At 41.6% G+C, this 136,388-nt stretch overlaps 4 protein-coding genes across 7 annotated transcripts in view; 3 read left to right on the forward strand and 1 right to left on the reverse strand.

Moving 5' to 3' along the window:
• Window positions 1-6,296, forward strand: part of CPA4 (carboxypeptidase A4) — a gene marked incomplete at both ends in the record, with an annotated part of 20,435 nt that extends 14,139 nt beyond the window's left edge. For both annotated transcript variants that reach the window (XM_081285120.1, XM_081285121.1), the window contains 3 exons: window positions 695-894; window positions 1,907-1,991; window positions 6,109-6,296. In XM_081285120.1, the coding sequence (XP_081141246.1) occupies window positions 695-894; window positions 1,907-1,991; window positions 6,109-6,296 (473 nt within the window). The remainder of the gene's footprint in view (window positions 1-694; window positions 895-1,906; window positions 1,992-6,108) is intronic.
• A 28,596-nt stretch (window positions 6,297-34,892) lies between these two features.
• On the forward strand, window positions 34,893-52,579 carry CPA5 (carboxypeptidase A5; the record flags this gene model as incomplete). The annotated part of the gene is made up of 11 exons (XM_081283313.1): window positions 34,893-34,987; window positions 35,241-35,322; window positions 36,343-36,477; window positions 44,029-44,127; window positions 45,303-45,404; window positions 47,099-47,200; window positions 47,568-47,678; window positions 48,041-48,131; window positions 51,335-51,534; window positions 51,842-51,926; window positions 52,392-52,579. 11 exons carry the CDS (start codon window positions 34,893-34,895, stop codon window positions 52,577-52,579), a joined length of 1,290 nt encoding a protein of 429 aa, XP_081139439.1.
• Window positions 52,580-61,323: 8,744 nt separating this feature from the next.
• On the forward strand, window positions 61,324-67,370 carry CPA1 (carboxypeptidase A1; the record flags this gene model as incomplete). Its single annotated transcript, XM_081287765.1, has 10 exons — window positions 61,324-61,388; window positions 61,847-61,928; window positions 62,281-62,514; window positions 62,741-62,842; window positions 63,352-63,453; window positions 63,633-63,743; window positions 64,130-64,220; window positions 64,669-64,868; window positions 65,313-65,397; window positions 67,183-67,370. The coding sequence occupies 10 exons, from the start codon at window positions 61,324-61,326 to the stop codon at window positions 67,368-67,370; spliced, it is 1,260 nt and encodes a 419-aa protein (XP_081143891.1).
• An 8,720-nt stretch (window positions 67,371-76,090) lies between these two features.
• CEP41 (centrosomal protein 41) lies at window positions 76,091-117,604 on the reverse strand. 3 transcript variants are annotated; one of them, XM_081286498.1, is made up of 12 exons: window positions 117,478-117,588; window positions 104,050-104,166; window positions 103,083-103,146; window positions 93,129-93,176; window positions 88,995-89,056; window positions 87,912-87,981; window positions 82,149-82,293; window positions 80,007-80,158; window positions 79,546-79,613; window positions 78,381-78,495; window positions 77,707-77,922; window positions 76,091-77,055 (listed from the first exon to the last, which is right to left on the reverse strand). In XM_081286498.1, exons 4-12 carry the CDS (start codon window positions 93,166-93,168, stop codon window positions 76,907-76,909), a joined length of 1,017 nt encoding a protein of 338 aa, XP_081142624.1. In that variant the 5' UTR covers window positions 93,169-93,176; window positions 103,083-103,146; window positions 104,050-104,166; window positions 117,478-117,588; the 3' UTR covers window positions 76,091-76,906. The 3 variants fall into 3 exon arrangements, with proteins under 3 accessions (XP_081142624.1, XP_081142623.1, XP_081142625.1); XM_081286497.1 differs by lacking the exon at window positions 104,050-104,166 and having other exon boundaries at window positions 117,478-117,604; XM_081286499.1 differs by lacking the exons at window positions 103,083-103,146; window positions 104,050-104,166 and having other exon boundaries at window positions 117,478-117,597.
• Between the last annotated feature and the right edge of the window lie 18,784 nt (window positions 117,605-136,388).

Consider the following 136,388-nt stretch of genomic DNA (forward strand, 5'->3'; position numbering starts at 1 on the left):
TTTTGTTTTTAATGGACTTCATTTACTTGCACAGAAATAACCACAAAAATCACTAGGGAAAAGTGAAAGGAGCTGATACCAATGCGGGAACTGAAGGCATCAAAGTTAAGCCAGATATTCCCATAATTGGGGTGGTTACACACACACACGCTCATACACGCACGCACAATCACCAGATACCTCAGGGAGCTGTGTTGGGAAGCAATACAGAAGGCAATATTTCTAAGTACCTGTCAAATAACCAAGAGATTTTAGCCACAACAATAGATTATTTTTGGCAGCAGTTGGCTATTAAGATCTGAAGCAAGAGAATAAGTTGACACTAGAATAAATGGAGTCATTTTCATTATTTATTGGTATTCATATTAATTATCTAGAATACTTATTAATTACAACTCATTCTCAAGCATGATATTAATTATTTATGACAACTGCTATTGGCGCAATATAAGGTCAACTGTATCCATTTAAAGAAGTCCCAACAATTTTCCTCAGCCGTGGGAGATCTAATACCCACCACTACCCTCCCTGGCCTCCTCCTTGCAGGCTGCACATACTATGGACTGGTTCTTTAGGGCATCTGGCAATGGCCTGCCCATTGCCAATACCTCCCACCCCTCCTTGGGGTTTAGTGCCCTCATTTCTATTTTTGTGGCCTATGGATTACTATTTCTGGTTGGCTGTCCCCCAACAGGAGAGGGATCCAGTGATAACCCTTGCTCTGAAGTGTACCATGGCCCCCATGCCAATTCTGAAGTGGAGGTGAAATCGGTGGTAGATTTCATTCAAAAGCATGGAAATTTCAAATGCTTCATCGACCTGCACAGCTACTCACAGCTGCTGATGTATCCCTATGGATACACTGTCAAGAAGGCCCCAGATGCTGAGGAGCTGGTGAGTGACAGCGGCTTTCCACCCAGCCCTGGGCCTGTTTGACCCTTTGGATGCTGCCAAGGTGACTGATCTACAGCTTCAGAGGAAAGTCCAGGAGCCTGGGTGGTTTCATTAAGAGCTTAGACTTCTCTCCTGCCCTGTGGGGTGTACCATCAGACCTACTGGGGACAGGAGAACGTGCCTCTTACTTCTAGGCCTGCTGTGAGCTCCAAGAACTGCGCCGGAGTCTGCCTTACTTCTCACTTGTTTTTCTGACTGGAGGGTGTCATACCCAGTGCCTGCTATGCACTGTGGTTGCCATTATGGTGTGCAAGGGGGAGAGGCCCCTCACTGTAGTTAATGAAGAAGTGAAGGAGGGTATAGATCACAGCTAGTGGTGCTCTGTGCCCCCCAGTGATTCACCCTAGAATGGGGGAGGACATTTTGGGATGGAGTGGAGGAGCAGGGCCACACAGCCTTTGGGCTGGTCTGATTGAGCACACCCCTCTGCCCAGGTCACTAGCCTCCAGGCTGAGGACCCAGGCTCATGGTCAGGCATGAATTATCCCAGGTCCTCTTTATATATGGCAGCCCTGTCTCCACTTCCACTCTAGAGCATCCAGTTCTTCAGGGATTTTCTCTTGAAACGCGCTTGGCATTCTTGTTCCTCAGTACCTTTACTGGGTTCTAACCAGGGGCTGAGCAGCTTGCCAGGCCTCTGGAGAGCCTGAATGCAGCTTTCCAGTTTTCCACGCTTTTAGAGTTATTATTGATCTTCTTCCACCTCCATCTTTCTTTACCTCCTTTCCCAGACTGGATGGAAGAACTGGGGATGTGGTGGAGAAGGATTGGGGGAATCCAGTCTCTTCCCTCAGTTGATAGTCCAGTCTTGGGTCTAGTTAAGTAACAAAGAAGAGACCAGAAGGGGAGATTGGGGGAGGGCCGAGACTCTTCCAGACCATCCAGTGCAGGACAGCTGGGCAATCGTGGGCCTCAGGATTCACTCTTCTTCACTTTGCTATTCCTTTCCCAGGACGATGTGGCGAGGCATGCCGCTGCAGCTCTGGCTTCCCTTTGGGGCACTAAGTACCAAGTGGGCCCAACCTGCACCACCGTGTGTGAGTACTGGCTGTGTGGATGCATTGTTCCGAAAGTGCTCTGAGAGGAACTGGGAATGGAGTGGCGGGAGCTGCCAGTGGGCCTGCCTGTGTGGCCGACTGTTTTTGTGGTTAGAGATAGGATGGCTTTCTGTCAAGCCAGTGTGATGGTGGTTGTGGGCAGCTACCTTCAACATGCTCAGCTATTTATCATGTGCCCTTGTTGAGTTAGGTCCTGTTGGCTGATAGAATCTGCGTTCCTCATCTTCACACCGTTGGCCAAAAATTCTTCAAGTCCATCCGTCCATTTTCAAATGAAACCCACCTTTACGTGGGCAGACTGATGGTGGTCCTGATAGTGGTGTGGGGGAGACCCCCTCACCTTATTAGAAATGATCTATAGGTGGTCCTCCCAACAATGCTTATCATCTAGCCAAAACAAACAAATAAACAACAACAACAACAACAGAAAAACCTATTGAGGCCCCAAACCTGGTGTTGAGGTTCATTATCTACAGCCTCATTTTGAAGAAATACCCTTGTCTGGTTTCTGTCAAAATGTTTCCTGTGGGCAATACATTCAACTCCTGTTGAGAATCTACCTGTTCCCTTTTTCTGTGAGTCTGTTTTCAAATGTTCCTGTTGAAAAAAAAATCATAGTCCAAGATCCCAGCTGCAAATGGAAAACATAAATGTGAACATAAATAGGGGAAGCACAACTCTAATCCCTTTGAAGGTAGTGTCCCTTTTGTCCCCTCTAGTGCCTTCTCTGTATATAGTGTTCTAACCGTTGGTGCCCTTCAGAGCGCCCAAACCCTTGCTGGTATATTTGTTTTCCTCTTTGAGTGTGGAACTCACTGTCCCACCTTACCCAATCCACTCTCCTGGCTTCCCTTCGGAACTCCTTTTTCTGCGAAGTGCTCCATCCTTCCCCCAGACCCTCCTCTGGACTGCCATCTAAGCACCCTAGTCTCTATTTCATATGCCACAAGCAGCATGAAGCAGTTAGCAGGAGGCTGGTATTTATGTTGCTAATTGCAGCAACAATCCATTAATTATTCATGGTTTATTGTTATTAGTGTTGTTAAATGGGAACTCTTCAGAGTACACATCTGGGAGACTTTCTTCACCCTCTGCTTGATTAGTCAGAACTGAGCCAGGGACTAAAGAGACTTATAGGAGATTTGCTAGCAGCCTGATGAAGAGGTCTTCTCAAAAGAGCTTCGTAGGTCAACAGGGTTCTGGTTTTTGAGTCAGACACCATTTTAAATTATGGCCTTGTCCTCCCACATCAAACACATACTTTTCCCCAGCTTGAGCAGTGCCCAGGCCTAGGGAGATTTACCAGATGCCTCCAACAGAAGAGGAGGAAGGTTCTCCTGAGCATCTCCAGGGGCCGTAACATTTCCTACCTCTTTCAAGAGCCCATCTTCTGTGTTCTTCGTGGGCTTTCTCTGCTCTCCTTGCTTTCCAAAAAGCAATCGATTTTTGTCTAATAACACTCTAACCCCAAGGGTTCTAGCATGTACTACATAAACAGTTGGTATTAATTTCTTCAAGTGCCAGACCTTTTCTTAGATCAACCATTTTAAATAAAAATAATTCTAAAATCGACTTCATACTTTCCTGCCTACTTAAACTAAGCATGTGGAAGAGACCTAAGCCCCTTTCTTCATGATTGAATGGTTTCCTGAACATTAGTTCTTACGATCTGTAGATCTACTGTGCCATATTGGGATGTAGAATCCCTCGATAGTTTGCCCCTGCCTGTTTGGCTTGCCTAATTCTTTCTTTCTTTTTTTCATAGTTGTAGATGGACAGCATGCCTTTATTTGTTTAGTTTTTCATGTGGTGCTAAGGATAGAACCTAGTGCCTCACACATGCTAGGAAAGCGCTCTGCCTCTGAGCTACAGTCCCAGCCTGGCTTGTCTAATTCTTGCGTGTGCTTTTTAGAGTTTTTAGTCTCCTTCCTCCTCTCTGGCTTGCACTGCTTTCTGGCCAACTGCCTCCAACAGTCCTTTTCTTCACTTCTTCTGATCTACTAAGGGCTTAAAAACAAGTTCTTTGGGCTCATCTGATTCATGGGAAATTCATAGATATTAAGGATGTTTATGACAGCATTACCATCACAAATTGCTAGTAAACATCTCAAATGTCCATCAGGAGCATGCTGGATTAAAAACACATTTGGTATATCCATATGATGAAATACTATGCTGCCTTAAATGAAAGATGTGGCTCTATGTGTGTTATTAGGAAACAATCTTTAATTATTAATTGAAAACTGCAGTTTTAGTAGTAGGTTACCGTGTGTGTCAGGAGAAAATGAGAGAGTAGCTGAATGTTGAGCAGGGAATAAAGTGAAGCTCGTGAATTTGATCACTTTGACCTCTGAGCAGATGCTTTTCTGCCTCCTTCCAAAGTCTTAAATGTGCTATGAAATACTTGAGCTTTCCATATAAAGAACCCTTAGAAGCTTCTGGTACCATCATCTATTTTTGCTGAAGCATTTTCTCAGGGTAGAAAATCCATGGGAAACACGGAAGGATTTCTGAGAGCAGAGCGGAGCCTGTTCATACCCTTAGGGAACGTGTTTTGTCAGTGCGGGCAGTGTCTCTAGAAACATTGCACATACCATACCACCATGAGAAACAACTCACAGAAATAACAGGAAGGTAAAAGAACCACATTTTCTGTTTCTTTCTTTTTTTTTTTTCTGGTATTAGGGATTGAACTCAGGGGCACTTGACCCCTGAGCCACATCCCCACCCCTTTTTTGTATTTTATTTAGATACAGGGTATCACTAAGTTGTTTAGTACCTTGCTTTTGCTGAGGCTGTCTCTAAAGTTGTGATTCTCCTGCCTCAGCCTCCAAAGCTGCTAGGATTACAGGTGTGTGCCACCAAGCCCAGCCCATATTTTCATTTATCAGACGTGTTAATAAAGCAGATGAACCTCAAGTAGGTTGAAGAAAGCATGGGCTTTATCATCAGATGGACCTGGGCTTAAATTCCAGAGCTGCCATTTTGCATCTGTACTTTCTTAGATGAATTACCCTGTCTGAGCCTGGATTCCCTCATCTGTAAAACAAGGACAGTAATACCTACCTCACTGGTTTTGGAAGATTGCAAGATCATAACTGTCAAGTTTCCAACATAATGACTGGCTCATGCTGAATAGATAATAGCTGCTATTGACATCATTTTATTATTCAAGATAATTTCTCTTTTGGACTTTTAGCTGATTTCTGCTCTGGTACGGTCTGGGAAGAAGCAGAAAAACAGGCCTCCTGTATCTATCAAGCTTTTTGGCAAAGGGAAACCCTAAGGAATGTGCTTCCTCTTTGCATATCAGTTATCTCTCGCTGTATTAAAAGAACCATAAAACTTAGCAGCTTAACACAATAAACATTTATTTTCTTACACTGTTTCTATGGGTCAGGAATTCAAGAATAGCTTAGCTGGGTGGTTCTGGCTCAGGGTCTTAGATGGGTCAAGATATCTTCCAGGGCAGCAGTTAACTAGTCTTGATAAGGCTGGAGGATCTGCTTATAGGGTGACTCACTTGGGTGCCTGGTGAGTTAGTGCTGAGTATTGCTAGGAGTTTGCAGTTCTTTACCACATTAAGCTCTTGATCAGGCTTGTTACATTATAGCTCTGGCTTCCCCCAGAGAAAGGGACCCAAGAGAGGACAAGGACAAGCTGCAGTATCTTTCATGGCAGCTTTGTTTTTGCAATATCCTGTTAGTGACACAAGTGAAGCCAGCCCTATTCTGTGTAGGAGAGAGGACACAATTCCAGGAGACCAGGGTTGTTAGGGCTCCCTTGGATGCTGCTGACTCCACCCATCTCTGTAAAGACTGGTTTTGAGTGACCTGCAGTGCTGGACACAGTGAGTTAGTGACAGGGTGGGTGTAAGGATTTCCTATCTCTTGATTTGAGATTATTGTAGAACCTCATGATACAGGACATCCTAAGATCTATGGATGGAGTCAGAGTTTATGTGTCAGAGGCCTGATGACTTGCAGAAAGAACTCTGGGTCCCTAAAGAACTCTAGGCAGGCAGAACTTCTGGCCCTCTCCTCTGGAATCCTGAAGGAAACTGGGTTTCACTAGTGTTTGTTCTTTGGACTTACAGATCCAGCTAGTGGGAGCAGCATCGACTGGGCATATGACAATGGCATCAAGTATGCATTCACATTTGAGTTGAGAGATACAGGACATTATGGCTTCCTTCTTCCAGCCAACCAGATCATCCCCACCGCAGAGGAGACCTGGCTGGGGCTGAAGACCATCATGGAGCACGTGCGGGACAACCTCTACTAGACAAGGAGCCCCCTCTGTCTACATTTATTTGTCCCCATAAGCACACCAACTGAGGCCACTCTTAAAGAGCTCATTCCTTCATGTGTGAGTCAGAGCGCTTTGGCTTGGTAGAGAACATAGGCCAGCCCTCTGCAGCCCCGCTCCCTGGAATTCACGCATCCTGGTGGTGCACTTGTGAGAAGCACTTCCACGAACCTGCTGTGCATGGGCCTGCTGTTTGGTTGAGCCTTTGGTGTACCTTCCTTCCACACTGCAGATTGATCAGGCCACACACAGGGTAGCATATCTCTACCTCATTTTTAGAGCCAAAGAACATCCCTAAACCAGGGGACCTGACTCTGGTGGGTGTCCCACGGGAGTGCTGCAGGAAATAATGCTTGTTTACATAGAGCTTCCTTGAATTTCTCTCACTCCTTCTAGAACATTCTTTTCTTCTTCTTCTTCTTCTTTATTTTTGAGATAAAGTTTTGCTATGTTGCCTAGGCTGGCCTTAAGCTTCTAGGCACAAATGATTGTCCTGCCTTAGCCTCATGAGTAACTGGGACTCACCACCAAGCCCAGTTTAGGAACATGTCTTTCTTTGAGCAACAAATCCTGTGGGTTTGACCCCTCCCCCTTATTTGGCCAGAATACAAAGCAGAGACTCTCTTCCCGTCACTAGGCTAAGAATTTCCAGATACTGCAGTTCTTATCACTTTCTTCCCTTTATTACTCAGTGTAACTGGGATCCCAGAAGGGGATCAGTGTCACTGTAGGTGCCACTCACCCAGGATCATGGATGAAGTGGCAGACTAAATTGCAGGATTGCTCAATTATCCCCATCTGTCCTAACGGACTCATCTCCACTTTACCTTTTGAACTTACTTCAAAGATCTTGCCCTCAGCCCTCACGTCCTAAATCATTTCTCTGGCCTGGATCATCTCACGGCCTCAGTGAATTCCTGTTTGTGCTCTGGTGTACCCTGTGTTTCTTTCTCCTGTTTTCTTTTACTTTGGGGCTTTAAAGTTGCCTTCTTCTGTTGTGGATGCTAGACCACAAGTACCTACGTGGAACAAGAATTTATCAGTCAGATGCCTCTTGTTCCATCTCCTCAGCACGTACCATCTGTCCTTTTTTTTGTTTTGTTTTGTTTATGTTTTTGCTATTTTCAAACATGTCTGTAAATCTCAACCTTCTGCCTAGGATTTGTGCAGCATCTGGTGTGTGCTCATAAGCCAATAAATATTCAATATGAGTCTCATGATCATCCCCTATTCTTTGCCTTCACCTGAATGGAACCGAGCCACAGTTTTGAATATGCAGCCCTTTATAATGTCAAACGTCAATTTTAATCCCTGTCCGTATCGCATGACATGTAGGAAAGCCTCCTTCATCAGGCCGAGGGGCCTCCAGGGCAATGTTACCTTGGTGATTTCACTCAGGTCTGGGGCTAGTTCTTAGTTTTTCAGCCCAGAAGCTTGATATTCTCAGTGTCTGTGTTGATTAGACCCGGGGATGCTGACTCACGCCTTCGGAGCCCAGATGAGGCAGATGATAAAATCAGAATACGAATTTATTAATTTACATCATGGCATGTAACTGTTTAATGGATTGGATCCTCACGTCGGCCTGAACAGTACATTCTCAGTACATTCTCTCCCTGTAGGCAAGATACATGGGAAGCCAAATGATAATCAGAAGGTTGCTTAGTGAGCGGGCGTCAGAGCAAGGAAAGTTAATTACAGTCTATGATTAGAATTTTTAATGGCATCCAGCTCTAATAGCATGATATATCTAATTCTATAACCAGAACACACCTGCCAGCCAGCCAGCTGGTCACTTGTGCTTGCTAGTCAGGGCTCTTTCAAATGGGACAGTGTCTTGGGAGGCACGACACTGCTTGCTTCTGTAATCTGCCTGTAACCCGGTTCCATTTGTGACCCTCCGCCCTCAGATTGAGATTGTCCTTCAGAATATTTAAAGGAAATATTTCTTAAATAAGACATAAAAAGTCATAAAAAGAAAAGGAATAATATGTTTGACTATAATGTAATCAAGATGAGTAAAAGACACGGAACCCAAGGTGAAAATACAAGTTAAAATGTGCGAGAAGATATCCACAATTTTCATAATACACACAGCAAAGAGTGAATGACAAACTAAAAAAATCAATAAGGAAAGCACAAATAACCCAATAGAAAAGGAGGGTAAAATAGGGCTGGGGTTGTGGCTCAAGCGGTAGCGCGCTCGCCTGGCATGCGTGCGGCCCGGGTTCGATCCTCAGCACCACATACCAACAAAGATGTTGTGCCCGCCGAAAACTAAAATAAGTAAGTAAATATTTTAAAAAATTATCTCGCAGATGCATGTGATGAACATAGGAATGTATGATTAGCGGTTGAAGACATGAAGAATTTAAGACTACAGTGAGATGCCATTTTATACTCATTTAATTTATAAGAATTAAAAAGTTGGAAAGGACATAGATGGCAGAGTCTCATGTATTATCAGTGGGCATGTGAATTAGTATAACACCATCTTCTAAAGTTTATACCTTATGATCTGGCTATTTCCACCACAGAAATAAACCCAAGAAATTTTTGCACTTACCCAACAGGAAACATATATAAGAATAGTCACAGCAACACATAGTGAAGACCTAGAAATAATTCAGAAGACCATCCATGGGAGAATGGGTGAATAAAGTGTGATATATTCATCTATTAAATATTATATGTCAGTCAAAACAAAATGTAATGGATTTCCTTTCTAGAAAGTTCCAAACAATTGAACACACACATAAACACACACACATACACACACACAGAGTTTTAAAACTAAATACATATTTTGGTTAAACTATATAAAAGGGTGGGCAAGACAACATGGACATGCCCAGACTGCCTCTTACTGGTCCAGTGCACTGATTCCCAGGTACTGTGAGTTGGCTGCCAACCGACCAAGACTGCATCCCTTTCTACAGAACTGCTCTTGGCCAAATGGGGGCTGCCCCACTCAGAAGGCTATGTACCTGTTTTCCCATATCCTACCTCCCCAATGTCAGCCTTTGACTAGCTGACTCAAGGGTTCAGATGGCTAGTTTTTTGCCCTGAGATGGGGTCAGCACAGTGGCTTCAGAGCTCCTGAGGGTCACACTGAGACCTGTCTCCAGCTGATCCAGGCAAATTGTCTGTGCTTTACATTTTCTTCCTGTCTCACCCTGTTTCTCTGGCTCCCCTCTCCTGAGACCACCCTCTCAGCATATCACTTGCACAAGTGTCTCACTTGAGGCTCTACTTCTGGGGAGAAGACTAAAGACAACAGGGAACAAAGCACCTGGAATTCCCAAGATACAGGGCCCTGTGGTCCAATGAAGGACCCTAGATTTTGTTTTAGGTTCTATTTTTTCATATGTTTATTATATAATTTTTGAAAAAAACTAAGTAGTAGGTAAATAATTATAAGAGGGCCATATATGAATCAAAGATGAGTGTGCCACAAAACAAAGGTTATGATTAATCAATTTTTTTTGAACTTGAATCCAATTTTCAAAATTTAGATAAAGATATATAATGTAACACAAAAGTTTTACTATTTAACATGAATTTATTGAGTACCCACTATGCGCTGGGGACAGTTTGAGATGTTGGCATTGCAATGGCAAAAGGACAAAAATTGCTGGGTGTGGTGGCACATCCCTGTGATCTTTGTGAGTCAGGTAGACCGAGGCAGGAGGATTGCAAGTTCAAAGCCAGCCTCAGCAATTTGGCAAAGCACTTAGCAACTCAGCAAGTTTTTATTTAAATAAAATATTTAAAAGGGCTGAGGATGTGTCTCAGTGGTTAAGCATCCCTAAGTTCAATCCCCAGTACCCCTCCCCACAAAAAAAGACAAAAATCCCTTCTTGTACGGAATCTCATTGTAGTTGGAGAGACAGGAAACCCTCAAATAAACAACCAAGTGAAAAAGTCAATTTGGGTAAATGAGAGCTGCTATAAAAATAAGACAAGATAGGCTACTGTAAGGAGATCGAGGTGGGTGCTGGGTCTTTTTAGACTGAAAAAACTAGAGGAGATGGCATTTGCCAATGTATTATAAATTATTCTCAACTTTATTCTTTGTATTCTTTGTATAATTCCCCAAACCATATGAAAAAGGTGGGATAGCTTTTATTATCCACATTTTATGGATGGAAAAATCTCTAGAGCAACATGATTTTTTCCCCTCAAATGAATAATTAATATGCTCTATTCTGTACACGAAGACCCCACTGACAAAGAGAAAATCTGAGCTATAAACCTTCACAGACACAACTTCAACTTCTGAAACATATTTAAGTCTGAAATGCTTCTCCGTATCTGAACAAATCAATCTCCATGGGATTTTCCACCAATGAGAATGGAAAAGGGATAATTCATCAATAATAGGATTTTTTTTTTTTTTGTAGCACTAGGGAAGAGGTTCTCTAAGCCAATTCTTATTCCTGGTCTTGTTGGAGACCAAAAGAAGTCCTTTGGGAAGACTTTGACAGGGAGAGGAAACAGACTGTGGTGTGGATGGGATTAGCTGCCATTCATGCAATGCCTACTTGAAATCAGAGGCATTTACTGAACTGCAGCCACCAAGGCACTAACAAGCAGACCCACTCAATTTCCTTGGGTACACCCACTTCTGTCCTCAGGGTTACAGATGGTGGGGCGTAGCAAAATGACTCGATCCTTTCATTTATCTTGTGCCATGATGTTATCTTCGGGAGCCTCAGTTTCCCCTCTGTGTGTGTTTGTGTGTGTGGTTCTAGGAATGGAATTCAAGGCCAAGCGCTCTACCCCTGAGTTATAACCCCAGCCTTTCCTATGTTTGTAATGAGAATAATACTGTCATGGTTTATCAAGAGAATTAAGTGAGCTACTATATAAAAGTACTCAGTACCACTTCTGGCAATAGAAGTGCTGAGGGGGTTGTGGTTATGGTTTAGTGATAGAGCACTGGTCTAGCACATGTGAGGCACTGGGTTTGATCCTCAGCACCACATATAAATGAATGAATAAAATAAATACATTGTGTCCATCTACAACTAAAAAAAATATTTTTTTAAAAGAAAGTGCTGAGGATGTTAGACTTTTTCTTCCCTCTGAGTGGTGGGTATTCATTTATGAATCAGATCACTGTAATTTTTCTAAGTGGGAGACTTATAACAAAGATCTCAATAGTTTATCCAAAAACTCAGATTGGAAGTTAAGTCCTTTTTACTGTGATTTGCATTTTGAAACATTAGGTTCTTTGGAGGCTTTCCTATGTTACATGCCCATATTAGAGTAAAACAAAGGACACTGCCTGAAACCTTCATAGGTCCTTCCAAGCAGAGCCTGTCAAGCATATGGGGTCATCTCTGAATTTCACAGGTCCTGGGAAGGCCTTGCTATAAATCTATTTTGGATGAAGTTGGGGGTATATTCCAACTCTGGAATGTCATATGTAGATTGCACTTCTTTTATGTTCTATATAACGGCCAACTATGCAGAATCACTTTTATCATTATCATCATCATCCTTATCTTTCTGTTTGATGAATTCTGGAATTTTGCCAAACCAGGCAGCTTGTAAAATAAATTCTTTCTGCTATTTGTATTGAGCCTTAAATCATGAACACCAGCTGTTTCTTGTATTTGAAGTAAAGCTCCAGGTGTATTGGGGGCATCTAGGGAGCACAGGCTGTTTTTCCCTCCTTTAGAATATATAGGCAGTGTGGTGCAGCTGGGCAATTTGCTCTTTTAATGCAGAAAGTGAATCTTATGCTTTTTTTTTTTTTTATCTCCTACAAGGCCAAGCTCAACAGCTAGTAAATATTTGTAGATTTGATTTGCCTTAGGCAGCCAGTTAACAATCACGTAAGCCATACTTTCAACAAGTTAGGGCAACAGGAAAAGAGTACTTTTTCAAGCAAATATGATAAGTGGAAGTCTGGAAAATGGATTGGAATGCATGTCCCTGAGTTCTAAGAGAGCAGAGAATAAATTAAACATTCAGAGATAAGGAAGGCTTGATATTGGTTAAGTGGCTTTCAATTTTGTCATGATTTATAGTTTTAAAATGCTTTATAGATATTGGATAATTAAATTATCACAACCACCTGGTGCTCTATGCAAGCTGGGCATTATTATGCCTATTTTAACTGTTGAGGCGATGAAGTCTTAAAGAGGCATCGTGATGTGCCCTACTGACATGGATGAGAAGAATGAAACCCTGTCTTTAGACCAATTCCATATTATTGCTGACAAAGCAAAGAGGAAGGCAGTATGTCCTTGGCTTTGTTTTTGAATTTGAATACCTTTAAAATGAACATTGTTCCTGCAGTCTCTCTGATCTCACAGCCCTATATCATCAGCTTGGCTCTTGAAACCTTTGGATTTTCAGTTTTTTAAAAAATTTATTTTTCATTATTTTTAGTTGTAGATGAACACAACAACACCTTTATTTTATTTATCTATTTTTATGTGGTGCTGAGGATGGAACCCAGTGCCTCCCATGTCCCAGGTAAGCATTCTACACTGAGCTACAACCCCAGCCCTCAGTGCTGCAATCTGGAGAAGGAATTTTGGGGGGAAACAGGAGTCAGGCCTCCCTTGCTGGCTTCCATGGCTGCAGAAATACCACTGATCAATGGGTATCATCTTGTTCCTTTAGGTCCTTCACCTACCTTGGGCCATGGTTCAGGATTGCCATTCAGGGAGAATTATGGGTAACATTTTAATATGAAACATCTGTGATAGGCTCATGACTCTTCCCATGCTTTATGGGTATTACGTCTTTCCATAGAGATTGGACAGCCTATAGAACCACTTACCCCCCATCTTTAACTATTAGCCTCTCCCAACCTTGGACAACAAAATGGCCACTTCTCTCAAAAGCAAATACATGTATTCTGTTTAAATATTTAAACAATTTGGCGTAGACTTAGAAAACCATTAACCCAGGTTTGGGGCTTATAAGCCCTCCATGACAGAGCCAAGGCTTTATTTGATTTGGATTTCCAGCACCTAAGCACATAATGGCACATCACAAAGATGGATTGAAGGAACACCTGCAGCAGGGTCCGTTCCGCATGGGATGCAAAAGAGGCCCAGGATCTTCTCTACCTAGCTAACTGGCTGTGGCAACCTTCCTTCCTCAGCTCTGAGGACCTCACCATGGCATTGATCTTTTCTGATGGATGTGAGAAAAACAGAGGTCAGGGAAAGCCAAGACCTTATGTCTCAATTTCAGCTTACCTTTATTAGAAAACTCAGAGAAACCAGGCTTGTTGGGGAATGATGACCTATCTCACCATTGTGAAGTGTTATTTCTAAAATGCTCCCAGAGGCAACTGATGGGTGGACAGGTATTAACTTGGTTAAGGAAGCTTGTCAGACAAGAAGGCACCACATCTTCTTCCCTCCCTCCCGCCCCAGGGACATTGACAGGATCAATATTTAACAGGCGTGTCTCTGTATGTCCTTGGGGCTCCCTGGCACCTGGCTCCTGTCTAGGAGTCTTTGGTTTACTCCAGAAAACAAATGAAGGACTTGTGTAGCCAGAAAGATGTTTGTTCAAACTGGAATGGGGACAGATTGTTAGGGAGAGGCCTGGTAATGAGCCGCACGGGTCCTGGAAATGGGTGTTTCTGCTCGACTCACAGCTTCAGTCGAAGGGTCCAGGTGCCCACTCTGCTCTCATGGAGACCAGTGGTATCATGACCTTTGGAAATTAAACCTGGAGATTGGGTGAAGGAGTTTCAGAGATGATTTCCCCTAGTCCCAATAGGAGAAATAAAAACAAGTTGATCAATATTCTTTTGAGGGGCTGTTCGTGCCTCATGGAGCTTTGACTTCAGCAATACCAAGATTTTCCTTTTTATTTCTTTGACACTGGATCCAAATTTGTAGATCCTTCTCCAGGTGCTACCATCAATATTGAAACAATGTAAGGTTCAGAAAAGTGGTTGCTTGGGACTTAATGGCCCTGTGTTCCAAATCTTCGTTTTCCAACATTCTGAAGTATATTTCAAATTTCTCATATTTCAACATGCAGAGTATTTCTGTGGTCCTGGCAAAGGATAAGCCTCACTTTTATTGCAAGAACCATCTTCTAATCAGATTACCTTCTCCTCTCATACCCAATAAATTCGTAAGCATGTATATAAAGTAAAAAACAAGGAAGTCTAGAAGTAGACACACAGATTATAACGAGAAGCATTCCCAGTGAGCCCAAACCTGTGCTCAGAGTGGACTTACAACATCAAGCAACACCAGGAAGCTTGTCAGAAACAGAAACTCTGGCTCTATTTCAGACCCATGGAATCAAAATCTGTCCTTCATAATTCCCAGGTAATTTAAATGCAATGATAAAGCAGGGCACAGTGGCATATGTCTGTATTCCCAGAGCCTCAGGAGGCTGAGGCAGGAGGATCCGGAGTTCAAAGCCAGCCCTGAGCAACTTAGAGAGACCTATCTCAGAATACAATATTAAAAGGGCTAGGAATGTTGCTCGGTGGTTAAGTGCCCTGGGGTTCAGTCCCTGGTACAAAAAAAAAAAAAAAAAAAAAAAAAAAGCATAGTTAAGTTTGGGAAGCACTGAGCTAAAAAAATAATTATTGCTAATTTTATTTCATCTCCTTATATTTTAGACAGGTGGTCTCCATTTAGGCTTTACATTAGAGTCACCTGGGTGTTTTTCAAACTACTGATGCTTCGGGCTTTATCTACCCCATGCAAACAGAACTTCTGGACATTAGTTATGTAAATATCTGTCCAGGTGATGCTGCTGGACAGCCAAGGTAGAGCACTCCTGCTTTAAGTCCAATTTCCAGTGCAGTTTCCCCAACATCTTATACATCAGTTGAGAGACAGTTCTCCATGGGTTTTTTACATTTCTGCACATCAGATTGTCTTTTCAAGGATGTTACAACAATAAACAGCCTTGGAAGATGTAGATAATGTTTCCCTCTGGAGTGAAAGGCAGATTTATTTACTGTCCAGTATAATAAAAATAATGTCTCCTCGGGAGCAGAGGGCGGTTAGGTTCACTGCCTATTATAAAAGTTCAGGGACTTCTGGTTTCAGCTCTGACATGTAAAGGGCTTAGAAACTCTTGGAAACTTGTCACTCCTGCTTTTTCAACAAGCAAAAAGCTGAACCAACTGAAAATCAATGACTTTCCTTGGACCTACCAGAAAATTGAGGTCACAGGGCAAACTGGTGCCCTGAAATCGAGAGAGACAGCAAATACAGAGCGTCACAGCAGTGATCTATTTACCTGGGGCAGAAGCTGCTGGAGCCATAGCAGATAGGAAGACTCACATAGGGATTTTGATGAAATTGGAGACTGAGTATGGACTTGTATGAGGTGAGAGATTCCAGGGGGCCTACAGTCTTAGTCCTCTCCCTCCTACTTTTGTGAGTCCTTACTTCTAGGAATCTCACCTGATTTTTCTGGTGAAGAACTAAGAAAATTCTCCAGTGTCTCTGCTAGAGAGAGGAGGAAAGTAACCATTTTGAAATATGCCCAGTGTTCTCCACAACAAAGGCCTACTCTGTAGAAGAGGATTTTGAATGCCTCCAACACAAAGAAATGATAAATGTTTGAGGTGATGGATATGCTAATTCCAGATTTGATCATTGCATATTATATACATATATCAAAATATCCAACTCTATGTTATGAATGAATACAGTGATTGTGTGTCAGTTTTTTTTTTTTTTAAGGCCTACTCTGCTGGGAGAAGAATATCAGAGCCATATTTGACTTGAGGGAAGGAAATTTATCCAAATCCAACTCCTTTTAGTCTTTCGCTTTCCCTCTAAGGAAGGGGATCAAGCTAAGAAACACTTGTGAAATTTACAGTCCAGGGAACCATCAGCAGACTGATATGTAGTCATTGTATTTTCCCCATCCCTTACCACTACACCAACAAGACTAGGATGATCGCTGTGGATTAAAACTGAAAGAGCTGCAAGATCCTGACTTTTTCAAGAGGATGATACTTAGGAAAGCTCTAAAGACAACAGGGAAGATCAAAGCAAGGTCAGTTGAGGAATTTGAAGCCTCTGGCACCCATACTTACAATAAACATTAAACAACCCAGTTCCTGGCAAGATTAATATAAAACCTCATACCAAAGCCCTATTTACTTCAGTTCCTACTACTCAATACATCACGTCCATCTTTCAACAAAAACCTGCAAGGCATGCTGAAAGGAAAGAAACACACTGAAGAGACAAAGTGAGCATCAGCACCAAAATGAGATATAATGTAGATTTGGCAATTATCACACAAGGACTTTATTTTTATTGATTTTATTTGTTGCTTTTAGATATACATGACAGTAGAGTGTATTTTTTGACATATTATACATACACAGAGCATAACTTATTGTAATTGGGATCCCATTCTTGGGGTTGTACATGATGTGGAGTTACACTGGTCATGTAACACACAAGGAATTTAGAATAACAATTATAGTATGTTAAGGGCTCTGACGGAAAAATTAGGCAACATGCAAGAGCAGATGGGTAAGAGAATGTAAGTAAGAGGAAGATGGAAACTAAGAAAGAAACAAAAGGAAGTGCTAGGAACCAGAAACAATAAAAATGCCTTCGTTGGGCTCATTATTAATGATCTGGATATGACCAGGGAAAGAATTAGTGAGACTGAAGTTATGTTCAATAGAAAATACTCCAAGTGAAAAAAGAATGTAGAAAAAAAAACGTAATAGAACACCCAAGAACTGTGGGACAATTTCAAAAGGTATAATATACCCACACGTAACTGAAATAACAAAAGAAGAAGAAAGAACAAAACAGAAGAAATATTGGAAATAATATCACTGAGATTTTTCCAGAATAAATTGACACAGAACCACATCTCTAGGAATCTCAGAAAACACCAAGCAGAATAGATGTCAAAAAATTATACCTAGACATATCATAATCAGACCACAGAAAAACAAAGTCTTGAAAGAAGGCTTACCTATACACCTCACCTATACAGAAGCAAGAATAAGAATTACCGAGGACTTCTTGTCAGAAACTATGCAAGCAAGAAGAGAGTGTAGTGAAATATTTATGGTGTTAGAAGAAAAACCCACCACCTGGAATTCTATATTCAGTGATATTATCCCTTAAGAGTAAAGGTCAAGTGGCACATGCCTGTAATCTCAGTGGCTTTCGAGGCTGAGGTAGGAGGAGTGCTAGTTTAAAGCCAGCCTGGGCAACTTAGCCAGGCCCTAAGCAACTCAGTGTGACCCTGTCTCTTAATAAAATACAACATAGGAATGGGGATGTGGCTCAGTGGTTGAGTGCCCCTGAGTTTAATCCCTGGTACAAAAAAAAAAAAAAAAAAAAAAAAGTAAAAGTCAACTTTCTCTTTTTTTTTTTTAAAGCATTTGACAAATTGTGATTTATTTATTTATTTATTTTTTATTGGTTGTTCACAACATTACAAAGCTCTTGACATATCATATTTCATACATTAGATTGAAGTGGGTTATGAACCCCCAATTTTACCCCAAATGCAGATTGCAGAATCACGTCGGTTACACATCCACAATTTTACATAATGCCCTATTAGTAATTGTTGTATTCTGCTACCTTTCCTATCCCCTACTATCCCCCCTCCCCTCCCCTCCCATCTTCTCTCTCTACCGCATCTACTGTAATTCATTTCTCTCTTTGTTTATTTTCCCATTCCCCTCACAACCTCTTATATGTAATTTTGTATAGCAATGAGGGTCTCCCTTCATTTCCATGCAATTTCCTTTTTCTCTCCCTTTCCCTCCCATCTCATGCCTCTGTTTAATGTTACTCTTTTCTTCCTACTCTTCCTCCCTGCTCTGTTCATAGTTGCTCTCATTATATCAAAGAATACATTTGGTATTTGTTTTTTAGGGATTGGCTAGCTTCACTAAGCATAATCTGCTCTGGTGCCATCCATTTCCCTGCAAATTCTATGATTTTGTCATTTTTTATTGCTGCATAGTACTCCATTGTGTATAGATGCCACATTTTTTTTATCCATTCATCTATTGAAGGGCATCTGGGTTGGTTCCACAGTCTAGCTATTGTGAATTGTGCTGCTATGAACATCGATGTGGCAGTATCCCTGTAGCATGCTCTTTTAAGGTCTTCAGGGAATAGTCCGAGAAGGGCAATAGCAGGGTCAAATGGTGGTTCCATTCCCAGCTTTCCCAGGAATCTCCAAACTGCTTTCCAAATTGGCCGCACCAATTTGCAGTCCCACCAGCAATGTACAAGTGTACCCTTTTCTCCACATCCTCGCCAGCACTTGTTGTTGTTTGACTTCATAGTGGCTGCCAATCTTACTGGAGTGAGATGGTATCTTAGGGTGGTTTTGATTTGCATTTCTCTGACTGCTAGAGATGGTGAGCATTTTTTCATGTACTTGTTGATTGATTGTATGTCCTCCTCTGAGAAGTGTCTGTTCAGGTCCTTGGCCCATTTGTTGATTGGGTTATTTGTTATCTTATTGTCTAATTTTTTGAGTTCTTTGTATACTCTGGATATTAGGGCTCTATCTGAAGTGTGAGGAGTAAAAATTTGTTCCCAGGATGTAGGCTCCCTATTTACCTCTCTTATTGTTTCTCTTGCTGAGAAAAAACTTTTAAGTTTAATTAAGTCCCATTTGTTGATTCTTGTTATTAACTCTTGTGCTATGGGAGTTCTATTAAGGAATTTGGAGCCCGACCCCACAATATGTAGATCGGAGCCAACTTTTTCTTCTATCAGACGCAGAGTCTCTGATTTGATATCAAGCTCCTTGATCCATTTTGAGTTAACTTTTGTGCATGGCGAGAGAAAGGGATTCAGTTTCATTTTGTTGCATATGGATTTCCAGTTTTCCCAACACCATTTGTTGAAGATGCTATCCTTCCTCCATTGCATGCTTTTAGCCCCTTTATCAAATATAAGATAGTTGTAACTTTGTGGATTAGTCTCTGTGTCCTCTATTCTATACCATTGGTCCACCCGCCTGTTTTGGTACCAGTACCATGCTGTTTTTGTCACTATTGCTCTGTAATATAGTTTGAAATCTGGTATCGCTATACCACCTGATTCACACTTCCTGCTTAGAATTGCTTTTGCTATTCTGGGTCTTTTATTTTTCCATATGAATTTCATGATTGCTTTATCTATTTCTACAAGAAATGCCGTTGGGATTTTGATTGGCATTGCATTAAACCTATAGAGAACTTTTGGTAATATCGCCATTTTGATGATGTTAGTTCTGCCTATCCATGAACAGGGTATATTTTTCCATCTTCTAAGATCTTCATCTACTTCTCTCTTTAGGGTTCTGTAGTTTTCATTGTATAAATCTTTCACCTCTTTTGTTAGGTTGATTCCCAAGTATTTTATTTTTTTTTTTTTGAGGATATTGTGAATGGAGTGTTTTTCCTCATTTCCGTTTCAGAAGTTTTGTCACTGATATACAGAAATGCCTTTGATTTATGTGTGTTGATTTTATATCCTGCCACTTTGCTGAATTCATTTATTAGTTCTAGTAGTTTCTTTGTAGACCCTTTTGGGTCTTCTAGGTATAGAATCATGTCATCTGCAAATAGTGATAATTTAAGTTCTTCTTTTCCAATTTTTATGCCTTTAATTTCTTTCGTCTGTCTAATTGCTCTGGCCAGTGTTTCGAGAACTATATTGAATAGAAGTGGTGAGAGAGGGCATCCCTGTCTTGTTCCGGATTTTAGAGGGAATGCCTTCAACTTTTGTCTATTCAGAATGATGCTAGCCTGAGGCTTAGCATAGATAGCTTTTACAATGTCAAGGTAAGTTCCTGTTATCCCTAGTTTTTCTAATGTTTTGAACATAAAGGGATGCTGTACTTTATCGAATGCTTTTTCTGCATCTATCGAGATGATCATATGGTTCTTATCTTTAAGTCTATTGATGTGGTGAATAACATTTATTGATTTCCGTATGTTGAACCAGCCTTGCATCCCAGGGATGAATCCTACTTGATCATGGTGCACAATTTTTTTGATGTGTTTTTGTATTCGATTCGCCAGAATTTTATTGAGGATTTTTGCATCTAGGTTCATTAGAGATATTGGTCTGTAGTTTTCTTTCTTTGAGGTGTCTTTGTCTGGTTTTGGAATCAGGGTGATGTTGGCCTCATAGAATGAATTTGGAAGAGCTCCCTCTTTTTCTATTTCCTGAAATAACTTGAAAAGTATTGGTATTAATTTTTCTTTAAAGGTTTTGTAAAACTCCGCTGTATACCCTTCCGGTCCTGGGCTTTTCTTGGTTGGTAGTCTTTTGATGGCTTCTTCAATTTCATCCATTGATATTGGTCTGTTCAAATTGTGTGTATCCTCCTGACTCAGTCTGGGCAAATCATATGACTTAAGAAATTTATCGATGTCTTCACTATCTTCTATTTTATTGGAATATAGGTTTTCAAAATAATTTCTAATTGTCTTCTGTATTTCTGTAGCATCTGTTGTGATAGTGCCTTTTTCATCCCGTATGTTAGTAATTTGAGTTCTCTCTCTTCTTCTCTTCGTTAGCATGGCTAAAGGTCTGTCGATCTTATTTATTTTTTCGAAGAACCAACTTTTAGTTTTGTTAATTTTTTCAATAGTTTCTTTTGTTTCAATTTCATTGATTTCCGCTCTGATTTTAATTATTTCTTGCCTTCTGCTACATTTGCTGTTGTTTTGCTCTTCCTTTTCTAGGGCTTTGAGTTGTAGTGTGAGCTCATTTATTTGTTGGTTTTTTCTTTTTTTGAGGAATGACCACCAGGCGATGAATTTTCCTCTTAAAATTGCTTTCATTGTGTCCCATAGATTCCGATATGTTGTGTCTGTATTTTCATTTATCTCTAAGAATTTTTTGATTTCCTCCTTTATGTCTTCTGTAACCCATTGATCATTCAGTAACATATTGTTCATTTTCCATGTGATGTAGGATTTTTCCTTGCTTCTTTTATCATTGATTTCCAGTTTCATTCCATTATGATCAGATAAAATGCATGGTATTATCTCCACCCCTTTATATTTACTGAGGGTTGCCCTATGTCATAATATATGGTCTATTTTTGAGAAGGATCCATGTGCTGCTGAGAAAAAAGTATATCAATTTGATGATGGTTGATATATTCTATATATGTCAGTTAAGTCTAGGTTATTGATTGTGATATTGAGTTCTATAGTTTCTTTATTCAACTTTTGTTTGGAGGATCTGTCCAATGGTGAGAGAGGTGTGTTGAAGTCACCCATAATTATTGTGTTGTGGTCTATTTGATTCTTGAACTTGAGGAGAATTTGTTTTATGAATGTCACAGCACCATTATTTGGTGCATAAATATTGATAATTGTTATGTCTTGTTGGTGAATGGTTCCTTTTAACAGTATATAATGACCTTCTTTATCCCTTTTGATTAACTTAGTCTTGAAGTCGATTTTATTCGATATGAGGATGGCCACCCCTGCTTGCTTACGAGGACCGTGTGCGTGGTATATTTTTTCCTATCCTTTCACCTTCAGCCTGTGTATGTCTTTTCCAATCAGATGTGTCTCCTGGAGGCAGCATATTGTTGGATTTGTTTTTTTAATCCATGATACCAGCCTATGTCGCTTTATTGGAGAGTTTAAGCCATTAACATTCAGAGTTACTATTGATATATGGTTTGTACTTCCATCCATGTTTGATTGTTTATCCTTTTTTTAAAAAATTTAGTTTGTTTCTCCATGATTATCTTTCCCCTCGCCCTCTGTCTTTACCGAGGCACTTCCCACTGATGGTTTTGGTTATTGTTTTTCATTTCTTCCTCGTGCAGTGTTTTGCTCAAAATGCTTTGCAATGCTGGTTTTCTGGCTGCAAATTCTTTTAACTTTTGTTTATCATGAAAGATTTTTATTTCGTTGTCATACCTGAAGCTTAATTTTGCTGGATACAGAATTCTTGGTTGGCATCCATTGTCTTTCAGTGTTTGAAATACATTGTTCCATGACCTTCTTGCTTTCAGTGTCTGTGATGAAAAATCCGTTGTTAACCTTATTGGTTTACCCCTGAATGTAATCTGTCTCCTTTCTCTTGTAGCTTTTAATATTTTCTCTTTGTTCTGTATATTGGATATCTTCATAACAATGTGTCTTGGCATTAGTCTACTGTGATTTTGTGTGCTCGGTGTCCTGTATGCATCTTCAATTTGTATATCTGTTTCCTTTTTTATTTCTGGAAAGTTTTCTGTAATTATTTCATTCAGCAGGTTACTCATTCCCTTGGTTTGAATCTCTGTACCTTCTTCTATCCCGATGACTCGTAAGTTTGGTTTTTTTATATTATCCTATAACTCTTGGATGTTTTTCTCGTGATTTTTTACCAGCCTTTCTGAGTTGGCTAGACTCTTTTCAAGATGATATATTTTGTCTTCATTATCTGACGTTCTGGCTTCTACTTGCTCCACTCTGTTAGTGATACTCTCAATTGAGGTTTTAATTTGGTTTATCGTTTCCTTCATTTCTAGAATTATTGTTTGATTATTTTTATAATCTCTATCTCCTGATAAAGATGCTTAACTTCTTCTTTTATCTGTTTATGTAATTCATTCTCAATGTGTTCTTTCGCTGCTTGAATTTGCTGTCTTGTATCCTCTTTAAGGTTCCATTCCATCTGTCTAAGGTGTTCCTTGAGTTCTTTATATGACCATTTTTCTGATGACTCTAGGTCCTCCTGAATATTTAGGCTGTCCTGCATTGTTTGTACTCCTTTTCTTCCTTGCTTTTTGAAGCTGCTCATGTTACTTCTTGTTCTGTTTGACTGCTGAGTTACTGTTTACTCCTATAAATTTATTAGATGCTTGGGAGGAAAGGTATTAGAAGGGAATGGAAGAAGTCACTAAAGAGAATGAGAGTAAGCAGGTAGAATTCAAGGAAGGGGGGATAAGAAAAATGAAAAGACAAAAGAAGAAAAAAATAGGAAATAAAAAAAGAAAAAAAAATTAAAAAAAAAAATAATAATAAAAAAAATTAAAATTAAAATTAGAAGAAAAAAAATTTAAAAAAAATTGTAAAAAAAATTAAAAAAAATAACAAGAAAGAAAAATGAAAATGAAAGAAAAACCCAAATCAAAAAAAAAAAAAAAGAGAAAAGAAAAAAAGGAAAAAAAAAAAACCTAATAAATGCAGTCTTAGAGTTTGATTAACTTCTCTTCCAGTAGGTGGCACTGTGCCCAGCAGGTCAAGTTTCTCCTGTCAATACACGGGAACCAATCACTGTGCAGCAGCTCCTCCCAGACTCAGCGAGTCTCCAATCCTGAGTGTCTAGGGCCTCCTCTTGTGTCTAGTCACTTCCCACTTTTCCTCTAGCCAGGCCCCTCTCACGGGTGCCGCTCATCACAATACTGGCTACACGCCAGGTCTGCTGCTCCCGGGAGCCCTGTTTTCATGAACGACTGGGCACACTCTCCCTGTTTGCCATTCCCTCAGACCCTAAGTTTGTAGAGGTTGGGGCTGAGAATCCTCAGCGAATTTTACTTGCCCTCCGGTAGCCACACCCCCGGTAGCTGGTGCAAGAGACCTCAGCAGTCAGCCCTGGTGGGAGCGGTAGTTCCACGCCGCGGGTCCCACGCCACCTCTGATTCCCTTGGGCTGGCTGTCGCACTCACGGGAGAGCTGGGAGGGGCCCTTACGGGAGAGCTGGGAGGGGCCCTTAAGGTTTCCCCGATGTGTGGAGAGGGAAGGCTAGGGGATTACACACCTGTAGCCGCAGGTTTCAATGAAGTTATCTCCTCCACCGCAGTCTGATGATGTCAGTTCTCTGCCATGGTGGTGTCTCTTGCAAATGGCGACAGTTCATTTCCCTTTGCCGGGCGACCAATGCAACGGGTGGGTCCTTACTGTCTCTCCCAAGCCCCGTTTCAAACCTGTGGCCACTACTTATGAAGGCTCGGTAGGCATTTACCTCTGTAGGATGAGAAGGGCTGACCAGTTGTTTCAGCCGGATGGATTAATGCTGAGTCACAGCTGTTTGTCTGCGGGAAGCAGGCGATCGGGAGTTTGAATTCAGCCGATCCGGGCTCAGTGTGTGTTCTGAGAGGCCCAGACTGTTCACCCCAGATCCACGTCAGCTCAGCATTGCCTAGTGATCCTGAGCAAACAGATTTAGGTTGTTTACGACTCCCTATGCCCGCACAGCTGAAGAGGTCAGAGACTTGATCTCTCCGCGCCCGCCGCCATGTTGGAATAAAAAAAAAAAAAAGTCAACTTTCTCAGATGAGCAAAAACTGAAACAGGAGATTGCCCTGGAAGCCATATTAAAACACGTTCTTCAGGGAGCAGGAAAATGATATAAGTTACAAATTCAGAAAGGGAAAGAGAAAGGAATAAAATATCTTATTTTTCTTATTCTTAATTGATCTGAAAGATAACTATTTGTTTATAGTGATAATAGTGGCAATGTGGTTGAATGGTTATAATGTATGAGTAAGTAAAATAAATTTCAGCAATGTCATAAGGGACAGAAAAGAGGAATTAAGACTACTCTAGCAACCTGGACTACATGTGGAGTAGTAAAGTGATACTTGAAGGTGGACTTAGATTAGTTAAAAGTGTCTTTCAAACTCTATTGCAACTATGAGGTTAAGAGTACCATGGTACAGGAGGCAAAAAACTTGATAGAACTGTAAGGAGGAAAAAACAAATCCATTATTATAGTTGGAGACTTCAAAACTCTTCCTTCAGTAATTTATAGGTGAAGCAGGCGGAAAATCAGTAAGAATATAGTTGACCTGAAGAGCACCATCAATCAGCTTTATCTAATTGACATTTATGGAATAATCCATCCAACCACATAGGATACACATTCCTCTCAGGCTCCTGTGGAACACTCACTTGAGATGGACTGCATTCTGCACCATGAAAATATTAGCAAATTTAAAAGAATAGAAATCACGAAAGATTTTAGGTTCTCTAAGTTCAAGATCCTTCTCCTATAATTCAACCCACTGCATTTGCGGATGTCAGCTGATCCTCTTTGTATTCTGTGAAAAATGGAGCTCAGAGAACAGGCACAAATGCTGATATTGCCATGAATGATAAAGTTCTTTGTCTCTGATCCGGGATTTGTGTGTCTTTTCCTGGCATCCATGAAACTGGCAGACGAACTCGGTAGCTTATAAGGTAGGGTAAAATCTGCAAACCCTTCACAGTTCTTGACTACGTTTTTAATACTTTATTTTCCCTATCCAAATCAATACCCAGATACCTAGGTTAATACAATGAATGTCCAAGTAATGTTAATAAGTTGCTTCTAGTATACTTATTTCTATCTTTATCTCAGTTTCTCTCAACTCATCACTAGCACTAATAATTTCAGTTTTTCCATTCTCCAACCTTTTTACAAACCAGGTACAGACACTGATGATTAGATAAAGATAAGGAAGATAAGGAGCTGAACAGGCAGGCTGCTCTTTGGGTTCCATTTGTTGTCCTTCTGTCTCTGCGCTAAAGTGGCTTTGTACAATAGACTGAATTCAGCATTTACAGGAAGTTTTGCAATGTAATTTATGAAAGTCAAGCCCAGCCTGAAGTCAACATGGCCCCAGCAGTAGCTTCAAAATTATTGATCCCAAAGGCCTGACATGGGGGAAGATGGCTCTGATTTTATGTGACAACAAAGAATAGCAAAGATTCAGAACAAGATATCAGGTCCCAAAGGTAAACCCTTGCTTAGAGCAGTGCTCTGTAATGTTTAAAAATTTTTTATTGGAGCATTATAATTATATGTAACAGTGAGATTCATTATGCCATGTTTATAATTTGCACATAACTTGATCAATCTCATTATAATGTTTTTTAAATACATTGACTTCAAGGACCGTGAAATTCTCCAATATATATCAACATTTATTTAAATAAACTTTGGCTAAAAAAAATCAGATATTGCCACCCAAACTGCTATGTGAGATAAGAGATGTTTATAGAAACAAAGCCATGACAGTGGGGAGCTTTTCAGAATTAATTGATGTAAGATTAGGTTAAGATTCTTCAGAATTTTTTCATCCTGTGCCCCTACAATTAAAAAATTAGCATGTCACTTCCAACCTATGTAATTATGTTACTTACAAATTCTGCACAAATACTGTTATACTTGTATTTTGTAAACATAAACAAAAGTTAAAATAGGATGAAATAAAAAATATAGCATAGAAGTCTTATCTTTTGCTTTATCTCCAGTAGGACTGAATGCCTCACTTTGGAGATCACTGAGTTGAAGGGTGCTTCTAACTCTTGTCTCTGATTTCACTTTGAGCTCTGTGATGGTTTCAAATAACCTGGTAATTGAATGCCTGTTCTTTGTCTACAAAGAACACTACATCTACCCTTTACTTGTTTTTGTATAGCCTGAAAACTAAGAATGGTTCTTATTTTTATTTTCCTTTTGTAGTACTAGGAATTGAACCCAGGACCTCACACATGGTGGGCAAGAGCTCTACCACTGAGCTATTCCCCCTACATTAAGTTTTACTTTGAGACATGGTCTCACTAAGTTGCTTAGGCTGTCCTCAAACTTGCGATCCTCCTGCTTCAGTCTCCTGAGTGGCTGGGATTATAGGCATGTGCCCAGCCTGGTTTTTACATTTTGAAATGTGAAAAAGGTTCTTTGGTGAGAATGGTTACTCAATCTTATTCCATAGCCTCCACAAGGCCTAAAATGTTAACTTTTTGGTCCTTTCCATAAAAAGTTTGCTGGCCCCTGGACAGGGAAAGTGTATGGGTCCCCTCTGCCTAGCCTTCACACAGCAGGAACTTTGCAAGGCCCTCACAGGGTGTGCAGGTGGCTCTGGGAGTTGCAGGGGCTGGCCCTGGCTGCAGCTGCACCCCCTGGCCTTCAGGCACCCTTCCTCCTCAGAACAGAAAGTGGTTTCTCCGTGAGGGCTGTCTTACCGGGAGTGTGCTCTTGGCCTGTGGTCTTAGGTACCTCATGGTGGACCTTAGCTGAATCCTGGGTAGACAGATTCCCAGCCACAGAGCGGGAGAGCTGTTGGGCTGGGAGCGTGTCACTGGGCAATTCCTCTACCCGAAGACTGGGTGAAGGCAGGCTTGAACTGGGGAATCACTTCGTCAGTGACAGGACCAGCAGGAAGTGGGGTGGATGTAGTTATAGTTGAGAGAAGCCAGCTGGTGGCCATCTACAACTAAATATATATTTATATATATTTAGTTGTAGATGGACACAATACTATCTCTTTTATTTATTTTTATGTGGTGCTGAGGAACGAATCCAGGGCCTCATACTTGTGAAGCAAGCACTTTGCCACCGAGCCCCAGCCCCAGCCCCGGAGGACTGCTCTTAAGGATGACCACAGGTGAGGGCTCTGGCTATAGAAGGTGGGAGTGGGGTCTCGTGACTGAAAATGGGGAGCAAGACAGCAAAGATTTGGGAACTCTGAGCTAATGGATGCAGAGCTGAGTGGAACAGGCCAGGGCAAAGGCCTCAGTTTTCCTCTGAGCTTTGGGGATCATTTGAAAGAGTGAATTGACAAATCAACTAATCCTGGGCCACATACAAGTTTCCTGGGGTCCATGAGAAATTTGTTTTGTGTCACATTAGCAGATACCTGGAAAGAATGAGTCTGTGGTACAGGATGATGTTAGGCCCGAGTCATGAAGAGCTAAATTGGAGAGCTACAGTCAGTGACTTTGGTTTCCCCCAGAGGGTGGGAAACGGTCTGGGGCTTTTGATGAGGAATCCCTAATCTGGAATAACATTAACCACCTTTTTTTTTTTTTTTTTTCAGTTTGCTCAAAGGTATGTTTTATTCTGCTGCCTTTCCTATCCTCTACTATCCCCCCTCCCCTCCCCTCCCCTCCCCTCTTCTCTCTCTACCCCCTCTACTGTAATTCATTTCTCCCCCTTGTATTATTTTTCCCTTTCCCCTCACTTCCTCTTGTATGTAATTTTGTATAACCCTGAGGGTCTCCTTCCATTTCCATGCAATTTCCCTTCCCTCTCGCTTTCCCTCCCACCTCTCATCCCTGTTTAATGTTAATCTTCTTCTCATGCTCTTCGTCCCTACTCTGTTCTTAGTTACTCTCCTTATATCAAAGAAGACATTTGGCATTTGTTTTTTAGGGATTGGCTGGCTTCACTTAGCATAATCTGCTCTAATGCCATCCATTTCCCTCCAAATTCTATGATTTTGTCATTTTTTAATGCAGAGTAATACTCCATTGTGTATAGATGCCACATTTTTTTTATCCATTCATCTATTGAAGGGCATCTAGGTTGGTTCCACAGTCTTGCTATTGTGAATTGTGCTGCTATGAACATCGATGTAGCAGTGTCCCTGTAGCATGCTCTTTTTAGGTCTTTAGGGAATAGACCGAGAAGGGGAATAGCTGGGTCAAATGGTGGTTCCATTCCCAGCTTTCCAAGAAATCTCCATACTGCTTTCCAAATTGGCTGCACCAATTTGCAGTCCCACCAACAATGAGCAAGTGTACCCTTTTCCCCACATCCTCGCCAGCACTTGTTGTTGTTTGACTTCCTAATGGCTGCCAATCTTACTGGAGTGAGATGGTATCTTAGGGTGGTTTTGATTTGCATTTCTCTGACTGCTAGCGATGCTGAGCATTTTTTCATGTGCTTGTTGATTGATAGTATGTCCTCCTCTGAGAAGTGTCTGTTCAGGTCCTTGGCCCATCTGTTGATTGGGTTATTTGTTATCTTATTGTCTAATTTTTTGAGTTCTTTGTATACTCTGGATATTAGGGCTCTATCTGAAGTGTGAGGAGTAAAGATTTGTTCCCAGGACGTAGGCTCCCTGTTTACCTCTCTTATTGTTTCTTTTGCTGAGAAAAAACTTTTTAGTTTGAGTAAGTCCCATTTGTTGATTCTAGTTATTAACTCTTGTGCTATGGGTGTCCTATTGAGGAATTTGGGGCCAGACCCCACAGTATGTAGATCGTAGCCAACTTTTTCTTCTATCAGACGCAGAGTCTCTGATTTGATATCAAGCTCCTTGATCCATTTTGAGTTAACTTTTGTGCATGGCGAGAGAAAGGGATTCAGTTTCATTTTGATGCATATGGATTTCCAGTTTTCCCAGCACCATTTGTTGAAGATGCTATCCTTCCTCCATTGCATGCTTTTAGCCCCTTTATCAAATATAAGAAAGTTGTAGTTTTGTGGATTGGTTTCTGTGTCCTCTATTCTGTACCATTGGTCCACCCGCCTGTTTTGGTACCAGTACCATGCTGTTTTTGTTACTATTGCTCTGTAGTATAGTTTGAAGTCTGGTATTGCTATACCGCCTGATTCACACTTCCTGCTTAGCATTGTTTTTGCTATTCTGGGTCTTTTGTTTTTCCATATGAATTTCATGATTGCTTTATCTATTTCTACAAGAAATGCCGTTGGGATTTTGATTGTCATTGCATTAAACCTATAGAGAACTTTTGGTAATATCGCCATTTTGATGATGTTAGTTCTGCCTATCCATGAACAGGGTATATTTTTCCATCTTCTAAGATCTTCTTCTACTTCTCTCTTTAGGGTTCTGTAATTTTCATTGTATAAGTCTTTCACCTCTTTTGTTAGGTTGATTCCCAAGTATTTTATTTTATTTTTTTTTTTTTTTGAGGATATTGTGAATGGAGTGTTTTTCCTCATTTCCATTTCAGAGGATTTGCATTAACCACCTTTTGATGGATCATTGTTTTCTTGGGTTTTCAATACTCAATTTCCTCTAAAAGCTCTTCTTTGGCATATTTCTGAAAGGTGGGCTAAGCCTGTTTTTTAGTTAATTAAATCACATTTCGAGTGTCCTGGGGGAACTGCTATTTTCTAAACCAGTGGTAAATCCTCTTGTTAATCTAAGAATCCAATGTGAATGACGATGCTCCTGTTTTTCTGTTGTTTTAAAGATTACATTTGATATATTTATTTCCATAAAGCACCCAACGGGGACTTTCAGAGATTAGACATAATTTAGTTTGGGAGTTTTATTTGTGAATGTTGGAGCACCTCATGGATCTCTGGGGACCCTCAGGGTGGTCTGTGCCAGAAGTGGGAATTAATACCTCTAATGAGAAAGGGATTCAGGGCAGAATCAGGTTTCCCACCCTGCCTTGGTTAGTGAACTCCTTCCATATTACTTAATAGCTCAAATGTCGCTGTTTATTTGTGGGGTTTCTTTGGCTGTATTTTTTGTGTGTGGTAAAATACGCACAACATGGAGTTTGCCATTTTAATTGTAAGTGTACAGCTTGGCGGTTTGAAGTATATTCACAGTATCCTGCGACTGTCCCCGCCAGCCATCTCCAGGACTTTTTCATCTTCCCAAAGTGAAACTCTATCCACTAAACAACAACTCCCCAGGCCCTGCTGCCTCCCTGGCCTGCTATTCTGTTTTCTGTCTCTGTGAACATGCCCACTTAAGGTATCCAATGCCACTTTTTAAACTTTGCTTTTATTTCGATCAGTTACATAGCATGTTGTTTGAAGCGTCAAATTGTTTTACAAGACTTGTCCTGAAAAGACTGCAGAGTCCCACTCCCCAGGTCTTGCTCTCTAGCAGCAACCATGCCGACTCTCTCAGCCCTGGTGTTCACATTCATAAACCTAGATCACGTGCTTACACTGCTCCTTTCTTGATTTTTCAGCTTTAGGCATTTTCTATTGATTTTTCATTACAGACAAATAAGAATTTAATTTTCCCATACTTTCTTTAAAATGTCTTGTTTTGAAGTATATCACATATACAAAAAGCCTGCATCAAACTTTCATGGTATGTCAAAAATGAAATGAACGCTCTTATCCACCACCCAGCTTCAGAATGAAAATATATTTCCAACAGTTAAATACCAATGTGCTCCCTTTCCTTCCCTGGACAGAACTACTAATCTAAGCTATTAATTTCCTTAAAATTATCACATATGTACATATTCCTAAACAATATATTGTTTTGTGGGCGTATGTAAATGGAGACCTACAATGTGCCCTCTGACTTGGCTTCTTTCATTTAACGTTACACTTCTGAGATGCGTCCACATGAGTGCATGGGCCTGTAGTTGATTTATTTCCTCAACTTTGCTGCATCCTGTTGTATTCATCTCCACTTATTTATGGGCTCTTTCACATTTTGCAGATTTGCTTATGTGCAGATTTGGTGCATGTGTGTAAAAGTTTCTTTAAGCATGTGCATGGGTGGAATTGTTAAGGCGCAGGATGTGCCATACATCTTCAACTCAAATTTCTGAAACAATTCCACCAACTGATCTACCAACCGTAGCTGAGAAATCCCATTGACCCACATTCTTGCTTAGTATTGACTGATTTTTAAATTTCTGCCAATTTGGTCATGTGATTTGTTCATTTCATTGTGATTCATGTGATTTGTTCATTTCATTGTGGTTTTAATTTGGTGATGTGATTTGTTCATTTCATTGTGGTTTTAATTTGCTTTTCCCAGATTATGAATTTTGGTACATGATTGATCATTTGTGAGGCCTCTTCTTTGAAATAGATTTTCAATTTTTTTGTGCATTAAAAAAATTTTCCAGAAAGCAGCCCAGAGAGACAGTGAAATAGAAATACAACTGGATGGTTCAAAGTCATGGAGGACAACATGAGAAGGCCAGATATCTATCTAATCAAAAGTTTCAGAGGAAGGTAATGGAGAGAGACAAGGGAGGCAATGTTTTAAAATATAATGGTTGAGAAATTTTGGAAATAGGGGAAAGAGAGCAATACCCAAATGAAACTAAATGATCCTGAAGCCGGAGAGAACAAAAGAAATCTGTACCTAGACATATTATGTATCTGAAGAATACATGATAATAAAACTTTAGAACATCAAAGGCAAAGAGATCTTCAAAGCAACTGGAAATGGAAAAAGATCTCCTAAAAAACCCAAAGTGGACTAACTGATTAAATAGCAAAAATGGAAGCCAGAAGACTGTGGAATAATATTTTCAACGTGTTTTGAGAAAAACAATAATCAACGAAGAAATTATACCCACTGAAACTCTTCCAAGAATGAGAGCAAAATAAAGAATTTCCAAATAAATAAAAACAGAGACTTTTGCTCAAGGAAAGTTTTATAAAAGAGACTTGAAGCAGATGGGAACACAATCCTAGATGTGGTACACCTCATAGGGGGAAGATGGAGAATGCCAGCGTTCTGAGGAATCTCAGGGGAAGGTTTGCTTACCTCTCAGGTGTCTGCCTGGCTTTGACCACTTTCTGGGATCTTTAAATACTTAATTTTGCGCCAAAGCAGTGATGAACTTAATAAGTTGTTATTTTATATTTTATCCTGCATTTGAGTTGTTTCATTTGGACAGGATTGTTTAGGTATTTCATCTGCCCACCTGCAGGAAATACAAGTAAGTCTTCTGACAAAATTTCTTTAGAGTAGCAGGGCAACTTAGTGAGACCCTGTCTGAAAATAAAAAATAAAAAAGGCTGGGGATGTAGCTCAGTGGTTATGTGCCCCTAGGTCCAATCCCCAGTACCGAAAGAAAAAAAAAAGTTCCTTTCGAATAAACCAGTTGACCTGGTGTCCATCTTTCCCATCCTCAGAGTATAACATGCCTTCCTCTCATAAGCACATATACCAGCTCTATGTTTACCTTTGCCTGTAAGCTGTTTAAATTAATTGTCTACTTACCCCATTAGAAATATAAGGGCCAGAGCTGTGTTACTCTCTGTTTTACTCCCAGACCTCAGCAAGTGTCTGGCACATAGTAGGTGTTCAGTAGACATTTATTGTATAAATGATTAGTGAGTAATTATGAGCTAGAAGCCAATATAAGGTACTAGGTCAAGCACAGCAGTGGGTCTCTGCTTCAAATTTAGCCATTGAACGTGGTGCTTTTAAGGTTGGTGAATTTCCATTGAACTCTGTTGTCCAATATGGTAGCCATTCACCAACTGTGGCTATTTAAAATTTACCAGAATTAATTAAAAGTAAAAATTCAATTCCTCAGTCACACTAGCCACGAGTCAAGTGGCTAGAGGCTATGCTCTTAGATACTGTTGGTGTAGAATATTTCCATTGTCATAGAAAGTTCCATTACATGTGCCATAGAATTCTCAAGAATTCTTAACTGCTTCTCTCTCTTTCTCTCTCTCTCTCTTGCTCTCCCTCTCACTCTCATTCTTTCTCTCTCTCTCCCCCATCCCTAAACCAAGTACAGGGATAGTTGTTTCATTGTTAGTGACTTAAAATGATGCTTTTGAACAAGAAGATGCTGGGTGCTTTCGGTGACTAGTACCATACCCACTCTTCTTTTAAATCCCTGAGCTATTCTTTACCAGTACATTCTTTTATTCCCCATTGCCACTAAAGCTGCATGTTACTTGGGTGGGAAGAATAATTGCTTTCTTTTCTAGGTCCTTAAACCCTTTGCTAATGTTACTGTCTGGAGAGTTCCCAAAGCCAGGGTTCTAGGAGAGTTTGGCCCATCTGAAGAGCTGACCCATGAAATAATGGAGTAGGGCAAGAGGGGTGGGGAGCAGGGCCTTCTATCAATAGAAAACCTCCCCTCTCTGCACACATGGCCAGTTAATTGGCCATTCTGGGAAAGTATGGATGGGGAGGGGGGTGCTTCTGAGAATCTCCAGTGACAGTTAAGTGGCCTTTTGTCTGCCCTCTGTGGAACAACTCTCTGTCTCTGTCTTTCCTGTGGATTTTCTGTTCGATTCATCATTTGCCATTCAGGCAGAATCTTTGCTTTGTCCTTCCAATATGATTGCCTTGTGTGCCGGCCTCTGCTTTATTCCTACGACTCCCAGACCATAAAGGGGATCGTGTGGAGCTTCGGCAGGACTGAGAAACAGACTCTACCATACGTGGAGAACTGTAATAATGACTGCAGTGGATCTCACGTTCAGCACAAAAAGCTCTACTTGTCCTAGCAGAATGGTGACTACCTGAAGATAGAGACGAGGGACCTTGACTGAATTTCTTCTCACGCAGTATATATAGTTCCTTTGCTCCCCTCTCCATTCTCTTCTCTTTACCTCTCCCCGTGGCAACCAGAGTACGGATCCAAAACACGGCTGCGACTAAGAGTTAATGCCCTCGAAATAATTCATCACCTTGCGCAGGCTTCGCCAGGCCACTTCACCGAGGCTGTCTCATCAAATATTCCCCAAAGCCCCGGGAGTAGGTAGGGGACCTATTATTAACCCCATCTGACTGAGGAGGTAGTTCACTGAGATTGGAGAGACTGGCTTAGTAGCCCTATATCTTTTAGAAGGGACCTGAGCACCGGGTTCTCTGTCCTCTTTCCCTGGACGTGACGGATTCGATGGTCACTAAGAGGCTGGCCCCAAACTCCCTTCTCCCTGAGAGGAAGGAAAAGCTGAGGGCCTTATCTTCTTCCTTCTCTCTCTACCTTTCCTAGGAGATGATTTGCCTAGGGAGAGGAGGCTGGGGAATTGGCCTGGCTCTCCCCATGTGGGAGCCACATGCTGGGTTCCCCAGAGTCTAATGCTCATTCTTGGGCCGCGGCTGCTGGCATTAGGTGCTGTGCTCTTCTGAGGCCTGGGCCATGCCTGGGTGTGAAGAAAGTCCCTGAAGCTTCCTGGAGGAAGAAGCATGCTGGGTGTCCCCAGAGGAGGGACTGGCAGGCAGATACTCCTGGTCTTCAGCATTATGCTGGCAGCAGCTTGGGGCCAAATGAATTTCACAGGGTAAGTGGCTACTCCTTGGCAGGAGGAAGGGCTGACTGTGAGCCAGGGCACCCAGGTGTCAGTCCCAATGTGTGTTTGTGTGTTTGTGGGTTTGTGTGCTGGTGGAGGGGCTGTCCTGTTGGGACGGGATCAAGGCAGAAACATCAGGACTTTGGTTTTCATCCAGAACCTATATGGGGCTTCCACCTCCCGCTCTCCTGTTCCAGGGGGGCAGGCCACTCTGTAGCCTTCTCTACCCCTCTGTGTTTTCCAGAGACCAGGTTCTTCGAGTTCTGGCCAAAGATGAGGAGCAGCTTTCACTCCTCAGGGATCTGGAGGGCCTGAAGCCCCAGAAGGTGAGGACTGCCAGGGACTCAGGAACACCCCCTCCTGAGCAGCTTGCAGCTAGGCTACCTGTCCTCCTCCCCCATCCATACCTGCCCTCCTGAGGTCTCCACCAGTGATCACTGGAAAAATCAAATGTGGCTCCTCTTCAGGAAAGGTTGGGGACACTTGCCCACGAGGTTGGGTGGCCTAAAGACTGTAGCTTTCTTTTCCTCTCTGTCCTGGATGGCGGGGGGGGGGGGGGGGGAGGGGGGGGACACGACTGTTGAGCAGATTCCCAAAGACGGCCGGAATGTCCTAAAGGCACATGGGAGGCACAGATGTCCCTGGTGGGATGCCATGCAGCATCAAGTGTGGACACATCTGCTTCTCGACTGAAATGGCTTAGCTTAACAAACCTGATTTTATTTGGGTTCATCCTCGTCAGGCCGAGCATTTGTTTCTGAGAACATTTGCCCTCTACAAGTTTTCAAGATGGGAAACATTTTCTTTGTCAATTATAATAGAAGGGTTTTTGTTGAGGGCTGTTGAAGCAATCATAGTTCTGGAAGTGGCCCAAAGCCCTTGCTCTTATATTTGTATGAGTGTCCCCATCAATGAGGACTTATAACACTTTATAAGTCCCTACATTTTACAAATTGAAAACCAGATGTAGGACATGGGGCTCCAGATTAAACCTCTCCTGCTTCTCCAGGGATCAGGAGCAGGGAGCAACGAGGCCTCCCTCTTCTGACCTGGGTTCTTGTCCGTGTTAATGTCTCATGCTTAGGAACTCGGGGGCTCTGTGAATCCAAGCAAAGTTGCAATGGGTGAGAGAGGCTGGGAAACAGAGGTGCTTGGAGGTAGGGAAAGAAGCTTAGCAATGTGGGGATTTTGTTTATTGGTTCTGGTCTTTCTGGTCACCTGGGTTTTCCTTATGGAACTGGAGTCCTTTGAAATATTAGAGAAAACCATTTGGCTCTCAGGGTACCTACAGGATTGTGTAAAGACAGGCAACAAACACACCTGTTTTCATTTCCATTGTGAACAAGGTGGACTTCTGGCGTGGCCCAGCCAGACCCAGCCTCCCCGTGGATATGAGAATTCCTTTCTCTGAACTGAACGACATCAAAGCTTATCTGGAGTCTCATGGCCTTGCTTACAGCGTCATGATAAAGGACATCCAGGTGAGGTCCCACCCTGGCACTGTGGCAAAGGTCTTACCTTCCCCACGGGTTTCTGGTTGGGGCCCATCACAGAGGAAAAATGTTCAAGCTGAAAGCTGACATTTTGCTTCCGGATCTCCATCTGCGTGTTTGTGAACATGCCATGGAAGGAATTAAATTGCACATTTCTCAGGGAAAATGTAAACCTCGGACAGAGTTCCCTGGGCGGGGAGTTCCCATAGTGGGTAAGGATGCTGTGGATGGGTCCTCTTAGGGAAGAATTGGCGGCTAACAGCAAAGAATGGAGACCACAGGAAACAGCTTAGGTCTTTTCCTAAGCGCCTCTGATGGCTTCCTTTGTTTTTCTGACTGTCCCCCACTGTCCTCATTGTGTCTTAGCCGTGCAATACCAGGGGGGATTCCTTTACTCCAGAGGAGCGCTGTGAGCCCTGCCATTCATCCCTGCCGGCTGCATCTCTGTGCAGGGCTGTCTGTGTGGGCTTCTCTCCCAGGCAGGATTCTCCCAAAGGAACAGCTCTGGGTGAATGGATGCAGGCCAGACCTAGGATAGGGCAAAAGGAGCCCTCATCCCGGGCAGCCCTCAAACTCCCCGACCCCACTTGGTGCCGAACCTTTTAGCCACTCTTCTGAACTTGCAGGAAATTCTATTTCAACTGTTCTGTCTTCAAGGATTTCGCTAAGCCTCTGAGCTGTACCCTTCTGCCCGTGCTTTACTGACTGCGTACCTGCGGAATTGTATCCACAGATTCAGTCCCAGCCATGTTGTTCTGCACGGATCTTCTCGAGGACCCTGAGTGTGGGAACACGGAGCCTCCCAGAGCGCACACACTTGACACCGCATGCCAAGGGATAAACGCATTAAGCGGCATTCCTTTCCCATGCGAGCACAGGGCTGGGGCACTTGGGTCCATTCAAAGTCCTTTATCCCTCCTCAGGCACATCTGTTTCCCGCTCAACATGTGGGGGTGGGCTGTTTCTCTAATTAAATCCCCCACAAACAAAATAGGGGAAACTTGCACAGACAAAAGAGGCTACCACATCAAAAGAAATAGAACTTAATTCCCATTTTTAGCTCATGCCTCTATTTTGAAGTTCGTGTTTCCCTGCTTCTGCCTCACCCTGGGAACCCCGCGGCATTTGGCAAACAGATACGCAGAGGCTTGAAAATTTTTCTGTTGATTTCTGCACATCGGGGACAGTCCCAGGGTCACCTCCGAGTCTCCCCATTGCCCCCCTCTGGAGCTGGTCCTCTGCATTCTTCTCTGCCCCAGGCCCTATCCCCCTGGGGCTTTACATTCCCAGGAAAATGTCCCCCCACCCCATCTCTCTCCACCCTACCCAGCCTGGCAGGATTCTCATTCACCAACTCACTCTCTGCAAAGCATCACTCTCCCAATGCCATCCTTGAGGTCACTCTGTGGCTTAGAGGGTGCTGGGGGTGGGGAGAGGCTGGTTGATTTGTAGTGATGATGGTGATTTGTGGGGAGGGATCCAGGAGAGGACGGCTCAGAGGTGCTGACAGGACCGCAAGGGCTTTGCACCATTCAGGTTGTTGGCCACCAGATTTATTTCAGATAATGACACAAAGGCCTGATTTTTCTGTCTGTTCTGTGGATCATCTCAGCCCCAGCACTTGGCATAGGGTCCCCTACATAGTGAGCCCTCGGTAATTGTCTGCAGAATGAATTACTCTGTTGGCAGGTTCAGGACCGGCTTGAGCAGAGGGTCTTTATTGACACATTGTCTTTTGTCTCCCTGGCCCCCTCCCCTCGTGCTCCTCTGGGTTCAGTGGCATGCATCTTTACCCCCTCCCCCACCACAACTTAGTTGGGGCTTTAATCAATGTTCATTGAATTAATGGATGTGAGGAGGAGAGGAAAAAGGAGAAGGTGTGTTGGGTGGCCAGGGCCCGGCCGAGAGGGAGCGTCAAAGTCCTTGCTGCAGGCTTAGGCTAGAGGCTCAGGAGATTTTTGAGGAAGGAAAATTCTCCCCTTCCCCTGGCTCTGCTTGGGAAGGATGAGGTGGGCCTGTTCACTCCACCCAGAGACACAGAGATGCCTACTGTGTGCTGAGTATTGGGCAAGGTGCTGAAAATACGGAGATTTAAAAATCCAGCACTGTTTCCAGGGGAGCTGGAGAGCATGGGGGATGGGAGGGAGGGAGTTAGCGGTGATTACAATGGAGTGGTTGGGAGCGCTGGAGTGAGAGCAGGTTGCCATGGGAGCAAATACAAGAGGCACTGCACGTCCCGGTGCTGAGAAGGCGGTAATTACTGTGTGGCTGAAGAGAAGGGAAGGGGGGCTGGGGAGAAGGGAGCCCCCACCCTGATTGCGGCTGAGGCCGGACCCCATCCTCCGCCCTGTGCATAGGTCAGGATTTTTTTCCCCCCCAGAAAAATGGTGGGGGAGACTTCAGAGGGGCTTTGACACCATCAGATTTGCATTTCAGAAAAACCACTCTGACAGTGACAGTGTTGAGTCGGGGACAGGGCCAGGGAGAGACTGACAGGCAGGAGGGTGGTGAGGAAATTGCAGTGGGCCAGGCAAGAAATTATCTGATTCCGAGTGAGCTCTATTTGCATTTAATTTTTCTTCACCTCCTCGTTCCTTTCAGCCCTTGGTGTTTTTTTTTTTTTCCTTAGGATGAGTCACCATGGAAAAGCTTCACTTGAGCAATCAGCTCTGTGGATTTTAATGGCTTTTTTCTGATTACAAAATTAATAAATATTCATGTTAGATAATTTGAAAAATAGGGGAAAAGCATAAGAAGAAAACAAAAATCACCCATGCTCTGACCATCTAGATGGGAATACAATTTAGTGTAAATATTGCCTCACCAATTTCCTCCTCTCTCCTGGATCATTTCCATTAGCATACAAATGGAGAGTTATTTATCCCATCTTTAAAAATCCTCTCTTGATCCCATCTCTTGCCCCTCCAGCCATCACCCCAATTCTCTGCTTCTCCATAGGGTAAAACTTCCAGAAATGTTGACTTTTTATACTTGTCCGGCCTCCTCATCCCCACCCGGATTGTTCCCCCTTATACACCAAAGCTGCCTCCCATAATGGCGCCCAGAACACTAGGTTCAGCTCAGTTGTCAGCTCTCAGGATTCATCACGACAGGCACATCTGGTCCAGCTGTTCCCTGCATCAGGCCGCTTCTCTGGGCTTCCAGAACACGGCTGTGTCCTGGCTCCCTGGTTGTTCCTTTGTCCATAGCTGTCCTGTTTCCAGCTCTGTCCTTGGACTTCCCCTCCATTCCCTCATCCAGGAAGGATCATGGCATCACATCCCTTCAACCTCCTCCCTCATTACATTTCAGCCAGTGCCTCTTCCTGAACTCCCCTGCTCACCATGCCCATTTGGTGCCCCATGAGCATCTCAGGTCCAAACCAAGCACCCCCAGCCCCACCTGCTCCTCCACAGCTGTCCTCAGCTCAGGAAACAATGTTATCATTCTTCCAGTCACTCAGGCAAGAAACTTAGTCACTGTTAATTGTGGTGGATTGGATGTGGGGTGTGAGAAAAGAATGAAGTCTTATTTCAAAAGTTCCCCTTCTTCTCACCCCCTTTCCCAACTCCCTATCTCCTCCCCCTGCTCCACTCTTTTCCTTGGCATTGAACACTTCATCACGTTGTCTATAATCGACTTCTTTATCTCGTTGGTGTTCTGCATTCCTTGCTAGACTGGAAGCTTTATGAGGCAGATGGTTTTCTTTGTTGGCTGCCATGTCTTTAGTGCCTAGCACATAGGATATGATCAACAAAAACATGTTTGCTGGAAGGAAGGGTTTCAAATGGGAAGATGCTGTTGGTTGGTGTGGGGGTGGGTGGCACTCTAAAAGTGGAGAGGGTGACAGTAGGGAGGATTACAGAAAGCAGGGAAGAAGGGACAATCATGGGCAAGACTCAGAGGGAGAATCAGAGTCTGACTATGTCAAGGGGGCAGGAACACAAGATGACCCAGGCTATGCTGTTGGTGCTACTCATTCAAGTGACCAATAGTGGGACTATGTGCCATCCAAACCTGACAGATGCCATATTTCCTCTGGAATCCAGATTTTCTAAGTCTTTTTTTTTTTGGCACTAAAGATTAATGTTGGGGTGCTCTACCACTGAGCTATACCCCAGCATTTTTATTTTTATTTTGAGACAGGGTCTTGCTAAGTTTTTGAGGCTAGCCTCAAATTTGTGATCCTCCTGCTTCATTCTTCCGAGTAGCTGGGATTACAGGCATGCACCCACTTAGCCATGCCTTATAACGATCCATGACCCCAGGAATAATTATTGTCTTTGTTATCATCCTTGGCATCTTCATCATAGCCTGCATTTGTTGGCATTGGCTACGTGCCTAGCAACATATAGTAATCCTTCTAATCCTCATGAGAACAACTTTAAAGCATGTGCTAACATATGCAATAACATGATTCTTGTTTCATGAGGGGAAACTGAGGCACAAAAAGTTAATAATTTGCCAAAGTTAGCAATAGTGTCAGGGTCTAATCTGAGGCAGCCTGGTTCTGGGACCTGTACTCTGCCCCTGCAGATGGCTTCCTCGGCAGTAATGAGGTGTTTAAACTTTGCTCTGTGATCAATGAAGTTGTGGGGTCCCTTTTAAAACATCAGATCAGGAGCCCCTTCCCATGTATGTTGCCTGTGGACTGTTCAGGCTGTTGGCCATGTAACAAATACAGGCCTAATTGAGAAAGTCAGGAACAGTCAATGTGGAGCTCCCCACCAGGTCCCATGAGCTGCGGCCATGTATGTCTGGGGTCGGAGCTCTGTGACAGCGGTCTGCCTCAGTCTCTTCCTCTCCCCCACCCTGGGGGTGCTGTTCTTTGCCTAGTGCCCGCATCCCCCCTTCCCTTGTCATAAGTTAGCTAACACCAAGGTATTACTGCCCCTGTCTGGTTATGGCTTCCAGGGAGGCAAATGGCTAATCTGAGTTTCTTCTTCTTTTTTTTTTTTTTTTTTTCCTGAGGAGTCTGACAGAGTTTTAACAGGCATCCTGAGCCTGTGGTAAGGCCACATTCTTAGCTCTCCTCTGTCTCATCCCCTTCCCTGGGCCCTAGGAAGGGAGCAAACATCTGTGCAGTTTTCAGGCCAGGGTAGATTAATGTTCCTGGAATTGGGGCCCAGCTGCGAGGGCCTGAACATTCCCAACTCCTAAGAGGGTGTCACATCCATTCACAAGCCTGGGAGGGTGTTTGGAAAGCTATTTGCAGTTTGGTGCCGATTTCCATTTGCCTCCAAGCTGTTTTATGGAACAAGGGATGACCTCCTGGGAGCTGTGTATGTTCCTGGCTGCAAACTGGGCCCTCTGGTCCTTTCCTCCCAGTTTCTTCTCCTGCCTTCCATACCCCGCACCCACCCCTTCATGCACTCCACCAGGCCCTTGGAGATTAGACCTCCAGGCCCCACAACTTCATTCCCATGAGGCCAGAGTGGGGACCAGGCTGCCCTGGCCCAGCTGCTGTCCCCCTTGCAGCTGCTCACCCAGCTGGTAGCACCAGTCCATAATGGTGGGCACACATCACGGTCACGGTGGGCCTGCCCAGAGATGGATGGATTTTCTGGGAAGAAGACACAGTCTCTTTGTTAGAGCTTCCCAGGGTGGTGCTCCTGAGTAGCCATTGAGAGCTCCTCCAGCCATGTCTAATTTAACCAGTAATCCCAGTTTTGCCCAACTGGGAACCAAAGACAAGCCAGCTCAGCCATAGAAAACAGCAATTACGTTGCCTAGCATGTGGTCAGTGCTCAAACATAAAGTAAAATGATCCCCAGGCACCAATTCCCAGGTCCTTTTGAAATCTCTGAACTTGAGAGAGCCATGAGCAAGTGGACAGGACCCTCAGAGCTGAGTGCGTCACTGGATAGCAGCTCATCTGTCGCAGGGGAGGAGGGGACCCTGTCTCTCAGCCCAGTGAAGACTTTGCTGCTGTTACCTCATATTAACCATTAGGGCTTTGGATTTTGATATTATTTATTCATTTAATAATTCTTACTTATTAATCTAATATAAGCACATGGCCAAAATGTAAAAAATAGAGAAGAGAAAACAAATTGCTTGAAATCCTAATTTCTTCTTCTAACAGGCATTGTTAATATTCTGGTGGGTTTTTTTAAGTGTCTTATTTTCCTGTACTTGGGGTTACTTCATTTTTCATAATTAAAACAAAACAAAACACTTTTTAATTGTAAGAATAGTGTGATGCAATTTTCAGCTGTTATTAACATTTTGCCCATTTGTGTTCTCTCTCCTCTCTTTCTGTATTCATACACACACACACATACACAAATATACACACACACATACACAGGTGCACACAGAGATACACGCATCTATGTATATAAGTTATTGTTGCCCTTTAGTTTGGCTAGCTAGCCTAAGGAACCTGAGGCTAGGAAATGGAATAGCTCATTCTTTACTTACCTCTGCCACTTGTTAGTTTTGCCATTAAGTCTTGTCATCTCTTCAATCTGCTTTATCTCTGAAACATGCAGAGTTAATACCTGCCCTGGCATCTGGTCAAGTGAGATCATGGGAATAAAGATGCTTGGTAAACCAAAAGGCTCTGGTCCAAATCTAGGCATTGTCAAGACTCATTTGTGATCCAGAGCTGCAAACCAGGGGCACCTTTGGGTTGATGAGGATGTGATCAACACCCTTTGTGGCAGGCACTTCCCATAGGCACGTCAGTCAGTTCTGAATCCTGGGGTGACTTAGTCCCTGGGTACCAAGATAAGGGTATGAGTTTGGATGAAGGGCACCTGTCCATCTCACTGTGACCCAAGGTGGAAAAGTGTCCCGGGATGATATAGGTGGTCTGAGCAGTGAATAGTCAACTCACCTGAATGTCCTCCCTGTGGTCAGTGGGAAGTGCCACATCAAGGTTGAGTGCCACCTCTAAACTGGTATGCAGGATGTTGTTTTTTCCTCACCTATGCTTGTGTTTATTTAAGAGGCAGTCAACATGGTGAATGAAAGACCGTTGACACTTTAGTGGTGATTTGGACTGGCCTTGTCATACCCGACTTTCCAAATGATTTGGATACAAGTCATCCACGCTACTTCCTGGGGGTAGAGTCAATGTTGGGGGTCTGCTCTCCCTAGGGTTCCCCAGGGTTCAGCTTGGGTTCTGATTCAACAGGATGTTTATAAAGGGAAAGAGTAGATGATGAGTATCTTTTCTAAAACTCCTTCCTATCCATTATTGCATTTTATTCTGCGAGGTAGCAAGGCAGACATTGCTGTCCTAATTTTCAAGGTTAGAAAAACTAAAGCCAGCAAGTTCCACAGTGGGCTGGTGGCAGAGGCAGGCTTAAAACCTAGCTCCCCAGACACCTTGCCCGTGCTCATTGGGAAGTAGCAGGGTGGATGGCGGTACCCGAATCCCCAGCCCCCTCCTCACCTTCTGCTGCAAGGTGCTCGCTCACAGTGGCTCATTTCCCTGTGTCGATGCTGTCTTTCTGTGTGGCCGGTCCAGGCTGGGCTCAGGAGAGGCACAAGTACCTTCTCTGCCCTCCAGTGTGTGCTCTCATCTCCTAGGTGCTGCTGAACGAGGAAAGAGAAGCCATGGCGAGATCGCGCCGGCTGGAGCGCAGCACCAGTAGTTTCAGCTACTCCTCTTATCACACGCTGGAGGAGGTAGGCCTGTCTGGTCCAGCTCTGGACTCTCTCTTGCCTCTGGGCTCCTTGGATTATCCAGACTCAGGCAGAGACCAATGAAGGTGCTGGAGTCTATGAAAAACTGTGAACTTGGGGAGTGAAGCGTAGATATTAGGTGAACATCTGTTGGGCAGTCAGCTTAAATGGGATCCAGAAGCCAGTTAGAGGGGACTACAGTTCAATAGGATGATCCTAAGCAGGTACAGAGCAGAGTAAAGGGTCTATACTGGGCAGAACACTAAGGTCGCTGGAGGGTGCCTCCAGACCCTTTTCTCTGGCTAGGGATCAGGGATCTCTACCTTTCCATGACCAGTCCTGGTGTTCAGGGGCACTGTGGGTATGGGTAATTGAGGATATAAGGAGCAAGAAGCCAGTCATACTTGTAGAATCAAACAGAGTTGCCTTGGAGAAAATTCATGATCACAGTGACAGCCAGCTAGAGCCAAGTGTGACTGGTGGTGACTTGTTTGTAAAGGAGAATCTGCAAGGAAGGCACAGAAATTCCCACTCCAGAAAGAAATGCAAGGTCCACTTACTATTTTGCATGTAAAAGACATGGCCTTATTGATAGCATCCACTCTGTCACTGTTATCACTTTTCCCACCTCACAAGCCCTTTAATAGAGGAGACATTTTATTTTCTTATATTTCTTAATCATATTTACTGAAAGGATAAGAGAATGGATTAATATAGCCTACAACTATTTATTGATGCTAAAGATAAATATAAACAGGAACTCTGCCTTCAAAGAACTTAGAATGTAAAAAGAATAATAAGTTTAAAAAAAAAAAAAAGATACTACAAGGTCTGTGGATCCCTCAATCGGAGAATGGACCAAAGGATGAAGGCATGAGAGAACTTTCAACAGAGAGAGCCATGTGGGGATTTGAGTAGGCTCAGCACATGCTGTCCTCCCAGGCAAAGGCATAGCTCTGCACAGGGATGAGGAGCCCGCCAATCCAGCTAGACTACGACTCACTGTCCTTAATTCTTAGAGCATCTTCAATTCCAGTTTTTAATCTGGATCCTTTTAGACTCTCAAAAGAGGTGGACAATGGAAAAGGGTGGGATGGGGGGAGGAGACTATTCATAGACATCTTGGGGTTCACCCTTCTCTCAAGTTAACTGCCAGTCTGAGACTTCATTCCTTTCAGATCTATAGCTGGATTGATAACTTTGTAGCAGAGAATTCAAATATCGTCTCCAAAATTCACATTGGCAACAGTTTTGAAAATCGGTCCATTCTTGTTCTGAAGGTAAAAGTTCTGTGTCAACTAGTGGACTCTTCAGTGACAGCCTCTAGCATAAGATCGAGCCTGTGTAGGTAGTGACTGGATGGGAGTTTTGGGGACAGGAAAGATGTGCATGTTCCTGTCTTTGGGTGACTCATAAGCTTTGAGATATGGTATTCAGGGATCCACCCTTGTAGGTATGGGCAGGTGACAGTGCAGTGACCTTATCAGGAAGTAGTGGGAGGGTTGCTAAGGAGATAGAGCTGCAGAGTGGCCATTGTCACCTGGACTTGGGGTGGGAGTGTGGGTGAGTCAGTGTTCTTCCTGTTGCTTCAGTTGCTTTATCTGTTAAGAGGGAAAAGAGATACAGTAAGGGCTCATCTGACAATGATCAAAGTCATCTGGCTCAGATAGTTCCATGAAAGGCCTGAGTCTCTGGGGAAGCCTCCCAGCCCTTCACAGGGGCCGCTGGAACAGTGCTTGAGCAAATTTGGCAACTGCAGTTCCCTTGATCATGAAGGAAGCAGCATAGGTGAGTGCAGAGTCCAGTGGAAAAGAGTTCTTAGGGCATGTCCCCAAGGGCACCAGATGCACGGGCCATGCAGAACACTTGATGTCAGTGGTCAGGAAGGACAAGAGCTACTGCTCTCAACAATGTTCTGCTGGACATTTCTGAACAGCAATGTGGCCTCGTCTCACCTGGCCCTAGACTTCACCTGTTTCTGCTTCCACCCCTGACCTGGCGCTGCCCCAGACTCTGTAATGTGGTCTGAGACCTTGCTTTTCAAAGTGTGGCCCTTGCACAGCAGCGTCCACATCACCTGGGAGACTGCATTTTGTAAATGCTGACCCTCAGACCCTCCCCAGACCTACGGAATCAGAATCCTCATTTGAGTTTTTCCTGTCTCTAACCTTCACTTCCTGCTCTTCTCCCCTGGTGAGCCACCTAGGCGAGCCCACCAGGGCCCATAGACCAACCACAATGAGTTTATTGCCCATGTCTCCAACTCTGGCCCCTCTCCCAATCCTACAGATTCCTAGAGACTGGATCACTGAACACACCCCTCAGGTATCCCACAGGCACCACAGATGCATATATGTATCTAAAATCTAAGCATATCATGTCCCCTTCTTTCCCTTACCCATTTTATCTGCCATCCCTTCACCACCCCTCTCTGCCCCCACCCCTCCACAAACACACAGACAGTGGCTTCCACTGAAATTTCCACTATCATTTCTCTCTCTCTCTCTCTCTCTCTCTCTCTCTCTCTCTCTCTCTCTCTCTTTTTTTGGTGGTGCTGAGGATTGAACCCAGGGCCTTGTACATATAAGGCAAGCACCCTACCAACTGAGCGATAGCCCCCTGCTCTCAGTTTATGGTACCACCCTGGTATCAGGGTGCCCATTAAAGTTTGAGAAGCATTAGTCTTAAGACGCCCTCAATTCAGGGAAATTCTATGCTTCTGGATCACTTTGCCCTCCAAGAGGCCCACTGTGTAGCCAAAGACCCCCATACATGTGCACTTCATAGGCCATGGGCTCCATGGGCACACGCTCAGGTGTGTGCACCCCAACTCCTGCCCAGGCTGGCATGTGGCACCATCCCAGGCAGTGAAGTTATATCAGGGGCCTCCTTCCAGGAAGCCCCAAGATGACACCATACTTGTCTTTGGTCAAACCTCCTTAAACCTCGTTTGGGGCCTGGTTCTTTATCCCAGTTCAGCACTGGAGGTTCTCGGCGCCCTGCCATCTGGATTGACACTGGGATTCACTCCAGGGAGTGGATCACCCATGCCACTGGCATCTGGACTGCCAAGAAGGTCAGCAGGGACCTGCAGCCAAAGTGGAGCTGGAGCTGGGGTGGAGCTGGAGCAAGGTGGAGATGGGTGTTGGGGCTGGGGGAGCTTTGAGGGTCCCTCTAGTTGAAGAAGTAGACTCAATCACTTTGAATTCCAGTGCTCTATCCCCATCCCCTTTGAAACAGCTAGTATGTGCTCTGGCCTCTTGGAACACAGAGCCCATCTCTACTCTGTCTTCCAATTGTTTCAAATTTAAGACTGGTTCTGTGTGAGGATGTGCTTGATGACCTGATGCCATCTCCACTTGCAGCTGCTAGCTGGACAGATGTCCTGTTCTGTCTCTGAGGAGAGCCCAGCAGGGCCTCCCATCCCTCACCTTTTCTTGCAGATTGTCATTGAATTTGGCAAAAATGGCCTCCTGACAAACATACTGAAAGCCATGGACATCTTCATAGAGCTTGTCACCAACCCTGATGGGTTTGCTTTTACTCACAGCATGGTGAGGGCACCTGGGGAGTGTGGAGGAGGGGTCAGCCCTGGGGGAACCAGGGAAAAGTCATTGCGGCCTCTGGAGGCAGCCTCTTCAGGGTACCATAACTCTGACTTCTTGCCCTTCAACCTCCTGACCAAGAAAGGTCACCACTGGTAACCTGTGATCAGTCCTCTCCCCAAACCTGATTTCAAGCACGCATCCTCGTCTGCAGTCTTGGCCCAGCCCCAGGCCAGCCCCACTTTGTCCTGGAGGTCTTCCCTTTGCTCCTTCCTGCCCCACCAGACTGCCCTTCATGGGCCAGAATATCAGCACACCCATCCCTGGGAGTGGGCCCAGTGAATGGGGTCACCTGATCTGGGCTTTCTCAGAACCGCTTGTGGCGGAAGAACAAGTCTAGCAGACCTGGCATCTTCTGCATCGGTGTGGATCTCAACAGGAACTGGAAGTCAGGCTTTGGAGGTATGGAGATCTGTAGTCCTGGGCAGGGCTGGAGGAAGGAGTTGTTGGTCTCCCACACAGTCAGATTGTGTTGACTCATAACTTGAGGGGCAGGGCTATTGGAATTTGCTAATGTGCATGAGTCACGGTCAGGGACAGACAAGGACATACCTAAGATTGACCATGGGATGTGGAAGAAGTTGTATATGTGTGTCAAATGAATACCTAGGCCAAGCTTTCATGGGGACATTGAAAGGAGCCTCCATCTCCTAAAGGAGGATGAACTGCAAGGTCAAGTCCTAACATGGCAGAAAATAGCCTAAGGAGGTATAAATGGTTTCACCCGTTGTCCAAAATCCAGAGTTTACAGTGTCCCCCAAGTGTCCCTGGCTTCTCTCTAGAGGGAACACAACACAAGGTCATGCTTCTGAACCCATTGTCCAAGAGCTGAGACTCACCCCTTGGGGAGATCAGAGAAGTAGTTCAATATAGAATGAACCAAATCCTTATCATCCTTGCCTACTCAAGCCTAGTTTTCTTTTCTTTTCTTTTTTTTTATAAGCCTAGTTTTTATTCTTGAGCCATTATTTTGTGATTCTGTGCTGGCAGGCTGGTGGGCTAGTGCCTACCTGCAGGCTGCGTGGACCCACTGCTGGGTGGGCAACTTTCTCCCAAGTTTCATGGTGTTCTTCCTCGACTGTCTCTCTCTCTCTCACCATGCCATGAGCGCAGGGACTAGATGAGGAAAGTGGGTTCTCCAGAAAGCCAAGAGACAGTACATGGACCCCAGAAATGCAGCAGAATGATGGGTGGGACGCTGGGGACAGCCGGGACAGCCTCCAGAGCACACACAGTCCTCAGTCCCCAGATGCAGTGTCCACATTCCACTATGGTGCAGGGTGGGTTTGACACCACAGGGGACAGTTCTATTGCTGTTGATAAGCAGATCTCTAGGCTGGTGGCCAAACCAATGATGTAGACCATTTTAGATCTGGATGTCCATTGTCCTGAAAATCTAGCTTCTTAGGGGTCTGTTCTCATTGAAAACTAAGGTAGTTCTGAAGGCAGTGGGAGTGAGGCCTCTAACTCTCCTGGTAGATGTTGCCTGGGGGGTCTGAGCTCTGCATGTAACCACTGTTGTAAAGGAACACAACCATGTACAATTAGATGTTTCCTTCTCCAAATGACCAGATGCTTGCCCTGGATGGACATCCATGGGAACCCCTCTGAACTAACTGCAGTTCAATGCCGGCAGATCCTGGGGTAGCCCAGCTAGTAGAAAGACAAATTACCTCTTAAAGAAAATAACTTTTGTGGGTTTCTCTTATAGGAAAAAAAAATCTGTATATATACAATGTAAAAAAAAAAACAATTAGGGAGAAAGAAACCCAGAGGGGCCAAAAAGCTCCCATAATCCCACTACCCAAAGATTACTGCTTTTAATAATTTACCATGTCCTTCCAGAGATTTCCCCTTGCTACAAATTACATTTTAGAGAAGGAAAAATAAATAGCTAATGAATCCATTAGCAGGTACTTGTGAAACAGGAAGGCTCAGAGGACCTTGACTGTGAACGTCAGAGAGGCAGGCAGCTAATTCCCATTTGGTCAGGGGAAGATTAGTTTATTCTGCTTAGCTCGAACCAGAACTAATGGCCTGAAGTGTTTCTCCATATTTGGGCAAAGCCACCTGGTCGTTGGCAGGGGAACTGCTTTCCCTGCGTGGGCTGCAAACACAGACAAAGCTCTCAGCCCGTCCCGCTCGGCTCATCTGTTGGTATTTGTCATTCGTCAAGTGGAGCAGGTGCAGAAGCTGCAGGCAGACACAACAAACAGGGCCACTGTCAGCCAGCCTGGGGGCTGCCTCGCACCCCCTTGCTCTCTGCAGACATGTCCCTTTCTACTTGAGGTCCCCTATCCCAGGCCAGGACCAGCCAACCAAGAGGTGATGGGCTCCCCAGTGACAGAATGGTCTCTGGGCAACCTGTGACCAGAATTAGTGAGTTTCTGAGTTGGTGACTCAGGTGGGAAGATTTTGTTTATGGCTTTATTATTGCCTTAATTTAATTGCTGCATCATGGGTTGTCTGGAGACTGTGCACTTTTGGAGAGGATCAATTTGCTGCATTCCTAGATCCTCATTTGAACTGGTCCTTGGGACACCGCGCTGGCCCTGGGGGCAAGAGGAGTGCTCTGGCATCCTCATGAGGCTTCAGAAGTTGGGGGGATCCCTAACCTCTGAACCAGGCTTGAAGGCAGCTATTTTCGGGAAGAAAAAGGATAGGGGAACTGGGATGGCTCCTTGTCCATGAGACTGTAACCCACAAATCTTGACCAGCCTGGTTCAGCCCTCCACAATGTGGCTTTTGGTGAGGAGCACAGAGGAGTGGAAGAGGAAGGAAGGATGAGGGAGCAAAGAATCTAGGAGGAGATGGGAACAGATTAAAACTGTCAAAAAATATATAGGGGGGGGAGGGGAGGGTACAGCTCCTCTTTGTCATCTCCCCTAAGTAGGTCCTCAAGAAGAATTCCCAAAGACTTCTTGCATCTGTGCTTCCCAGTTCAGATTCAGGCAAATATGGGAATCTGCTTTCTTTTCCTGGCCCCCCAAGTCTATGGAGCTCCTGGGGCCATGTCTGGGGCAAAGCTTGAGCAGACACTAGGTCTGAGCCCTCAACATCAGTGAAGCCAAGAAAGAGCAGCTGAAGGTGAAGCTGAGATTGGGGCAGAAACCCAGAGTTTCTCCTAGATGCATCTTCTGAGGCAAGCCTGCCTTTCCAATGGAACCACAGTCAGGTCTTACCTGAAGAACAAGCCAAGGGGGCTCCTTCAGTTTATAGAGTTGCTGGGTCATGATGTGGCTACAGTGCTCTGATGTATGAGACCAGAGTATGCAGCAATAACAAACACCCCTTCAAATCTTAGTGGCTTACTGAAGTAAGAGTTTGTTTTACATGAGCACAAAGTCTAATGTAGGCAGATGATTTCCATTAGCAGTTTTCATTCAATGGTAACAGAGGGACACAGGATGCTGCTTCTTTCTAGAATATTTTGCTTCTAACCAGAAGTGACACATCATTTTTGCTCATGTTTTCGTTGTTCAGAAGTAGTCACATGACCTCAACCAAACTGCAGAGGAAACTGGGAGATATGAGGGAGCATGTGGGTGTTTTGTGAGCCACAACCGGGAATTCCAACCCTTTGGATGATTTTATTTTACTTCCAGGAAATGGTTCTAACAGCAACCCCTGCTCAGAGACTTATCATGGGCCCTCACCACAGTCAGAGCCAGAGGTGGCCGCCATTGTGAACTTTATCACAAAACATGGGAACTTCAAAGTTCTGATCTCCATCCACAGTTACTCTCAGATGCTCATGTACCCTTATGGCCACTCTATGGAGTCTGTTTCAAATGAGAAGGAGCTGGTAAGATTGAGCTTGGGGGAGGAAGAGGTCCCTCCTCCAGGAAAATCCATATCTGGCAATTCCCAGGGGTACTGGCTCTCCTGAAACAACAGTCTGGATCAATGTGCCCTGTGGTAGGGAGGAGGGGGAGCTTGTTCTCATTCAAGTTCAAAGCTGGAGGTGCTGTGCTACCTTCTCACAAGAGCTATCTGCATGATCGACTTCTGGGACTCCTCAATCCATGCTTCTCACCACTGCTGAGGGTGCTGGGGTGTGTGGGGAGCCACTCTGAGCCCTAGCCTCTCACCCTCTGGCCGCCATCTTGCAGCACAGTCTTGCACAGGATGCAGTGAAGGCCCTGTACCAGGTGCACGGGATCCAGTACATTTTTGGCAGCATCAGCGCCACCCTCTGTGAGTGAGCCTCCCTGGCTACTGCCCTAGATGCCACATCCACCTGGGGATCAGGCAGGTGCAGGCTCTGGGCTGCCTGGCAGATCTGGTCAGCCACAGGGTGGTACTGTTAGAGCTAGCTGGGCCGCTCAGAGCTGCCTCCCACATCTGGAGAGAAGGGTGGACCGTGGTGCCCAGGCAGCTGGTTCTTTGCAGCAGCAATGCACAGCTCTCAGTGCCTGGCTTACAGCAAAGTTCCCTCAGGGGAAAGATGGCCTGCTGGCCTCTGGGGGCTTTCCTTTTGCAGGGGGAGAGATGGGCTGGGTAGGCAGGGTGTGGCCCAGGAGGAGGTCTGGGCCTAGAAGCTTAGTGTGGTCTGGGCTGGCTGGGGATTTGGTTCCCACTTTCAACTCAGGATTCCTTTGACCCCTGTGACCATACTCTCTCCTTCCTTTTGGGGGCACTTGTTGGCCCTTTGGTTTGCAGATGTGGCCAGTGGGATCACTGTGGACTGGGCCTACGACAATGGCATTAAGTATGCCTTCAGTTTTGAGCTCCGGGACACAGGGCGTTATGGTTTTCTGCTGCCAGCCACACAGATCGTCCCCACAGCCCAGGAGACGTGGATGGCAATACTGACCATCATGAAGCATGCCCTGCATCACCCCTACTAGCAGCACTACTGGAGCCAGAGCAGGTGGGGTTCGCCCTCCTCCCCAAGGCCTGGGACTCCTGAAACCCAAGTTATATATATATCCCCTCCCTGCACCCTCTCCCAGATCCCTAGGAAATAAATGCAAGTTTAAACAGGCTTCCCCGTCTCTAGTATTGGTTGCTACCCTTTTGGGTTCAGCATTAAATAGGGGACAGAGAGTTGCTCATGCCTAGGGACACTTCTTCATGCCACTGCTACCTTCAGGAACATGAGGGACTTGCAGGTTGCATCACTTCTTATTTTGGAATGTTCTCAGAGCCAAAAATTGAGACCTCACCCCTGGGAAGCTGCTAAAATACACATTGTCTCAGCAGTATTAACATTTTAACATGATGTGGAGGGAAAATGTTCGATCTAAAGGAGAGGATCTGTAAAGATGGCATTTCTGGGCCCTTGAGGAAGAAGTGGGTCCAGACAGGCATCCTCTGCCTGCTTCATTCCCCATAAAGAAGAGAAGGCAGGTGCGTATTTCAGAGGTGCCCACTCAGAGGATCCCACTAACCACATAGCCTAATATGAACAAGTCACTGGTTTGTGACCATGGAACAATTACTCCAGGCCAAGTCATGTGTCAAGGCACATTTCTACAAGAAAATTAAAGGGGTGCTGTCATGAGAGCCTCATGGGGTGCCTTCACCCATCCCCAGCTTTCCTTCTACCTTGATCTTCCCTTACCATGGGGGAGCTGGGATAGTGGGTCTCCCTGCTCTGCTACTAGGGGAGGCAGAGACTCCCCAGAAGCAAGAAAATAAGAGCTGAATGGGGTTGAGAGTATCTTGAGATAGAAACTCTAGTCTTGAGAGTAAGACCTCCATTTGCAAGAACCAGGCTCTCTGTGTATGTGTGTGTGCACACAGGTGAGAGGAAAGAACTGTGGATGGCCATGAACCAGTCCTTGGAGAACAGGGGAAAAAGCAGAAAGAATTAAGAAGCGCCCCTGCCCTTTCCCTAGCCTGTAAAAGGAGAAGCGGTCGGGCTGGTTGGCAGGAGGAGGCAGTCTGAGATGATCAAACCCCAGGCAAGGCCCATATCCATGATGGCGTCTGAGCAGCAGATTAATAAGTGACTGAGGGAGGGGCTGCACAGACGTTAGAGGCCTATGGGCTGAGTGCACCACAGTGGTGCGGCTGTTAGGAGCTCTGAGCAAAGAACTCGGGTCTCAGGTGGGGAGGCCTATGGTAGAGGCAAGAAGGCCAAGTCCAAGGGCCATGCGCCAGCTGCCACGATGACACAATGGGCACTGGCTAGGCATCTGAATGCCCAGGATGGGCTCTGCTGTGGGGAAGCCCTAAGGAAGGCAGGGGACTTAGTCTCTGAAGAACCTGGACAATCTGCAGGGGAAAAGCCAGCCACAGAGGAGGGGAAAATCCTGATTCTGGTTAAAATCTTCCACAAGGCTGAGGGAGACCAAGGGTTTTGTTTTGGTTTTGTTTTTAAAGCTGGAAGTAAGATGGATTTTCCAACCTGAAGTTTTCTGCCGTCATGAGAAAAATTAATACAAAATATAGATAAAGTTGAATTCTACCTTTACACACTGGAGTGTGAGATTATAATTTCTTTTATGTCCTCTATACAAATTATATATATCTATATATCTAAATCTATCTATATATATACATACACATACATAGATATCTATATCTCTCTCTATATATATCTATATATCTATATATCTATATCTATCTATCTATATCTAAAGGATTGATTGAACCCCGGGGGGGTGGGGGGAGGGTGTTTTACCATTGAGCCACATCCCAATCCCTTTTTTATATTTTTATTTAGAGACAGGATCTCTCTGATTTGCTTAGGGCCTCACTAAGTTGCTAAGGCTGGCTTTGAACTCATGATCCTCCAGCCACAGCCTCCTGAGCTGCTGGGATTATAGGCATTAGCCACCACAGCCAGTTTACACAAATATTTGTATTGTATCGTCATGGAGGTGGGGTATTACTTGTATTAATAAGCTCATTTTTTGAGATAAGCAAGATGTGAAGAAGTTTTAAAGGTCACACAGATAGAAAGTTGAGGACAATTTGAACTTGGATTTTTCTAACTCCAAAACCACAATGTCACTGTTTGTCCACATGTGGCCTGTGGTCTGCCTGCAGCAGAGAGCATGGAAAGCTGTTTAACGTGGTGGTATTTCGGTTCTATCCCCCAGATGACACAGGTTGTCTGAGGTGAGGCCTGGTGACTCTCTTGCAGAGTTGGGGAAGCCCTAGCTTAGAGGCAGGAGTATTTGGGCTCTGATGGTCTTCCTTAGAGCCATGGACATGGTAATTTCTTTTCCAACACCTACTGTGTCCCAAGCATGGTTCTCAGGACATTATGTGATTCTGCACAGGGCCTTCTCTTAACTGTAAGAGGAGACTATGAGTGTCCTTATTTTCTAAGCAGAAGCACAGGCCCCAAGAGCTTGGCAGATGAAGGGCACATGGTTCCCCACCTGCCTCCAGACCTTGAAGCTGACTCTCGCCCAAGGCCCCTCAGGACTACTGGGAACTGGATTTTGCAGCCCGGTTGGCTAGATCTTTAGGCAGACAATGAGCACACAAAAGTTGGAGCTGACGCTGCTTTTGGAGGTCTTTTTATAAGGCAACAGCATCTTCAAAATCCCCCCATGGCTTGAAATGAAACCCCTCCAAGGAGCTGCAGGACCCCCTGTCTTCCTCTCCCTCCTTGTCTCAATAACTTGCTGACCAGCTCCAACCTCAGTAGCATCCTCCCTGCTTCCTTCAGCACCAAAGCTGCTTCCCAGCCCCAGGCCTGGGCCTGTGCTGCTGCCCCTCATCTGGAACCTTCTTTCTCCCACTCTTCCCCTTCAAGTCCTAGGACCACCCACTGGGAGTAGACATCCTGGTAGCCCCAGGCACACAGAAGAGACTCAATGTTTGTTGAAGGACTGTTTCTCCTCCTCAGTCTCATATAAGTTTTTCTCTATGTGACAGAAACCCGCCTCGCTGTGGCTTAACCCATTAGGGGTTTTATTTTTGTCATGTAGCAAGAAGTCCTCCGCAGTGGACTGGCTTGGTGATTCCTTCATACATGGGGTCCCAAACCTTTCTAAATTATTCTGCTTTGCCTTCTCCTATACATGTGTCTAGCAATGTCACATAAACCTTAACAATGGGGTCAAGTCCTGAGAAAGGTGTCATTAAGTGATTTTTATCATGTGCAAACATCCTAGAGTGTATTTATACAAACCTAGGTGACTTTTACACACAGACACTACTGCGTGTGTGTGTGTGTGTGAGTGTGTGTGTGTGTGAGCATGCATGCGCAGTAGCCTATCAACTCCTAGGGCAGTAATGAACACAACAAGAGATTAAGTCAGGCACAAAAGAAAATGATGCAATCCAGAGATTCAGGAACAGCTGCTCCTGGTATAAAAGTCACACTGTTTTACAGTAAACTTTTTTTTTAAAAGTAGGAGTATGTTCTAAAATAATAATCAGAAGTAGAGTGTAGTAAATACAGAAACCAGTAGCACAGTCATTGACTGTCTTGATCAGTATTATTACTCCACATAATTGTCTGTGCTCTACTTGTACAGGTCTGGCAGCTGGTAGGTTTGTTACATCAGTGCAAACCCAGGAGCAATGCGGTATACCACAGCCACCTTACAATGGCTACATGTCACTAGGCAAAAGAAAAAATTTCAGCTCCATTATAATCTTATGGGACCCCTGTCATTGGTGGTTGGCCTCAACGTCACTGTGCAGCACATTTCTTGTATTTTGACAGGTTGCAAGATGGCTGCTCTACCGTCATCGTAAGACTAAATTCCAGGCAGGAAGAGCAAGGGGGAGAACGCGAGCCAGCTGACTGGGCTGGTCCACAGACTTCGATGTATATGTTATTGGTTGAACTGTGTCATGTGGCCACACCCAGCTCCAAGGGAGGCTGAGAAATTGCTGTACAGCTGGGCAAATTGCTGCCCCCAAATAAAAGTGGGCCATTGTTAAGGAGGAAGGGGAGAACAGATGTTGGGAAGGCAGTCAACAGAGCCTGCGACATCTTTTCTGAGGGGCAGGAAGAATCTGAAGGGCCTCTTGCTGGAGGTAATCATGAAGCCATAGAACTTTCCAGATGTTGTAGACCAATCCTCTAATTTTGCAGTTATAAAGATTGGGGCTTCTGGTTAATGAAATTTGCACAAGGCCCATGTGACTGTAATGGCTGAGAGAAGAGTAGAGCCAGGTTCATGCCCAGTTCCGGCTCATTGCTGCTTCCCCCAGGACTGAGAGGCCACACAGTAGCCTGTATGTTATCTCCTCTGCAAACCAAAGGAGATAATAATGCCTGGGAGTTTAAGTGTATGAAACTAAACCTCAAGACTTAGGCATGTAAGAGTTAGAAAAATTATGGAAGAATTTTTCTATGTTTTGTAAAACCTGAAATTTTTTTTTAAAATTAAGTATATAATGCTAAATAGGAGCTCAGTTTTTCTACATTCTGTATGGTGTTTTTTTTTCCTCCCAACAACCACTCTTTTTAGGTATGTTTTTTCATCCTTTTCACTGGTAAAATTTATGAGCATTTATTTAAAAGAAAAAAAACATTGGAAAATCTGAAGAGAGAAAGAGCGATTATACATATGGAAACCCATAAAGAACCACAGCGAATGTGCTGCGGTTATTGCTTTCTTAAGAAAACAAACCAACCAGGCAGTTTGGAATGTGAGAGTCCTGTGTGAGGCCAGCCAGCGGCAGAGGCCGAGGGTGATGGGCCAATGGCCGCCATCCAAGAGGCCAGTGAGGTGCCATCCACTTCCCCCATCCTCCTCCATCTCCCCTCTGATCACTTCAGATAGACACTGGGCCAGAAAGAAAATGACTTTACAAAAAAAAAAAAAAATTTTTTTAAATGTAAAATTCTTCTTTAGAAAAACAAGAAGGCCCAGGCAGTCAGCTGGTACAGGCTGTGAGAGAATCCAGGGAACGTGGGTGCGTAAGTGCTTCAGAGCTGGTCAGTAGACTGACATGATGCGTAGGAGGGAGTAAGAGGCCTGCTGCAGACCAGGGCAGGAGGTCAGCCAAGGGCAGGCCCAATGGGATGGATCTGTGGAACATGTTACCGTTCCCAAGGATTGTCCCATCTGAGAACCTCGAAGGCTGATCTGGCTGCCTGGATTTGTCCTTCCAACCTCCTCAGAGGAACACTGCTTGTCACTTTGTTGATGTCTGAGAGCCAGGCCTAGCTGCTGCCCTTTCCAGACACAGTCATGAGTGTGTTGGGACGGAGGCTGGGGTGGGCTCTGCCAACTGTTCCCCGGCAACAAGTCCATTTCCTGGCCTGCAGCTGTGGGTTCTACTGACTGTCTCCACTTGATGTGGGCTGCTGATGTGGCAGCTAGGCTGCCAGCCTCCTCTGCCTTGTCCCCAAGAGTGGCCTGCCTTCCATCTCAAGCTTGGGGGCAAAAAATGTTCTTCTTGGTGTTTTGAAGACAACTCTAGCCTGTTTGGTCTTCCAAGTTTCTTCCCTGAGTATTTGGAACATTCCCTGGAAATAATAACATGCTTGCAAATCCATTCCATTTGGCTCGCCCGTGGGTATCCTCTTGCCCTGGGGTCTGCATCGGCCTCTTGCTCTCTCCTAACCACCTTCGCCAAGCTATGTGGCTCTCCTTCCACTTCCCTTCCCCTTCAGCGCTCCTCCCCCAATTCCCCAAACCATAGCTAAGACACCATGGGGGAGCATTTTATAAACTTATCCTTGGGATGAAGAAAGAAAATACATTACAAGAAAAAAAAAAGAACCACTTAAGTTGGACACTGGATATCTCTGGTGTTAGAATTGGTGTTTCCTGTCCTTTCATGGGTTAATCCCAATAGGTCTTTGCCTTTCTTGACCTTCTGTTGGCTCCAACATTGCCTAGTGCTCCTCCCCACAGGATGCTCCCAACTCTCCTCTCAGGCTCAGCAGAAGCACCCTCCCTATTTGTCCTTGTACATGGTGGCTTGTCCTGGCTTAGCTCCTCTCTGCTGCAGGCCTCCATTCTGAGATCTGGGCTTTCTCTTGACATTTACTGAAAACCTGTCCAGCTGTGACACTGCATGATTTTCTAGGACATTTGATTTTTTTTTTTTCCTGCAAAACAAATCAAATTTTATCCAGCCCTTGCCAGTGACTTCCTCCTGAGTATAGATCGCAGCCTGGTGGTTTCTTTCTGGGTCATGAGCCTTGATGCTCTGCCTGTCCCCCAGCTTTGGGCCTAAGGGTCCCCAACTTTGCCCTTGCTTTGGACCAACATGAAACAATCCATGGCATGGGCAGGCAGAGCTGTGGCCTCACCCCTCAGCTACATTCTAGAATTTAGTCTTTAGCAAGAGATAACTTGTAGTTTCCTGAGGTGCTCTGGAGGGACCCAGGCTTAGCTTCCCCCTGAGTCTGTCCCCGACTAGTATGCTGCCAGCCTCCTATCCAGTAATTTCAGTTTATAGCATTGAACTCATCTTTTCCCGCTTCATATACATTGTATGATTTGGGGGCATCTTTGATGGCTGGTTGGAGGCAGAATGAGGCACTCTATTTTTGTGTGTGGTACTAGGTATGGACCCCACTGAGCCACATCCCCAACCCTTTTTATTTTGAGACAGGGTCTCACTAATTGCCCAGGCTAACCTCAAACTTGAGATCCTTTCCTAGTGTGAAATAGAAAAAACGCTTGAGGTCACAGTACTGCCGGATGAGGGACAACCCTGAGCAATGGGTAGGACTAGGCTCCTGGCCTGAGGAAGTTTACAGTCTCCTTAAGGAGACAAGAATAACACCCCAGAAACAAAGAAGGAGAAATAAATGTGAATTCTGCGTTCAAGTATCAGTTCCCCTTTCCCTCCCTCCCATTGGGATCCAGGTCAAAGGCTACCCCTTGATGAACCCTCTCCTTGACAGCCCACAATGTATCTCTGAGCCCTCATGAACCTTTTCATATAGCATCACAGAAAATGTGCAGTTAGGGTCTCTTGTAGTGAGGACAGCAGCCCCAGTGAGTCCCTGGAGGTCTAAGTCTGTGTCGTCGCCAGCTTCCAGAGACCAGCTTCTCAGAGTCTGACTCCTACAGGAGCACTGTGGCCAGGAGTGGGGCTGGGAAGTCCCTTTCAATGGCCTAGACCCCAGAGGGGATGTGCCCTGTACAGGGCTGCACAAAACCAGGAAGGCATGGAGCCAAGCAGATGCAGGAGCTGGATGAGGCAGGGGACCCCAACTCTATTCTAAGAACAGAACTGGTACTCAGGGGTGTGGGAGAAAGAGACACCTCACACAAGGCCCCAGTTAGCCGGTTCCTTCTGCTCTGCTAGACCCTGAGCTCCCCAAGGTCAAGGCGGTCTGACTGGGCATTGCGGCAGGGTGGAGCTCAATGGCTGGGCCAGAAGGTGAACGAACAAAGGGGTGGTCCTTCCAAGAAGGAGCAGATTTGGCTTGCCTGTGAGTATCCTCTCGCCCTGGGTCTGCAGTCGACTTCTTGCTCTCTCCTAACCAGCTTCACCAAGCTCATCCAAGAAGGAGCAGACTGGGGAGAAAGGCGGCAGAGGAAGCCTCACGGGGCAGTGAGCCCTGCCTGGGTCTGGAGCTCAGGCAGGGCAAGTGCAGCGCGGGGAACTTCAAGTCTGCTGAGGGGATATCCAAGTTTATGGTCTTCCTAGGCTCCAGACAGAGTTGCGTGCATAAACAATGGGCCACCGAGCCTTGGCCTAGCAGGGCTGACCGAGAAGCGGGTGTGGTGAGGAGGCCGAGGGAACAGATTGAAACCAGAAAGGACCTCCTGTGCCGTCATTACCGGCCAAGCCCCTGATACAGAGCAGGGCCCCAGGTGGTGCTGGTGAACCCCTGGGGGCCCTGTGGATTAGGGTGGATTTGGGTTACACATCTCTGCAATGAGATCAGCAACCAGAGCCAAGCAAATTCCCTTGGTGAGTTCCCAGCTCTCCTGTCCACTGTGCGATCCCAGCATGGGTCTGGCCCAGCTCCCACAGCCCTTTCTATTCAGATTACCTCTGGTTCTAGTTTCTACCAAGGGCACCACAGACCCTGGGGACCCATGGTGGTGGGGTGGGGGGCAATGCTGGCTAGAACTGGGTTTCTGATTCAGTTGTTGCTGCTACAGTCTGACTCCTACAAGAGCACCTTGGCCAGGAGTGAGGCTGGGAAGTCCCTTTCAATGGCCTAGACCCCAGAGGGGATGTACCCTGCACAGGGCTGCATAAAACCAGGAAGGCAAGTAGCTGAGCAGATGCAGGAGCTGGATGAGGTAGGGGACCCCAACTCTATTCTAAGAACAGAGCTGGTACTCAGGGGTATGGGAGAAGGAGACACCTCACATAAGGCCCCAGTTTGTGTCGCCTCTGGAAGTCCTGGCCCCTTTTCCACTGGACCCTAAGCAAATTGGACCACAGCCCAGCTGCAGGTGCCTGGGCCTGTGGGCCACAGGTGAGTCCCAGCTGGGAGACCTCAGGCCCAGCTGATCCTCATGGCCAAGGGCGGGCCTGACTTATCTTTCCAGCTGCCCCATTCCCTACCACTTTATCATATCAGGGAGGGTGAGAAGGTGCCAGAGCTTGGAACCCCCACCCCCCCTTCCTGTGAGACCTGGTCCAGGTGCAAGAGGAGCACAGCCCTCGGGCACAGCCAGGAGAACGCTGCCCTGGGTTTAAAAGGCCCAGATCTCAGTGTCAACCTCAGTCTGACCTTTACGGCTGCAGCATGAGGGGGCTGCTGGTTTTGAGTGTGCTGCTGGGAACTGTCTTTGGCAATGAGGACTTTGTGGGGTAGGAGTGTGGAGAGGAGGAGGACGAGAGCCCAGAGGGGAGACGGGGAGGACTCACCCTAGCCAGTGTCTGGAGGAGACAGACATGCAGGAACCAGCCAGAGAGCACGGCTGGCACCACCCTGGGGCGGCAGGCTGGCGGAGGTCCAGGTCTCTCAGGACAGTCTGAGCCTTGGAGATGAGGAGGAATTTGCAGTAGAGGAAGAGAGAGGAGGCCTGGCCAGCTTGGGAGAGAGAAAAATAATCTAAATAGATGGGGACAGCAATAAGTCTAGAATTTTCCAAGATGGGGAGAGCCTGGATTCCCATGGCAGAGACTTTGGTGCCTCTTCCTACTCCAGGCCAGAGGACCCAGGCCCACACTGGGGATCCCAGGCTGCCTCTTTCCTGCTCTGGGGAGTGTTGGCAGCCAGGGCAGGAACTGGCTGGGGTGCTCAGTTTTCCTCCCACTTTGCCCAGGCACCAGGTGCTCCGAATCTTTGCAGCTGACGAAGCCCAGGTGCAGAAGGTGAAGGAGCTGGAGGACCTGCAGCACCTGCAGGTCAGAGGCAGGGAGACCCAGAGACCCCACAGTACCTCCCAGGCCAGCTGGGCTCCCTACTCCCCGACTTTAGTCACTGGTACCTCCCAGAAAGAGTCACTGGACTGAATGGGCCCGGTTAGGAAGTGACTTCAATCCCGCAGTTTCAGATCTTGCTGCCCTGGAGCATCTAACAAAGTGCCAGAACCCCCTTTCCATTTCCTTATCTCTGCCCCTAACTCCCATGCTCTATCCCCCTCTATACTGAGGCTTCTGGCACCAACACCCTCTCCCAAGTTCGTCGTGTCCCAGGCTGCTCTCCTGGCTGATGTCTCTAGCCCACTCAAACAGTGCCGGCTTCTGTCCTCCCCAGCTGGACTTCTGGAAAGGCCCTACCTGGCCTGGCACGCCCATCGACATCCGAGTGCCCTTTCACAGTCTCCAGGCTGTCAAAATCTTCCTGGAGGCCCAGGACATCAGGTACGAGATCATGATCAAGGACCTGCAGTCACTGCTGGATGAGGAACAGGAGCAGATGTTCGCCTTCCGGGCCCAGGTCCAATCTACCGACACCTTTAACTATGCCACCTACCATACCCTGGAGGAGGTGAGGGCAGCCCTTTGGCCACTCCCCTCAGGCACCACTCTCTTCCTCACAGCGGGCAGAGTGTGGACCCGAGTCAGGGTCAACCTGGGTGTGGGAGGCACCTGCTCTGTCTATATGTGACTGGTGTGATCCAGGTCATGGCTCCATCACATTGCAGGACTGTTGAGGGAGGTGTCTGGGTACCCAGAAGCCACCAAGGTCCTTCTTCCCTTCTTTCCCATCTCAGATCTATAACTTCTTGGACCTGCTGGTGGCTGAGCACCCACAGCTTGTCAGCAAGATCCAGATTGGCAAAACCTATGAAGATCGACCCATTTATGTGCTGAAGGTAAAGGGTGCCCACATGTAGATGTTCTCGGGCACATGTAGATGTTCATGGCCCCCACCATGGGCATCTGTATATGGGCATGGGTCTCACACTGTTATACAGATTCCCTGTGTAGACATTTGGGAAGGTCTGAGCTTCCCGGCTGGCCTGGGTCTATTAGGTGTGTATATACAAGTACACACACAATTTAAACTTTTCGGTGACCCAAGTGTTTTCAACCAAGTGTCACAGTATGGAAAGTATTCTGGGTAGCACAGGCAAGAGTTTTGTTGGTGACCTCCCACAGAGAATTGTACAGAGCAGGGGCCTGCAGGTCAGGTTGAACCATATTGGCTCCAAGCTGGGGCTGGGGGCAGGAGGTCAAGCTCTGTGGGATCTCTGTTCAACCCACCTGAGGGGTGGTCCCACAAACAACCTGAGATACCAGAGAACAGGTGGCCTCTGGCCTGGGGGGATTTCCCTTTGGGGAATCCACCTTCCCCTTGCCCATTTCCCTGCCCCTTCCCTAGTTCAGCACTGGAGGGAACAACCGTCCTGCCATCTGGATTGACACAGGCATCCATTCCCGGGAGTGGGTCACTCAGGCCAGTGGAGTCTGGTTTGCAAAGAAGGTAGGACTGGGGAGGTGAGGAGAGCTCTCGCCTGGTGGGGACTGATACCAAGGCCCACAGAAACCCTGGCATCCCCTTTCCCTTCCAGAAGCAGTGACCCCAGAGGTGTTCATTGCTCAGCATGGCAGATGCCTGATTGGAGCACTCTGCCCTCTCCCTCTCTTGCCTCCTCCCACCAGATCACTCAAGACTATGGCCAGGACCCCGCTTTAACTAACATTCTTAATAACATGGACATCTTCCTGGAGATTGTTACCAACCCTGACGGTTTTGCTTTCACCCACAGCAAGGTACAATCTTTCTGTTCTCAAGGAAAGTGGGATGTACTCTGGCCTTAGCCCCACAAGCGACTCACGTGGGAGGGGTGAGCAGAACTGCCCTCCTGGACAGGATTCTCAGCCTGACACTATGGACATTTTGGTCAGGTGGTTCTTTGTTGTGGGGGGGGCCAACCTGTGCATCTCCTCCTACCCACTAGATACAGTAGCACCTCCCACTTCCCTCCAGTTGGAAAAACCCAGAGTATCTTCAGACACTGCAAAGTGATGGACAAAATTGTCCCCAGTTGAGACACACCACCCCAGACCTTGCTTCCCGGTCCTACTTTTATTTTTAACACAAATACAGTTTCTGATGCAGAGTACAGTGGGCTGGCTGATCCCTTTTCTTTCCTCAGAATCGCATGTGGCGCAAAACTCGATCCCTCACATCAAACTCCCTCTGTGTTGGTGTGGATCCCAACAGGAACTGGGACGCTGGCTTTGGGAGTAAGGCCCCGTGTGATTTAGGGGGCAGGCATGGGACCACCCAGAACAGCTTCTTACCCTCCTGGCTAGTTGCACAAGCAGTGAGGAAAAGGTAGCGGGTGGGGTGTTAGCCCTGTACCTGGGCTTTCAGAGTTGGAGGTCCTTGTCTGTAAAAGGAAGTTCCTTCTAGATGGAACTAAGGTTGAAAGTTCATCTCAGGGTTTTCTATCCTAACCTCAACTCTTTCCTGTCTCTGCCACATCACTAGAAGAACTGGCCTCAGTTTAGGCCAAACCTGGCTGGTAAGGGAAGCAGGTCCCCAGATTATAAGAAGGCTTTAGTCTTTCCTTAACGAGGGCCTGGATCCCACCTCTCCCAACTCCATATAAAGAACTGGGAACTGCGGAAGCCCTATAAGCCATACCACTTTGGTTAGAAAATGCCAGCTCTGCCCTCTGCCCTCCCACAGATGCTGGCTCCAGCAGCAATCCCTGCTCCGACCAGTACCGAGGCAAGTTCCCCAACTCAGAAGTGGAGGTCCAGTCCATTGTGAACTTCGTGAACCACCACGGGAACATCAAGGCCTTCATCTCCATCCACAGCTACTCCCAGCTCCTCCTTTACCCCTATGGCTACACATCAGAACCAGCCCCTGACAAGGAAGAGCTGGTAGGTGCTGCCTGTTTGCCCTTCAACCCAAGGGCAGCTTTGGGCAGGCCTGGGCTTTCACCCAACAGAGCTGCCTGATGGCTGAGAGCCAGTGTGCTCAGCACCCCTTCTTCCCTTGTACCCCCGATGATTTGGAAAGACCAGCTACTGGACTAGCCTTTCTTTCTTTCCAGGAAACTGAGGCACAGAGTGGTTGAGCAAGGGGCAGGGCTAGACTTTCAACTTGCAGCACTACACTCAGAGCTGCACTGTAACTAAAGGGAGGGGAAGGGACAGCCATCCATATTGTAGGAACAGAGGACCATGGCATTGTTGATCACCTGCGGGGCAGAACAGGCTCTGTGTTCTCTCCCATGGGCCCCCTTCTGCAGGTGTTGCTCTGGGACCACCCTGCCAGCTGGACTACTCTGTCCATGATAGTGGCCTTGCTTGTGTGTTTTACAGGATAAACTGGCCAAGTCTGCTGTGACAGCTCTGTCCTCTCTGTACGGGACCAAATTCAAGTATGGCAGCATCATCACAACAATCTGTAAGTGGCTGTACAATCTTTCTAGGTAGTCCCCAGACCAACATCAGCTGGCTCTTCCTGCCCAAGGGAGCATCCCTCATGGAAGGAAGCAGCCAAAGGCACCCGGACCAGGGAGCATGGGAGTGCACCCAGGTCCCTTATGCCTGACAACTTCTGGTTTGGTCATTTGGAGAAGTGCGCAGAACCTTTTTCTGGCATGAACTTGTCTTCTTTAACGCTTTCAATTGTGGGTTCCTTTGAGCACGCTTGTCATTTTAGCTTGTCAGGACTCATGCATGGATGGGGTGGAGAACTATGCTGGAACTCACAGATCCCCCAGGAAATTTAATTAAAGAAAACACTTATCCATCACCCTTTAATTAAGGAATATACTTGATCTTTTCCCCACTTGCTTATACTGTACATGCGATGCCCATGGGAGAAGCATTACTACACGGAAATGGAATTCAGTCAGCAAATGCTTAGTGAGCACCCATTCTGCACCAGGCCCTGTTTTGTGTGCTTGGGATATAACTATGAATAAAATAAGCAAAGATCAGAAAACGTATGCTCTAGGAGAGGAGACTGACAACCATCTTAAGTAAACAATTCAGGTTAGGCAAAAAAAATGCTGGGGAGAAAAACTGGCAACAGAGCTGGGTGAGGAGAATCGGGCAGCACAGTGTGGAGGTTAAAAACTGAGGGTTAGAGGCAAGTGGCTGGAGGCAGGTGGAATTTGGGTCAGTGTTGAAGGAAATGAGCAGGAAACCAAGAGGATATCTATCTAGGAAAGGGCCTTCCAGGCAGAAGAACTTTCTGGGTAAAGGCTTTACTATGTGTTCTGGCCTGGTGTGTTTTGGGAATAGCCAGGAAACTGAATTGGAGTACTGGAAGTCAGAAGTGGGGTACAGGGAACAGAGGGGTGGACTGCACACCCACCTCATGTACTTCCTGGCCCATGTGCCCAGGTTTTAGGGGGTGAGTGGATCACAGTCTTACCCGGGGATAACTTCATTTTTGATCCCAGACCTTCTTTAGAAACTGTTCGATCCTAAAGGAGTTTGTTGCATTTGATATCATCAAGTTAAATTCTTTTTTTTTTTTAAACTGAGGAGTAAACCCAGGGGTACTTAACCACTGAGTGACATCCCCAGCCTTTTATTTATATATATATTTTTATTTAGAGACAGGGTCTTGCTAAGTTGCTGAGGCTGGCTTTGAACTCGTGATCTTCCTGCCTGAGGCTCCCAAGCCACTGGGATTACAGGCATGCGCCATGATGCTCAGCAGTCAAGTTAAATTTTGATATGCAGCCTGCCTCTCTCTCCCCCAGCTCAATTTGAAAGTGGCTTCATTACCCACATTTCACTGCAAACCTGGAAAACTTTCTCCCTAAAAGACAGACCCAGGGCTTTCACTTTGACTCTGAATCTTTGCACTTTTACCTGCAGACCAGAGCCCCCAGAGAATTAAACCTCCTCTTCTAAATGGAGAATTCTGGTATATATATATAAAATTCTGTTATATTTCGAGGTGTCCCTGAGGTGACTATTGGATGGAGACACTTTTCAGACAGGCTTTTGCAACTGTGTTCCCCAATGAATGGGGCAACCAATGCTGGCCTCCTCTTTGGGCTTTTTGGGCTTAGGCCCAGCAGGAATTTCTTAGAAGCCAGGCTGCTTGTTCAACAGCAGACCTTGCTAGACACAGACTCTGCTTGGCATTGCACAAATCTTGGCATTGCACTGGCCTATGTAAATGTTTCCAAAATGACTGACCCTTCCTCTGTTTTCACTCTGGCCCCAGATCAAGCCAGTGGAAGCACTGTTGACTGGACCTACAACCAGGGCATCAAGTACTCCTTTACTTTCGAGCTCCGGGACAGTGGGCGCTATGGCTTCTTGCTGCCAGCCTCTCAGATTGTCCCTACGGCTCAGGAGACATGGCTGGCACTTATGACCATCATGGAATACACCCTGAATCACCCCTACTGAACTGGCCCTTTGGCACCCTTCTCCCTCCTCTCTGGCCCCATCCAAATAAAGTTTGAGAATACAAAGTGCAGAATCTTGGGGCTCGTATGTGGAGTGCATGGGGCACATCCACCTCTGAAAGTTGGGGCAGAAGTGATTTAGTTCCTGCAGACTTCACTGGAAACATGTGGGTGGTTAGACTAAAGGACCCCTAACTCTCCTGTATTCCAGGATCCTGTATCCAAGTGGTATCTATTTTAATTAGATCACCCTGAGCTCATCTCCTCAGGGGCGATTTGTGCATATCTTGGAAGCAGGCAGCTGCCACAACTGTGAAGCAAATGCCCAGAATCCCATGGTGACAAGGAATTCAGGGGTTGTAGCCATCGTCTACAAAAGCAGTAACCTGGAATGTGAGAGAGAATAATACTGGTGACTGCAGATGTTGCAGTCAAGTCAAACAGATTACTATAAAGCAAGATATGGCCTCCTACTCCTTAATTACATTGGAAGAAAATAATTGGGTGAAATGAAATCATTCACTGAAGATAAAGAATGAATTGCCAATCCAGGGACATTTTTATTAATTGTAATATAGCCCGAAGGTTCTGCCTTTAAGGGTAGAGGTGGTTAACTTTTCATTTGCAACATCTTTTTCAGCATCCCCTGCACACCACCTGTGCTCCCTCCAGTTCCCACCCCCTGCCTTTCTGTTCTCCTGCCCATATTCCCTACATGGCCTGAAGTTGGCATCCCTCCCTGGGCTTGGGAATCCTGAGGACTGTGGCAGTATACTAGTGACTAGCACCACGGCACACAGAGTAACCCAGCTTTTTAAAAAATAAGACTCTACTTTTTCGCTCCTTTCTCCATATTTCTTAAGATGTAAATGTGGAGCTGGGGTCACTACCACAGAAGTCACTGGGGACGCTGGTGAGCCTGGACTAGGGTCTGGGTGAGGATGGGGACATCTCCCCGAATTGGCCAGCTCCGATCTCAAGCTGCCTCCAGCTCTACTGACTTGAATCTTGTCTTTTTCACAAAAGGTGGTCTGAAAGTCAACTTTTTTTTTTTTTTGTCATTTTATGAGGGATATGAGGGAGTTTTCATCTTGGAGTTCTATTTTAATAGTGCTTTTGCTACCAAACATTCTGAAAAACAAGAACAAGGCTGACTATACATACAGTATATATAAACTGCATACATAAGTTTATGAGACAAGGTGAGGTGTTTGGGTATCTATAGAAGGATAACCTAAAGATTTGAAAATATTCCCTTTGTGTTATGTTTTGGGAAACATCCTCCTCCACCCATACAATAATATTGTAGATCAGGACTGGGTTTGTGGCTTAGTAGTAGAGCACTTTCTAGCACATGAGAGGCTCTGGGTTCCATTCTCAGCACCACATAAAAATTAAAATAAATAAATATAAATAAAATAAAAGTATTGGGTCCATCTACAACTAAAAAAGAAAAAATTAAACAAAACAAAAGAAGATCGTAGATCAGCTCAACCTGTTTTCACTGCTTAGTTTGGCCAAGTAGGAAGACAATCACCTTTTATTTAATAAAGCCTGGTAAGAAAAGAAAATTTAGTAAGATGACTTTAGTAATAAATCAATTAATATCAATCATAATAAATGCTTATTAAATGGAGACATGGAAGTTATGAATACTTAAAAATTTTTTCAACTGTGGGAAGAGCTTTACATTTTGTTTGCAAACATTTTTATCAAATGTAAAAATTATGAATAAAAACATAAAATAATGCATTTAGAAAATATCATAACTTACATGAAAATATTAGTGATATTGAGGGGGTTAAAAGTACAAGTAAGTAAAGGGAGGTTTAAGGAAAAGACTAACAGTTCAAAAGATAAATAAGCAATTCCCAAAGCAGAAACAGAAAAAGTAAATGTAAGAAAGATACTGATCCTCAGTGATTCCTTGCACATCAAAGAAAAACAAAGTTGTCATTTTTCTCTCATTGGCTTGGCTTAGAATAAAAGACTGATGACTCAGTGTTATCAACGGCAGGAAGGAGTAAGGACAGTCACATACTGTCAGTGGGAAGATAAATTTGTGCCACTTTTCTGGAGGGCAAATTTGGCAATATAAGACATTTATATATATATATTGCTTCTTTGACCCAGAAAATCCACATGGAAGAATTTATTTTATAAAAACATTTGGACAAGTTAAAAAATATGTAGGCACAAGATTGGAATAGTAAAAAGTCAAACAAAAAGGGAAAAGAATGTAAAGAACAATCAGTATTGATTAGTATGACACACGCCCACGACGGAATAACATCTCGAAGCAATAAGATCTGTGTTGACATGGACAAAATGTTCACAGCACTTTAAGAGAAAGAAGCTGGCTACAGGTGGAAGCATTCCAAAACTGGATTGTGATGGCTGTGCAATTCTGTAAATGCATTAAAAAATCCTTACATACTTAAAATGGGTGAATTTGACAGCATATGATTTGGACTTAATATAGAGTGAGTTTTTTAAAAAAAAATAATTTGGTCAAATTAGGAATACAAACAATAATAAATGTTGGAGAGGATGTGGAAAAAAAGGAACACCTTTATACTCTTGATGGGACTGTAAATTAGTATAAGCACTATGGAAATCAATATGGAGGATCCTCAAAAGACTAGGCATGGAACACCATATGACCCAGCTAGGTATACTCCTAGGTATTTATCCTAAGAAAATAAAGTCATCATACTACATATTTATAGATGAACAATTCACAATAGCCAAACTATGGAACCAACCTCAGTGTCTCTCAAGGGATGAATTGACTAAAAAAAAAAAAATGTGGTATATATACACAATGGAGTTTTATTCAGCCATAAAGAAAATATGTCATTTGCAGGAAAATGGATGGAACTTGAGAGCATTATGTTAAGTGAAATGAGCCAAACTCAGGAGGTCTAGGGTCATATGTTTTCTCTCATGTGCAGAAGCTAGAAAGGAAAAAGGAAAAGAAAGTTGCAGGGAGCAGGAAACCACATGAAAATTAAAGGGAGATCCATAAAGGCAAGGGACCAGGGGGAGACAGGATGGGAAGCAAAAGGGAAATACTGGGGAATATCAGGCCAATTATATTGTGTTTATATATGCATATGCAACAGATGCCACCACTATGTACAACTATAATGTACTAACAAAAATATGGAAAAAATAATTTGACTGTTGAGTATGAATCCCATTTTTGTTTAAAACAAACAGGTGATACTCAGGACATATCCCCCCCATAATAGTGCTAGTAGATTTGCTCTTTATGATTTTCAGAATTTCTTAGAATGAGCTTTAATAATCAATGTTTATTTGGGGATGTTTATCCCCAAAGCACACCAGATAATGAATCTGTGCACAAAGCTGCCCTAACATCCTCTTCTTTTCAATATCAAACATCTGAATGGGCATCTTAGTCTTTGCTCAGATTCTTTTTAGAATTTGTCTAATCTCACTTCTTCTGTTCTGGCCTCTTATTTCACCATCTTTCCCAGAACACTGCAGTTTATCTTATCTTCAGAAAAATTTACACTCCAGATATAGCTGGAAGTAGCAGTGTTACTATCAGAACAGGGATTACTGAGGTCCCCTAAGCCCTTCCCTAAGCACTCTGCTGTAGTCCCAGTGGAAATTCCCAAGAGCCCTTTCTGCTCACATTCAGTTCCCTTCACAATCTTGGGAATTGATTATGCTAACGCCTATTCTCCAGGGCCCCTCAAAGATCTTTAAGTGAAGTCATTTTATTTCTTCCTTACACCACTACAGATGATTCTCAAATGTCGCCTGGGGGCGGTTGGTGGTCCACAAGAATCTTTCAGGTAGTCTCCAAATTAACACTCAGATATGCACCTCTAGTTCTCTGGCTTTGGCCTGAAGTTAAAATTGAAAAGTCATTGAATAAGATCCAGATATGACCTCACTGATCCCTCATCCAGTGCAGAGCTATTCATCATCCTGGCGATTGTTCTGCAAGGGCAAGTGGGACTAGGTGGATCTGAGGATGCACAAGGGCTCTGGTTGGAAGGACTATGGGAACATCATTTCCTGAACACACTAAGATCCAGATGCTACTTTTAGAGGAAACTGGTATGACCAACCCATACATTCAGAGTGGTCAGGCCAAGGAAGGTCTCTGAGAAAAGAACAGAGCACACATTATATCTGAAAAACTGTCAAAGGGTAATGAATTCTTCCCCAAAGCTTTCAGGATCCGCATTAATTTGGCAACTCAAACTGCGAGCATCATCTAACAACCCCAGAGACCAAGACTGCCAAGTGTTTATTGCCAAAGTAAAAGGAGAAAATTAAAAGTCTCTGCTTAACCACAGCTGTGGTATCAGCTACATTTTTAGAACAGTGCAGTGGAAATAAGGGCTTTGCTGACATGGGCTGCAGGTTTGCCTCTGTTTCCCCAGGAAACTCAGGCCTGTGGTCATGGGTCAGTTTTCACAATTTATGTTTCAGCCTGAATTAGAAACATCATGACAAAGGAAAGAAGAGATAGACACAAAGCACATCAAGATGGTTTATTAAATGGATAGTTCAATCCATCTGGAAAACAGCTTAATCCCCCACCCCCCAATCTAGTTAAAAGTTTGTAACTCTCATTCTTTAAGTAGAAGACATGGGTGTCCACTGACAAAATAAACCTCAGAAACCCTGGATCAATTTTCTTTTAAGATAGGACCCTGTCCACTGACATATTCAGTGGAAAAAAACATATTATTCCAGGGCACAGGTGTTTTTAGTTCCTAATTTTCCACTGCCTTTTGTGCAGGTGGCAGGAGGAAGCCTTCCTGAGGAATCTCAGTGATGAGGAGGGAAGGGAAGCCAAAGGCAGGCTACATTTTCACTGGGAAACAGAGGTACTGCCAAGGGGGACCAAACCTGGCTGTGCCTACCCAGAGTGGGAAGCTCAGGGTAGAGTGCCTACGAGAACATGCTCTGCTGTCCTCAGGCTGGGTCCTAGCTTCCCATCAACTACTCAATGATTCAGGGTGAGCTGCTTCATTCCACTCAAACTTTAGCCTCCTCAGCTGAAAAGGTAGACACCAGCCTCACAGGACTGCTTGAGTTAAAGGAGTCAAAACACATTGGAAGGACTATGGGAACATGTGAAGCACTGTGTTTGCTCCTCCATACACATATAAATAAATAAAATAAAGGTATTGTGTCAATCTACAATTAAATATGTACACACACACACACACACACACATACACACACAAAATGGAGTATCTGAAAGTGCTACCTAACACATAGTAGGTGCTCTATAAGTGTCTGATAGTATCTGGAAAGCTTCAAGATTCGGAAAAAATCTCTCTGATGGGGATGGCAGCAACTTAGAAGGCTACTGAGAAGACAGTGAAAACAGACCTGGCAGGTGGCAGTCAGCCAGGGAACAACTACCCAATTAGCCCCTCTGAGCACCTTCCACAGAGGAAGATCCAAAAACCAGATGCACAAGGGGACAAAACAAGCTTCCTAAGCCTCCAGAATATACAGTGGCATCGAATGGCCACCATAATGGACTTCAGTCTTGATTTATGTATTAAAGAACACTTACTTAAGGGCCACTGTCACAGAATTGGTGATCTGCACCCTCTAGGAGATTATTAAGGTCTAAGTGATTTCAAAGGGAAGACACAGTGATCTCCTTTAACAGAATGTAGTTCATGAGTCAATAGCATTTAATAATCGATATCTTGTGGGCCACACATTTTACTAGGTGCCTCAGGATGTTACACAAAGAGAATTTGCTTTTGTATTCAAAACAACAATGATCAGTACCAGAAAGTGACACCATGAGGAGATCATACTGTGACAAATACAGTTTTGTCAACACAACAATATCATGTACCCTGTTCTGTCAGAATTTTGAGATGGACAATTTCTACCATTACATTTCTTTATGTGATAACTGACCTGGATACAAATTTAAGAATGCCATCACATTAATTCCAATAATCACTACAAATCTAGGGAAGTATTACTAGCCAAATGTATTCTGAACACTTTTTAAAGCACAGTGTGTCTTATTTTTGCTTTTATATGAAAAATATATTTGCTAATCAAAAAATTGGACTGCATGTATTTAACATGCCCAATGTAATTAAACTTATAAATTATAATCCACATGTTTCTTAGGTTTTGGAAAAGGAAAGTATTATGAGACATCTTTGAAAGAGATGTGAAGAAAATAAACTCACATCAAAGACACTGAGAACATTCAGTTTTGGAACTGGAGAAAGAAAGGATCTTAATGATTATCTTCAGAGTAGAGCCAGAAGGTAATCATGGATTTGAATCCAGGTAGACAGAAATTAGTTATCCCCCTAAAAAAGTCAAATAAAATAAAAGACAGACTCTGTAACCAATAAACAACATGACAGAAACTAAAACCAACACAAGAAAAATCACCTACATATTTCTTCCAGCCTAGGACTCTGGCTTCACTTATATTCCACGAGGGAATTACAGAAGAAAAGGTTTTTGTTTTGTTCTGTTTTCCTGGTGAGTAGCTTAAAGTCTTAAGAATTTTTGTAGAATCTAAACAGCACCCCAGGAAAAGTCCCTGAGTGACTAATGAACATTATGTGTTCTCTTTTAATCCTGATTTATACCAGGTCCAATATGATTGTGTTGGTTCTGGCTTCCTATTGCAGAATGAATGAAATGAAAATTACTTTTAGGTCATTTGAATCATTCTATAGTTTTCAACAGACTGAACCTGACATTATTACAGCCCAGGAAGTTCTCAGTTTTTGAATGAGTCCTGCAGCTTTCTTCCCCCTCCTTTTCTGTCTCTCTTTTCCCCCTTCCCTCTTTGTTTCTTGCTTCCTTCCTTCCTCCACTCTTCTCATTCTGACGTACTCATCTCTTTGAGGCATCTAACATATTATTAAAATTTGACCATCACTGACGCACAGTAGAGAGGTTACTGCACGTTGGTAAAGTGTCCTCCTTCTCAGGGGTCTCAGGCAAGGGCAGGGAATGAATGCCCAGAATACTGACAAGGAAGCTGTGACATGATCTGGCCATCAGTCCCTGCCTGAGCATGACAGGAAACCAGGCCTTCTGACCAGAGAGTGTGTCTCTGACTCTATTTGGAATGATTTCCTGATTCATTTATACAAAGAATATATGCCTTTCTAAGAGATGCAGGAAAAAAAAGGTACTATTTCCAATCACTCCAGTCTCCTGGGGCTCCCTCAAATCATCCTGACAGGGAGGAAGAGAGAAGTTGGCAGATTTCAGCACATTAATAGCAAACGACAAATTAGTAACTATGTAACTATGTTCTTTAATCTTCAACATTCATAATTGCACAAAGTATCACTGATCATTTAAATAATACATGTCAAACAATCTAATGAAGAAAGGAGTAAGGTACAATGTTAAAAGCAATAGCTTGAGCTTATAAAAAATGTCTGATAATAACATTTAACACTCAAAGTGCAGAATCTTGACAGGTCTTCTGAAAATTTTAAGTCCTTACCAATAGGGCAAAGCACAATAGATAAACACACACAAATATATTCAACCTGCTCCATCTCTCTGCTGAATACACAGCAATTCTGACTTCCAATATATACATAGTGTTTCTAACATATGAAGCTGCAACTGCAGAACAGCAACAGGGGAAACTATCCTTTACTTTCAAAATAGAATAGGGTGGGATAGTCTAGTCTCCTGACTAGCCAACTTTAAAATAGCATAACCAGAACTTTGTTACAGAGAAAAATATTTTTCCTTAAAAATGTATATGTGTTAAAGATGGCTGAAAATATTGTCCACGCTAGGGGAAAGTTGAGTGTGGAAAAATCTGCATTTTTCTATCTATGCCATAAAGAAAATAAAAAGCCAGAGCATTCTGGCATTAGCAAAAGGCTGAACTAAGTTCTCAGGCAATAAATTTATGGGGAAACATGACGGGCTTCTCATTAAAGCTATGTGTACATTGGCTGAATTTTATACAAGATTCTTGAATCTTGTGGAAAATTGGGCACGGCTTGACATCTGAACAATGTCCCTGGTTTGTTTGATTTCTAAAACATCGGAAAATGTTGCACTTTGAAAATCAAGTAGAGAAGAATAAACACACTCTAAAACAGAACTGGGCTGCATCTGACTTATTTTTCCATATGTCTGCATGAAATATTTATTACGTTTATTTCTCTTACAAACACAGCCCCCACGTTAGAAATACTGCGGAGGTTTTTTTTGTTTTTTTGTTTTTTTTGGTGGTGAGAAATAGTACTTTTAAGGCAAATCTTACCCAGCAGCAGTAACCACCTAAGGATAGGCAATTTTCAGTTGGCTTTCAGAAGCTGGTTGCCATGACGAAGAACACAATTTATTCCTTAGTCCCTTATCACAGCTACGATCACAGACCATAAAAATTAACAAGGCTCTTTTCCTTTTCTGTATGATTTCAGAGCTCCTCATCCTTACCTGAGGTCTTTTGTTCCCCCAATTAAATAGAATGAATGTCAGTCATCTAGCAATTCAATTAATGCTGATTCAAAATTCCGGCCAAAACCAGAATCTATAATCACAACCTCCTAATCACAGCTCAGTCATGAGAATGAAAAGTAAGCAGGAAATTGCACTAATTACTCAATTAGACTAATACTGTCTTTTAAAGCAAGGGCTTAAGGGTTGTCAGCCTGACAAAGGACTTCAGAGTCCTCCTCACCTTGTGTGTTCCTACTCATCTAACGCAGATGAACTCCATCAGGCAATGGAAATTTACAACTGATATACAGACTACAAGTGAGGGACCGTTCTGGTGGCTTCTAGGGGTTCCCAACATAGGCCTGTACAATGGCCAAGGTGATCCCTCTTCCCAATGTGAAGACAGGAGAGTGCACACCTTTCTGGCCCCAGGAAACCATTTAACAAGGGGGAGTGCTAAAGAAAAGTAGTGCTTCTCTACAAAATCTTAAATTAAGCCATGCTCACAGGTACCAGACTCTGAACTCCCAACAGAACCACAGCATGTTGGGCAGAGCTCTTTAGAAAGCCACTCACACCTGGTGTGGGCCTATGGGTGGCTGGAACCAAGGCTCATACACACCCTGGGGACTGTTGCCCACGCCAAGCCCACCTGGAGAAGCCTTCATGAAATCAATAATGAACAACAAAAAAACTGGTTGGGAATAACATACCAGCAGATGTGACTGAAATATTTACAAAACAACACTGGATATAGACCAAATAAGCTGGACCTTATTTAAAAGAGAGAGAGGTCCTTTTTTTCCTATTTAGTTTCAAAAGACTTAAATATTCTGTAAACAATAGGGAGGACACTAGAGCCTGTCATGCCTCTGGTTTTTGTGGTTATCTGTCAAAATCCTTCCCGAGCTGGCTGCAAGGAGAGGAGGGGGAGACAGGGAGAGGGAAGATGGCCTACCCTACATGGCATGGGCTTTTCTCTACAGCGGTTCTGAAAATGACCAACTTGGGAACTGCACAGGGATTCTGAAAGGAGGGGAAACATTTATTTGACTAAGTGAGATAAAGTCTTTACTTCCAGGGTTTGCCTTGCAGGTGGCCACTGCCAAGTGCTCGGGGGTTCGAGTGGCCAGCAGGGATCCCAGTGGGCAGGTTCTGACTACTGCGGGCACTAGGCACCTTGGAGTCTCTTCCAGAGGAGTTAGTTTGGTTCAGCCGGCCTGGAGGAAAGAAAAGAGGAGCTGAGCAACAAGAATGATTCCAGGAACAATCCGCCAAGTATACTTTTAAGCTAATGAAGTCCTAGTCTACCACCACTTTTAAGCTAATGAAGCCTGGTGCAGCATGTACTTTGGGCCAATGATGACCTATTCCTCATCCTTGAGATCCACTTGCATTGGGGAAGAGGGGAGGGATGGAGTGAAGCTCAGATAGCTTTTTTGCTTTCTCACTGTTATCCCCAACAAACCGAGTCTCTCATTTTTCCTTTGGTGGAAAGGGGTACAGGATGAGGGGTGATTAGAAGAAGGAAAGAGGGACAAAGGTAAGACAGAAGGACAAACCAGAAAGTGCTGGGTGGTGACTTAAATGTACCCAGAAGCAATGGAAGGAAAAGAAAACTTCCTGAGAAGGAATCTGAATGCCTTATGCTGCGCTCAACCCTGCCTGAGATGCACCCTTTGACTGATAAATTCTTCTCTATGTCTAATTCTTACCACTATCAGGGGTCACCCCTACCTCATACCTGGATCAGCCATATTTTCAGATAGTTTAAGAATCTGAATAGGAAAGTGAAGTTTTTCATATGATGAGGGAATATTTCAAGATACAAATCTCAAGTTTCACAGAAAACAAAGGTCAAAATATCTTACTTGGATTGTCTGTGGGACCCTGATCCTCTTCCAGATAATATCCTATCTTTTTTAAGTCTTCTGGGGTAAATCTCCATTTGTTCTCAGCCAGTAGGGGTGGCACTTTGGGGCTGGATCGTTTCCGGGCAGAACCAGGAGGTGGGGCCTGCTGGCAAGATGCTGGCAGGGAACCAGTAATCAGTCCTTCTGGGAATTTCTGAGCTAAGACTTTTAGACCTAGACATAGAAGAGCATCAAAACAAACAAACATAAAACAAACAAAACAAAAACAAGATTAACATGGTAAGGCCACATCAAACCCTGGGAAAAAAAGCCTGCATGTCTCCTAATCTTTGGTCACCAAATTGAAGCCAACACAAGGACATGAAATCTTTCCTAATGGTTTCACCATTAAGCAAATTACACCAGAAAATGTTACACGGAATGTTCTGAGAATTCCTCAAGAAATCCTTTTGCTCAAATCTTCAGCATTCTTCCAGAGCCCTGAAGCAACACTGTTATTTTAGGAATTAAAAACATGTGCAATAGAGCTAAAGGACAATTCACATAACTCCTAGTTCCTTTGAGAACACTAAATTCCATACACTGAGAAGAAAAGGTGATGGGGTGGGTTGAAGGACTGTGAGTCCACAGATCTATCTTTTAAGTCCCAAGGAGAAGGTGGCCTTGCTCACCTCCAGAAAGCATGAAGAGGTTTTCAAACCCCCGCTCACACATGGTGGTGGCCGCCTGGCTGGCCAGTCTTTCGTCGTCGTCATACAGAATGATGATCTTGCCGTGAGCATTTTTCTAAAAGATAAGTTAAGGATCCAGGCACTGAGCTAATGCTCCTAGATTATAAGAAACCCCCAGGGTTCTTCCTTCTGAGTTCAAGAAATGTCAGAGGAGTCCATTCTTACCCATCACAGCAGCAGTTACTGGATATTTCCTGTCATGGAAACCACATGAGCTAGTTTTCTTCTCTTTTGTGAACTAGTATTACCATAGTCTGAGACAGTACTATTACATACCTTATTTACACCCTTTGGTTTTTTTCATCCCGGGAAGTAAATACTATACACTCTAGTATCTATTTTACAAACAAAGAATCTGGAAAACTTCTATATCCAATGTATTCACTGAAGTCTTCCTTATAATAGTAAAAAGGTGGAACCATCCAAACGTCCAAAATAAAGGAATGGTTTAATAAATTATAGTAAATATGAAGATGAGATAATATACAGTATCAAAAATGGAGTTTACAAAGAGCTTATGTTAGGATGGGGAGACATGCTATAATAAGAAGCGGAAAAAAGCAAGACACTATACATACAGTATGGTTTCAACTTTGTAACACACACACACACACACACACACACACACACACACACGAGAATCCAGAATAAAATATACCAATAATATAACAGGAGCCAATGCTCCAACTGTGTGATTATGGGAGATTTCCATTTTCTTTTTTATATTTTTCAGTATTTTAATTATTTTCTACTTATACAATTTTTGTGAATGGAAATTTTTTTTTAAATCAAAAATTTTAAAGGAGAAAAAATTAAAATAGAAAAATATTTATTTCTTAAGTTCTACTTGGGTAAGCTTTCTGGTGGGACAATATCTTAGGACTACCTTTCAACAGATCATAACCTTTCACCTAATGTTTTTTGGCCCAGTGCAGCATGGTTTGAAAGCATCTGCCTTCATCGTCAAGATTCTAAGCAACAGTTAGAAATCCAAAGTCTCAAATATGCTAACCTGACAGCCTTCTCACCAGGAACACGTTTTATGGTACATTTGATTCTTGTAATCCTCATCCTATCCAACTCCTTAAAATACAACAAAGGATACATATTCAAGAATATCATTTGAATAGGGGTTCATCGTTCTAGACAGAGTTGCAATTGGGTAACTGTAAGCTGTGAAGAGAAGAAAATGTTTAGAAGTCTGTAGCTCTCAGTACAACTTGGCCCTAGTTCCCAGCTGGTTTAAAATTTAAGAGGTAAATACATTTTCAAAATCATGAGCCATAAACCTAAATACACTGGGGAATAAAAAGAAACAGGACATTATGAACAAAGAATGAAGCTTCACTTCACTGTTCACATTTAGTACTGGTGAGCCCTGAGCCATTTGAGAAGCATCAGCAGCCTCTCTTAGAGCACATAGTGGAGCCAACCTGAGAGGTTTCCATAATGGATCTAGTACACACACGGACTCCCTGTCAATGCTGGTTGTGGTTCAGCCTGCCTGGACTCAAGAACAGGCTCTGTTCCTGGGAGTGAGGTACTATAAAGCCCTCTCTCTCTTACCTCCAATGATGTGGCACTGCTGGTAAGAATCTCTATCACGAACATCTAGCAGCAGGAAGGGGCAGTCAGAATAAGGTTTGTCTTTGGTGTTAGGCTCTGCTTTCTTCACTAGCCCTTTGTCTAGATCCAGTTCCCCGACACCACTGATGACGCTGTAAGGGGAAAAAATAGGTCAGGAGAAAACAGTTAGGGTTTGGTGGCTTAAAGGTCAAATGCATTTAGAACAGTGAGATGAGTGCTCAATGTCTTTTCAAAAGGCACTTCAAAGGAGAAGGTAAATGAGTACAGTGTTCTGCTTCTGAATGCAGGATCCTCTGGATTCCTATTCTATCGTCCTGGACCCCAAGAGGGGATCCATGTATCCATAATTACCTCCAGACAATGCCTGGTGATGACATGGCCAAGGGGGTATAAAGTGTTGGGCAGCATACAGAGAAAGAAAGAGGGGAACAGTTAATTCCAAAGGATTTTGAGGAGTATAAGAAAGCAGAACAAAGATTGATAAGGACAGGAAAAAACTAAAGGTGTTTCTGTGCGTATTACATATAAATATAAAGTGGCAATAATATTTTATATATTTCCTATATAGCCAAACACCACATAATGACATTCTGATCAATAAAGGACGGCATATGCAATGGTAATCCCATAAGATTATATTGCCTAGTCATATTGTTGCCATTTTAGTTTGGTCACTGTGTAAGTACACTCTATGATGTTCCTACCATGACAAAATCACCTAACTACATGTTTGTCATAATGTTCCATCATTAAGTGACATGTGAATGTACTTACACAAGATACTGAACCTTAAAACTTTGAACAGTTAGTTATCTGCACTTATGTCCATTTGACATATTACAATGTTGAAGCTGAAGAGGTTTTTATATTTAGTGGCATTCATATAAATGAGACAGGAAGAGCTGGGATTAAACTGAGAGATTCATTACTGACAGTTCTATTTCTAAGGTCATCTAACTACTAAAATTAGTTGCCATCTTAATATTAGAGAGGAAATGTGGTGAAAACATGAATCAAAGGACTAAGACGATGAGGTGTTATGAACAAAATGGCAAGTTGTGAGCATATCTGCAGTGGACTGAGAAGATGGTATTTGTTGTCCTAGGAATATTAAGACACATATGCTAAGCCACAGTTTAGTATGTGGTGTATTTCCTTTTCCATCACAGCACATCAAATTCTGCATTTAAATCTAATAAACACTATGACTATATCCTATATAGTGCAAATTTTGTTGAACCAAAGATGAAGAAACTCTCTTTCATATAGAACTGCATCCTCAGTAGAAGTCCTTTAGGCCTATCTTTTCTTGAATGCATTTTTAGAGTCTTTTCACAGTAGAGATATTGATGATGGCAATCTTTTTCTAGTAGAACCTAGTTTCTCTAGTAGAATCGTTTTACCAGTAGGAGGGATGAATATATGCTAAAAATCATCTCCAGTTCTATAATCAGTGGTTAATATTTGTGAGAAAGTGCTACATGAAATAGAGCCCAAGGAATAAGAAAAACCAGTCATGTGCAATTTAAGAATCAACACAAATTGCTGCTTTCACTCTCCTTTGCTGTACTCTGGGCTTTATTTTTCTGATTTTAGACAGAGCAATTATAAGCAGCAGTAGGCAGAAAAGGGGGTGAAAATCCTACTCTGAATGAAAAAACAGTACTTATAAAGCTAAGTATTAATAATAAACTTACTACAAAAGGGCTGAGAATGGAACTTGGGAGGGAAAATGAGTATTCTTGTATTAATATAGTCAGTACTGGGGACTGAACCCAGGAGTGTTCTACCAGTGAACTATATTTCCCATTCTTTTTTATCTTTTATTTTGAGACAGGATCTTGCTAAATTGCCTCCAATTTGTGATCCTCCTGCCTCAGCCTCCTGAGTAGCTGGGATTATAGGTGCATGCCATTGTGCCTGGCTAATATATTCTTATATTAATTCAGTAAGACTGCGGTGAAAAAGATTAAGGAGATGGCATTTAAATAAAGAAAAGTAGAAGGGCCAGAATTAAAATATAGGACCTCACTACTGGCAGCTCTGTTTCTAAGGTAATTAAATCACTGAAATTGGTGTTTAGATTAATCTGAAGGTAAAATGTGACTTGGATGAGAGTACCTCTGAAGAGTGGAGCGACTAGAGTCCCCTGCTCCCGCACTGTTGATGAACTGGACTGGGCTGGGTGACTGCTCACCCGGGCTCCCTTTTCCGTTGGTCCTGGCAGCAATTTCAGCATCGGGGTCTGAAGTTGCAGAATCATTGTCTAAAATTTGCAAATGAGACAATTAAATTTAACCTCAGAATTTGTACTTACTTATATTAAGTAGCTCCACAGAAATGAAGTCAAGAAAAGAAAATCTTATCACCATTATTAAATTTTTCTAGAAGTTGTAATGCACAGGTTCTCAAAATGCAGAAGACCCCAGGAGTCCCCAAAACCTTTTCAGTGGGGTGAAAACTATTTTTATAAGATGCTATTTCTCTTTTTTACTAGGTTGATATTTGTACTAATGGTGCAAAAGATTTAGTGGATAAAACACTAGCTCTATCGAGAATAAAGGCAATGGTACCAACCTTTACTAACAATCCCATTTTCACTCTCATGTGTGCACTCACAGAAAATAAGTACAGCAGTCACATAAAAAATGTCCCTGATAAACAATAATAATTAATAATTTTATTAAATCTCACTTTAAAGTGAGTACACATCTTTTTAATGTTCTGTGTGATGAAATGGGGAGTCCACATAAGTCAAGTATGCTACATATGTCACTGCCGTGGTTATCTCAAGAAAAAGCATCAGAGTGACTGCTGAGCGGCAGCTGAGCCAGCTGCTTTTGCTGTGGACACCTTTTTTGCTTAGAAGGAAAACTGACAGGAAAGCTCTTGTTATTTACACTTGTGTATTTTGTAGACATTGCCTCAAAAATGAATTAAGTGAGCCTGTCAATTCAAGGAAAACAACGGATGGTATTTGTTGTCAATGATTAAATTTTGAGCAAAACCCAGGATTTTAGAAACTGTATTTGCCATCGGGCACTGAAGTATGAGGAACTGCTTCCCCATACTTATAGATGTTTCTGGGAAAATAAATGGTGAGATTAAAAATGTGATTTTTTTGATAGTGTGTAAAGAAATATGTCAATATAAGATGACCATAACTCAGTGAAATGATATTTTCCAAATGACCACTGCAAGATATAAAATCATGCATGGGTAAAAGATTCATTGAACGTGCAAAACAGACCAATGGATTTCAATGTAACCAAGTGTGAATGGTTCATTGATTTAGATTCTACTTTACAGCTAGCCTTTAAGAAATGACAAGTTGTCAAGTTTTAGTGTAGTATCAATTAAAAATATCCAGAATTATCTGAAAAGGCTATTAAAATACTCTTCCTCTTCCAACTACAGGTCCATGTGAGGCAAGATTTCTTCGTGTACTTCAACCCAAATAGTACATTACAACAGACTGAGTGTAGAAGCAGATGTCAGAATCAGCTGCCTTCTATTAAACCAGACATGAAAGAGATTTACAAAATATGTAAAACAATGCCACCCTCTCTGTAAAATTTTGTTTTAGAAATATAGTTATTTTTCATTAAAATGCATTTTTATGGGCTCGGGATGTGGCTCAGTGGAAGAACACATGCTTAGCACACATGAGGCCCTAGGTTCAAACCACAGTAACATACACATTAAGTTTTTGTGTTTGTAATGGGTTTAATATTGTTATTTTTAACTGAAATAATAAATACTGTTTAAGTTGTCAGTTTAAAAAGTTAGCACACTAAATATTAATAGAAATAATCTATATAAACCAAGGTTCTTTGAGGTCCTCAATAATTTTTAAGAATGAAGAAGGACACTGAGATAGAAATGTTTGGGAATTTGCAGTTTAACCAATACAAGAAGAAAGGAAACAGAAATAAGAGGCCTCACTTAAAAAAGGATATGAAAATTTAATATGCCTATGATATGATCATATACCTAGAAACTTCAAGAGAATACAGACACTAAACATGTGGTTAAGATTTTTTAAATGCTAATAAATATTTTTCCTAGGTATTTATTTGAACATGAAAAAAAATCACACAGTACCTGCAGCTGTGAAATAAACTCTCATAGAAATAAACCAAAACAACTGTAAAGGATTTATAAAACTTACAGGACTTAAGACAAATTTTACTTAGGGGTCTTAAAGAAAACCTCAATAAAGTAAGTGCCACACCTTGCATATTTCTGAGTGGTTGTCTAAAGGTGAAATGGTGTTAATCCTTTTCAAACTTAATTTTTATCTTGTAATACTAATCACAATAGATTTTGTAAGTGGTGCTAGGGATTGAATTCAATCTAGACAAGTGCTCTACCACTAAGCCATATCCCAGCCCTAAAAAAAAAAAAAAAAAAAAAAAAATGTAAAGATGAACACACACACACATACATAAATAAAATTAAGGATAATTTCAACAAACTGCCTTATCAAATAAATAGTAACATAAATGATCAAAATAGTACAGAACTATAACAATGGAATATAACACAGAACTTGGAAACAAATCCTAGAACATACATAAAAAGTTAAAGATGCACAGCTCAAATCAGTGGGTAAAGTGAAAACTACTAAATGGGTGCTGGAAGTATTTCTCAACTATCTGAAAAGTGTCTAATTTAGATAATCACCTTGCATCATATACCAAAATATATGACAGATAGTTTAAATATAGAAAACACACACACACACACACACACACACACACACACAAACACCCCAATAGAAGAAGATACAGGCAAACACTTTATCTTATTTTGGAGATTATTAGTCTAAAGCAATAAAAGAAAACACAAAAATAAAGGCTAATAGGTTTGATTATATAAAAATGCAAATTTCATATATTTCAAAAACCAATACAAAGAAAATTAAAAGGTGAATAACAAATTAGGAAAAGTATTTGTAACAAAGATGTATATGCTTAATTTATAGTTTTTAAAAATTAGCTCTTTAATTGAATAAAAATCATGTGCACAGGGTGAAACTGCAAGCCAGATGAAACTGTTGCTATGGATAGAAAGCCCTCCCAGACCCTCCTTCCAGAAATAAAACAACTACAAACCTGTGTATGTATTTTACTTCTTCTCCCTTATACATAGCCAGGATAATTTCATTCATACTGTTCTATACTTTGGGTTTTTATTTTGGTGTTGTTTTATTTTCACTTAATAATATACCTTGGAAATTGTTCCAAATAATCAAGTAAAGATTTTTCTCATTTATTTTCAAGGTTGTATTTATTTCCATTATATAAAGATATCAATTATTCAGAGCTCTTACAAATCAATAAGAAAAAACAAAGAGTATCCTATTAAAAAAGCTCAGAGCTTAAAAAAAGAAGTATGTATAACTAACCAATAAATAAATGTGCTCATGCATATACACATACACCCCTCAAAGTCATTATCAAAGAAGTAAAAAATAAAACTACTAGATACCATTTTTCATCCATTGAATTGGCAAATATATTTAAAAATGATAACTATTCAGCACTGGATAGGATGGGAGAATCAAGTCTTCCCATTACTCCCAATGGGGTGCATCTAGGTACAGCCATGCTGGAAAGTGGCAGTCAGCAAGGAGTCATAATGGTTCTACCCTTTAACCATCTGCAGCAAATTATCTTCAGAGAATAAGGAGAGTCATAGCATTTATTTTTTTATTTTTTTTTTAATATTTATTTTTTAGTTTTTTTTTTTTTGGGCAGACACAACATCTTTGTTTTTGTATGTGGTGCTGAGGATCGAACCCGGGCCGCACGCATGCCAGGCGAGCGTGCCACCGCTTGAGCCACATCCCCAGCCCAGCATTTATGTATATATACTGCAGCAGCATTTTATTAAAGTGAAAAATCAGAAAAGAATGCAATGCCCAACAATAGGAGGATAATTAAATTATGGTATATCCCTAGGATAAACCTACGACAACACAACCTTTCCAATCATTCTTTTGAAGTCTATTTAACAACATAGGAAAGTATGCATTGAAAAATGTTAATTAAAAGCAGTATAATACAAAACTATACACAAAGAATATGGATTTGATTGGGGTGAGGTATAAGATGCAGGAGGAAATGGACCAAAATGTTAGCAATGATTATTGTTTATTTTTTCTTCTTTATATATATTTTTTAGTTTTATAATTTACTAGGAAAATACTTTTAAGTTAGAAAAAAAGCAATAAACATTGTAAAAGGAGATTTCAGAATTCTTCAAAGATGACCAGTACACATTCAGATAGGATCTGTTCTACAGGCACTCCTGAGTGAGTTATTATCTGTGTAGAGCACTAGAAAAACACTAATATTACTCACACATTATGGTGTCCTACTTTACAAGAGCCTATTTTGCTGCGCAAATTTATCTCAGAAGAGAAAATTGCATGTGCCCATATGTTCTGGTGCTGCAATCTCAACAATGAATTAAAGGACCAAATCTAGGTTCTTATATAACCCAGTTAAAATTGGGAGTACTTGTATGAGGAGACTCAATTATCTCTGTTACAAAGAGCCCTTATTTCTCTGCCGTGTGAGAGGCATCTGTCAAAGATAAATTCCTGTCGTTTTCAGATTCTCTTTATTCTCTCTAACAAAAACCAGCCCAGGGAAATGACAGTTGAGTTGCACAAAACCAGTGTTCAGACTTCCTGAGAAACTTGTCTTGAATTCAGAAGTCAAATTCCTGACCTACATCAACCTTAACAAACACATTCTCCTTCAGTAAACAGCCACACATTGATTGCGGGGTACTTCAGGATAAAATCAAGACCTGAAGTCTATGTATTCTTTTCATGAGCGTACAACTACAGAGGTTTTATTTTCCACTCCGTATTTAAGAAAGGAAATCTGGAGCCTGCTTATCTTTCTAGCCTTATCTCCTATTCAGTGCCTACTCCTCCTTTAGTCTGCAGTCAGACTGGATGAATTGATTCCCTAAACATGCCTGGTGTCCTTTCCTCTCTATGCCTTTCTCAGGCTGTTCCTCAACTTGTAAAATTCTTATCTTAACCTTGCACTCCCACAAGGCCCCTGTGGAATGCCTTGAAGAATCCTACTTCAGTCTTCCAAGTGGAAAGAACTTTTCCTTCCTTGTATCTCCCCTAGTAACCTGCATCTTTCTCAAGAAATTTTCCAGAATCCTTTCATGAGGTAGTGAGAAGACACTGGTTACATAGGAGACACTTGGATTAGTGTCCCAGGTCCATTCCTTGCTAGCTGTATCACCCTGAGCAAGAGATTTAACTTCTAAGACTTGGTCTTCTTATCTATAAAGTGTATGCTCCTTCCAGAGTTCTTGAGAAGATTAAGAAAAGTAACATGAAGTATCTAGCAACATATACTCAACAAATGTTGGTTGCCTTTCATTTTTCCATTATTAGATCCTGCAGCATTAGTAATTCTATTGTACTGTTTATTCTCTTCACCCAACGCACGTACTGGTATGCATGTGTGCACATGTGACTACAAATTCCACATAAACAGAATTGTTTGGTTCGACTCCGTGTCTCATAGCCCTGAATTCTGAGACCTGTATATATAGAGAAAGCACTAAAAATATTTTGAAAAAAAGTAAATAGTATATGAAACAAATCTACAATGTTAGATGTGTTAGACATGCTCTACAGATGTGTTAGACCCAGAAAACCAGATGGCTTTTTTTAAAGAAATAAGAATTAACAATTTAAGCACCAGGCAGCATTTCTAGGAGTAACAATAGGATTAAAATAGTTATATCAAAGTCCTGAGTCCTTATAAACACACCAGCAAATGTAGAATGAGTACAATAATGTGGTCAATCTTCTATTTTCCCCACGTCCTGGATTCTCATTACCTTCTAGCCTTTGGATCTCCTCAGTTGTCACTTCCAATGTTTGATCAGATAGAGAAGCAACTTGGATGACCTGAGAGAAAAAGAACAAAATGTGTAAATGTGTGTATATTTGTTTAAGCAGAGACAATTCTGTCTTTTACAAAAGACCAGGAAACATCAAAGATCAAAGATCTCTTGTTTTAAGCAGCTGTCAGTGTCTTGAACTATAGACTAAGTCTCAGGCTTTTCTACTTTCAGGGTGGTAATTATATTGCAGATGATCATTCCAGAAGAAGAGATTCATGTAAAATATTACATGACAAACTTAAAAGACCAAAAGGATAACTTAGGACAAGAAACATGAATAAGAGCTTAAAACTACATCTGTTCTCAACATATTGTGGTCTCAACATGACACAGTATTTCTTAAAAATGCAATACTAACCTACAAAAACGTATACAGTATTGACAATGCTCATGTAATGAGGAAATAAATGTAATTATGAATATACTTATTATATAATAAGTTACAGTACTTTATACCTAAATACAGTATTCATTTTTCATGCTTTTCTCATAACGTAGCTCATAAGGCCCAAAATCCAACTTGAGTTATGCCAATGTAACTCTTGTTTGGGGGCTAGAGAGGTAGCTTATCCATACATTTAAAAATGAAAGAAGAAAATGACTTGCCCAAAGTAACAACATAAATTACAATGGAACTGAAAAGACCTCAGTCATAGAAGAAGGAAAATCACTTGGGTTCCAAAGGGGACAATATTCAAAAAAATTCTGAATCTGGAATTCTAGATTCTAAATATTGAGTTAAACGTAGAAGGTAAAATAAAACCTAAGCCATAAATTTTAAGAATTTAAAGCAGAATGCACATTTACTTACTTTACAGAATTCTTACTGAAGAAAAGAAAAATTTCACACCATCTTTATGTAAACATTCAGACCGCATACCAATTAATCCTCCCACAGGTGAAATTTGAAGAATCAGAAACAATTCTTCTGCACAACCCCTTGAGCTGAATTTAGAAATGTTCACATAAAGCAGCACAAGTTGGTTTTAACTCCAATAGAAAGATCATTAAACTTACCAGCTGGGCAAAAGTGGTAACTTTTAGTCTCTTGAAAAGCTCATCTTTTTTGTATCTATAATCTGAAAAGCAGAATAAGACATGTTTATCTGGGTCTATTTTGCTTTCTTAGAGATTAAGACTTTCTAGTCATCAAGTCATATGTTATATCTTTCTAGTCATTTATATGCTTTTACATGTATTATTTCATTTGATCTTCATGATATGCTCAGAACCAGGCAGGCATGTAATGCTACCATCTCTTCATTTCCTCCTTGGTTTTGGTCATCAAGAGCACAGTCTGCCATTTTCCTTTTACTAAGCTGTCTCTACTGTGGTCATGTTATATGGCATGCACTTTTGTAAGCTGCCTCAAATCCTTTTCAGGACAAACAGGGAATAAATGTCTACATTTTACAAAGAAGGACAGAGATCCAGAGAAGCTGATTTACCCCAGGCCAAATGGCTAATACAATGTTTATACCCTACTATTCTGACTGTGGCTTCAAAAGAGAGCAATCCTTTTCCTGTGGTTGAAACTATGCTAGAGACATTGGGACAACGTGTGTGCCTGCACGAATGCACCCTGGGCATGAAGTTGTGATTGGTTCTGATAATATCAGTTTCTCTTAAAAAATGAGTTTTGTAAGACAAAAAAGTTCTGAAGATCTGTTCCATAACAATGAGAATATACTTAACACTATTAAACTGTATACTTAAAATGTTCAGATGGCAAATTATATATTTTGTGTTTTTATCTCAATTAAACAAAAAAGTAAAAGCCAACCTAAAACACTGACATTTATTCAGTGCTATCTTTACAGTGTTTATTATAACTCAAATGGGGGGGTACTTTATACTTGTGTTAATAGTTTTCATATCACATTAAACAGTTAACTAAAAACTGAGCCAATGTCACTTTATCAAGTATCTAACCTGTAGATATCTGTTAGAAGTTAGTTTCCTTAAACTTCTGAAGATGACTGTCAATTCTGAAGCATTTTTCAGTGTTGAACCCTGCCCACCCTTATCCTTCCCTCCTCTTCTAGCTTTTTGTGTTTGTGTCCAAGACTCCTTAAATACTGCCTCATTATTTCAGAATTACTGAAGGTTAGCTGGATAATTGCTATGGCCTTCACAGCATAAATGTCTCATAAACCAAGACTCCTAGCAACAAGGGAAAGGATTAAAGGTATTTAAGATTATTTACTTGGTGTTGCTAATCAGTTCCACGAATTCTCAAAAAAACCAGCATAGACCGGATGGTTACTTTGGCGGATAATGTAAGCTTGGTTGAACAAATACCTTGATATTCAGAGTCAGGAGATGACACTACCTTAAAAACTAGTCTTCTGTAAATATTTCAAGACTATTTCTTGCAGGGAATTAAAACTTCTGTTCCAAAATGTCTTGAGGAGAAAAATTTGGCAAATAAACTATCACTTATAGAAAATTCTTAGAGCAATTTCTTCAGCATATAGTAAGGTAATAAGGCTCAACAGAGCTTCCAAAATCTGCCAGGATGAACATCTGAACAGGCTGAGCAGAAGCTTCAAAAAGTGAAGTGAGTAACTACAGCATTCCCCTCCATTGCCACCAACTTCACACCAAAAGACACCTCCGTAAATCAAAACAGCAATAACTCAGTCATGGAAAAAGTCGATAACTTTCAAGGCATTTGTACATTTATCCACTGAAATTCTTTTAGTATGGTTACATAGTTTCAAAGACTTTTAAGCATAAAGCATTAAATATTAAAATCCCATTTAACTAAACAGAGATTACATTAGACAAACACCAGGCTTTGCTGCATCCTAAGGACTGGCATTCCTATCGTCCTCTGTACAAAGCCCCCTGCACTGCACCCTGGAGCCTGAATGCCACGTACCTGGTTCTGGTTTAGAAGAAGAGCCATCAGTAGAACTTTCTGACATTATTACTTTGAGATAAAAGATCAAATTAGACGTCTTATAGTAAGTTTTAAACTCTATCAAAAGGATGGCTTGGAAGGCTCTGTCAACCTTCCTCGCAAAAGCAAACAGCTTTAAGAATGGAGCTTCTGCTACTGAGGCTTCTCTCAGATGCTGGTAGGAGACTAGAAAATTCCAGCTCAGATGTGCTATCAAGGTTTGCTTCTCCCGTGAGCCTAGGATCTGAGTCTGCCTCTCTCGAGTTACTGGAAGGACAGAGACCTGACTATCTAGGATGTTTCATATTGGGTCCAACTAGTGTCATTTAACTACCAAGCACCAAGAATAGGCTTTGTAAACAGTCAATAGTCACAGTGTCTGTTTTCCCCAGGTAGAGTTGAAAGAATGTTCAGATTACAAAGGATTTCTGCATTTGCAGGCATCTGTTAAAATGTGTTATTAGCAAATAAAAGGGAAGTTGGGCTCACAGTGGAAGACAAATCAAAGGAAGTACCAGGACAAGGTCTGATTTCACAGACAGACGTGGCATCTGAGGTAATGTGGGCAGTGATGGGTCTAGCTAGAGTATCTTGCAACTACCTCCCTCTCCACCAAAGAACCCTTACAACAGAACAAGGGAGGAGAGAAGGAAATAGCTTCCAAAATGTAGATACCAAACCAGAACTAAGGCAATTCTGTCGAAATGAGCACAAAGCAAGTGATCAAGTTAAGTGGAAACTCTGGCCCTATTAAAAGGAAGCCCCCAACTTCTAAGGGAGGAAGGTGAGTGAACATTTTCAAGGATGCTATTGTAAGAGTATTTCTTTTTGGAGAACCTACACTAAGGGTTTAGATATTCAAGATATCACACTGTACTCTAAAGAAATGTTTTAAGCAAGGTTCTACCAATTTGAGTAGAATGGGACATTTTTATGGGACAATTTCTGGTGAGGACATGTGAGCTTACACTCAGCTACAAATGGAAAGGGAGTCAAAAGAGACCACAAACCCCAATAGAAGCAGGCTGGCTGGATGTCGCCTGCTCTGGCTGAATTGAGGATGACAACAATGAAAAGTAGGTAAGTAAACAAGATTTTTTTCATGGTTGGGAAATTCAATATATTTCATATATGTTTTCTATGGACACATATGTATATACTTAAATAATAACACAAAATGTATAAAAAGAAAAGGGGAGGATCCTGGAATATTACACATTTTTAAAAAGTGTTTATAGCACAATCTCTTCTAACTGAACATGGTACATAAAGGCAGTCAGTACAAAGCTGCTCCCAAGTCCACATCTATAGTTCAGGGTTTCCCTGCACTGCAACAATTCAAAAGGAACATTATCATTTTAAATTAAAAGGTCTGTTGTATAAAAAAAAAATTCTCATGCATTCTAGATTTGTAATTTTCTTTTCCAAGAAGATATATTTTACCAGAGTCAAACGCTGGAATGTGACCATAGGACACTTCACTACCATTAGCTAAATACTCCTAGCACTGGGTTCTCCTACTTAAGACACAAGCAGATCCATCTTAGGAAACAGATGTTTCTAGTTCTTTAATTCTGGCCAAGGCATGTATATTTTACATCAGTTTTAAACACAGATTGAAAAATCATGATTTTGTGCAAGGGCAATACACTCTGTGACTTAGTAAGATATCTTTGCAGTAGATTAGTTTTTAAAAAAGGATGTGCATGAAATATGATTTTTAATTAAGAGAAAACAGACAGCAGTGAATGGATAATGCCGAACACTGTGAATAAGCTCGCTCTTTCTCACACCTTTAAGTCTTCCATGAATACTCTTTAATTTATACTCATAAGAATGTTATGAAGAGAGAGATTATTATCCTGTCTCAGGTACAGACCAAATAAGAGGAGCAAAAAGATTAAGTACTTTGTAAAAAGCCACGAAGGCTGCAGCACAATGCACCTAGAAACTCGGGTATGAACCACTTAAGCAGAGCTCACTCCACCAGACCCCACTCTGCATTCCAATGATGATATCCCCTAAAGGATGGAAGTTGGGCAGAACTGAGATTCACAGGCCACCATCTTAGCAGCTGGCCAGGAGGGTACCCAGTGATTCCCACATACTTCTAGGCAGCTGCCAGGCTCACCTGACTCCCACAGCTCTCCACACATGTCAGCTGTAGAGTATGGTGGTTAGCTGATAACCAGCTTACAGAACATTATGGAGCTCCATTTTTCCAAGCCATCAATAGTGTTACTCACTTTTTTTGATCTCTTCTAGCTTCTCAATGTATTTCGTCATACTGTTACCTAAAAAGAAGGAAGAATTTTAGATATGCTATAAATGGAAGAAAATGAGTAACACTGTGAAAACAGAATGGAAAACAAGTACTTCCTGAGCATCCCTGGCCTGTTCCTATGGGATTTTGGACAGTGGGCCAATGGGCCATATACAGTAAACAGCCTTTTGGATTACACAGCATCATTAAAAGTTCTGGAACTGAGGAAAATGTTTTGGTTAAATGCATTTAAGCTAGGGTGCATCCCCGGAAAAACATTTAGCAGTCTCAGAAAATACTAATGATTACTTATATCAATTTTTCCCCTTTTTGAGTGAAAGCTCTCTACCTCCCTATACCCCCCTTGTCTGTTTGTGGGGAAGATACATAGAGGACCACCAAAAAAAAGAAGCAATTTTCTTTGAATGTCTGAAGTGTGCCCTTGTGGCTACCCAAGCAACCCTTTCCTCTCTGCTTTGTCTTTGTGGTCTCCTCCTCTTTCCTGAACTTGGTCTTCACTATTCATGCTGATGTTGCAGCCTGAACTAGACCACACAGTTTGGATGCTAGTATTCACCATAGGCTTGATTTGCTGAGAAATAACAGCAGGTTCCCACCACTATGGAGAGTCCCCAGCCCTCATGTTTTATGGTCTGGTTCTATAATACTAGGTTCTAGCCAAGGTGGTTTGGAGAGTTTTCATACTTTAAAACTGGGCCAGAATCATTCTGGTTTTCAAATGAATTAAATTCTAGCTCTCAAGCCAGGGACTATTATTTTTTACTGGGCATGCTGCAATTTGATTCAATTCAGCACAGCAAGCTTTATCTGGCACCTAAAAAGTATGGCAAAAGAAAAACATTCAAAATAATTTCACATTTCTAAAATTGTGCTCTTAACATTAAGTCTTGAGAGGGCTAAATCTAACTAGGCTAAATCTAACTAGATCCCAAGTTCGGATCAAAGAAATGCTTCCAATTAATGACATGGATTGATGTTTTCAAGGACTATTTTAAACTTTTCTTCATGTTTGGGTCAGAGCAATGAGAGAAAAACCTTGCTCTGAAAACACAAATACATTGTCAAAACACAACTTACTTCATTTGTTGTTATAAATTTTCTATCACAAATTCATTATGGAATAAAAATCTACTGTTTTGTTTTTCATTTTAAGACATACACTCTTTTTTTTTTTTTTGGTACTGGGGATTGAATTCAGGGGCACTCAACCACTGAGCCATATCCCCAGCCCTTTTATATATTTTATTTAGAGACAGGGTCTCACTGAGTTGCTTAGGGTCTCATTGACTTGCTTAGCACCTCACCCTTGCAGAGGCTGGCTTTGAACTTGCGATCTTCCTGCCTCAGCCTCTTGCCTCAGCTGCTGGAATTACAGGCATGTGCCACTGCTCCTGGCAAGACATACACTCTTTATCGGGACTAGAAACAAAGATTCAGTGTAGTCCTAGACCCACACTGTGTTCTTCCAGAAGCTGAGAGAGAGATGAAGTCAGTTAGGACTACTCAGAAGGCCTGAGGCTTCTCAAAAGAGATATATGGTCAGAAGAGGCACAATAACCACCAAAGAACTGATTAAAACCAAATATGATCTTTTCTAGGTTCTTAGCCTACAATTGACCTAAGAAGTGATCAGAACTCCAGAGGAAAAAAAAAAACATAATTTTTTCCTGGACTTATACATCCCTCCTCCCCACTGCAACTCTAAACTTCTAAACTTGGGCATGGAGTTACCTGATCAATGGAATGAGAGAAGACTACAGCAAATCAGTATACTGTTCAGCTTCCCACCACCTTATTCTTAAACTATTTCAGAGGAGCTTTTGGTTGTATGTCCCTGACTCCCCAACAGCTGCACAGTGTTGATGTGGTGGTTGGTGCCTTTGGCTAGGGAAGCTTCAGGCAGTCCAGTCAGAAATTGGGAAATAAATTTCTCCAGTGACACAGCAAGATAGTAACTAAGCCAGGTCCATTCCCAATCTTCCGGTTTCTAATACGGCTCACAAAACACCTGGCTTTTCTAGCTGTTGTTTTATTAGTATTTACTCATTTTTGCAGTATTACAAATTGAACCCCCTCCCTGCCCCCGCCCCCCCCAAAAGAAATTGAACCCTACCATTGAGCCACGTCCCCAGCCCTTGTGTTTTAAAAACACGATTCATTGTGAGGTATGAAGTGCCACTTCCTAGACCAAAAGAGATGGGGACCATCTGATGTTAATTCCCTGAGGGATGGAAAATAGAAGCCAACCTCATTTATACTGTCTTTGTTATTAAAAGAGTACATTTCCAAGTGACAGTGGTTTCTACTAATGAAGTGTCTAAAATTAATTTCCTTATTAATTATCAACATTTTCAGTGTATTTATACAGCACTCCATCTTGCATCAGCAGACCCTCCCCGCGAGGCTCTGAGGTAAGCTGTGCCGCCTACCTTTCGTTTTCCTATCAAAGGAGATGACAGACAAGATCTTTTGCAGTTATGCAGATATTTGGCAAATTTATGAAAAATTCAAGAGGCCCATTAATAAGAAGCACTTTTTATTACAGACATTCATTCTATCTAAGTATGGAAGAGAAAGGTCTGGAGGAGAAAAGGAAAGGGAGAATTCCATATTGCTTCTTTTAGGATGACTGACCCCAAATCAACACAAAATCCCTAAATGTGATTTTAGAAAGTATAAACAGAGGCGTTGTATCCTACTGTACACACTTATATGTTAACTAAGTGCCTTATTCAACTACATCTAATTGCATCAGAAAATAGTTTTTTAAAAAATATTTATTTTTTGGTTGTAGATTGACACAATATCTTTATTTATTTATTTTTATGTGGTGCTGAGGATCGAACCCAGGGCCCCAGATGTGCCAGGCAAACACTCTACCCCTGAGCCACAACCCCAGCCCAGAAAATAGTTTTTGACTACCTTTTAAAAAGACTGGAAGAGAATCAACTTCATAATTCACTTATTTATAAACACATTTTTAATATGTAAAAGGAGTCTTAAAAACTACTAGAGAGCTAATTTTTTAAAAATATTTGAAATTATACATTACTGCCAAATTTTGCTAGATAAGACTAATTTAAAAGAAAAAAGACAGAGGCTCTCCATTACTCACTGTCTAAAACTTCTTGCTCTACTACTGAAGATGCCAACTTACCCACCTCCTTCAGTGTTGCCTTAATTATTAAACTTGACAAACTTCCTGTCAGCCTTAGGTTCTCTAACATAATACCTTGTTAGCTCACCCAGCAGGAAGCAATCCGCTCCCTCCTCTGAACTCCTAAAGCACTGGCTTACCACTCACAAAGCATCTGTCACTGGACTAGATTAGTTTTATGTACTTTATTCAATGCAGAGTCCAAGATTATTTATCTGTGCACATGAACACATACACTCACAACCTTTATACCTCCCATTGTCTAGAGGAGGAGATGCTCAAAAATATTTGCTGAATGGAATATACTATAAGGATCTACCCTTTGAAAAATCCTAAATTGTTTAATAATGTAAATAATCACGTTCTAATCTGGCTTGAGTTTTTGCACAGCTGATTTTATTTAAACTATGCACAATTTGATATATAAACAATTATGTTTTGTTTGTACTACTCATATGACCGATATTGACTCAGGCAACTGAGAAGTACATAAAGTGGTATTTGGCTTCTGCCTTGTTACAACTTTAAGTTGCAATGAAAGATACGTAACAAAAGTTTTACAATTAGAATCAAGAGAAAGGAACAATTCAACTCTATCAATAGTCCTGTGCAAAGGTAGAGTACAATTGATTAACCGAGTGACTCATTCATTAGACATTTTTTCCATTGCGGCTCTATAATTTAATAACATTATTTGTACTAAGCCTGTAAGAAAAGCCAGTGATTCTGAGCAGCAGTAATCTAAGGTGGGTAAGATTTATAAGGCATGAACTCAGTTGCTAAGAGACAACTCTAAGGCTTTATTTTTCTTCAATATTTCCTTCCTCTGAGGAGAAGTTCTTTTGGCTCAGAATTAGCAGAAAGCGTGAAAAGAGGCACAGTGGTCCTTTGTTAACCTCAATAAGTTCTACGTGTGTATAGTGCACCCTGGTTTATAAAAGCTTTTCACATACATCTCTTCCTTTGACGTAAGAGACAGAATTAAATACCAAATAAAAATGAAGAGCACCCAGTCTATAATGAGTTTGAATGCTTAAGATCAAGGCTATTAGCAAGTATTCAGGAAAAGTAAAAACTAAAGAATAAAAAAGGAAATGAAATATTCTAGTTTATGCAGAAATAATTAAAGGAAGGAAAATTTTATAAAAATAAAAATAAGCAAAGACTGGATGGAGAAAGTTTGCAAAATTTGGAAAGTGCAAAGAAATGTGAAATGAGATTGAATATAGACTGAAGTAAGAGGTAATGCATCTGGCAGAAGAGTTAGAAGAGACAAATAAAGGGAGAGCCCTGTGGCTTGGGAAGTGTCCCTTAATCAGTCTGCAGCACTGCAGAACAGAAACCCTGTGAGGGTGCTTGAGAATACACAAGAGCCCTGCCGAGCTGGCTGAACAAAATGCCGGCAGGGGTTTCGTCAGGAGCATAATCCACTCATGGATTTGGCAGTGCTGGGGAGCTGGGAAGATACACTCAGGCACCTATAGAACAAAAGAAATGTTGGAAGTTCAAAATAATTCTGAGTTTTCTAGCCATGGTTGTACATCAGTGTTCAGGTTTCTATGAGGAGTCAGAAGTAAAGGAACAAAAAATAATCTTTATGTAGGAGGAAAATATCAGTTTCTGAAGAATTCAGCAGATGATTTGGGAGAAGATCAGAGATATTTGGTTTTTGATCGAATTCTTGATTTGTGATTAATTCTTGATTTGCTCACTGGTAAGAAAATATTAAAGACCCATCCATTTACCCTTGAAATAGGAAATGCTCATTCATTCCTGTGCCTACTTCCTCTGACTGCAGAGCTTAAAAACATTCTGTAGATGAGAACTCCTAACTCTTACTTGGGCTCTAAAGTCTGTCCTGTGTTTTCTTACCCAGGACTCCTCATCTTTTCCACCTCACGCCACAAATAGCAATGATAATATTTGGACAAAACGCTGGGGTTTGGGCTGCCCCAGACCCTGCTGGCTTCAAAGGATGATGGGTTCTGGGTCTTGGTACATAACCACAGGTGCTGCACACCAGGTAGAAGACCTCCTCTGAACAGAGAAGTCAGTCACAAAAATGTACAGAACAGAATACCAACATTACAATAAAATCTCTCCCCTAAGTGGACTTTAAAATAGATTCTAAATTTGAAACACACACACACACACACACACACACACACACACACACAATCAAGTCCTAGAATAAGATTTCTCTCCCACACTAACTTGAAAATATTTTGAGCTTTAAAGCACTGAGGCATGCTTTGGCCCTTCCAAAAACTATTATGAAACTAGTTTGGGAGACTCTTGTTTCCAGGAAGATGGGTAGATATACTTTACTCCTCCAGCTGAGTACAACAAAAAATGCTAGAAAACTCACAGAATAGGAGAAAATATCCACAATGATTATATTTCTGTAAATAAAAATAAAATGAAAATAATAATAATCAATAGTAATAATGGGAGAAAATACAATGATTATATTTTATAAATAAAAATAAACTGAAAATAATCAGTTTACTTTTCCAATTTTAATTATTCAATTTACCATGTAACCACAGTGATCAAGACTGGGTGGTAATGGTAGAGGGACAGACATACTGATCAAGGGACTAGAACAGAGTAAGAGTCTAATATCCAGAATAAATAAAAGAACTCTTGTAATACAAAGAAATATAACCCAATTTTAAAACAGGCAAATGATTTGAATAGACATTTCTCCACAGGAGATATAAAAATTCCAACAAGCACATAAAAAAGGTGCTCAACATCATTAGTCATTAGGAACACACAAATTAAAACCATAATGAGATACTACTTCACACCCACAAGGATGGCTATAATCAAAATGATGGACAATAACAAGCATTAGTGAGAATGTGGAGCAAACAGAGCCTTCCTGCATTGCTGATGGGAATGTAAACTGTGGCTGCTTTGAAAAAATAGTTTGGCAGTTTCTCTAAAAATTAAACATAGAGTACCATATGACCAGCAACTCAGCACCTAGGCATATACTCAAGAGAACTGAAAACACATGTTCACACAAAAACTTGTATACATTGATGTTCAAAGCAGCACTTTGGCCAGAAAACGTAAATAATCCAAATGTCCATCAACTAATGAGTAGATAAACAAACACAGAATAGATGTACAACAGAATACTATTTGGCGATAAAAAGGAATGAAGTATTGACACCTGCTATGGCACAGATGAATCTTGACAACACTATACTAAGTGAGAGAAGACAGACACAAAGGCTATATATTTATTATATGATTTCATTTTTATGAAATTTTCAGAGTAGACAAGTCCATGGATATAGAAAACATGTTAACGGTTACTCAACAAAGTAAAGATGTTAATTCTTTCCAAATTGATAAACAACTCCTATCAAAACCGCAGCAAATTTTAAATAAGGTTATCACAAAATTTGTCTGAAAAGAAATTAGAATAGCTAATTTTGTAAAGAAAAATAATCAGCATAACCAATTTTAATTAATCCAGTTTACCATGTAGCTACAGTAATCAAGACTGGGCGATAATGGTAGAGGGACAAATACACTGATCAAGGGAACAGAACAGAGACCCAGCAACAGATTTATGCCCAACTGACTTTTGACACATTTATGCCCAACTGACTTTTGACAAAAATGAACATGTAATTCAATGGAGGAAAAGTAACCGTTTAAACAAACAATGCTGAACCAACTGTATACCCATAAGCAAAAAAGTTAATCTTGATTAAGTCACACACCTTCTATAAAAATCACCCTCAAATGTATCATGGACTTAAATGTAAAATTTAAAACTAGAGAGTTTTTAGAAAAAAATCATTGGGATAGGCAAAGAGTTCTTACAGTTGATAACAGAATCATGATCCATAAAAGGAAAAACTGAAAAATTGGTCCTCATCAAAATTTAAAACTTTTGCTGGATGCAGTGGTTCACGCCTGCAATTCCAGTTACTGAGGAGGCTGGGATAGGAGCAATGTAAGTTTGAGGCCAGCCTTGTCAACCTAAAGACCTTGTCTGAAAAAAATAAAAAGGGTTACTTATATTGCTCCTATCCCAGGCTCCTAAGTAACTTGAGATATATAAGAAACTCTCAAAATTCAACAGCAAAAAGCCCAACAATTCAATTAGTACAGGCAAAAGACATGAACAGACATCTTACCAAAGATATACAAAAGGCAAATAAGCAAATGCAATGTTCATTATCAGCAATTAGGGAAAGTAAAATTACAATACATTACTACACACCTATCAGAATGGCTATCAGAGATAATGAACCATTTAACCAATGTGGTGGGAACATCAAATAGTACAGTGACTTTGGAAAACAGTTCAGCAATTTCTTATACCACATAAATAAACTACCATGTGACTCAGCAATTGTACTCCTGGGCAATTATGAAGACTTATGATCACTCAAAATATGTACATAAGCCAGGCAAGGAGGTGCACACCTGTAATCCCAGTTACTAGGGAGGCTGAGGCAAGAGGATGATAAGTTTGAGGCCAGCCTCACCAACTTAGCAAGACTCTGTGTGGAAATAAAAAATAAAAAGAGCTGGGGATGTAGCTCAGTGGTACAGCACCCCTGGATTCAATCCCCACGACTGCAGTAAATAAATAAATAAATCTGTATGAATGTTTATAGTACTTTCATCTGTAACAGCCCTAAAGTGGTAACAATGCAGATGGTCTTCAACAGGTAAATACCAGCCAGTAATACAAAGGAATAAACTATCAACACATGTAATAACCTGGATGAATCTTAAGAATTATGCTGAGAAAAAAAATGACAATCCAAAGGTTACATACTACAGGATCCCATTTATATACTATTTGTGAAACAAAATGATTGAAACAAAGAAAGATTAGTGCCTTTCAGGGGTTAAATATTTGAGTGGGAGTAGAAAGGACAACATAAGGAATTTTGGGGTGATAGAAATGTTGTGTACCTTGACTGACATGTCAATGTCAATATCACAGTTGTGACAATATAGTTTTTTAAGATGTTTCCATATAGGAAACTAGGAAAAGGGTACATGAAATCTCTCTGTATCATTTCTTACAAAATGCATGTGATTCTACAATTATCTCAGAATAAAAAGCTAATTTTAAAAAGTAGTTTAAAACTCTCAAGATATACTAGATATAGGTATTTAATATATATTATAAAAACCAACATAAGTATCTCAATATTACAAAAACTGAAATTAATTTCAGGCACTATTAGTGAATCAAATTTTAGTTATGAATTAAGAAACTGAAAAGAAAGAATGGGGTGGCATAAACCCAAGTTTGATTTTCAAGAGAAAAAGAAATTACAAAGGCATAGACGAATCTAAGTATCTTAGATAAATCTCAGTTTTTACAAATTTTAATTTCAAAGCTATAAAGATTTCAAGGACAGTAGTCTTTTAACATCACTTCTGGACTCTCCCATATCTGGTGCTTACCTCCATATCACTTATTTCAGAAGGGTGGGCCACTATTGCAATTAAGGGGGAGGTGGGTACAAGTGAAGGAGCTCAGAGTACAAATGATAGAAGAAACAAGGCTGGGGGAAACACAGGGTGGTGAGACACTACACTAGATTTGGCACCTATTCTCCAGTATTGACTTTCTCACTCTGCCGACAATCCTGGCTTTAGCTTCTATATTGAACTCTGAGTAAACCACAAAATCTCCAGGCCACAATTTCCATCTCCTCTAAAACAGTGATAATATTTTCACCTGCCCATCAAACAGGATATCTGCAAGGATAAATATCTGTATGACAAGGAGATGTTTGAAAGAAAGGTAAAAAGAAATAGTATCTGCATTTGAAACATTTAATTGAAGTCCAAGTTATTTGAGCAAGCAATGGAAGATATTGATTTTTAAGGAGACTGCAGAAAGAGAAAGACAAAATAAATGAGATCACTTAAACAAGGACAACACCCCCCTTTGCTTTCCTCAGTTGTCTTGAGGTACTGATGGAAAATTCAGTACTGCTAAAGGTAGAGAGTCCCCCAATCCCCTAGCAAAGCCATCTTAATCAGGTAGATTTTCCACAACAGGATTTAAAGGGTAGAAAAAGAAAAAAACAAACAACCCAAACCTCACAAGACTGCAAATCCACCAGGATCTGGACAGCAGTCCTCATCATGACACTGAAGGATGTGAACAGCAAGGAAATAAGTAGGAAGGTACTTGTAAAGGTACTTTCACCTGAACTGCAGCACTAATTAAATTTTGTCTGATATTTTAGTTACTCATTCAAGTCTGTCTGCCATCACTTGAATCTAAGCTCTTTCATTGCAAAAACCACAATCCACACTCATCTTTCTATCACCCAAAGTCCACAGTTTCACTTGTACCTTCTGTGTGAACACCGAACAGAACAAACATGCACGTGGATATTACCACCAGCTTGAAGCAATATATTTAAGGTACTTCAAAACAGAAGATGACCTCCTGATATTTACTTAGCATCAGCGCCATAACTTACTGAACAATGGTTTCCATTTCTGGGATTTCATTTTCTCAATTTCTATTATTTCTAATGTGGTAATGAAAAATGAGCTAAATTATGTAACTGCAAATTTTTACTGATAATTTGAAAAACAGTTTTCAAAGATAAGTCCTGAGCCCAAAAAGACATCAGGCAAGATAGTGAAAAACTTTTAGCTGTGATTTATACCAGTTTTGATGGGCTGCTTTCTGTCAAAAATTAGCTATTGTATTAAAAAAAAATTCTAACTTTCTAAATCTTTACTCACCAGTGTCCAGTCTTGACTTGACATGCTGATATTTTGGGTTCTGTGGTATCCTTTTAGTCAAATACTACAAAATAAGAAAATCCACAATTAATTAGGTTAATTTAAAGATAAAGGTGGCAAACTCAGGAAAGAATCAGATACTTAAAAATGGGGGAAAATAATAAAATTTCATCGACTTTAAGGATGAAAGCTACTTTAGAGATCTAACCATCCCTACCATATAGAACTCTTTGCTATGGCATTTCTTCAGGTGAAGACAGTTACCTTGTTTCTGTCAAAACACATTTTGTCAAAATAATCTCAGAGCACTATGTGATAAGAATAAAAAAAAGCTCTTAGAAATTATCTGGGGGACTAGGATTGTGGCTCAGCAGTAGAGCGCTCGCCTAGCATATGCGAGGCCCTGGGTTCAATCCTCAGCACCACATAAAAATAAATAAATAAAGGTATGTGTCCAACTACAACTAAAAAATGAATAAATATTAAAAAAAAAGAAAAAGAAATTACCTTGGAATTAAAGTCATCACATTATAGTGATGTTTATAGCTACACAATTCCCAATAGCCAAACTATGGAACCAGCCTAGGTGTTCCTCAATGGGTGAATGAATGAAGAAAATGTGGTATATATACACAGAGGAGTTTTATTAAGCCAGAAAGAAGAATGAAATTATGTCATTTGCAGGAAAATGATGGAACTTGAGAACATTATGTTAAGTGAAATTAGCCAAACTTAGAAGGTCAAGAATTGGATGTTTTCTCTCATATGTGGAAGCTAGAGAGGAAAAAGAAAAAGGTGGGAGGGATCTCATGAAAATCAAAGGGAGATCAGTACAGAAGAGGGACCAGAGGGAGGAAAGAGGGGAATAAAAGGGGAAATACCTGGGAATGATATTGGTCAAATTATATTGTGTGCCCATATGAGTAAACAACAACAAATCCCACCATTATGTACAACTATAACTTACCAATAAAAATATATGGAAAAAGAAAGAAAAAAAGAAAAATAATCTTGGGCTGGGGATGTAGCTCAGTGGCACAGTGCTTGCCCAGCATGTGGGAAACCCTTAGTTTCATCCCTGGTACTACAAGAAAAGAAAAAAAAAAACTTACATTGAGCCAAAATTGATCTCCCTTCAATTTCTTTTTAATCCACTGTTGTAACAGAGTGAATCATCTGCCCCTGCCTCAAGAAACCTGTTAAGATAATGAAAGGCAGCTATCCTGCCCCTCTTTTTTAATGTTACTCTTTTTATGAAGGCTTTGGGACACCCTCTAGATTTTGTCCACAGATCATCTAAAATATAGCAGGTGGGATCCAGACCTGACCAGATGCTGTCTGGCCAGGGCCTGTGCTGGCAAACTCTGACACTGCTCCTCCAAGTCTGGGGCTCCACATATGTCACTGCCAACATACTGGCTCTTGTGGCAGCTGAGGCCCATCTCAGGCTCAGGATAAGTTTATGGTTAGCAAAAATGCCTGCCAGGTCTCCCTTGTGCTGTGTTTTGATAGTTAACACTTTGAATCGAAGCACAAGACATTAACCCATATTAAATTCCTGTGGTGAGTGCAAAAGCCATTAAGGAAGGGAAGGATAAAGAAAAAGGACACTACAAAATATGGCTTTTTTTATAGGTCTTTTTCTAGCCTCTAAGTATGAAATGTTCAGTATAGGTAGCTGTGGAATATGAAATATGAAATTAAAACTGGGTAATATCTTTCCAACTTCATCTTCTGCACATGTGCTTATGGACAGGAATGTCCCCGTAATATCTCCAGTCTTGGAGATGTCTGCCTAGAATGCCTTTCCTCAACTTGTCCTTGGACAAAATTTATTTCCTCTGTAAAGCTGTCCAAAGTGGAATTAGGTACTTTCTTCTCCTATCCCCCAGAGTATCGATACCTGCCTACTGGCTACAACTAGAACTTCTTCCCTACTCTAGGATTTCCTTGAAGGTTTATATTTGCCCAGGACCCAGTACATACTAAGTGTACTTACTGATATTCAGTCAATAAATGAGTATCTGAATAAAGACTGAATTACAGCCAACTATCTGGTTCCTTAGGAGAGAACATTAAAACTTAAAAAAAAATTACACCACTTGCTTTTGAAAACAATTTATAGCATATCCTATTGGGAGGATTGCAAAATAAATTGCATACTGAGATACCTTTTCAAATGACCTACAAGCATAAAAAAAAAAAAAGGTAGGATACTTCTATGTCTGAACAAAATATCTGTTGGTCAAAGTTGTGGATTTCAGAGACCAAGAATAATTTTTAAAAACTTGTAGGGGGCACCTACAGAGAGTTATCAACTTTTAATTTTGCCAAGTAAGAACACAAAAAACAAAACCAAAGCAAAACCTTACAACTACCATCTGTTATTTTATTTTATTTTTTTAAGAATTGTTTATTTTTAAATTTTTAATTTAATTTTTAGCTGATACATAAAAACATAAGCCATCTGCTATTTTTTTTTCCCTAGTGCTGGGGATCGAACCCAGGGCCTTGCACATGCTAGGCAAGAACTGTACCACAGAGCTACATCCAGACCTGCCATCTGCTATTTTTTTTTTTTTAGAGAATTTTTTTTTAATATTTATTTTTTAGTTCTCAGTGGACACAACATCTTTGTTGGTATGTGGTGCTGAGGATCGAACCCGGGCCGCACGCATGCGAGGCGAGCGCGCTACTGCTTGAGCCACATCCCCAGCCCGCCATCTGCTATTTTAATGCCTAAAAGGTAGAAAAAAAAAATCCTAGAGTAAAAAGTTAAGTTCTGGGCTGGGGCTGTAGCTCAGTGGTAGAGCACTTGCCTAGCATGTGTGAGGCATTGGGTTCGATCCTTAGCACCACATAAAAATAAATAAAATAAAGGTATCCTGTCCATCTATAACTACAAAAAAAAATTTTAAAGTTCAGTTCTTGAGTAATATTAAAAAACTCATATGACATGGTCTTCATTTTTTGCTTCACACCTGGAAAGTAAAATATTTATTATGAACAGTTAGCACTGGTCCTCAGATTCTTTTTGCAAGCATTGATCTGTTTCATCCTTAGAAAAAGGTTACTGATCACTTTTCATTATGATCTGCTGTCTATAGGATAAAGTGACTATAACGTCAATTCCAATTCCTTTCCATTTTCCCTAGATGAAATGGAGATGATTCTTACTAGAAGGAAAATAAACATAAGACTGAAAAGGGAGATTTAGGACAAGTTCCCCAAAGAGAGACAATTTCATGGCAAAATGAAACAAATAGTACAGAGTCAAAGAAAGCAAATTCTAGATTTCAGTTATCTGAAGTTAAGAGACTTCTTTTTTTTTTTTTTTTTTTGTTTTTGGCACGATATATTTTTATCATTTCTATACTTTATTTCCTGTTTTTACTTTTGTTTTGTTTTTCCCACCAGTTTCCTAGCAAAGCTTCTTTTGAAAAATTCCAGGCCAGTCTCTGCTGAACCAAGGGGATTTGTCCATACCTAAGCCAAAATAGCTAAGAAGTGAGGGTATCTCTGGGGACCAGGTGTGGTGGCGGCAGAATGATGAGGGGAGAGTGTGGACAGCTGCAGCCACTGAGCCCTTCCCGCCCCCGGTTTTCCCTTACATGGACTAATGAGAAATCCATATGCTGCAGGAGAAAAATGTAGCGTTTCTTTTCCATGTTCCCATTTCAGTCCAACTTTTTTTATTGCTGATTTTCTAGTACCAACCACAACGTAAAGCTATTTGTGCTCCACTGCCAGCACAGTGTTTACGGTACAACCATACTTTCTTCTTGCTTTTGGGGTGACTGCTTCTTGACCTACTGACCAACTGGCTTTATTTCGATGACATAAACAGGCTGGAATGGTGGAAAGTGAAAGAGCTGTGAAAAGCAGCTGTTTCAAGGAAGACTATTCATTCCTTCAACAAAGACTTATTGAGCACCAGCCATTCACTTACTGAATGCCCACCAGGAGCAGACCCCTATGCTGAGGACACATTCAGCTGTCACTGACTTCTGGATACACTCATGTCAGACAGTGGGGTGAACAAGGAGAGGGAAGCAGGGGTGTGATGGGAGCACAAAAATGGTACCTAATCCAGATTAAGTGTCAAGAACCATTTTCTGAAAGGGTGCCTTCTGTGCTAAATTCTGAGGACCCAAGGTTTTTCAAGTACACAGAGCAGTGGGTGGGAGACAGGGCCTGGCAGAGAGAAAAGCCTGGGTAAGTAAAGAGATAGAGAAGGTATGGACAGCTTTAAGAAAACTAATGGCAACTGGTAGACCTGGAACACTGGGGGTAGTGTGAGGATGAATGACGCTGGAGAGGCAGGCAGGAGCAGATCACAAAGGGCCTTGTATACAGGCTAACAAATTTGGATTTTTATCCTGTGGATCAGTGGGTCTTAAACAGGTGCACTTTTGCCCAGGAACATTTGTTAATGTTTAGAGACACTTTGGGTTGTCACAACTGGGTGTTGGGGGTTGCTGTTATTATCTTATGGGTAAAGGTCAAGGATACTGCTGAATATTCAATAATGGACAGAACACCCCTCATAACAAAGAAATAGCCTAAATGTCAATAATGTCAAAGTTAAGAAACCCAAGAGAAGATGACGGGGAATCACTGAAAGTTTAGGGAGCAGTGATGAGATTATATTTCCATTTTTTTTAACAAGCTCTCTGTTAAAAAACTCTGGCAGCAATTTGGAAAATTTGCTTGTAGTCAAGAAGGGAGACAGTCAAGAAAATCAGGTGGGAGGGTATTGTGCTAAGAGGAACTCTGGTCCTGAGAAAGTGGCAGTAGAGATGAACAGAAACCATTTCAAGAAACATTTAAAATGTTGAATCAAAACAATGGTCAATGGCCTGTTGTAACAAAAGGACAGTGGTACCATGCCCCCAACAAGGGAGTTGAAGAGGAAGCATATATGGAAAAACATGGTATGTGCAGTTTAGTGTTGTTCGTCACCCCCTGGTTATTTTGCCCAGCCAGCCGGGCTGTGGCAGTTTAGGGCATGAACAGTATCTGTAGGTTATCTAAAATGGAAGTATCTAGTTGGCTATATGGATGTGGAAATCAGGAGATAGATGTAGTCTATGAAAAAAAAGATATGGGAGTTATCAGCTATAGGCAACTGAAGAAATCATGATAATGGCCAAAACCCAGTCTAGAAAAAGTTAAAACTGAGAAGAAAAACCCCAACATTGAAGGTTAGGTGGATAAGAGGCAACTTCTGAGACTCAGAAGAGGCCATAAGAAAGTGAGTCATGAAAACTTAAGAAGAGCTGCAGAAAGAAAGGAGGGGTCAACAGAGAACAAAGCTGTCACATCAGAGAACAAGAGGTCAAGTATAAACAGGTGAACAAGAATGAGGGTCAAGTAAAGAACAACAGAAAGGTGAATTTAGATTTAGCAAAACAGGACATTGTAGATGGCCCTGGTGAAAGCAGTTATGGTAAATTGACAAGGGCAGATGCAAAAACAGCAGGTCCCCTGTATGAGAGGGGAGGAAGGAAAGAAAAGGATGGTAAGTAGACAGATGGTCTTTTTGGTTTTTTTCCCCAGTCCAAGAGCTAAGGGATAATATTTGTTGTTGTTTTCTTTTCTTTAAGACAGAAAGAGAGAGAAATTAATTTGAGAATGTTTATAGGTTAATGAGCAGAGGTTCAGGTAGAAGAGGAAGCTTTGGATATATTTAAAATAAAATAAAAATTTAAGATAGGTAGTCATAATGAAGTTCATCAAGAAGAATCAGGAAGTTAAGTTGATGTTTGTGGTATTATTACAGGTTCTTTGAGAACAACCGAAAATGTCAAAGACCCTGTAAGGGCTACATCTCTAGGGAGGGTCAAATGATATGTAATATCCTCCCTGTGTACCTTCCTTACCCAGCTACTCCACTTCTTCTGACTCTTGAAACCAAGCACAAACATGTCTCCTAGGAATTCTCCTTTAAAAGGTCCCAGTCAGAGGGAAATATCTTCCCTGCCTAGATTTTACTTCTCTTTGTGCCATTCACACATCTCGCTCCCTGCATTTCCAACAGGGGCTCAATCTTGTACATCTCTGTACTTGCTACAAAGCCTTGTACTAGTGAAAGAGCAGAAAGTACCTGCCAAATGAAGACCTGAACATCAGTGTGCATGCTGGTGCCTATGTAGGTTCACAGACATCAGGGGCTCTGGAAATCTGAAAGAAGATGGCTCATACATTGTAGAGTGAGAAGAGAGTTCACAGAAGAGTGGGCACTGAAGCTGTGTTTCAGGGTTGAACTTCTGTGGATAAAAAGATAGGGAAGAAGGATGGAAAAAGCACTCCAAGTGCATTTTTCAAGATAGCCACAAGAAAATTTCCCATCCTAGTGTGATGTTACCTTCCTCTTATTGAGTAGTGGAACCTATGTTTCCTCTGCAGAATCTGGGTGGGTCTGGGACTGTGATGGAAGTGACATCATGTGACTTCTGAGGCTAGATCATAAAAGAAGTACCGCTTCTACCTGGTTCTCTCAGGACACTTGCTCTTGGAATTCAGTGATCATGTGATAGGAAAGGTCACAGAAAAGCCCATTGCATGGCCAATAGACAACAATAACACTACCCTTGTGAATGAAGATGTTTTCAAAGTAAGTTAGCTCCAGTTCCCATCTGTCTGCAAAACCACATGAGATATTCCAAGTGAGAACCACCTAGCTGAGCCCAGTGAATTTTCAGAACCATGAGGGATAATAGTAAAATGATGGTTTCTTTTTTAAAATAGGGAAATGGTTCAAAAGAAATCAATATATAATTAGAACATCACTCCACCCTGATTATTCTCTAGCTAAGCTTCTTAGGAATAATAATGTACATTGCATATCTGCCCTTCTCTTTGGTCCATTATAGTGCTGCTCACTTAGGATTCTACCGCAGCTACCCAACATCTGATCCCCTATTTGATGAATATAATGGATACTCTTCAGAGTGTAACTTATTTTTCTATACCACATGACACTGACATATATCCCCACTTTCTTCAGTTTCTACTCCCTTGGCTTTGGCAGTATTCTCTGATTCTCTAATGACACACAGATCATTTCTCTGTCAGCCACTTAATTACTGTGCTCCCCAGGATTCCACCTTCTCAATCAATAGGTTCTCTGTGAGCCAAACACTTAGGCTTATTTCCATTTATAGGCATCTAATTTCTGATTTGTGAACTTTCAGCCTTGACTTCTCTCAGCTTCAGAGATAGATAGATAGATAGATCTCAATCATACATATTCATCCACTTATTTGACAAATATTTATGAAATACTATTGTGTGCAGGTAATGAGACAATGCAGCAGATGAGGTCCCTATCCTATGTTCTTGTAAGTATGCCAGAAAGCAAGCTAGTAAATACAATAATTACAGATGACCTATACTGGGCAAAGAGAGCAGACTAAATTAAAGCATTTTATTTCACTCCCACCCAAAACCTTCACTGAAAGGGTATTATTACCTTTCAGTATTATACCCACCCACCCAAAATCAAACAGAGTGGGAGAAGTGACAGCAGCAGAACACTAGATTCTTGAACTCTAGAAAGCAGATCAACAAGTGAAAATGCCTGATGTACTCAAGATAACTGAAGACTAAGAAGGAATAGGGAAAGAAGCCAAGAACAAGTCTTAAAAGGCTGAGAAGTTGACAGACTCAGGCACCTCCAGAAGTGGGGAGTAAAAGAAGTGGCTGAAAGGACTGGTGGAAGCCTATTTGAGAAGCAGTTGGATCTCCAAATCCCTCTCTCCTCTGTGTGACTGCCCCGTGCCCATCCTAGCAGACATCTATAGATTTATTTCCTGGAAACGATTTCTGGAGTGGGAGGTCTCCACACAGTAGAAGGCAGAGATATCTTTATTGAAAATGAGAGGAATAAGTGAATGGTGCACATTAGTGTTGAGATTTAATCTCTAGGTATAATCCCACCAGGCATCCATCTAGGCTTTTACTCTCAGGAGACCAGAGGAATTTTCTGGAGAATTTGACCAGGCACAGAGGAAAGGCTAAGAGTGCAGAGTTGAAAGGGGGAGTTCCTAAATCACAGCTTAGTGATATTGTTCTATAATAAAGCTCACCATTTGCAAGCCTCTCCCCAATATACAAAGACCTCAACCACCTTTTAAAATCTTTTACTCAAAGAGCAAACAGATCGGGGGAGCGAGGAGCAGAGGGAATAGCAAGATATTAGGAAATAAGATTGATTAAATTATGTTCTGTCCATATATAAAGAAAACAGAACAAATTTCTTTTTTTTCCTTTTTTTTTTAGAGAGAGAGAGAGAGAGAGAGAGAGAGAGAGAGAATTTTTTTTTTAATATTTATTTTTTAGTTTTCAGCGGACACAACATCTTTGTTTGTATGTGGTGCTGAGGATCGAATCCGGGCCGCACACATGGCAGGCGAGTGTGCTACTGCTTGAGCCACATCCCCAGCCCACAGATTTCACTATTATGTATAAGAATAATGCACCAATTAAATAAAAAATAAATCTCTTACTCAAAAACACAAATTAATAACTGAGAACTAAAAGAAGCCTGAGATCATTATCTCTTATCCAATAGAATTAATAGGACTAGGGTCCTTATAAGAAGAGACAACAATGAACTCCCTCTCCCCTCACCTTCACTGTGAGCACATTTACAAGCCAGGAAGAGAGTCCTCACCAGAAACTGGACTCAGTGGGCACCTTGATCTTGATCTTTTAGACTCCAGAACTATGAAAAATAAATTTCTGCTGCTTAAGCCACCCAGTCTATGGTATTTTGTTATGGCAGTCTAAGCTGATTGATACAAAAACAAAAAGAAAAACAGATATTTGGAGGAAACAGAGACTATACAGGGGAAAAACATTTTTAAAAGCTATTATTAGTTGGAGCAAGGTACAGTGGCCCACACCTGAAATCCTAGTAACTTGGGAGGCTGAGGCTGGTAAACAGCAAGTTCAAGGTCAATCTGGGCAACTCAGTGAGACCCTACTCAAAAGAAAATAAAAGGATTAGGGGGTGTGGCCCAGTGTAGAGATCCTCTGGGCTCAATCCCAGTACTGCAAAAACAAACCAACCAGGGCTGGGGTTGTGGCTCAGCAGTAGAGGGTTAGCCTAGCACATTTGAGGCCCTGGGTTCGATCCTCAGCACCACATAAAAATAAATAAATAACATGAAGGTATTGTGTCCAACTATAACTAAAAAAACAAAACAAAACAAAAAACACCCTAACCAATACTATCTAATACTATCCTTTGTTGACCTATTCCTGGATCTCAGCACCCAAAAGGGGAAATACATATATATATGTGTGTGTGTGTGTGTGTGTGTGTGTGTGTGAGTGTGTGTGTGTATATATATATATATATATATATATATATATATATATAATATTCACATAATGTATCATTAGAGAAATGAAAACAGCATATCCAGACAAAAATGTATATATGAATATTCACTGTAGCATTATTCATAGCCCCAAAATGGAAACAATCCAAATGTCCATCAATAGAAGAACAGATAAACAAAATGAGGTATATCTATGTGATAGAATATTACTCAGCAATACATGGAACGAAGTACTGATGAATGAAATAACAAGAATAAATCTTAAATATCATGCTAAGTGGAAGAAGGCAGTTACAAAGGACCATTTTTCATGATTTCTTTTATATGAAATATCTAGACTAGAAAATAGATTAATGATTTCCACAACTGGATGGGAAGGAGTGATGGGAGGATTGACGCCAGCTGGAGGTTACAGTACTTCTTTTGGGGGTGATAACAATGTTCTAAAATTAACTCTAGTGATGACTGCACATCTCTATAGATCATTAAAAGGAGTAAATTTAAATTATGTGAATTACCATCTCTATAAAGCTGCTACTATAAAAAATTAAACTGTAATCTGGGTGCTGAGATAGGAGGATCACGAATTCAAAGCCAGACTCAGCAATTTAGCGAGGCTCTAAGCAACTCAGTGAGACCTTGTCTCTAAAATACAAAATAGGGCTGGGGATGTGGCTCAGTGGCCAAGTGCTCCTGTGGGGTCAAATGCCCTGGTACCCACCCACCCCCCAAAAAATAAAATTTAAATAGTAAAAAGAGAAAAATATTAAAACCTTTTTCTTTCAAAAACAGCCTTGTTACAGGATTTTTAAAACTACAGGGGCTGGGGATGTGGCTCAAGTGGTAGCGTGCTCGCCTGGCATGCGTGCGGCCCGGATTCGATCCTCAGCACCACATAACAAACAAAGATGTTGTGTCTGCCGAAAACTAAAAAAAAAAATAAATATTAAAATTCTCTCTCTCTCTCTCTCTCTTCTCTCTCTTAAAAAAAAAAAAAAAAAAAAAAAAAAACTACAGCCAGGTACACTGATACACGCTTGTAATCTCAGTGACTCACAAGGTTGAGGCAGAAGAATTGGAAGATAGAGACCACCCTGGGCAACTTAGTGAGATCCCATCTTGAATAAAAAATTAAAAAGTACTCAGGATATAGCTTGATGGTAGAGCACTCCTGGGTTCAATCCCCAACACACACACACACACACAAAAAAAAAAAAAAAAAAAAAAGGAAAGAAAGAAAGAAACAACATTAAGCTACAGACCAGGAGGAATTATTTGCAAAGCACATATCCAGTATAGAACTAGTATCTCAAATATAAAAAGAACTCTCAAAACTCAACAGTAAAAATGTTCACTGGTCGGGGGAAGAACAGAGGTAATTTGGACTAGACCGAGGGGAGTGAGGAGAGAGGAAGGGGTATGGGGGTAGAAATTATAGCAGAATGAATCAGACATTATTACCCTATGTGCATATATGATTACATGACCTCTACATCGTATGACCAGATGAAAGAGAAGTTGTACTCAACATTTAAGTATGACATGTTAAAATGCATTCTACTGTCATGTATAACTAATTAGAACAAATAAAAATATAAATATTTTAAAAATGTTCATTGCATCAGTGTTTATAACAGCAAAAGGTCAGAAACAACCTAAAAGACCACCATGGAGGAATGAATAAATAAAATGTTACATTACTGTATGGCAGTTAAAAGTTTTAAAGTAGACATATCCATCTATATGGATGGAACTCAAGCATAATTTGCATGATAAAAGTTGTAAAGATAAATAGCATATTACTTTTACTATGTTTAAGCACAGAAAATAATGTTGTATGCCATATAAGAAAAATAAAGCCTGTAAATTGGAAAGATACACATTAAATGTATGGGAGCAGATGTCTATGGTGAAGGGAGAAGAATGGAAGGTAAAAATAATAAGAACTAAAATTAATTATAACTGGAGACTATGAAGAATTAAATATCAATCCATTTGCACAAATTAGGTTTACTATAACCAGAAAAAAAAACCAAACAAATGATTAATACTATGATATGACCATATCAAGTACTTAGGTAAGAGTTAAAAGAAAATAATTAAGTTGAGCTATAGTTTTCTAACATGGAAAGATATCCAAGATATATTAAGTGAAAAAAAAAGTCAAATAACCATATGTATAATATTATAACATTTATGTAAAACAAAATTACAATATAAAACTCTTTCTATACACACACACACACACACACACATACATACACACACATACACCAACTTTCTCTGGGCAAATGGAAACATTGTAAATAGTGATGTAAAAAAAATTTCTTACATTAGTCATAGAAAACAGAATAAAGGCAAAAACTCTAGGAAAAACAAAGAAACATAAGAAAGGACAAGTAATTTCAATGATTATTTCTGAAATAATATTTACACAGTCACCACCACCAGCCACACTGACAACATCAAACGTTGTAAAACCAAGATTTTACAAAACGTGGATATCTCATACACTGTTGGTAGAAAGAGTATATAGTCTCTCTGGAAAATAGTTTGGCAATTTCTAATAAAACTAAACATATGCTTACCTTACAACCTAGCAATCGTACTCCTGGGTGTCTATCCCAGAAAAAGAAGTACACCCAATGTTGGTATAGTTATTTTAAAAGCCCCAAACTGAAAACAACCAAAATGTCCTAAAACAGAATCCCTAAAAATTAAAAACATATTGGCAGAAATTAAAAACAATAAAAAGATTAGTAGATAAAGTTAACCTCTTGAAAAAAGCAAAAAAGACAAATATAAGGAGAATAGGAAATAAAAGTGAAGAATAAAAATTAAAGAACCAGCAATATACATGCAATATCAGAATAATGAATTTAAGACAAAGGATAGAGAAAATGGGAGTTCCTCATTTAGATGGTCATCCTTCACTCTCCCAAAGCTAATCAAGGAGTCTCCATGATTTCACCCCGTTAGTAGGCTTTTCATTGCTATAGCCAACACTAGACAGAAAGAACTTAAAGAAGGTTTTCTTTGGGCTCACTGTTGCAGAGGTTTCAGTCCTTAGTCAGATGGCTCCAAGGCTGAAACATGGTGGAAGGATGTGATGGAGGAAAGTTGCTAAGCTCCTTGCAGTCAAAAGCAGGGAGGTGGGGCTTGGGACAAGATACAGTCTCCATGGACAAGCTCCCAACCAAGCCCCACCTGTCTACAGTTTCTACCACCTTCCAGTAGTCCACTCAGTTATCAATGGATTAATCCACCAATAAATCAGAGCCTTCATAATTCAATCAATTCCCAAAACACCTGACCTCCAAACATGGCTTCACTGGGGACAAAGACTTCAATACATAAGACTTTGGGGCATTCCAGATACAAACCATAATATGCCCCTTAAATATTGCTCCCCAATTCTGTCTCCAGTTTCAGTGGCCTCAGTTTAGATCTGTATCAAGTAACCTACCTCACCAATCTCCCTATCTCTAGTCCTGGCCTCCACAAGTCCATTCTCCTTCATGCAGTTACAGTCATCTGACCATGTAAATACCCATGTCACTCCTTACTAAAACTTTTCAAAAGCTTTTCAAATTCTGACCAGCAGGTAAGAGAATTAATTATGCAGCAAACTACTACTCTCTAGTAGTCTAGTAATCTACCCCCTTACTCCCCAGAGACATTTCTTACTAACATTATTTTTTTTTGACAAACCATAATTGTATATATTTATAGGGCACAATTTGATGCATGGGCAACACACACACACACACACACACACACACCCCAGTGGAATGATTAAATCAACCTAATTAACCTATCCAATACCTCACTTAATATTTTTGTGGTGAGACATTGAAATTCACTAGTGGCTGTTTGAAATATATACAATATATTAAGTGTAGACATTCTGTTGTGCAATAGATCTCAAAAATTTAGTCCTCCTAACTGAATGAAACCTTATACTCTTTGACCAACATCTCCCCACCCCACCTCCCAACCCCAGCTTTTGGTGACACTATTCTACTCTCTACTTCTGAGTTGGATTTTTTTTAGATTTCACATGTGAGATTATACAGTATTTAGATTGATTAAGTTAGATTTACTAATTTATCATGGTATTCTGCACAGCCTGAACTCAGCCTTTCTCAACACTGTACCAATGATTCACGGAGATGAAAGGATTGCAACTCGCCTTTGGGATAAAGGCTAAGAACTTTAGCAAGACATAGAAGACCCCTCCCAACTTGAGTCTCTATAGACTCCTGCAGGGGACTGTTCAGAGCTCAACACTCAAATGTTTGCTCATGCTGTTCTACCAGGGATGCTTTTTCACCGGCCTAATGAATGGCCTTGAAATGCCCAGGACCCTTCTCTCATTTCCTGCCTTGGTCTTGTATTAAAATCTTGTTTACAGGTCTCCTTGACACTGACTTCCTAAAGGGCGGAGGCCTCGTCTTGTTCTCTAAGTCTAGCACCTACTGCGTGGTAGGCATCTAATATTTGTTGACCTTAGATGGACACGAATGCAGCAAAGCACTTAGGGTGAGATAGATGAAGAAGTTAGAGGTTCTAGGGAAGGGGGGGGGGTGTGTAAAAGTAATTCCTTGTTTTGTCCCCTTTTCCAATGGATTGGTCTGCTTGTTTCTGCTCTTCCTGTACCAACACTATTAAATGACGGCTCCCTTTCCTCTGGCTTCTCTAGTGCTCAGAGCTTCCTTTGTATTTCACTAGTTTTGCAACTGTCACTCCTAGACTGTAAGCCCTTTGAAGGTAGGGGCTGTGACTTTATGTACTTCGCTCCTCGCGGCGACAAACCATATTTGGACATCCAGTCCATACTTGGGGACTGTCACCACCAGACGCTAAACATGGCCTGGAGCCCCAGGCCTTCCCCCGCCCCCGGCCCTGAGCTCCGACCCCTCCTCACGCCGGCCGCTTCCCGCCTTCCGGGCGGCGGAAGTAGCTGTCTGGTCGTCCCTGTCCACGTGGCGCCTTTTCCGGTGCGCCCGCCCCGTCCGGCTCTGAGGTCCGGACCTGGCCCTCACCTCAGGATTCCCAATGTGCCTCCGGAAAGACATATTTGCTCCAACCGACCACGCTCGGGGTTCTAGCCTCACGGATTGCCTCTAACCCTAGCTTTCAACCCCTACCCCGACCTTGCTCAGCCGCCTCCCTATAATCTCTTCTCCGATTGGCCTGTCTTCCCAGGCCAGCCAATGGCTGCTCCGCTTACTGTCTCAGTTCAGGGTCGTGTGAGAGCGAGACTCCGATCAATGGTTGCTAAGGACTACGCGGGACGCCAGCTAGCCTGGCCTTTTGTGCTGATGTGCTGGACCGCGAGCTCCAGCCTTAGCGCGGGAAGTGGGGTTCGGGGCGGGGGCCGGAGGGAGCAGATTTGCGCCTGCGCAATGCCCAAGGCAGGGGAGGGTTTCGATAGTGGGGACGGAAGGGGCGTTTTAGCTGATGGGGGAGCCGGAATGCAGCATGGGACGCACCTCCTTGGAGCCCACTCCCCGCTCTTAAGGCCATTCTAATCAAACATCTGGGCTACCCCTCCCCAATAGGGAATACGGTATGAAGCAGGAATGAGAGTATATAGTTTATTGTTTTCAGGTTAAGTTATTATGCAAATTATGCAAAATATCATGAGTAAATACAGTAATTATTGTTACTTTAAAAGCTTTTACGCTAGCGAAAGAACGGCAGCTTTAATTGCAAAGCACACACACCATTCAGTGGCTCATCATTCATTTAACAAGTATTTAATAAGCACCTTGTGAGAAAAGCTGCAGTAGGTTTTGTGGAGGATGGGAAGATGACTAAAACCCAATCCCGTCGTCATGGAAACCATTGTGACTCCTGCCACCAGCCACCACCTGTTCTCATTCCAGATCTGAAAATTAAGTCCTAGCACCTTTACAAAACAATTACGCACACAGTTTGACTTGGCTCTTAAATGTCCCACCAAATCCATCAAAATTATTATTTCCTTTTACATGGAAGGAACAACACAGTAACCCTTTGTCCTTTGCTCTAAGTTGTTTTTTCCAGGAATGGAAAAAGATTACCCTGAGCTGTTCAAATTCACTGGTTCTCTGAATAATAGCATACATGTGAGCCTCTTCAGGGTCTGTGCATATGACCCATTCAACAATGTAGTCTCGCATGTCCCTGTCCTCTCAGGTCCTTCAGCAACCCATTCTTAGGGCCATACCTTCGATAGAGTAGCCATTCAGAGCTGTTTGATCTTCAGGGTCTTGAACTATGGTCACAGCTGCTTCTTGAACTGCATTCACTCTTTCATACTTAATCAAACTTCCCTAATGTTCTCTGGTGTTTATCATGATTCCTTTTGGATCCTTTAGCATCTCTAAAAGTTCCAGTCTCTCATTCTTCCACTAGAATAAGGAAGGATTTGGGGTTGCAAAAAACTGGAAAGGTGGGGGGTGAGGAGGATGCTCATTTAGAATCATAGCAAACAGAAGCTTCCAGACAAATTACTATTTAGAATACACTGCTTACCTAGAATGTTTTGGGGGTGCTTAGAGATTATGAGAGAATAAACAGGAAAAAGCAGAAAGAAAGATAATAAGTGACTAAGGGGTGATGAGAAAGAGAAAAGGAGAGACTTAAAAGATATTTGTAGGCAAATAAACAGTTAATACATGAGAAAACAAAGGGGACAAGGAATAAGAAGGTATCAAGGATGACTATAATTTTCTTACTTGGAAGACTGAGTAAATGGATGGTAATGCAATAATCAAGTAAAAGAATAATGGTCAAGAGGCTAAAAAGCCCATTTAGCTTCTGTTCACTGTTCGGCTCACTCCTTTGTACAAGTGTTTGGGTTCCTCTTTGGTTCCGAGGGTACAGGAATATCAGGTTCATTGACCTTAACAGTCATAATGGTTGTCAAACTGGGGCTGCATATGAAGCATACGGAGAGAGAATGGGAATGTGAGTTCTTGAATCTGTGCTGTGTGTGAAGGTATAGCAATTCACATTCACGTTCCCTGCTCCCAACTTTGAATCTTTTGCAAAAGGGTTCAACAGCCATGCATTGAAATACTCTGCTCCAGAAGAGCCACCTATTTCCTTCACATTATGTTTCAGAGAAATCTTTGGAAAGTTTAAAGGTATAACCTAAAGGCTTTTAACATCATGATTCCTTTTGGATCCTTCCATGCCAAACCTGGATCAATATTAAAGTGATTACCCTCAATAGGGAAAAAAATAGGTACATGATGAAGATTATAATCCATAGAATAAAAACATTAAATAAACATATGAAAAAGTGTCTAATAATTACAGAAATACAAAGAAAAATGCTAGATCTATTTTCCAACTAACAAATGAACAAAGGGTATTTTTCCTCTCTTCTTTTTGATGGTAATGCTCAGTGTTCACTAATGATTTATGAAACAAACACACTTGTTTACTATTAGTGTGAATATAAAGAATATGACCATCTTGAAAAGCAATCTGAGAGTGGGTATTAAAAAGTCCTCAATTCTTGTCAAGTCCTAATAGAGTACCTGGAACACAAACATAATAAATAAACCAATTTCTTGTCTTAAAAAAAAATCCTCAATTCTTAATATTCCAAGAATTTCTCCAAAGGAAATTATCAGACTGATGTTCAGGGATCATACCCATAGATGTTCATTGGAATCTGATTCGAAATGATGAAAAATTGAATCAACCTAATTGATCATCTAGTAAAAATGGTTAAAATGGCATATAAATAAAAAACAATCTTACGGACCCATGAAGACGTTTTGTCTCAAGGATCAATTAAGGAATGGTATAGTATATGTTCCTGGTATAGTAACTGAAAGAGGATGGGGCAACTTTTTAAAAATGTAATATGATGCCGGATTTTCAAGCAGAAAAAGCATAGGTATGCACATGGAAAAATTGAAAAAAATTTTTGGATGTAAACCATCTCTAGGTTTTGGAATATGGGTATTTATTTTATTTTTAATACTTTTATGTATTTCACAGATTTTCTCCAGTAAATGTGAATTCAGGCTATACTTTAAAAATCACATTTTCCCTCTAAGAAACAAAAAAACCTGATGCAGAGTTCAGTCTGGAAACTGTCTAAGGCTTTTGTCTGGGCTGATTTAGACCAGAGCTGAATTCCGAGTAATTCCTCTATGTGAAGTGCCGCAGTTCTTGGCAGTAAAAGACTCTCCAGGCACTTGAACGAGATCCTTGCAATCAGAGTCGTGATTGCTAAGAGGTTCAAGCTTTGTTTGTAAGAGAAGAAGTTCTGATTCTTTTCTTTAAAAGTTCCTACTTCCACTGATTAATCTTATTTTTCCTGAAGTTAGAAGTGCTCTTGTGAACTTCCATTTGTTTGATGTCTTCTTTTTAACCCTGTATGGGTTCCTGAAAGCTTTGGGTCTCTGTAGAACTTGGGAGGAGCCCCAGGTAGGTCTTAGTGGTCAGTATAAGGCTAGTTTGTGTTTTAGGTGCTTCTGATCTGGTCAATTCCTAGCCTCCCCTACCTAGAACTAAATGAGCACTTTGGTGTCAAGCAGGCTGGACGTTTCCCATGCCTCAAATCCTCTGGACTGTCCATCTTGGATCCCTATGCTTGTCCAGTCTCATCATCTCCACCCAGTTAGCTCTCCATCCCTCCACCCTTGGGTGTCAAGCGTGGTTTCCTGACTAAAGCCCAGCACCCTCCCCTCAGGCCTGTCTCATGATGTTACTTGTTGGATATGAGCCTTGGCTCCTTTTCTTGGCTTCATTTACCCTCATTTCCTAAGTGACATGTACTTCCAGATGATTAAGAAGACAATTCTGCTCAATCCAGTCCAACCCTAGGGTCATTCCCTTGGGCCCCAAAATGAAACTTCAGCTGAGGCAGGCCTGAAAGTGAACCCAAAAATCTGCAGGCTCATCCTGTCTTGAAGTCCCTCTGACGGTGATAACAAGTTGGTGTCATTCTCCTGGTGGTGAGATGCGTTCAAGGGATGAGCATACCCACCTCTGAGTAGGTGACTGGGCCTTTCCTCCCTCCGGCTTACGCTTGAAGTGCTGAGTCTGGACCCAAAGGCCTCAATCATCCCTTCATCTCTTCACAGGGGAGATGGTATTACTTACTAATGAAACAAATAAATTGAGATAATTGACATTATGAGTGCTTTTTTTATGGGGTCAGCATTCCTACTCATGCAGTTCTACAGCTACTTCTATGGGCATCTTAATTTGTTTCTGTTGCTATCACAAAATACCCGAGATCAGGTAATTTATAAAGAATTGAGGCAGATTTAGGTCAGAGTTCTGGAGGCTGGGAAGTCCTGGAGCATAGTGTCATCATCTGCTTGGCTCCTGGTGAGGACCTTCTTGCTGGATCATAACATGACAGAAGGCATCACATGGCAAGATAGAGCAATCTTGCCAAGAGAAGTCACTTTTAAAACAAAGTCATTTCCTTAACAACCCATCATTCTATCAACCCATTAATCTCTGAATGGATTGATCCACTCTTAAGGACAGAGTCTTTATCACCTAATCACCTCACACAGGTTCCTCCTCCAACTAATTTTAGCATATGAATTTGGGGATTAAGTCGCCAACCCATAAAATTTGGGGGGTGCATTCAAACATAGCAGTGGGCTACAGGGAATGCCTGGCTATGGTAGAAGGGATACCTGGAGTCCTCTCTCTGGAGATCCAAGATCTCCCTGACCACCTGAGATGGAGCCCAGAGCATTTGGTTGTCCTATGTCATATTCCAGCTTTTGGCCTGGGCTTTGCAAGAATAATGTTCTGCCTTAGATCCATTTTGTCTCTGAAGAACCGACCTGGGTCTCAGGATGATCTTCCTTGAGGACATGAAGGAGGAATGAGGTTGGGAGGTACCTGTCACACTCTGGACACAGTGGACAGAGGGGACACAGTGGAGAGCCGGTGCCCTAGGAAAAGGCCAGCGAGTGTGGATGAAGCATGTCCGATGTCAGATCATCAATTTTTCAAAATAATTTAGAAACTTAGGTTTTTATGTGAAATCTACAGGCCACTAATATACAACCTCTGTGCTAAACTCTGCAAATATAATTCCTGTTTTTCATGATTTTTAAATAATCAAAATCACACCCAGGTTAAAAACAAAGCAAAAGCCTTATTAATGGTATTTTTGCTTTCATTTGGAATATGAAAAGCTGCAAGGGAACATCACTCCCGTCTTAACTATAGGAAAAATGAACAATTTGCAAAATCCATCCCCCAAATTTTATGTGTTGGCGACTTAATCCCCAAATTCATATGCTAAATTTTCTTGAATCCTTCGGAGAGCTAAGGTCACAAGGTAGTCAGTCACATAACCTGACTCAAAAAAGTGACAAGCCCCACTGAGGAGAGAAGAGACACATCCAACTTTGACATTTGGTAGAACACTGGAGAAAAAGAAGTGGAGAGGAGAAATCAGCTAAAATGTACACCATCACCTGGAGGCTGAGTTTGGGTTAGAAGATCAGTTTGGAATAAGGGGGGGGGGCTATACTGGTTAATTTTATGTATCAATTTGACCAGGCCGTAATACCCAGATATTTGGTCAAAAACTTTGGAAGATGTTTTTATGAAGGGGCTATTTAAAATGAGATTAACATTTAAGTCAGTTGACTTTGAGCAAAGCAGATTACCCTTTATAACATGAGTGGGCTTCATTCAATTATATGAAGACTTTAGGGAAAAAAAGACTGACCACCCCCAGGGCAAAGAGAATTCTACCAGCACTCTTCCCTGGGTCTCTAGCCTGCCCACCTAGCCTTTGGAATTGCCAGCCTCCATAGTCTCGATAGATATTTACACACACACACACACACACACACACACACACACACGGCTTAGAACTTCGACCAATATAGAGCCCCAGACACAAGAGTTTATGTTCACTTGTAATGTTTTCTCCATTAGTGTCCTTGAATCCGCAAAGAAAGATTGGGGGCAGGGCAGGAGGTCAGAGGCTCCCTTAGTGGTATAGATTTGCAGGAAGTGATTGCTGCTCGGGCAAACTCAATCCATAGTGCCATATCCTATGACACTCCTCTTATTAAATTGATAAAACCTTAGGCCATTAGGGGAGGTGACCCCGGGGAGGGATAGAAACAAAATCCATCTACATCTGAGGAAAGAAAGAAAAGCATCAAGAAGATAGAAGCAAAAGCTGTTTTCATATGGGGCTGAGGTTGGTGGTCAAGAAAACCTCTTTTGGGGGCGTGGGTACTAGGGGTTGAACTCAAGGGCACTCAACCACTGAGTCACATACCCAGCCCTATTTTGTACATTATTTAGAGACAGGGTCTCACTGAGTTGCTTAGTGCTTCGCCTTTGCTGAGGCTGGCTTTGATCTTGCAATCCTCCTGCCTCAGCTTCCAGAGCTTGAAAGCCAGAAGTCAGGCAGGCATATCCGGGCAAACCCTGCAGTGACCTACTCCCTACACCAAGTATGAGATCACAGCCCTGTCCGGTGCACTGAGGGTAATGATAGCAAAACCCACAGTGGAACCAGCTCAGCTTCTGAGTAGATTAACTCAACCCCTAACAATAGTAGCCTAGCAGAAAACAGGGCATGACCATTTTCCAGCATAATACACTTTTTAGTTTCTACTAGCTTGTTACACATAATGTTCTGCATTCAATATCAAATTATGACATTAAAAGAAAAGAAAAATGAGAGAGAGGCTTATTGTCAGGAGATAAAGCAATGAAGAGAATTAGCAATTAGGATCCATCAGACAGGGATTTTTAAAATAACTATGACTAATATGGTAAAAGTTCTAGTAGAAAAGTTAGAAACACATATGTGAATATATGGAGCGTTTGGAAAATATGATTTATTTAAAACAGTCAATGTGAGAAGTAACAGTAACAAAGATGAAGGATTCTATTTTTTTTTAAGTGCTGGGGATTGAATATGAGGTATTAACCACTGAGCTATATCCCAAGCCCCCTTTTTATTTTTTGTTTTTAGACAAGGTTTTGCTGAGTTGTTTAGAGCCTCACTAAGTTGCTGAGCCTGGTCTCAAACTTGCAATCTTCCTGCCTCAGCTTCCTGAGTTGCTGGGATTACAGGCATGTGTCACTGCACCCAGCAAGAATTCTTGTAATAGAATTATCAACAAAGTGGATACAGCTGATGAGAGAATCAATGACATTGAAGATGAAACAACAGAAATAATAATAATAATAATAATAATAATAATTATTATTATTATTATTATTATTGTAGCAGGACTGAACCCAGGGCTGCTTAATCACTGAGTCACACTCTGAGCCCTTTTTATTTTTTGAGACACTTCCTTTTAGTTTCTAAGTTGCTTAGGGCCTCACTAAGTTACAGAGGCTGACTTTGAACTTGTGTTCCTCCTGCCTCAACCTCCAGAGTCACTGGAATTAGAGGCATGCTCCTCCATACTCAGCAAAACAGTAGAAATTATCTAAAAGGAAACACAAACAGAAAAAAAATCAGGGAAGAGCTTACAGAACATTAAAAATTGTGGGAAAATATCAAGGAGAAGTTAAAGAGGGAATTGGACAGAAGAAATAAAGACATAGGGCCGGGGTTGTAGTTCAGTGGTAGAGCACTTACCTAGCATGTGTGAGGCACTGTGTTCAATTTATGTACCACATAAAAATAAATAAAATAAAGGTCCATCAACAACTAAAAATATATTTTTAAAAAAGAAACAAAGATATAATGGTGAATAATTTTCCAAAATTAATGAAAGACAACAAACTAAAGAAGCTCAACAGCATAAAAGCAACCAAACCAAATCAAGGCCAAAACATATATATTCATCATAGTCACACTGCTGGAAGCCAAAGATAGGAAATTTTAAAGTCACCCAGAGAAAAAAAGATATATTACATACCGAAGAACAAAGATAAGATTAGAGCAAACTTCTGGTCAACAACTTTATAACACAGAAGACAATGGAGGGACATTATTTAAATTCAGAAAGTTTTTTAAAAAATCAACCCTGAACTCTATATTCAAGACAAAGTATCTTTGTAAAATAAAGATGAAATAGATATTTTTCAGACAAAAGTGAGAGAATTCATTGTCAGTAGACTTGTATTACAAACTGTTAAGGAAGTTCTTTGAAAGAAAAGGTATGCTACTAGTGGAAATTTTGGTATACATCAAGAAATAAGTAATGAAAATGATAAAATGAAGGTAAATGAGAGAGATGTTTTCCAGTTAATTTTCAGTCTTTTTAAAAGAACATTTACCAAGTACAATATTATACTAAGTACGATATTTATAGCATCTAGAATTAAAACGTAGGACAGAATTAGCTCAGAGGTTAGGAGAAGTGGCAATTTACTCTCATGAGGTCCTTAAGCTATACATGAAATGATATGTTACTTAAAGGTAGACGGTAAAAAGTTTAATATGAACAGCAAAGCATGTTGGTGCACTCCTATCATCCCAGCTACTTGGGAGGCTAAGGCAGGAGGATTACAAGTTAAGGCTAGTCTCAGAAACTTAGCAAGACTCTGTCTCAAAATAAAAAATTTTGAAAAGGGCTAGGGCTGTAGTTAAGTTGTAGAGTGTTTGTCTATCATGTTTGAGGCCCTGAGTTTAATTCCCAGTACCATACAACACAAAAAGCTTAACATATATATCGTAAATCTTAGAGCAACTAGTTTAAGAGAGAGAGAGAGAGAGAGAGAGAAACAACTAATCAGGCAACAGTGAAGATAACATAAATTAAATAAAAGGACTCCACTTTTTTTTTTCTGAAAATAGTGGAAGATAAAAAAAGAGAAATCCAGAGACTAATGGGACAAGTAGAAAACAAATAGTAAGATGTTAAGTTTAAATCCAATCACATCAAGAGTTAGAACAAATATAAATTATCTAAACCAGGGGTTAGTAAACAATGACCCTTGTCTCCAAGCTAGCCTGCTATCTGTTGTAAGAAAAGTCTTGGTGGGATACAGTTTCACCCCTGAATTTATGTATTGTGTATGGCTTCTTTCTCATGATGCCAGAGTTCAGAACTTACAACAGAGGTTGGATGAGTTGCAAAACCTAAAATATTTGCTATCAGGCCCTTTACAGAAAAAGCTTACCAATACCTAGTACAAGCACCCCAATTAAAAGGCAAAGATTGTCTGATTAGATTAAAAAAAAAAAAACCAAGTATTGCTATCTGCAAGAAATACACCTTAAGTGTATAAGTACAGAATGGTTAAAATGAATAGAAAACGTTATCTATGCAAATACTAATCGAAAGAAAGTTGGACAGGAAAAAAAGACTATTTTTTTAAAATTTTTGTTATTTTTTTTATTGGTTGTTCACAACATTACAAAGCTCTTGACATATCATATTTCATACATTAGATTGAAGTGGGTTATGAACTCCCAATTTTACCCCGAATGCAGATTGCAGAATCAAAAAAAGACTATTTAGAAAAAAAAAATTATTCAGAAATAATTCTGGGAAAACTGGATAGCTCCATGCAAAAGAATGAAGTTGGACCCTTCCCTTCCCTTATACTGAATATAAAAAGGAACCCAAAATGGATCAAAGACTTGCTTTAGTCTGTTTTCTCTTGGTATCACAAATACCTGAGATCAGGCAAGTTATAAAGAATGGAAGTTTATTTGGCTCAAAGTTCCTGAGAAGTTCAAGAATACAGAGCCAGTGTCTGTTCATTACCTAGTGAGGGCCTCCTGGCTGCATGTAACATGGCGAAAAGACATTGCCTGGTGAGACAGAGCAAGTGTGCCAACTCTCTCTTCTTCTTGTAAAGTCACTGATGCCATCATAGGATCCCTAGCCCCATGACCTCTTCTAATCCAAATTACCTCCCACAGGCCCCATCTCAAATTCCATTAACATATAAATCTGGGAATTAAGTTTCCAACACCTGAGCTTTGGAGGAACAGATTCTCCATAATGAGGCCTTTGAGATTCTGTTCTCTGCCCACTGTTTCAGCCCAATTCCTTGCCATCCTGAAGGCTCTAGCCATTTTGAAGTGCAACTCTTCAAACATGCTGTGTGGTCTATTGGCCCTGATTGGTTGTGTCCGCTATTCCTTCTGTTTGGTAAATCCTCCCACTCTTCATCTGGCTATCTCCTACCCATTCTTTAGAATAAAGATGAAATCCCCTCTTTCTGGGAACCCTGCTATCCCCTACCCGCATCCCAGATTTTGAGAGGTGCTCTATTTAAATGCCTTCAACACAGTCATTTAAAAAGGCCTCCAGTTGAGCATGGTGGTACAGGCCTGTAATCCCAGTGGCTTGGGAGGCTGAGACAGGAGGATTGCTGGTACAAAGCCAGCCTCAGCAACTTAGCGAGGGCCTAAGCAAATTAGCGAGCCCTTGTCTCAAAATAAAAATATAATAAAGAGCTGGGTATATGGCTCATTGGTTAAGCACCCAGGGTTCAATCCCTGGTGTAAATAAATAAATAAATAAATGCCTATGCTGTGATAGATGGTTTCCTCATCTGTCTCCTTCACTACCCCATCATCTCCTTGAAGGAAGGGATATCAATCCTCATTCCTTACATCCCAGAGCCTAGTAGGGCATCTGGCATAAGGAAGGCAACTCAATAAATATTTGTCAAGAATGAAATTCTGTCAACACAGGAGACACGAACATGGGAAGTCTCCCCCTTAATCACTCTGGTAATTTTTGACCTTTTTTCCTGCTGTCTAGAATATCAGGACATCAAGAATGGAGGTGAAGTATCTCCCCAATCAATAAGTAATATCATCCTTTGCTTGTTAAAATAATGAGATCCGCACACAATGGATGTGAAGAAATGTCTGCAAATGTCATCTTAGGAAACAGGATGCAGCAGCGCCTGGAAATCTAATCAAGGCATGACGGAATGTGAAGGCGAGCTGTAACCTAATCAATGGCCTTAACAGCTGAAGAAAGAATATGGGAGCAGAAGGGGGGTGGTCTGTAGGGAGTGCTGAAAAGTGAAGCCAAGGAACAAACATTTGTCATCATGTCTCCAGCCCTGTCAAGGGAAAGAGCTGTTCTTTGACCATTAGACACAAATATGCAGTCCACCCTACATCCCTATGGATGCCACAGAGCTCATCCAATTCCCTCCCTTTGTTCTGATTTCATGCTCACAAACAACCTCCTGATTATAATTTGGCTTCCCATGTAGATTTTCCAATTGGAGAGAATGCGCTGACCAGTCAACATGAACATCTGGTACATTTGGCAAGAAGCATTCCCTTTGTATATGAATGCATTGGTGTTCTGGTTTATACATCAGTCAGTTTATACACCCCAGGGGCTACAGAGGTGCTCATTCTCCCAGCTCTTGCTAAGACTGCCAGAAGTCCTGTTCTCCTTTGTTTGCACCCTCCCTCAGCCTGGGTGGAGGACAAAGCATCACGAAGGAGCCACAGCTCCCCTGGGTCAAGTCCCTCTTGCTTCGGGCTTACCTCTTCCCCACCAAGAAAGGGCTTTGGACCCACCATCAGTGGCGGTGGTCTCTGCTCACAATACAGTTCTTACTCTCCCATGGTTCTTTGACAGTATGTTCCTTCATCTTAGCAATCACATTCGAAGGTTAGGAATGAAGAGAAACACTTCCAAAGAGCATGTTAAGAGTTTTAAGAGTTGAGATGGTTCTGGTATCAAGGGCTCAGATACAATTAGGATGGAGGAAGAAGAACGAGGTGATCAACCTCTGCCTGGTTGAGTTAGTCATATAGATGCTTAAACAATTCTGTAGGCACCAAGGCCTCCACTAATAACTTGGGTAGTTCAGTGGCTGTTCTGGGGTGCTTTGTCTCAATGAGCTGCTTTGAATTCTGAGAAAAGTTTAGGAGCTAAATTAATGGGATCTCTGAGAGGGAATGCCAAATGGATCAACAGTTGGTCAGGAGAAAGACTGCAAAGATATACAGAGAATAGAGAGAAGGAAGATGGAGTTAGTATCTAAGGAAAAAAATTGGAAATTTGTATGAAATGGAAGAGAGTATGCATTTATCCTTTTCTTTTAGGGACTGATTTGGGGGTAGGAAGTAGCCCATCTGACTTAGTCCATTTTCTGACAATGTAACAGAATATCTGAGTTGCGGTTAATTATAAAGAAAAAAAAAGTTGATTTTGGCTCAGAATTCTAGAGGCTGGGAAATCCAATACTGGGCACAAATATCTTTCCAGCTTCTGGTGAGGGGCATGTGCTATGTTATCTCATGGTGGAAAGCAGAAAGGCAAGTGGGCTTGTACAAAAGAGAGAAAAGGGGACTTCACTCTCATGAAAACTACCTTTTTTCCTTGAGAAAAGCATAGATCCATTCATGAGAGTTCTGCTTCCATTACCCAAATATTTCCCTCTAGCGTCCCACTTCCCAACACTACAACATTGAGGAACTAAGTTCTAATACAAGAACTCTGGAGGGACCCATTCAAACATGGCACCAAATAGTTGATGAGGAAAGCTCCACCAGAAGAATGTTAGCAATCAAAAACACAAGAAATTATACAATAAGAAAAACGATATTTTGGAAGCCCTCATGAAATTGTTGACTCAGGCAAAGAGCTTCATTCATTAGTGTTAAAAAACTGATGAACAGTTGTTGGGGAGTTAGATACTTGTGCAGTGCTAAAACACAATACTTTTTGTAGAGGCAAAGGGGAGCAATCCATACAATAAAGGAATAAGGCTCTCCTCACCCTCATATCTGGGTGTCAATCTTAATGCTACAAATGCTAGTCAATAAGATAGATATTACACATCCTCTGATGTGACTATGTAGAATACACAATATAATCTATGGTGTGTTCTAGCCAAATATATTTAACTCAAATAGTTTAAATATCAATTTCTCTCTCTCTCTCTCTCTCTCTCTCTCTCTCTCTCTCTCTCTCTCTCTCTCTCTCTCTTTAATTTTTTGGCTAGGAGAGTACTCTACCATTGACCTACATCCCCCATCCAAAATATCACTTTTATTTTATATGCAAAATAGGAGATGGAGGAAAAAACTGGATAATTCCATGAGTAAGCAACCAGACAAGTCCAGAGAATAGGATATTGTGTATTAAATGCCCTGGCCTCTTAAACAAGTCAAACTCATAGAAAAGGGACTGTGCTATGTTCAAAGAGACTTGGGGCATCAAAGCAAGATGTCAAGTAGTGTCCTGAGTCAGAGTTGATTTGAGCAAACTAGCTATAAAGAACACTTTTTCAACAAATGAGAAATTCAAATGTGGACTGAGTATTAGAAGAAAGGAAAACTTACTAAAACAAGATTTCAGGGTAGTAATCTATCATTTAGTTAAAAAATACATATGGTGTAGAGAAAGATTTTAAAAGATATTGATGTGGGTCTTAGGCATAGTATATTAGCCTTTTATGTCTGGCATGTATCACTCAGCATGTTTTCCAATTTCATCTATATTGTTGCATGAATCATTACCTTTATTCCTTTTTTGATTTATCCATTTATGGATATGCCACATTTTCTTTATCTATTCATCAGTTGATAGACACTTGTATCATTTTGACTATTATGATTAATGAATGCTGCTATGAACATTCATGTACAAGTTTTTGTGAGAACATATTTTCAGTTTTCTTGGATATATGCCTAGGAGTGGATTTGTTTGTCATATAGTACCTGTGTGTCTAACTTTTTGAGGAAATGCTATTTTTCAAAGCAGTTGCAGTATTTTACATTTCCACCAAGCAATGTATGAGGCTTCAATTTCTCCACATCCTTGCCAACACTTGTTCTTTCTTTCTTGTCTTTTTAGTGGTAGGGGATTGAACCCAGGACCTTAGGCATTCTAGGCAAGCAGTCTGCCAGTTCAGCTACATCTTCAATTCTAACACTTGTTATTTTCTGTTTTTTTTTTTTTTTTCCTTGATAATAGCCATCATCCTACTGTGTATGTAGGATGGTTTGGCTTTTCATTTTTCTTACCACTGACGTAAGCATCTTTTCATGTGCTTATCGGCCATTTATATATATGTATATATATATTTTTTGGGGGGGGATTGAGGGTCACTAGGGATTGAACCCAGGGGTGCTTAACCACTGAGCCCTTTTTATTTTTTATTTTGAGACAGATTCTCTCTAAATTGCTTAAGGCCTCACTAAGTTGCTGAGGCTGGCTTTGAACTTACCATCCTCCTGCCTTAGCCTCCTGAGCTACTGGGGTTACAGACATGCACCATAGTGCCCTGACATTTTATATCTTCTTTTTAAGAAGGGTTTGTTCGAGTCCTTTGCCAGTTTTAAAATTAGGCTATTTTGAGGGCTGAGGTTGTGGCTCAGTGGCAGAACACTTGCCTAGCATGTGTGAGGCACTGGATTGGATTCTCAGCACCACATATAAAGAAATAAAATAAAGGTCTATTGACAACTGAAAAATATTTTTAAAAGAATTAGTCTTTTTTAAAAATAGTTGAGTTATAAGAATTATTTCATACAATTTAATACAAGATCCTTTTTGGACATATGATTTGGAAATCTTTTCTCCTATTCTGTATTTTTCACTTTCTTGACTGACCTTCAAGCACAAACATTTTTTAAATTTAATGAAATTCAATTTATCTATTATTTTATAATAGTTCTTTTTTCATATATTTTTAGTTGTAGATGGACAACATACCTTTATTTTATTTATTTATTTTTATGTGGTGCTGAGGATCGAACCCTACCACTGATTCAGAACCCCAGCCCCTATCTTTTTTTTTTTTTTTGGTGTTAAACCTAAAAAGCTATGCTACTCTATATAAAGATTTACCACTATGGTTTTTTCTAAGAGTTTTATATTTTAGCTCTTATAGTTCAGTTAGTCTTTGATCCATTTTGAGTTGATTTTTGTATATAGTATGAGGTAGTGGTCCAACTTTCTTCTTCTTCATGTTGGTATCCAGTTGCCCCAGAAACATTTGTTGAAAGGATTATTTTCCCCCACTGAACTGTCTTGGCACCCTTGTCAAAAATCAAATGACCATAAATGTATGGGTTTGTCTCTTAATCCTCAAACTTCTTCTATTCATCTATATGTTTATCCTTCTGGCAGAACCAGCCAGCCTTCAAGACTGTGGTTTTAGTGTTTTGAAATTGGGCAGTGGAAATGTGAGTCTTTTGGTTTTGTTCTTCTTTTTCAAGATTGTTGGCCTCTTCTAGGTCTCTTACATTTCCATTTCAATTTGAGGATCAGCTTGCCAATCTGTGCAGGAGAGGATAAAAAACACAACTTCTTTGTGATTTTCCTAGGGATTGTATAAAATCTGTAAATAAATTTGGGGAGTTTTGCCATCTAACAATAATAAATCAGCATGTGTTTTCATTTCTTTAGGTATTCTTTCACTTATTTAAACAATATTTTATAGTTTTCTTTGTGCAAAACTTGTATTTCTTTTGTGTCAATACAAGCAAACTCGAAGGGTCTTTGCTGATCACGTGCACAGCTCTGGGCATGAGCATGCTGTATGTATACACACAGCTTTCCCAAGAACATAGAGATCTTTTTTAAAGCCCCTTGGGACATTTCATTCCCAGATTTTTCTTTTAAGCTTTTTTGGTTAGTCTATTATTTGGCCTAACCATTATTCACTGATTCAAGCCACCATGAAGTTAAACAATTATCTGTAATTGTTTTTGACAAACATTCTAGGAAAAAAAATTTTTGCACTGATGAACTCTAATCAAATAAAGCAAGCCTCACAAGTGGGGTCTCCCAGGGAAACACTCGATAGGTAAAATAATGACAATTCTTTGTGAATAAGGCTTTTAACTAGCTCTAACTCCTTCAAAGAGGGGAGAGGGGAGTGCTGCCCTCTCTGTATCTGCTAGGCTGTTGATCTTCACTGCAATCATGGCTTCTTTGTTTTCAAGGCTACTGTGGAACTGGGAAGAGGGGAATAGAAATGGAGCAAGTTAAATTATTACAAAACTCACTGATTTGACTGAGATTCATCTGTTTTTCTTAAATAAATGCTCTCTTAATTGCTATAAGCCTTAGTTAATTTCTGGAGCTCTGAAAAAAATTGATTCTGGAGTTTTTTCTAGTCTTTCTATTGCTTTTATGAAGGAGAGGATTTTTAAATTCTTAGGTCACTATTTTTGTTAACATTACCAGCAATGTTAGTCTCTTAGTGATGGTCATATAGTAATTTATTTTGTAGTGTCAGTTTGTTAAATTTTCTGATTTTTCTACAATATACATAATGTATATTGCAATAATAAATGGTCATTTATATATAAAGTAAAAGAAATAAAATCTAAAACTAAAGTTCCTTAGAACTTCAGTTTTCATCTCAGAGTGAATTTTGTCTATTTAAACTAGGGACCATGAATTAGTATCATTTTTTAAACTTTCCCTTATTTGTTATTTCAGTGATCACTAATACTTTACATCTATTGACTAGACCTAAATTCCTTAATTAATTAATTAATCAATTAATCTTTTTTTGTGTGTGGTACTGGGGATTGAACTGAGGGAAGAGCTCCCACTGAGCTATGCTCCTTGCCCTTTTATTATTTTAATCTCAAGACAGGGTCTCTCTAAATTGTAGAGGCTATCTTTAAACTTGCTTATCTCCTGCCTCAGCCTCCCCAGTTTCTGGAATTACAGGTGTGTGCACCACTGTGTCCACCCAGCTGAAATAAAACCTTTAAAATGAGAAGTTTGTTTATATTTTTGTAGGGGTAAATAAAGAGAACAGTGTAGTGATGTGGCTTTCTGGTTAGATTTGAGAGAGGGGACTCCTTGGGATGGAGAGGTAATTATTACAGTGATTGTATGCCTGGTTTTCCTGGGACAATTACAGTTTATAGCTGATATCACAGTATTATAATTAATAGTATCCACTTTTTCCTCTCAAAAGGGGTCCCAGTGTAGATGATAACTTAATTGTTGAGAGCAGCAGGTGAAGGGAAGCCAACCTGTGATTCAGAGACTGCTTCAAGAATGGAAAACGTGGGAGGCCAGTCTGGCACCAGGAATAGGCCTGGGGTTGAGCAATTGGAAGGTATGAGCATGGCACCCAATAAATGCAGAGAGGTGTTTCACATGATTTCTCAGGTATCTTTGGGGCCTCCATTTCAGGGGAGTTTTTTGGTTCAAACTGACTTCTTCTGAGTTACTACACTGTAATCACCAGGTCCTCCTCCCAGCTGCTCTGTAAGCAGGAGAATTCAGGCCCACCTCCTCTCCTGCAGACATTTCCCATTATCATTGGTAAGATTACCACATGATTATCCTTCTCTGGGCTCCTCGGGCCAGGATACAACTTGGGATTTGTGGTACTGAGTTCTCTGAGTGTAGGAAATGCTGCTTGGATGGTATTCTGGAGTCTGCAGTCTGTCTGATGCTCCTTTGGAGGTACAGGAAGAGACATATTGGCTTCAAGAACTTAGGTACAACATCAGGGTTGGAGGCACAAAGGCCAAATCCTGCTTCCAAGAGCTGAGGGAGAGCAGATTCTCAGGATTCAGGGGGCTGTTAAATGCAAACTCTGGCTTTAGTCAAAAGAACTCTTTGGATTCCATGGGTTGAGGCAGGCAGCTCATTTCGCTATCTTCTTGGTTTTGGTGGAGTGGAACACCAGAAAGGAATTCTCCTTGCCTGGGGCAAATATCTGAGTGTTGCTCTTTGAGAAACTCAAGCACATAAATTGAGAAACCTTGTCAGTACTACCATACTGCAAACCCTTTCTATGAAAGGGATCTTTCAAGGAAGCAGTCAAAGCAAGGGGAAGGTTCTCCTCTGAATGCTTGCTCTCACCCTCCTGCAGGTGTGAGCCTGGGTGTTGATAAGGCAAAGCTCTTTCAAAATAGAGTTGGTGATGAGGTGTAAGGCAAATCAGCAGGTGGGGTAAAGCCCATATTGAACTAGACTCTGCTGGAGGGAGGCTTGTTTAAAAGGTATTGAGTGTATCTACAAAATCATCTGTCTCATTTACCTTTGTCTAATCAATGTAGTGAATTCTATCAATTGATTTTCAAATGTCAAGCCAATCTTTCACTCTTGGGGTAAACTTTACTTGTTCATGATGTATTGTCTTAAAAGGAATTATCCATTCACTATATTATTTTTTTTCTGGGTTTATATAAGGGATATTGGTTTGGAGTTTTATTTTATTATCATATACATGGGTTTTAGCTTCAAAGTATTTCTGGTCTCATAAAATGAATTGAAAAGTGTTCCTCCTCTAATTTCTGAAAAAGTTTGTATTTTTTTGAAAGATTGGTATTATTTCTTCCCTAAATGTTTAATAGAAACCAGTGAAACCATCTGTGCCTGGAGTTTTTCTTGTAGAAAGATTGTTTACACTTAACTTTATTGAGTATAATTTACAAGCAATAAAACGCACCAACTTCAAGCATACAATCCAATGAATTTTGACAAATGTATATATCCATGTAGCCACAACTGCAATCAATTCTATCACCCTTCAAAATTTCCCTTCATCTTAGTCCTGGCAACATACCTCTCTGTAGTCCTAGGCTACCACTGATCTGCTTTTGTTACTGTGGATTAGTTTTGCATTTTCTATAATTTCATCTATGTAGAAACATAAGGGTATGATTACTGCTGTTAATCATACTCTTTTTTAAGTGTATTTTTATTTTTAAATTGGCATACATTAAGTATACATATTTATAGGGTACAGTGTGGCATTTCAATCATACATACATTGTGTAAAATCAGGTAACTTGGGGCTGGGGTTGTAGCTCTGTGGTTGAGCGCTTGCCTGGCATGCGTGAGGCACTGGGTTTGATCCTCAGCACCACATTAAAAAATAAATAAATAAATAAAGATATTATGTTCATGTTACCTTGGGTATTAGTCCTTACTTCTTTTTGTTACTGGGTATGGACAGACCACAATTGGTGTATCCATGCATGTTTTAATTGACAATGGATTAATTTCAGATTTTAGCTTTTGGAAATAAAGCTGCTTATTCATGTACAAACCTATATAGGGACACA

The sequence above is a fragment of the Spermophilus citellus genome, assembly GCF_964194105.1.
Source record: "Spermophilus citellus genome assembly, chromosome: 3".
Classification (NCBI taxonomy): domain Eukaryota; kingdom Metazoa; phylum Chordata; class Mammalia; order Rodentia; family Sciuridae; genus Spermophilus; species Spermophilus citellus.

Excerpts from the sequence above, each read along its gene's own strand:
- CEP41 (XM_081286497.1), bottom strand. The coding sequence starts at position 117,510 with ATGTCTTTCCGGAGGCACATTGGGAATCCTGAG. Across the intron at positions 87,982-88,994 it reads TTACCACTTTTGCCCAGCTG|GTCATCCAAGTTGCTTCTCT; the intron begins GTAAGTTTAATG and ends TTTTTCTCTCAG. Across the intron at positions 82,294-87,911 it reads GGAGATCCAAAGGCTAGAAG|ACAATGATTCTGCAACTTCA; the intron begins GTAATGAGAATC and ends TGCAAATTTTAG.